This window comes from Nesoenas mayeri (genome assembly GCF_963082525.1).
Source record: "Nesoenas mayeri genome assembly, chromosome: 3".
In the NCBI taxonomy this organism is placed as follows: Eukaryota; Metazoa; Chordata; class Aves; order Columbiformes; family Columbidae; genus Nesoenas; species Nesoenas mayeri.
In genome coordinates this window covers 65,385,118-65,529,296 of record NC_137544.1, presented here as the reverse complement: position 1 = coordinate 65,529,296, position 144,179 = coordinate 65,385,118, and the positions used below count along the sequence as shown (strand labels likewise).

Below are 144,179 nucleotides of genomic sequence, written 5' to 3'. Positions count from 1 at the left end.
TGCTTCCAGGGACTGAGTTTTATCTGTAGAAATCTGCCTGAATGCATTACTGAAGGGCATTTGCCTGCAATTTTATTTCCAGTGAAACAGAGATTAATTTCTGTAATTTTCTTAGACTGCCTTTGGACAGACTGGGGAAGGAGAAGAAGGGCTCCTTTTCCACTACATGAGGGATATTTTGCTAGCACTTCGTGTTTCTAGTGGCTAAATCATATAGTTGAACTCTGTTTATATAATGACACATTATATTACATTATATTACATTCATATGGTAACAGCTAAAGGGAATTTCTAACTCTTTACAGTGAAGCTACCACTCTTTTAGCCATAGAGATGTTACATAATTGAAAATGGATTGGGCTGCTACACTAATGAAAATGGGAAAGACTCAGGAGGACAGTGTCCTGCAGTCCTGCAACGGAGAGAGCGTGCGGAGAACAGTTCAGTGGAGGTTCCTTCCGTCAAACCACAGCAGAAGCTGAGGAGAAATTTGGCAGGGTATCCTCTCCTAATTGCAAGATCCTCACATTTCAGAGAGCTCAGTCCCACTTTTCCTGCCTGACAGATTTTTTTCTCGTGTCTCAGAGTACTCCAGAGATCAAATATCCCCACTGTTCTTTCTTCAGAACCTCTCAGTATTTCCCAAGATGGATATCCATCCTCCCACACCTTTTTCTCAATGTTCCTTCCATACACAACTTCACCATCCCCAAAACTCTCTAGTCCTCTTGACTCCCTTTTCCAGCCCAAACAAGCTCACTGTGGAACCAGGCCTCCATTCTCTTTGCTGTCCTCCCACTTCTCAGCTTCCCAACTCCTACTTTTTCGCCAGGCTGCTGTCCTCACTCCTGCATCAAAACATCTCCCATCCACAACCCCTTCTCCCCCCACAACCTGGGGCATCCCTATTTCTACCAATCCCTATGTCCTCTGCCCTGTTGTTAGGCTCCCAGTCAGATCATGTGCATCTGCTGTACATGGATGAAGTGTTCATCTTCAATCTGTCATATTACTCCTGGACATTGACACTTGCCTCCAGTCTCCTATCTGTCTGAGAACGGCTTGGTACTCCTAAACTTGCTTTGCTTGGGTCAGGCTGGCAAGAAATAATAAATAAATAGCAGGCAGGGACTCAAATATTAATGTTTTACCCAATGGTACATAAAGCATAGAAAAGGAGGATCTGACTGAGAAAAATATAGTTATATGGTAGTCACAGGAATGTGGGGATAGTGGTTCACTTCATCACACATAGTCTACATGTTGAAATGGAGTAGGGCCCCCTGAGGTATATGCTTCAGGGAAAGAAAACAGTTGAAGAAGTAGCTTCTGGTTATATATTAGTATGTACTAACTTCTAGTATGCCAGCAAGTCAGAAGCTATACTCAGTTTTGTTTGGGCCATACCAGCAGTCACCAGGCAAGGGTTTGCTTATGCATTTCTTTTCTTGTTACACTAAGACATCCTTGCCTTCAAAAGCCTTCCCCTGTGGTGGTCAACGTGAGATAAATACAAGGCAAGAAAGGGAAAGGCTTTGGGGACTTTCCTCCGTCTGCCGTTCCAGTCATTAGGGCAGTGCCTCCCTTCAGCCCCTTTGTTTTCACATGGGAGCCCAAAGAAGCAATGCTCAAGTTACCCTTTTGTGGCTGACCTTGAAGCTTCCATTTGTAGGTTCTCATCTTCTCTTGGCCAGAGTGGTTTTCTTCATTCCTTTTTCTTCATTAACTAACCTGCTCTGCCAAATGCTGGATGTTTGTGAGCAATGAACATTGATGTCCCTGACAGCAGTACACCCAAAATGTTTTCCGGAGAGCTTTGCTGAGACAAAGATGTTGCTGATACTACTGAGCTGGTGGTAAACATCACCTATGCATACTGCAAATTTCTTGTCAAGGTACAGCTTTTACACTCATAACTACAAAGAAAGGCAGGCAATTAGCTTTTCAAAGTGCTTTTAGTACCAAACGCTAAGACAAACATATGCACACCCAGTCAGGTTTTAAGCCTCATTGGATCATTAAGCCCAGCTATTAGAGCGTCTAATACCACTGGTTATGCAACAGAAAGGAATTGTTATTTCTCTGCAAACACACCAGCTGGATCTCTTCCTCTGTGGCAGTGTGAGGGTTGATCAGGCCTGCAGCAGTGGCAGAAAGTAATAGGTGAGCATTTTGGCAGTTTGCAGTCAAGACTAGGGTTCAGTCTTCATGGGATTCATTGAGAAAGTAAATAAATGCACATCTTCGATTTCCGCTTCTAAATTCTGGCACATGAAATCCCATAACTCTCACACAGATCCATCATCACTGCTAACACTAACAAACACAGGGACTGAACAGCACTCTTGAATACAAGTGCCGTGCTTCCCTCATAATAATCTCACTCAATCTGTGTTTGAGCACCATTAGAGCATGAAGATTTTATTCCCTTCATGCCCACAGCAATCTGCATTAACAACCTAAGAACACATTTCATCCCAGTTGTACATAAACACTAAATAAAAATGCACAAGGGAAGCACTTTAAGCAAATTGAAAAATAGTTTGGGGTGAGAACAGCCAACCCCCAGGAATGATAGCCAGGAATGAGAAGCACTTTCTCTTTGAAGGGTTGTAGCTGTAAAGGCAAAAGCAGAGAGCATTCTGCTCTAGTAATCATTTCAGCTCTAGTCTTTCAACCTTGACTGCAGAAGAAAGGGCAAAGAGAAAAATCAAGCCAATCTCTTTCTCCATTGGTAAATGACTTACTCATTAATGTTATAGTGGAAACATCTGAGGTTGTTTGCAAAGTTCCAGCACCACAGATTAGAGTTTTAAAAATATAGGTTCCATTTTCTAAAAGAAGCATGGTTTTGTGGCATTCAGCCAACATTTTCAAGATTAGGTGCCTGACAGTGAGCACTTAATATGAGGGGCCTGGTTTTCAGAGTTGCTGATTGTCACACAAATCTCACCTATGTCTGTAGTTTGCTGTGCCTCTTGCCATTCCTGGAAATCAGACCTGATTATCTGTATACATCATCATTGAATATGAATCTCTGACACAAGACATGTGAGTCTGAAGAGGTCTTTCTCATAAGTTCATGCCTGAAAAATCCAAGGATAAGAACTGGGTGTACCTTTCTCCTCCACGAGTATGTTCATTCCCTCTCCTTGCTAGGTTCACCCCCAAGCTTATTGAAAATGGACTTGCAGTTAGTGAAATATAAAGAAGGTGCCACAAATCCACCAAGGGCTCCAGCCATCCAAAACACAGGCCGCATGACTGAATATTCAGAGCTGCTTTGCAAAAGCCAACAGTTATACGATGTAATTAACAATGGAAGATACTAGTTGTGACTATCAGACTTTGAGAGCAGCTGGCCTCCAGAGCTCCTGAGCTCCACAAGCCATTCAAATGAGCACAGAAGCATTTCCGTTATAGCCACTGCATGGAGAACTCCAGGTGTTCTCTGTATGCATGCATGATCTCCTGTATCTGTAGTGTCATCTCTGTCACAGACCACATTTGTGCAGCTGCTCACAAAGTGTTCATTCTGTTCAAAGGTTTTACTTTATGACTGAATTCTGGTTTTCTTGTGTGTTCATAGTATGTATTTATGGTAACATATATCTTTCTACATCTTTTTAGCCCCTTGACCTGTTGCATTTTGTTCACCGTAATATCAATAATCATCATTAGTTCAGGTTGTTTTCCTCCTCTCTTTTATATTCTCTTCACAGTCTGTCTTACCAGAGTGGCTCAGGGGAGCCAGTGTCTCCCATGGAACACACCCAGGTCATGCAGACTAGTGGGTTTAGAGGAATCTGCACAAACTCTTAAACTGACTGCAGCTAGTAGTTTCATACTGTAATGATGATTAACACGTGGCTTCTTGTCTCTTGAAACAAGCACAGTAATGCCTGCAGGCAGTACAATCCAGTAGCACCCACTTCCACTTTGTTCTCACACAGAAAAGCAGGGCCTGGATGCTCAGAAACGTCTGTTACAAAACACTCCTGGGACTTTGTGACACAGAAGACGTCATTAAGTTAACATGAATTCAAAAGACAAACACTTAGAAAACATACATAAAGTATATTTCTTAGTCAAATAAATATTTCCTTAACTAAGCAAATAAGAAGAACAAATAAGTTCTTCATGAGACAGCTATCCCATAAAGACTTTTCGCCTGCTTGGGATTCCAGCCTTCTTCAACACTGAATATCCACAAATAATGGAATGGAATGGAATGGAATGGAATGGAATGGAATAGAATAGAATAGAATAGAATAGAATAGAATAGAATAGAATAGAATAGAATAGAATAGAATAGAATGATATTTCAGTTGGAAGGCATCTACAATGATCATCCTGTCCAACTGAGATGATCTCAAGACTTCTATAACTGGTTAGAACTTGTGCAGAACATTGTGTCTTATTTATGTACATGTGAATTTTTTTGTAAATAAATAGATTCACTCGAGGAAAGTTCAGTGCTGTTACAGTGACATAAAAGACTAGCTCAAAATTAATAAACACTTTAAAAAGATAAAATGATGCAAGTACAAAGCACTCTGTAAACATCTTTTAATCCTCAGATGCTCCTGTGCCAGTTTCCCCTCCCCACTTTATAAACCAGGCTGTCCAAGGCCACACAAAAAGTCAGTAACTGAGCCAAGTTACACTTCTAATACTTGAATTCCAGTTCTCAAGCCCCAGTATTTCTCTCCTTTTTTATATTTCACTTCTCTTTCCACACTGTGACTGCCACTCAAATCCCTCCTTTTACTGAAGAATATGAATGAAAAGGTGAAATCTTTTGACACCTGTGACTTGCAAATCAGGTCCTGGCATGCTTTGCAGAACCCAGAGCTTTACAGTTTCACAGTCTCCAACTTTTGTCCCAGCAGAAATCAGATTTTAGTTTCTATTGCCATATCCTGTACTGGAATCTGAATTCATATAAATTCTATACCCTCAGCAACAATCTGATTTTGTCCATAGGTTTGCTGGGAAACAAGCAATGGTACGAAAAACAGACACTCAAGAACACAAGTAAGCAGAAAAGTAATAAAACTGCCAAAGGGGTAACTACAGTATGTCCCAGGTTAGGGAGATGTCCAGGTTCGCAGCCATGCTGTTATTTTCAAAGACAAAGTGACTTGATTGTTTGTGTTCCTTCCTCATAGCAACAGCTTCCTTTCCTCACAGCCCAGAAATGGCATCTCACATCCTCCCTGTCTGTAAAACGTGTCCCTGCCCCCAGCATTCTGCTGGTGAAGAATTCCACTTTCCTGATTGATTGCCAGCCAAGACTGCTCAGATGCAAGTGAGGGTGATTCAAGCTTTTGGATAAACAGTCTTAAGTTCCTGCATACCTGAAACTGAGCCAGATTCCTGCAGTAGGGTTGCTCACTAGGGCCAGCTAACATCTCTAGATCCCAAACAGCATTTGAACTAAGTTCTCTTGAAAGAATGTCCATGTTGAGGTACACCATTAGTCCAAGCAGTGGTGAAAAATCTTGAACTTTGAGTCTTTAGTAACAGATAATAAGGCTGAACACTTCTTGTCTGTATTTATAATACAGACTTTTTTGTTTATTATATTTCGTCCTACTCCATGTATCCATGGCATATATTTTGATAAATCAAAAGCATTAACATGCTGCCTTTGATGAAGAACTTTGTTGTTTTACTAAATCAGCTGTCTAGTTTCAGTTTAGCCTGTATAACAAAGGCTCCTTTAATTCTAACCACAGAAGCACAGAAATCAAGAGGGTAATTACTTTAGTTGCACTCGGAGGGGATCACAAGCTCTATTGGGTCCCTAGCATATTTGCTGCATTGCCTTCCTCCTCTGTTCTTTTCCCTGTTTTCTTCAAAGTCTTGATCTAAAGTACACTTATTGCACATCTCAGACAAGGGGAAATCTGCATTCCCCCTACAGTCCCAATCTAGAAAAAACTTCTGAATGTGTCCCTATCCCATAGGCACGAGTAAGACATGTACTCTAGAGGAAACTCTTTTATACAGGGCAGAGAACCCTGGTGTGAATTTTGTTGCACGAGCACAATATGAGAAAATGATGCAGAGCCTGGGAAAGCAGTATGGCAAATGCAAGAGGCTGGAATCAGGCATTCAGCCAGATCTGGGCTTCCCCAAAGCCTTCCAAAGGACTCGTAAGTGAAAAGCAATACAAAGTAAGGCCAAGTATGCTGACAAGGGCTTCTTCGATGGTGTTTGCACTAGACAGGGATTTTGGTTTATGTTTCAAAACAGGCTGTTCAGAGCGAAGAGTTTCAAAGGCCATCAGTCTGGCTGTCAATAAAATGAAGACTCAGTGTTATTATCAGAGGTGTAGGATCTTGGCACTCTCCTGAAGGTTTTGTAACCCCACTTTAAAAAATCACCACCTTTGTGGCACCGTGCTGTGGCAGTTGACTGAGTGGAATATGAGAACAGTGTTTACAAGCCTGTTCAACTCCCAACAGATTGTGAGGTTTTTCAATAAAACTTTGTGCTTCTTTTCCCCCATTTCCATTTGTCTATGACTAAAGTACTTGAAGATCAGTAACTGCAGAAAACGTTTATCTGAAGGGGGAGAGAGGTTTTCAAAGATACTATGGTGATCCTCCCAACAGGTACACAAACCAGACTTACATGTCTGTATCTATCTCATATCAAAAACTTATGTACATTACTTCTGTAGCTTTAACAGCTCCTGGAGCTAAAGTGAAAGCTAGCCTTTTGGTCAGCATGAGATTTACTTTTTTTTTTTAAGTAGTATATTTTTTCTCAAATGACGTTGTTTATTACGTATAGAAGATAATTTATTTCAAATGAAAAACTCTTCAAAAGTGGCATGAAAGGGGAGTTGCTTCCAGTGTTAATGCTGAAGGATTACTGGCAATCAGAAGCCCATTTAATTAAAAAAAAAATGGAAACTTCACACCATTTGAGATATCGTCTTCTCTTTTGCTGTTGAATGACCAACAAAAACAAGGGAAGTGACTCACTATCACTGAAACTAAATGGTGGGTTCATCCATGTATTAATACTTTATTCAGCTATGAGAAGTGTTTAGCTATAAATTATTCAGGAAATGTTGTTTCCTGACAAAGAAATTGGCCTTTTGTGTTCATAATGTCCTAACAGTCCTAACAGATACCACCTGTATGCAGAAGAACAATTGAGATCCATTGCTGAAAATGTCATTTGCTGCTATCAATCTACTGAACAAGGTTGTTCAAAATTATATTTCTGAAGGCGAAAGATCGTAAAATACTAGCAGCTTTGGTGCCTGGCCTGTACATAAGTACACCTCTTCAAAAAGATCATATCCAAACCTGCAGAACATAGAAATTTTAAACATTTTCTCAGGTGATTGTGAGGACAAATCTTCAGCATTCCTTGTGGCAGATATATCCCAGGCTATGTCAAAATAATTCAAATTCTTCTTTAAATAATACAGGACTTAAAATCTAAATTTTATTTCAATTTTAAACATAGCCTTTTACTGCACTTGCTAAAAGGGCAGATCTGCATTGAAGTCAGCGGAAATGCAAGATGTCACGAACACACTCAGCAGTGCAGCATAGGCACCTCAGCTATGTGAAAGGCACTGGTGGCCAAAGTAAACAGAAGAAACACAGCTGGCAAAGGACCACAAGTACTCGGGTGTCCAGGGCCCAGCCTGCCCTAGAGAAAAAACACATCAATGTTCTACCAGCCCATCTGAAGGCTACACTGGGCCCATGCATGAAAAAGCTTCCATCAGTTGTTGGGGAGGCAGTATTCACTGCTATTCACCATGTGGCTTTAAAGGGGTAGAAGTTGATTAACCTTAGAAAGTAATTAATCTTAGCATAAGCATACTCAGCCACTGGCTGGATGTAGCCATCTGCATGCAGGCTGGCAACAGCTGCTCCTACAGTCTGGTCTGTCAGAGTGTGCAGAGGAGCTCGTACAAATCAGAAGAGTCCACTGAAGTGCTTCTTTCCTTTGCTGTTTCTCCACAGGGAGAAAGAAACATACTGGACCTTGGAAGGGAAGGAGGTACATCAAATATCTCACATTCTCAGCTTCTTTACCTGCATGAGCTTTTTTTTTTTTTTTTAAACAGTGGAACAGTGGTACATTATAAAACAGTTTGAGTGGTTGAGTTGTAGGAAGGCATGAATTTGAGATCCCATGGGTAACTCCTAGAAAGAATTTGTTGCCTCACATCCATCTCCCAAACAACTCAGATTACTGACTGTGAGCTGTAGGACTGTTTTCATTGTTGTTCCTCTGTCAAATTCATTCCTTAAGTCACAATCCTGAAAATCACATACATCAGGACATAATAAGGACTGTGGATACCACATCAGGATCTCAGTCATTGTCCCCTCTCTCTGAGGAAATCACAACATCTGATTCTGGTTTTGGTTTCTAAGTGAATTAATTTAAATGAATCATTGAATATGAAGTCTGGTAGCCCTAACTTCATTTCCATCCAAAAAGCTCCATGGACTTCGGTCTCAATGGTATATTTAACTAAATGGGTGAGAGCAAGTTTTATTCCTTGTCTCCAATAAGAGCTATTTGTTTCTTCAACAGTATGTCAAATAAATTCTCACTCAAGACATTTTCTTTGCCCTCACACATTTAACTAACACAATAACATTATCCATGTAAATTAAGTTATGTTTTCAAGTTCATGGTATAGTATTCCAATGAGAACAGGCTAACAGTGTTTCTAAATGAGCTTCTCCCTTTTGTGGAGGCTACAAAACCTTATTGTGATTTTAGGGATTTAAGAAAGAAAAGAAAAAAGTCATCTCCTCCATCACCTTCCCTCTCTGCAGACAAAGACTACTGGCACATACTTGTATGTCAGGTGCATATTTACTATGAGAGGAAATGTTGCAGAAGTTCCTTACTTTCCTCTCAAGAAGGTGTTGGACAGCCGGTGGAGGCACCCAGAGCTGCTGTGTAGTCTCCACGCAGGAGATGTTCAACACTTGATCAGAAATAGGCTCAGCTGACAAAATGTAGTAGCATGATCTAGTCCTTGCTTGAGAGGTTGAACTAGGGAGTATCAGACTTCCCTTTCAGGACTTTAAGATTTGATAGTTTTGTAGTATTAATTTCAGCTCTCCATAAGGTTTGGCCTTTACAGCTATGACAAGTGCCCATCAAAATAAAAGCCTCATGCAACAATCATGCTCAGAGATGGGGAAAAAGTCATTCTTGCAGTCTAAAAACAGCACAATAAGACATGACATCGAATGAACTCCTTTCTTTCAAACTTCTGCTTTTAAAATCAATTTGTTTCCCTGAAGTAGAAGAAAAATGTGGAAGTGAGAGGTAGCCAAACTTTTCCTAGCCTCCTTCTGTCCTAAATTCCTGAGCAACTTTCTGAGAAGACAAATGATGAAACGCTTTCTCACTTGTCAAGTTCTTCTCATCATTTCCCCTAAGCAGTGCCCTTCCATGTACCCACAATGCCTCTTCTCCTTTCAGGTGGAGTTGCCAAATATTCTAGATAATTATGTGACAGAAAATAAAGCAGCAAATCATGATTCTGACAAGTAAGCAGGAGTCCTCTTCAAATGTTTCATGGCTCTCATTCAGCAGAGATGTGGCTGAGCAGATCCCACATGGCAAGCAGCCCCAGGTGCTGTAAGGAGACTGGTCTGCTCTCAAACAAGAAAAATAATCTGTTCTAAACAGCACATATGTTTGTTAATTCTCTTCTGCAGTTTGTTTCTTTTTTTGCTTTGGGGCATGGGGTTTTGTTGGTTTGTTGGTTTTTGTTTTAGTTTTAGTTTTGGGGGGGTTCTTTTTGGTTTTGTTTTGGTTTTTAAACCAAGGTATTTTCAAAAAGCTTCTTTTACCTTCTTTGAATATCATGTTAAACAAAGTTTTTCACATGACCAAACTGTCTTACAGAGACAATACTTTTCAAATGGGAAAACACAAATTAAGCATTTAATTCACAGTGAGATATGGAAGCAAATCGCTCTATTTTTTGAAGACCTCAGGGTTAACCCATATAGGACAAAAGAAATCCACGGAATAGAGCTTTTTAGTTAAGAACTCTATTTTCAGAATTTGAGCTCCTAAGTTTGGGCTTGTATTTTTCCTTAAATTAAAAGAAAACTGAAATGCCAAGGGATGTTGCCAACAGGCTAATGGAAAGTGGTTCAGAACAATTTGTCCTGCTGTACCATACTAAAACACGTTTTAGCAGTCTCATGTTTTTCCTTTGGTAAAAGCCATCTATAATTAGATCTAAAAATACCAATATTAATCCACAAAGCTCTTGGCAGGTATTTAAAAAATACCACAGATCATTATCCTGTATTAGCATGAGCCCAATTTTGCTGCCCATAGTAGAAGTTTGGGGGTGTGGGAAAAGCTGCTGCCCCCATGAGCACTACCAATGCAGCTGAGCCAGTGGAGAGCTGCAGTGGTCAGAAATGATGAGCCCTGCATGTGCTGCAGCCACTGCATTGTCTCACCACCTGGCAGCCAGGTAATTTAAGCCTCCTGTTTTATTCCTCTTTTTCTATGGACGAATCCTTACCTCTAGATTCATCCATCAGGGAGAAGATTCACTGATTGCAATGCAACTCTGAAAAGAGAGGTTTCACTCACCTCCAACTACTAAGCTGAGTTCTCTGATAAAATCAAAGGTATCTGGCTGATGCAAATCCATTTCCTTGAGGAATACAATTTAATTTGGCTAAATGGCATTTCAAAGTGCCAGGCAACCTTGAAGGGGCAGCAGCCTAACGCAGCAAAGCAGCTAGGTACAGCCCCAGGAGCTGCACCAGGTTTGGGCAGCACATGCCATGGTGCATGTGTACCCCACCATCCGCTCAGCGGCTGCAGGCCCATGGCAGAGCTGGCAGGTGGGATCTGTGTGGCAACACAGCTGCTCCCGTTCACAAGCCAGTAAGTGAGCTCAGAGCCATAATCAGGTTCAACTCCTGCTCTTTCCAACACAACCATCAGCAGGTATGGAAACACCTTCGCTCCCACCAAATCTCTGGGCTAGCAGCCCTCAGCAGAGGGGAGAGCACAGAGTGAGAGGCAGCAAGCGTCCAAGCAAGCTTCTTGGTTCTCACCGGAGTCCGTCAGCAATGATGCTAACTCTTGGCATTACTGAAACAGATCTTGTGTCAAATGTAAGCATCTCAGCTGCTGAATTGTATCAAAATAGTGAAACAGGAGCCCTAAGGAACTAAGTGCTAAAATTGACATAAGCAACAAGTATACCCTTTTTTTGAGGAGATGAAAAGAAAACAACATGGCTTATTAATTTTAGAGGTGGATCTGAACTCACACCGCATATCACAGGAATGGATCTCGATGAGGACGTGCTGTCCTGCCACACAGCTGTAGCATTTACCAAATCCATATGCACAAACACCTCTGATTGTTACTTCAGGCTAAGATCTTCCTTTGCAGTTAAGATAGCACCTCTAACTCTTTTCTAGCTGGAAATTACTTTGGATTGAAAATACATGAAAAGTCAAAACTGTAATTAGCAGACGAATATTTAAAAAACAAACAAACAAACAAACAAACAAAAAAAACCCCATAAGCAAACAGGAAGGAATAAAAACAAGAGTTCTCCTGGAAGGTATCCAGAAGTATTTTTCTCATTGAGGGAAGAGGGGTGAGATTAGCAGTAAAGTAGGATGCTGATAGCAAATTTAGTACCCATCAGTGCCACAGCATGCTGCTGTCCTCATCCTCCTCCCTCTAGCCTGACTCAACGAGGGCAGCTGGTAATCCTTCCATTTTTAGCACAATGCAAACCTTTCTCTGTTCACTAATCCATCACATCAGCAGCATCAGCTGATGCGCGGCCCTTTTCTCCTACAACTGCCAGAATGCCTGATCCTGCACACATGTCCTGCCCCAAATCCACAGTGCCAGGAAAGGTTTGTGGGATGAACAAAACCCTGCCCCTTGAATGGTGCCTCAGGAGAATTTAAGCAGCCTGAGTTTTAGTTTGTTTTCTTTAAAAAGGCAGTTTAGTCGAATAGAGCTCAGATTTACAGGACAAAGGGGGAGAAAAAACCCTACTAACTCTGTCATTAATCTCTCTGTAGTGGTGGAAAGCAATTCCATTTGTGTTCCTAGGGAGGGTCTTTGCTTTATTATCCAGCAAAGGCTGGATGCTACAAGGCCATTTGAACTTGTGCCAAATTCAATAGAGACCCACAGCAGTAGAAAACAAAGTCATCTAATTCTACAATTAACTAAACTTCTACTATAAAAAGGACTGGGATACACCCTACAAGTAAATCCACAATTCTGGCAATTAAGACTCCATATGAATTTGAGTCCACCTAATTTTGTCATAATCAGTGGTGACATGCAAAGCATTAAAAGCTGTACAGTCCAGCAAAAGTAGTCTTTCTCTTGTGTTCCTTCATCTTAAGGCTCTTGTGCACCATTTTTTTAATTTAGAGGGCTGAATACTGATATAAATTATGCAAGGAAAGACACCTTAATAAAATCAAAGAAGGTATGCTCAATACAAACTGCATGCAACAACAGAATATAAAAGCGATAGATCCTCTACCACCTTAAAAAAAAAAAAAAAAAAAAAAAAAAAGCCACAATCAAACAACACTGTGCACATGGTGTAAGCTTGGTGTAAGGACATTTATACACAGGGCCTCACATCCATTTGTTTGGTCCTGAGAAATTGTGGGACACCTTGAATTAGCTGTTATAATACACAGTGTAAAGCAGAGCACATAATCACTCAAGCAACAGTTTAAAAGTATCTGAGTCTCAAAATCCCTTGTGATATCAAAAAATAGGTAAGAGGCATTAAACCTTTACAAAGAATGAAAACCTTTACAAAGATTTAAAATTAAGTTTACTTTTATTCAGGAATAATAACCTCTGTCCTATCTCTAGAATATGGTTTGCTCCTACTCGCTCAAAATGTTTTCCCCCAAGAAGAACATGAGCAGTTCTCCAGGCAGACAATGTTTCTTCTTACACTTGCAAGCAGCTTGCTCAGAAGCAGCAGGACCAATGCTGCTGCTGTACGCATACAAGGACATGGGATGTAGGCACATTCCTGCACACACACAAGGTAGTGTGAAGCAACTGGAAGCTGCTTCTGCATCTTCTGCACCTTTAGAGGAGATGATCTTAAAACTGGAGTTCAATCTTTCTTACTGATGGACATGCATCAACTGAGAAGGATTACTCAGCTTCAGGGACAGTACACTGCATATTCCTGCAAGTTGCCTTGCACCATGGCTTTATGACTACTAAAAAAAAAAAAAAAAAGGCATGTAGAAGTGTCTGAGAGTTGAATTATATCAACTCCAGGGTGGGACACAGTAGTCAGGAACAAAACAATCTCAGGAGGCAACTTAATAATGGAATTGGCTTCTGTATTAGGTTAGAGTTGCTACAAACCTCACCCATCTGTGAAGCAGAGTCAGATTTGCTACTTCAGTTCAGCTTTATTCAGTATGCCAAAGGAAAGAGTACAGAGGATGTAGATATTAAAAAATCCTGGCTCATGCTTTGGAAGAAACAGGAAACAAAATTACATTATCTGAGGAACTTCCTACAGCAGGACTTTTGCAAAGCAGCCAGATTCAGCTAGCAGCAATACAGAGCACTACCCAAATACCTTAGGTCAAAAATACTCATCACAATTTCACCCTCACAGTCCTGTTTGCTGTGCTAGCAACTGAAAAATAAGAAATAAATCATTGAGAAAGCTCCATAAAAGGTCCTACCATTCCATTAATGTAGAGGGTGATGTGCTACAGCAGGTGTTTGCAAATGTGGAATTATTTCTACAAGCATGGAATTATTTCTACAAGCATGGAATTATCTGCTGAGGAGTTTTTACAGCAGGGTTTGCCCTAATACCCTGTACGAAGGGACCTTACCCCCTTGTCAACTCAGACTGCATATATGAGAGAAAACACCCTGCTGCCCCCAGCCTGCAGAGAAAAGGGAATCTCCATGGAGGAGGAGGAGGAGGAAGGGCACCCATCAGGCCTTGCCCTGTTGCTGCAGAGAGAAATGTCCAGTGCACGCATCCGGACATAGGGGCTCAGGAGCAGGCACAAGGCTGAGGATCATTAAAATCTGGGTGTTTTTTAGAAGCCTGTTCAGATAATCTTACACAGAGCCTGGTACTCATGGGCAGAAGGGAGGGAGGCTCTCTGTGACCCCGTGGGAGGACATCCATCCCTCGCACAGGAAAGTGACCCCAGAACTGTATTTACTGTGCAGGGAAAGTGAAGACAGCCGTGGACAGAGATACATCCTGAATACAAAATGTCTTTCCCAAGTCTCCTAGAGGGGAAAAAACAATAAAAATAAAAAATAAATGCCCTTCAAAAAAAAAATTAAAAGTCAATTTTGTTTTGCTTATATGGCACATCTGCCCAGTAACATGAGAAGCTTTGCCCACTAGTGTAAGGCTGCACCTACCTGGCTACTCTGCATCTGAAAAGCCTCCTGCTGCTGCTACTGTCAAATGCACAGCAATGGAGACATTTTCCCAAAAAACACAAAGGCAAGGAAAGTCTGCCTCTTCTAGTCGACATGAAGATGAAACATCCATGGGTTTAGGACCTACAACTGATCAGCATATTTTAAAGGAATCTAAAGTATTTAACTTACGTGCTTCATTTAGGTAAGAGACAAAAGTAAGATTAGAAGTGGAATTACATTCAGTGACACAAAAGAACTGAGGCTGGGCTGTGATACAAAAATATAAGCGACGTGATTCTTAACAATACACTGTTTCATGCTTCCTTTCCAGAAAAATTTTTACTTTCTTTTTTAAACTCAGTATTGGTAGGAACATATTGTCTTGGTAAACAACATTTGTTACTTTTCTCTTTCCCCCACTCCCTTTCCACCCAGATATATGCTTCTAAAGCACAAGTGGTTACAACAAATTCAGTGTCCAGACACTTGAAAATATGTTGCAGTGAACACAGACCACCCACTGACTTTGTCTACTTCATTTTCCAGTCTCGAGTTTTTGCAGATTTTCCACTGTCCTTGATAATGAAGAACGTGAGATTTTCTTTGCTCCCCCCTCCCCCCTTTTTTTTTTCCTTTAAATTCTTAAATACAAAAAGGCAACATGCAGGGGCAGGTCAAGGACAATTTGTTAGATGCCAGAAAATCCAAAATATAATGCCAAAGCTGTTGCCTTTCCCCCTCAATCAGTGTGCTGTCAGTCACATTTCCACTCACATTGTAGCTTAAAGATCCAAACTGGTTTCCCTCTTAGTTTGCCCTCACAAGGCTGCAGGCATCAACCACCATAGTTTGCCTTTCTTATATGGAGGTCATAGCAAACTACAAAGGTGAAACAGAAGTGAAATCAGTCTAGAAACACAACAGCTTTGCCATGGTTCCATGTGTCAAAGCCCTTATAGACCTTTTTCCCCAGGGTCCACAAATTCCCTAAAATTTCCTGATTTGGCACAACAGCTTGCAGAGCATAGTTTGGCTTGGGTGCTGTCACACAGAGCTATGCTCTTGGAGAGGCAGGCAAATGAGAGCATACTGCTGACAGGAACAACAGAAAAAGAGATGGTTTAAACTATATTTTACTGTTGGGAAAAAAAAAAAATCTATCTAAACTGCTTCTCTCTGCAGACTTAACATACAGCTTTGCTGTTTGCTTCTGAAGGTTGCCTTCTTCCCACTGAGAAGCCTTCTGCCACGTATCTGTCCAGTCTAGCTATTTTTGCCAGGTAGTTTTTGTTAGATTAGGTTAATTATTAATGCAAATAACAAAAACAACCCCACCACAAAATCCTTTTATTTTAATTGCAAACTGGGTACATTACTGACAAACGCTGAACAAGCTTAATCTACCATAAACGGTAGTCATGTGTTCCATTTACACAGCTTTTGTCAGCAGTACTTCAGAAAAACACACACAAATAGGGATCACTTCGTCCTTCACTAAACTTAATCAGACTGGAATTGTTAAAAGTTAGATGGTGATGGTCTGTAAAGTAAAGGGCAGAGCACATTTTCAGTGAAGTACAGAAAACAGGAAAAACATATTTTAAGAAGGCCAAGCATAAACACAAACTGAAATATGTCCAGAACCACTGAATAGGCCCCTTATAAACAGGGTCATGTAAATTTTACTGACTGCAAATGGTCAGTGGCTTTGATTTTCTGCTTCACTTCAGAGGGTCCACCAACATACCTTATTTTATCAGTAGATAAACTTATATCTCAGGGTAAAGCCCAGTCCCATTGCTGAAACCTGACAGCTTGGATGCTATATATCCAGCCTGTAAATACATTTGCTTAGCCTTATTTGAACTCTGTGAGGACCTCTACATGATAATCTGTCTGTAAAAGATACTATGAATTTCGATCTTAATCCAGTTGCTAAATTTTTCTCCCTTGACTTATTACTGTGTTGCGTGCTGCAATTCTGAAGCTTCCAGTGGAAAAGGGTGGGTTTTGCATAAGGAAATACAAGCTAAACACCTGAGAAAGAAATTAAAATTAAAAAAAATAAAAACCACCGAAAAAACTCAACCACCATTCTGAATATTGCATTATTGGGACTACTTGTTACAGCAACTAGGTCTAAGAATCAGAGCTGGATTAGCAATTTTTACTTCTGTACTAACACTGGGTTTGGCTTTCTGGGGAGTTCGGGGGTTTTGGTGGTTTGTTTGTTTTCCAACAAAAAGTTTCTCATTATTCTTTCCGATGTGTTCCCTAAAAGTTTAATGTAGACAGCTTTTAGCTTAGCCATTGTCAACAGCAGCAGATACGGATGAATCTGGTGGCAGGTTTCATTGAATCCCTAGCAGCTGGGACACTCTCAGGGTGTGTGTGTCCACACTGATGCTCACTCCAGTCACACGGGGGCTGTTCTCAAGGCAACAGGGGCTCCCTCAAGTATCCTATACAGTAGGCATTAGGAAAATAGCTAAAAGATACTGGTGAAAACCAAATCAACCTTTGAGGATAAACATCAAACCACAATTTAACAACACAAGAGAAATTAATATTCTGGGCTCTAGGAAAAGAAGATACTTTCTTATTGTAGGTAATAGCTCACTTAACACCACTAACTCCAAGGCCTTGCCCAACTACAAAATCCAGCTAATCAGAAAGTTTAACTTTCTTACACTTCCTGGGTAAACCCTGTCTGCACCCCTGCCAAAAACACAGCACCTCTCTGCAATCCCAAACAATCTTTCATCATAGGTATTTCTCCTGCAGCTCCTTACAGTGTCATGCACATAGTCATATTGCACAGCAATGCTGAATGATCAGAGGCAGAATTAAACACATAAAAGTGTCAGGCTGGGAATTTTGAGAAAGCTGTTAGCCCTGCCTTAGCACTCTTGCTCCCTACTCTCCCCCTTGATCCAAAAACTAGACCAAAAAGGAAGAAATATGTCTAAGGTCCAACTTGAGCTTCTGCTACCAGGGCCCTATACATCCCTGCCCAGTCAGCTCTTAATTATACTCATTATTCATGTTCATATCAGCGACATGATGCAAAGCCTGGAGCACTATCCTGCAATGGAGACAGCAAACCAAAGCTGCTGTGGGAATTTAGCAGCTGTCCAGAGGACAGATAACAACAGGATGTCATTTATCCTTGGTGGCAGGGTTGGAGGTCTTGCTGAAGCAGTTACAGGCCAAAATTAGTTACCAGGCAATGGCTGCTTGGTGATTCATGTGAAATTAGTTATGGCCTCAGCCAAAGTGACTGTGGATGAGTGCTCATGTGGCACTGAGGTGCTAATTAGCACTGCCATTGCATGGCTGCATGCAGGTCACAGCTGGGTCTGGATCACATAGTGAATTAGCCCCTCTGACAATGACGCCACCGTTAATGAAGTGAAAGTTTGCTCCCATGGAAAGGTTAAGTCATTAATTACTACTTTATCTGATGCAAACACAACAGGGAATGGAGGCTCTGCCCCCTCCATTAGTGTCAGCCAGAGCATGCTGAGAGGGAAAGCAGGAACCATCCCAGAGGCTGGAACCTCTGCTCCCTGGGCCCCATCCCAATCTCTTGGGAAGTGAGTCCTTCCTGCTGTGTGTCTTAATCTCAAAAAGGCATGATTCTGATCCTAGAGTAAGGGAGCAAGTAAATAACAAGTAACATGTGAGAATAGTAGTGACTGCACAGCAAAGGTGTAAGATTTGGTTCCACTGTCAAAACACACACACATACTGAACTTCCTCACTTGTTTTCCACAGTGTGGCTGAGTGCAGGCAAGAGTAAGGCTGGGTCTGTTTTTCACCATGTTAGAAGGGCTCCAGGGAAAGTTTCTCTTTTGACAATACAATTTCCTTAAAAACAAATTCAGTTCTTCTTATGTTGGATGTATATAAACACATTAAAGGAAAAAACAAAACAAAACAGACCACTGCTCCCATTCTACATTAAGCCTCATTACAATCTCATTTATAGGTCTTAAAAAGTTAGGAATATTTAATTTCTACAGAAAATAAATTCCCCACCCACCCCCAACACACTAAACCTCATGGCTGCCCGAGGGGACCCACAGTAGCAATGTGGATGTTCTTGTTTGGTGGCCTGGGGAGAAGACAGAAAAGAGAAGAGAAACTCTTGAGGACTTCCCAGTTTCAAAGAACGTGCAAATTTAGAGCAGTTAGGTAGGCAACTAGCACAGGTGAAATCCAAGTCTAGATTAGGCAGTGAGGAGTGGCAGCTGTGGCAATACCACAGTATGTGGCAGCATTCCTGATGGTGGGATATTAACAAATCCTGGCCAGAAGAAGGCTGTACTTTACACCCTGCTCAGGAGGCCCACATCTATTTCATTTCAGTAGAAGACTTGACTTTCTTCATACTTTTTTTGTTTTTTATTAAACTTCTTAAGATTTTACTTGGCAGAGGGAAAAAGGGTCTGCAACATTTCCCAGTAGGGTAACTTTGAGCCAGCCAGTGAAATTTGATATATGTTCTTAATCTTTAAGACTTCTGTTGACATCACAAGCCAGGAAAATGAAGCCAACAATTGGGGGAGCTGAAGTTTGGATTCCATGCAGTACACTCTTTCTGTTTTTCTTTCTAAGCTATTATTGCTGTTGGTGCAAAACTAAAGAATTAAAATAATTTTAAGGGGATGGGGAGTTGTATCTTTAAATAACAGCAGCAGTATGTGATGGTTTGAATTCCAAGTCAGTCCAAAAGCAAAGACAATTAACAAGGAAGCCAGAGGTACCGAGCTGGACATGGAAGAGTGAAAGAAGTACCTGGGCCAAATAAGAGGGATGAGATCCTGCAAGGGTTAAGACAACCTAAGCAAAGCCATTCCTTCTCCACAATTCCAGAGGAGCAGGGAACACACAAGATGGGGGAGAACAGCCCTGCTCATTTACAGATGTGCTTGTACAATACAACATTACTGCCCACAGTGACACCAGCTTCAGTAGCACAGCAGCCTGGACAGTCACAACATCCAGCCTCCCACATGCTCTGGAGAGCCCTAGACCCCACAGTTGTGTGTAAGAAGGAGAAGAGCTGGAGGTGACCTCCCTGTTCCGAGCCAGGCCCCAACTGCAGCCCCAGAAAGGCATCCAGTCCTGTGGCTATTGCCCTGCCTCACAGCTCTGAGAATTAGACTCTGCTAAGCTAGGACTCTGGGACTCCAGAGGCAGGGGGTCCTTAAGTCCATCACCTTTTGGGACTTTTCCTAATTAGATCAATGTCTTAAAAAGCTGAGGAGCCTGCTGTGCACCGCAAGCAAGCCACAGAGTACTGGGATTCCAATCCTGTTCTTACTGGAATCAAATGGGGGCTTTGCTGTGGACTGCAATGGGGCCAGGATGGCACCCTCACTGCCAAACAGAGGAAACAAGGCCTGAAAAGGCAAACCTCACACTCCTAAATAAAACAGCAGACGTCAGATCATGTATTTCCAAACAAAAGACACTGAATCAAGGGTCTGAAGCATTAATTGCTAATTTTCAATGCAGCTTTTTCCAACAGCCCACTTTGATACATCAGCTTCCAGTGCGGTTACAGATCTCCAAATCCTTTTAAATAGGTTGGGGCAAGTTAGCATCTTCACATTGCTTGTTCTCAAAAAGGTTAGAGAAGACACTCCTAACTTGAGAGGGGGAGAGAGGAAAATCTCAACAGCAGAAATAGCTTCCCATATTTTCACATTGTTTACCACCAACCTTAAACATACAGTAGTTATGTTTCCTGGAAGCTGTGCTGGTTTTGGCTGGGATAGAGTTAATTTGCTTCATAGTAGCTAGTATGGGGTTATGTTTTGGTTTGTGCTGATAACACGGGGATGTTATATTTATTGCTGAGCAGTGCTTACACAGAGTCAAGGCCTTTTCTGCTTCTTACACCACCCCACTAGCAAGGAGGCCCAGGGTGCACAGAAAGTTGGGAGGGGTCACAGCTGGAACAGCTGATCTCAACTGACCAAAGGGATATTCCACACCATATGACATCATGCTCAGTATCTAAGGCTGGGGAAAGAAGAAGGAAGGGGGAGATGTTTGAAGTGATGGTGTTTGTCTTCTGAAGTAACTGCTAGGCATGATGGAGCCCAGCTCTCCCAGAGATGGCTGAACACCTGCCTGCCCATGGGAATCAGGGGTCAATAAATAAATCCTGTGTTTTGCTTTGCTTGTGTGCATGGCTTTTGCTTTACCTATTAAACTATCTTCATCTCAACCATGAGTTTTCTCACTTTAAATCTTCCAGCTCTCCCCACTATCCCAGCAGGGGAAAGTGTGTGAGTGGCTGCATGGTGTTTAGTTGCTGGCTGGGTTAAACTGCAACAAAGCTCCAAGAGCAAAAACATGATACCATAGTTTGAAACACACCTTCTGCTCACAGGCCAAGCACATGCTGCACAGAAACAGATGTCCTCACTGCCTTGCCAGGCTTGAGGGAGACATGCACAGAGCCTGGGAATCAGTAAACGCCACAAAAACCAAAGCTCAGTTTTATAGGCCTGTTTTCAATTTATTGACATGCTACTTAATGCCTCTCTTAGAAGAGCTCATCAAATATTTAAAGAGAGCACAAATTCCTTTCATTACTTTTGCAGAATAAAACCTACAGAATAAAAACCCTATCAGAGTGGGAGAGGGCAGGCCTGGGCTGTTTAATATTTACACTCCGCTAAAGGTCCCATTCTTGCTACCTTTGTCACTTTTGCTGTCAAGTGAATGACCGAAGACAGCACTCTATGCAAACTTCAACCAAAGGGTAAAACAACTGTATCTAGTCACAGGTAACTGAAGACCTTTCTGACCACTGAAGTAAAACTCTGGGCAGAAGCCTATAATGGTTGTCCTCAGTCCTGGCAAGACAAAGAAATGTAAAAAGCAAACAAAATGTCCCAAAGCCAGTAACACCTACTGAGAAAATGTTTCTCCCATTACAGAAGTGATCCAACTCACTTTTTCCTCACTGTTAAGCCTGAAGACAACTACTGACCTCTTTATGCAATCATATGGGGTCAAATGGGGGTAGCAAAGGCTGAAAAGCAGGAGCTAATGTTAGCACTGTATATTTTTTTGACCTTTGGTGTGTTTACAGAATACAGAAGCTATTGTTTGGAAGAGTTTCACATCTAACCATGCTGAAGGGGAGGGAGCTGGGGAAGAAGACTATGAATAGAGCTGTGCTGGTACATGAAAACCAGAGCCAGCATCCCAGCAATGGTGGATTGCTGACCCCCACCCCAGCACTTCACCCCAAGCCAATTTAAGAGCAAACAAGAATTGTAAAATACACACCAGCATGTGACAATGAATGGGAAAGCAAGCTTACTTTTACAAGAAAGGCAGTGAAACAATTCTTAGCCTTCTGCTGAAATTCTGTACATAGCTTTGGAGCCCACACAATTCTGTCATTTCATATTCTGGACAACTCTTGGTAAATAAAAGATAAAACAAAACATACAATAGTGCTTCTGTTGCAGCAAACCAGTTATATACTTGCCATTTCTTTCCCACACAAAATATGTTTCTATAGAGAAGCCTTTCCTTTTCCTTGGCCATAAAGGTTCCTCATCACTTAATTTGCCATCAGCCACATCCAGTGGTAACTGAATGAGGAAATGTTTCTTTTACAAGCTTTCTGGACACAGGTGTCATAATTGGATGCTCACCTTGGTGCCGTCTATTTTGATGGAAAACTATTCTCAGGTCATAGAGAGGCCCTGCAAACACAGAAGGGACAGATTTATACTTGCTTGTAGGTTCTATATTATTCTAGCCATCTAAGAGATAGATATATAGCTTAAGCAAACTATCTTCCTCTTTCTACTTACAGTGATCCCAAGGCACTTCAACCACTGCCTTCTTTTCTGCCTTAGCTATTAGGACTGGAAACTTCTGAGAGCAGGGAAGGTTTTTTGGTTTGGGGGGGTTTGTTGTGTTGGTGGGTTGGGTTTGGTTTTTTGTTTTTTTTTGGCAGGGTGTTTGCACAGCAGATTTCCCAGCTGCACTGCAACTGAACATGATACCTCTAGATAACATCACTACATCATGACTGTTGTTGCTGCTATTCAAAAAAAAATCATTTTTTCTACACGTTGCATTGCTCTGGTCAAAACCATGAACCAAATCTTTCTAGAGCACAGAAAATCTGATCATCAACTCAAAACCACCTTACACTACAAGTTTTCCTGCTTTTTCTACTGTGCACAGCAAGCAGATGGTACTGACTTCAGGACCTCAAAACTAGAAATAAACTATGAGAAAAGAATAACATCTTAACCTTCATGGTATGAATTAATAGAGTGATCAAAGCATCCAGAGAAAAAGGACAAAAGTCAAATCCACTGTATATTTGTCTTGAGGAAAATGTAACTGATTAGTCCTGTCCCTCTAACTTCAGAATAGCTACTATCTGCTAATACCGTGTGTCCACAGCCTCTCACAGCAGAGGGTCCCAGACATAGACCCCTCAGGACTCCCCATGGCTGCACACCAGCAGCAGCCAGTGTGCCCGTCCTCCTGTAGAACAAGGGGAGGTTCTTTGGGATCATCTCTTTCCTCTGGCAGCTTTAGCTTTCTGTTTTCCAGAGAAACCTGCAGAGACAAACCCCTTTCTATTCCTAGTCCCTCTCCATTTTGTAAATACTCTCCCCAGTTCTATACAAATTATATATGCTCTAGAAAATTATTTGCCTGCTCAGAATCTGCTCAATAGATAGTCACGTGTGGATAGGAGCTCTTAGACTAGCAACAGCAGGCTACTGGTGACCATGAACAAGTTGCAAGGATAAAACTCTGTCAAAGGAGCTGTTATAGGCTTTGCATTCTCTACCAGGGCATGATTTCACATGTTGATATTAAAATAAATAAATTAAGTCTCACTGAGACCTGTGCTGCTTCCCTTCTGATTTTATCCCTTTTAATACATGCTGAGAAGTATCCGTTGCTGGGAAAACAAAACAAAACAAAACAAATAAAACCAAACAAACAAAAAACAAAACAAAACAAAAAAACCAAACCAAAACAAAAAACACAGGTAAGCTCTTTGTACTCCATAGCAGGCCAATTTCCTGCAACCCCCTGACTTCTAACTAATGCCTCAGACTCTGTGGAGGACACAATTCGTTCTGTGAACATCAGAGTACTCTTAAATTTCTGGTATTCAAATGGGCAATTTTCCTTTGCATTGTTTCAGACCATACGAGTACTGGAGAAAAAAGAAAAAAAAAAAAAAAACCAAAAAACACCACACCCCAAAACATTAGGGAGAAAAAGTGCAGATATAGGATTTGGAAAAGTCTGACTCTCTAACAGTTCACATGGTAAAGACTGGTCTAGGAAAGATTCTGGATTTAAAGGTCTGAGCATAGAAACTGCCATCAACCAGAGTTACTGATGTTAAAGCAAGAATACCACAACTCTCCACTGTTGGATCTTTAGCACAGGCCATGAGCCAGCAGTTCTGCCATCCTGGGATGTAACTCCTACATGCTCTGTTTTTAGCAGCATCCTGGCCTGCCAGATCTGTGGTTGTGTTGTTCTTAGAAAAGGCAAGTTGTTATGGCAGTAGGAATGGATAAGGGTATCTGAGACCTAAAAGAGCAGCCAGATTGACAAAATGAGTTCACATTTCATTGTTATTTAAACTCTAGTAAATCCAGTCCTCAGAACAAGGGAAGTCTGGATGAAATCCAGTAGATTCTTTGGCCTGACTAAACAGTGTTGTACTGGCAGCTGAGACAGGGAGAAAAGGCTTTATACGATGCTTGCCCACCCCTGGGCTGACCCGGCACGGCTGTAGGACCTGGACATGCTTGACCAGCTCAAAGGCCTGTTCTCAAAGAGACCATTGAAGCATTCGTATCATAACACTCTGCACAATCCATCCATAGGCAGCCCTGTGACTGCAGCTCTTCTTGTGTGCCACCCAGGCTCAATTTGTCAGCTTACCTGTATGCCAGGTAAGCCTCTGAGTAGCCTCCTTTCTTAGTGGGAACAAGAAAGTTCTCCTTACAGCTTTCTGCCAGGCACACTTCCTGCTTTGCAAAGCTTCCTCTCTTACCTCTAGCCCTCAGTCTCTCTCTACCCCCAACAAACCTGGTTTAAAACCCTCCTTCCCACGTTAACAACTCTGTCTACAATGTTGTGATTTAGTTAAGACCATTGGTTTGGGGCATTTTATGTGGAAACTGACTGATTAAAAACAAGTACAATCTCACAGCAGTTTATACTTTCAAATAAACTTATTCAAGATGCTAACAGGCAGCTAGCCTATCAAACCTTCACCGCCCCCTTAACTGTATCTTTAAGAAATCGAGGATTTTTTCCATGTAGTAGTCATTGTTCAAAAATAATTATAAATTAAAAATATACACATATTTTAATGTTTTTATTATATCTGAATAGTGCTCCAATCATTGGAAAACAAAAGTTTTGTGGTTTTTTTTTAACTCAAAACCCAAAACAGACTTTAAAAAAAAATACTAGAATAAACTTTACAACTACATTTTTATAGTCAAAATAAAGGCTTATAGGAAATGCAACACTGAAATTGCAAAGAATAAGTTATTCTTAAAGTCATCAGAACAGCCATCCTTTTACATTCTTAAATAATAATGTATTGCCAGCAAACTCATGTGATCACCAGAAATAATTATAATAGACTCCTAGCTCAATTTGACTAGGAAAGCAGCACATACCTTTCCAAGCAGTAATTCACAAATGTCAGCCATTATTTCAAGTGTGCAAGACCACACATCAGCATTTCTCTCTCTTCCCTGTCTCTAACGCCCACCCGTATTAACCGGCACACACTCTGGTTGCCTGAGCACAGCCAGCCAACCAGCTATGGTGTCCCAAACAGAGTCCATTTGAAAATATTTGTCTTCGGCCTTGCCAGTGTCACACAAAGCCATAACAGCATAGATAAGACCTGCCACACAAGAAAACAGTTCTAGAAATGGCATCCTCACGCCTTCAGTGTTTCATATGCATGTTTGAGCATCACCTTTCAGCTTCCTGGAATACATGAGAATTTTCATTTCCCAAAATCATCTTTATCCCACAACCCATTACAGGAAAGGACTGAAGGCCCCTAATACAACAGATGATCCCTTCCAGCTTTAATCACAGCAATGAGAAGGAAATAAGATTTCAGCTTCTCTTTTAACATACTCTCTCAGTGAACAGACATTGCTTGTTTGTCAAGGTGATAGTTATTTATCAGTTGCCTGTTGAATGCCACTGAGATTGGCATGTATTTTTCCTTTCTGAAGTACCATGAGACAGAAGTACCAATATTTTCTAGTAGTCCCAGAGCAATCTTCAACCTCTGTTACCTTAAAGTGAGTACTACTTTGGAGATGCATTTCTTTCTCTGAAGAAATAAGTCTAGACCATAATCCGAACCTCTTTTCAGACTCTTACTTATCTTTTGGTCAGCTTGTCCATACCAAAATATCAGCCCACAGACAGGCAGAAATTCCATTTGCTGGAAGCTGGCCCGCAGTATGGGGATCAGTAGATGCTCAGAGCAAGCACCTCATGACGGACATGATTGCTCCATGTAGATAAAAAGGCATATTAGCCTGACTCGAGCTGTCATGAGCATGAAGTATCATAGGGAATGCCACCCCCCTGAAAAATCCTTGCAGGATAGGCTACTGGTTCTGGGGAATACTCCACCCTTGAGTCACAAGAGAAGGAGGACAAGTGAGATGCATCAGTACCCTAATGACAACCACCCTTGCTGTGACCTACTGGCACAAGATCAGAGAAGCAGATGATGGAAGAAGAGGGATTTCTATCTTCAGTCAGACAGAACAAGTCTGTTTTCTGAGGTCCAAAGTGGGAGGTTTGATGTTTTATAAAAAACAGTTTCAACATCACAAGGCACTTTCTCTGGCTTGTAGGTTCAAAGGAAAAATGTGACCGGCCAGGATCAAAAGCCCTACTCAGTCATGGCTGATAAGCATGTGTGTTATGGCACCTGTCCTGTAAATAGGGTCTTTCACCTTTCAGAGTACATTGTAGCTGGGTGACCACCTACAGCAGAGAAAGGTGGGACAGGCCATCTCCCTGTTTACTATGGTAGAAAAGAATAATGAGAATCTATAGCTGCAAGTACCTACGGAATATGTCTTAGCTTGAGTTTTGCGTTCTGTCAGGTTCGTTATATCCAGTTTACAAAACCTTAGGATGATTTAGTCATTATAGCAAGACAATAACAGCAATTTCATTTTTTTACTGATATTTCCTTCTTCCTTTTCCTTAACTTCTCATCTTCTGGTCCTTCTTTCCCTCCATTACATCAATTGATTTTTTTCAGTAAAGTGTTTAAAGTTATGTTTCAAAAGATGCAGATCATTGCATTTTCTTTTTAGCTAGTTGGAGCTACACCAGAATTTAAATGCCTCTCACACAATGCTTGATCTCCTTATTCCCAAGAAAAGAAAATCCTTCCATTTTTAATGAAGGAGAACCATTGTGCACAAAGCAGATGACAAGTACTGAGAATACATGATTGTTTTCCAGCTTCTGCCATGTGCTTCTTGAGTGTTTTCCAGGAATTCATTTTACCTTGCTGTGCCTCAGTTCCGCATGTATGAAATGCAAATAACATTATCCAACCGCATGATACAAGAACCAGATATTATCATTATTGTTAAACCAAACAAAACATTCACAGTTTGCTTTTGTGGTTCCAATACCCTAAAAATAAACAAGGAACATATACCTCTTCCATCAGAAAATAAAACATGTAAATGCACTTCATCCACAGCACCATTTTTACACATGGGAATAAGAACTGCATTTATAAACTAAGAGGAGCAGGACATTATCTATCACAATGTAAGAAATCCCAGCAGAGACGGCTGGATTACAGCAATTCATAGGACCTTGAGCAATCTTTATATACACAAATGGAGTCCAAAAGTAACTGCTGTGCTTTGTTACATGAAGAGGGGCTCAGGGAACCTGCTTTCCTGGGGAAGTCTAGAAAAAGAAAGCATCAACAGTAGCCAAAAGAAAATTATTATTTCCCAGTGACACAAATTAAAGCCACCAATAATTAAAATAAATAAATAAATAAATAAATACAGTGATGGCAACAGCAGATAAAACACTTAACTAATCTGGCAATAAAAAGTAAGAGAAATAGGAAGACGCTCCCCGAAGAATTTTAGTGTCGTCAGAGCCAGAAAAAAGCTGGATGCCATGTACAGAACATATCTACATATCGTTGTTTACTATCCCCTTGCCCCACAGCAGCTAAAAGGTTCATGTTAGGAGCAGCATTCAATAAATATTTAGCTTTTTTTAGAATAGACTTCCAGTGATCGAGAATTTCCTTTATATGGAATGCTTCTGTCACATTGGCTAACACTTCACATACTCAGAGAACAGTCGCAACTTTCAAATTACTTTGAATTAATTAAAAGATATCAGCATATGGGGGAGAGAAGTGGTGTTTCCATGAAAAAAACATAACTTGTAACTTCCTGTGATAGACTGTTATTTAAAATGCAGCAGAAGATAGTGGCACGCACCAGCATTCACTAAGCTGCAAGAAATGTAAAGATGAAGTATGCACAAGTACAACATTAATCACTGTATTACCAGCTACTCCCTAGAGAGAACCGGACAACGGCAGCGCTTGTGCCGCCTGAGGCAACCGGACCGACCCCCCGGCTTTGCCTTTTTTGGGAGCCTTCGGGGAGCCCGAGAGCCTCGACCGCTGTGCCCTCCCAACCCCCCCGGGTCCCGTCACCTGCCGGCAGGGGCACAGCTCTGCAAAACTGGGGGGTGAGGACAGTCAGCACGTTAACTGCTCAGAGCCCGGCCCACAGCTTGCGAACTCCCTCCTCCTTTCCTCTAGCAGGTTAGAGTGCCTGCGGGAGGCAAAAGAAAAATAGAATTCCTCACAGGGGAGGGAAAAAAAAAAAGGATGAAGCGTGTAAGCCATCCGTACAGAGCAGCTGAAGGGAGACCCTCAGAGTATCACTCGCATTCTCAAACTTCATGTGTTTCCTCAGCGTGCCCCCCAGCGCCGGGCGACCGCCTGCGCACAGCAACCCCAAGCCCTCTCCGGCTCCAGGCACCTCTGAAATCACACTGCGTCTCTCCTGGGCTCATACCTATATGCTCACAGATCCATATAGATAGTCTATGAATATATCTACAGAAATATATATTCATATAGCTATATATAGTCTATGAATATATCTATAGAAAGATATGCTTTTATATTTCTATTTTTAGATATGTGCATATACATAGACCAACTAAATATTTACATTTGTCCCCTAGAAAAGCAACTTTCCACACGCACAATCTGTTGCTACTTCATCCTTGTTTGTATCAAAATCAGCACAGGGGACAGACAATACAGCAATAAATATATGAGGGTAAAGTGTCAGACTTGATGAAGAAACAATGATAATTCAAACAATTCTCATAGATATGACAAATGAAGCTCCTTAAGCAATGAAGATGGTGCTGTATGTCCTTATTCCACTTTCACAGCTGAATGCCAGATCAACAGGAAACGTCCTACTCTGTAAGTGTGCACTTTCTCTCTTCTCCACATACTCCAGTGGTCTTCTAAGATTTTGTGAATCTTTTTATTTCGAGCTTTCCATAACATAGGGATTGTCTTTTTATGCACAGCAAGAAAGCCATAATTAAAACCTGACATTCCCTTCAGCTGGGGGCTTTTGTTCCTGAGTCACATTTTCCCCTATAAAATGCTTGGAAGACTTCTGAAATGGTCATGCAATGCTTCTCAACTCATATTAATAATTGCGCAAGTTCTGCTGGCAGAAGCAAAAGTGCACTGCTAGGAAGTCCCTCGTGCCTTCTGAGTCCATAGCCACCCTCCAGAAAAATGATATTGATGATCACAAGTGGATGTCAAACTGCTGGACACACAGTCACTTTGGAGTATGTGGGTGAAGTTTTCTCTTGTAGATTAACACCAGTTTAACACTTTATTCCATATTGACCCTGCCAAAATTTACAGACTGTCACCTTGTTAAGGTCACAGAGGAGAGTGTGTTTGGCCATACACCTTCCCCTAAGTCATCTCCATCCTACCATGCATAGAATTGTACAGTGGTGAGTGACTATTACCATTTTCCAAAGATATGACCTAAGCTTGGGTCTTACCTTCATTATTTTAAATATAATCAACTTATGCTCTCCCCAGACAGGATTAACCTCAGATTTACCATGCCTTAGCTGTGCACCAGTACGGCCAACACAGAACTGCACCCTTGACACCTCTGCAAGAAAGTTAGTCTGCCAAAATTTTCCCTGGGCTTTCAGAAAGCTCTCACATGAGATCTTAAGGATGACTTAGTGAACAATCCTTAACCTTCCTACACCCCCTCAGAAAAAGGAAACTAATCCAAAGGCCTAAATTAAGATAAAAACCCCAGAAACCATGCAACAATATAGCATCACAGAAAACACAGACACTTTCAAAAATTAAAAGACCTGCAAAAGAAGAAGTAGTGCAAGGAGTTACTCAATGTATAATTGGAAAAGCTAAGCTCCTTCAGAAAGAGGATTGTGTTTTTTGTGAACAGGCAGATGGCACTTTCCTTTCGATTTAATTAAGGCAAAGGATGCAACTTCATGGATACCTCACACTTGTTTTAATTAGGAGGTGAAATGGTGAAGTATATGGTCAACTGCTTTGATTTCTATGTTAATTTGTACATTTCTATATTGTGAACTGTATTAACTGTATTAAAACAAGGATATGTAACTTCTATGTTGTGTTACACATTTTAAAATAAACTTGTCAGTGTTAGACAGCTGTTATTATTTATGTGCTTCCTAGCATATTTATTAATTTTGACTGTGCTCCAGTGTCCAGACCAGAACTTTTGATGTTTTGAGTTCATCCAGATAAGTATAAAAATGTCCTGGTGTACGTGTTGCCCAAATACAGCAAAAGAATTTTCCTAGTCATGCTAAGCATGCTGGCATACACTGTGCTCTCAGAAGCAGCATGGATCAACAGAAAGACTGGCTTTATTCCTTTCTTTTTTAAACAAAAATTTCCTAATATTTTCTGAGCTGCTTTAGCACATTGGGTACTGTAATACAAAGCAAAAGCATTTTAAACTTTGAATAGTGCCTCTTTGTTGCAGTAAGAAACCAAAACCAACTTATCTACAGTAGGATTTGGGACTTTGCTATTAAATGACTGCAGCAGAGTTACCATATAGACAGTAATGGTCTGCCACGGTTCAGTAAAACAATACTCTAATCCCTTGAACTTTCTTAAGCTAATTTTGGAAATAGCCCTGCCATTTGTAATGCAGCACTTTGTCTTCACATAACTATTTTCTGCTGTAGCCAGCAGTAGTTAATTATTTCTGACACTCCATCACCCTAGCAGTTGTTTTATTTTGGTTTTGATACTGCCTGTGGAAAAGGTGACATTTTAAAGTAAAAAGAAAGAAAGAAAAAAAAAAGAGCAGAAACAACTACTGAACAATAAGAAACTTTGCTCTCATATGAAGGCAGCTTCACCAGCATGAAAATAGGTGGACCAACAGATGTGAAATCAAGGGAGGCTTTCCAGTTATTGCTGAATCATTTCATCCTTTGTTATCGCTACAGGGCTTCCTGTCAGCAAGTCAGTGGTGCCTTCAGGATACGGCTCAAAGGCCAAATCCTATTCACTGAGGAGTCCCAATTAGCCCTGTGATGTCAAGGGACCTTTTCACATACAACATAGTAATATTGTACCAGAATAAAGGTTATCCACTTACAAAGCTGGATGAGTGAAAGCAAACTGGAGCACACCAATGTACCACTTTATGGGGCTATGCTAGATTTTTACAGTGAGCATATCAAGATTCATGCTGTTCTTGCCATTTCCACTATTAGATAAGCATTATTCTACAGAGTTTTCTTCTTGTTTATATTTTAAAGGAACAGAAGACCTTTTAAGGGAATCCATACACAAGTCTTACCAAGAGTAAATTGACTGAATTCACAACTCTAACAGCCACCTTGTCTTTGAAGTTATTGGATGAGGAGCTCTAGATAACCAAGACTGACAACCCATTCTGACCTGTCTGAATTGATTCCCTCCCAGCTGCACAGTCAGAGAAAAACATGAGTTGGTCCTCTGGCTTTAGGGCTACAGAAGGAATTAGGCAGGCATTACACATATTTTTCACTGATAGCTTTGGCAGAAAGACTCAGTTACACAAGACTAACTAACTGGATCAGTCACCTCTGATCCTTACATGTGCTCCTACCCCAGGGCAGCCTGAAGCAGCAGAGGACTGACACCTGCACCTCACACTGTCCTGGGACAGCCTGGTCCTCATCACAGACAGACACACACCAAAGGAAAAGTGCAGATTTGTAACTAAGTATCCAACTTTTGCTGTTCCTACAACGACTCTTGGTGACAGATTACTCTCATTTTGTCTTTTTCATGAGAAAAAGCAACCAGCTCACAAGATGACAAAATTCTAGCATAATTATATGTTAAAAATGAAGAATGAAGACAGCAAAAGCACTTTCCACCTATGGGCCTTCACTTCACTCAGTAATACCCAAGAAGTACTGAGAAGTGAGAGAGATTTTTGTTTTAAGGGTAAAGGAATTAAAGGAAGATAATACACATGGGATTTGTTTTGCAGGGAACGCTTTCAACTTCAATGGAGAAGGGAACATAATGTGACAGTTTTAGGCTCTGACAGGTTTTTACTGTAGATTAGTACTTTCCGAGGTGTCCTGTTATTTTATCTGGAAGGTTGCATAGCCATTGCCCATAATAATCTGGGGGTTTTTGCTGTGCTGAGTTAAGATGTCCTGCTCAGTCCATGTACCACCTAGCAATAAACCCTGCCAGGCTGTAGTAATTCCTCAGGGCTTACTATGCTACATTAGAAGACCAGAGGATGGTGAATAGAATACACATTTTATTAGTCTCTTCCTGCCTATTCCAAAGCATGTTATTTTATTTCAAATGAAAAAGAGAAGACTTCCATTCTCAATTAATAACAACAAAGAAAACCCACCTGTTCTGGCAAAAAGTCTTCCAGTGATTTTATGAACTACTGAGTCGGCACAAACTGGAGCTGAACAATAAAACGCACAAAAGAAAACACTGGCAATGTTTTAGATAAAGTTGGGTATATAAGATCCGCAGTGAAAAGTGAGTAACACTGCTTTGGAAAATTCCTATATCCAACGTTCAGTCTCTGAGGAGTTGGTTCATGTAATTCATATGACAGTTGCAGCTGTATTCCAAAATAAGGCAACTGAAACAAGGAATATATAGGTTTGGTTTTTTTACCAAGATTACATAAAATATCTGTTTAAATACAGTTATATTTCAGTTATAAGGTTTTGCTTAAAGTAAGAGTGTTTCTCTAAGCTTCTCCTGTGTCGTAATCAGCTAAATTTCTCCATGGGAATATTAATTACTTCAGAATTCACACTTGCAGTATTTTAATTGAAATTTGGAAAAAAAAAGAAAAAAAACCCCAATGCTCCCAGTAAGAATAATCTCACAGGTTCAGGAATATTTAGTTCAGTTAAAGATAGTACTGCCTTTGAAAATAAGTCAACACTTTTGTATGAAATAGTCTATTTTACATCAGAGAAGGAAAGGTTTTTTGAGTTAATTTGTACTCCTCTTAACACAAGGGTCATTGTAAACTTCAGAGTTTAAAGTTTCATTACTTACAACTTCAGAGAGTTCCACCTCAGCTCTTAGAGATGATAGAACATGACAAATATACAGACAGCTTAAACAAAGCAGACTAATAAACCTCCCCCAAATGTTACAATAAAAGTCTGCTATGCCATATTAAGTGCCCATAGGCACCTAAACTGAAAATACTAACTAGATTTTTTTTTTTTTTTTACAGAATCACAGAATGTTAGGGATGGGAAGGGACCTCAAAAGATCATCTAATCCAATCTCCCTGCCGGAGCAGGAACACCCAGATGAGGTTACACAGGAAGGTGTCCAGGCAGGTTTTGAATGTCTCTAGAGAAGGAGACTCCACAAGCCCCTGGGCAGCCTGTTCCAGTGTTCCGTCATCCTCACTGAGAAGAAGTTTCTTCTCATATTTAAGTGGAACCTCTTGTGTTCCAGTTTGAACCCATTACTCCTTGTCCTATCATTGGTTGTTACTGAGAAGAGCCTGGCTCTATCCTCGTGACACTCACCCTTTATATGTTTATAAACATACTTACTATGCAAGCCACAGATAGATTAATTTACACAATAGAAGAGTCAGTTAGCTAAATAGCACAAGCTTTCTTCTTTTTGTACCTTGAATACAAATTATTTCCCTGCATAATCTCCTTTTTCTTTGCCTATTTTTCTAGCATAGCTCTATCTTCATAAGACACTTTGTTTACGCAAGTCTGAGATAGAGCATTCGTCTTCATCAGTGACAAGCAAGGAGGCTACCTAGCAGCACAGTCTGGAAAGCTACCATCAATACATTAGCTGTAAACCTTAATCTCTTTTTTTTGTTTTGGTTTTTTAGGTTTTTTTTGTTTGGTTAGTTTTGGTTTATTATTTTTTTTGGTTGGTTGGTTTTGGTCTGTTGGTTTTTGGGTTTTTTTTGTACAGGACTTACAGACTAACATATTCCTAAGTACAACCACAGCAGAGCTTCCTTTGTCCTTAGAGTTAGCTACACCTTTTAGGTAGAAACAGACTCTGATATCTTTTATTAAGAGGAGCACATATATCAAAACCCCTTACCATCAGAATCAGATTTTTGATTTTTAGTATCTAAAAGAAAAGAGCAAGTTTACAGCAAGAAAAGCCCTACACTATGGTAAACAAAACCCTCAAGCATCATTACATTAAGCAACAAAACCTTTTTGCAGTTTCTTATTACTTAAAATTACTATCTTCTCTTACTCAACTACCACATCCCATCCTTTCTCTAGGTAGGGTTGTCAGCTGTCTCTTTTATTCTCATCAAGCAGATTTAATTAACTATTTAAAGTGTTGTGTGTGTTGTGGTTTTTTTTTTTTCACAACACCACTTAGAAGACAAACAAAGCAGTAAAACAAGCTAGCTATTATACTTCTATGTTTCTTTACTAAACAGGTAATGTAGATTAGAATTTACCTGTAAAACACAACATGCATCTTTATTGTGAGGAAAAAAACACTGTTATTTTCATTACTGTAGTATTCCCGTATAAAATTTTAATAATTTAAAGTGCTTCAATTTCTAAAAAACTTTTAAAACTCCAATACTACTAATATGAGTTCTACTGCTGTTACAGAATCCATGTTGTGCTTTGCTAGTTTACCATCCAGTTGTACTTGAAAATACAAGTAGAATTGAAATGGAAAAGCAACAAAATTCAGCTCTTTGTCCTCTCCTGGTGGTTGCTATCCTATGGCAGAGAAAGCTGAACTTTATGTAAAACCAGTTTCCAAAAGCTGTAGCTTACAGCCTGCTATGCTAAAGTCAACCAGCACTTTATATGCAGTGTAATAAATTATTAGGTCAGAAGATGCTTATTTGTGGCTCAGTACTTTCCCCAAGGCTGGGACAAATAATCAGGATGGAATTATTTCTGCTGAGTTAAGTCTGCCCATGAGTCAGTGAGGTGGTTAACTGACATCACTGAAGTGACTGAAGTATTTCAGGTGCTTTCAGTGAAGCAGGTGCTGTTTGTAATCCAAGTGTTTGAGGTTGGGAACATGCTTAATCTGCCCACAATGTCAAGGCAGTGAGTTCTCTTCTGAGGAATAGCAGAAGGCAAACTTTTTTCTTCCAAAGACACTGCTGTGTACATAAATTATGTACAGTGAGAGAAAAAAAAAAAAAGTACAAGGTGTTTTAAAAAGATGGACTCAGTTTGAAATCACTTTGTTTTGAAATTTGGTCCATCTTTTTGAAGCACCCTGTATTTTTTCCTCATGGGAACTCAGGCAGAATGCGAGTGCATCTTCAGTTTACTGTGAATAGGGAAGTTGTCGTTCACTTCTTTTCCTTATTCTACCTTCTACTAAGGAAAGAATTGTACCACTGTGATAGACTGGGAGGAGAAAGATGTATGTGAAGCTCTACTCAGAAAGATATGGAAAAAAAATCCTTACTACAGGTATCAAAATGAAAGCAATCAAATAGAAAAATAGTCTGGGAGAGCTTGTCTACATGTTACTTCTCTTCTTAATGTAAGCTGTATTTATGATTATGTGGCTATGTTGCTATTTTTCTGGTGTCTACCTCTCTGGAACAAGGGCATCACAGTTCCTCTGTTCTGGATCAACCAGAGCACCCTCTCCTGGTTCCTCATACTTCATGGCGAACACTGCTGTGTTTGTGCAGAGGGACATGCTGTGTGACAGGATAAATAGCACTCCTTCTAGAGTGGTGTCCATCTGCTACTATTGGGTATTAATTGTCTTATGTATTCTAGGAGGCTTTTCTTTCAGGTAAGTGCTCAGCTAGGAACTGCTGACAAGAGAAGGAAAAAAAAAAGGGTAATTATCTAACAGGAATAAATATATAGCAGGAACGCAGGGGTCATCCTGTAGCATGTTCTTAATATCTTAGGTGTAGCTTTCAATCAAGGTGTTTGTTACAATAACAACACTTTTTTTCTTAAAGCAATATTTACTTATTTACTCTCTACCTGAGTTTTAAGTCAGACTTCTTGCTCAGGAAGAAGAACTATTCATTATGTTCCTTGCATATGAAAAGTTAAATCTATGTCTTTTCTTTCCCTGTGTAATTATTGTATTTATCTTCATGGAAAAACTGATGTTGTATTTCTCCTCTCAAAATTAAATTCAAAACCTATCATTAACAGTATAGTTTGAAGTGCAATTAGGGCTTCTGCTAGCCTGGAAATGGAAGGTGTTACACTGTGGTTTTGGGACTCGTGTTTTTGGGAAATGAACTGTATAGCTAGTAATGATGCTTAAAATAAAAGTGCAGGACTCTTTCAAGATTATGTAATTTAACCATGTTAAGAATACTTGCAAAATAAATGCAAGCCATGTTTATTCCCTTACTTGGTGCAGTGAAGTTTACATAGAAGTAGTCTCTAGAGGGAAACTGTGAAGAACTAGTGACCTGGATACTATGATTTTTGTATAGGTTTTGTGGGGTTTTTAACTGCGGTCTAGTAAATATTGACATGCTTTCTTCTGCTGTAGCATGTTATTCATTCTACTTTTCTCCAGGTCTCTCTCAAATCTGAAAGTCCACATGTGGTTCAGATAGTACAGAAAGAACAATATGTAATAAGTCATAGCAATGAAAATTCAGTCCCAATTTCTTGGTATGTAAACTCTGTGGGAAGGATTGCACTGGCAACTTGCCAGAATTTTAGGGACTACATACAACTTGTGATAAAGAAACCGTGTACAACAGCATTTATTGTACCTTCCTTATTAGATGAACAGTCGTTGCCTGTTTTAGTCTCTCTAACAACAGAAGCATAAAATATAGCTTTGCCCATGGCTGACTCCTGGTGTTCCAAGTCCAGCCAACCTTTTCTCAAACAGATTTGAAGAGACGTCCTGGGGAATTGTCAACATCAGTTACAGTCATGCAGAGTCTGATCCTATAATTGGATGCCACTTTGTTCCTTTATGTAAAACTTCAGAGGATTGCTCAGGCCCATGAACTCAAGCAGACAATTTGATTTTAGATTTGAGAAGAATTACTGTACTGACTTAGTAGGACCAAATTTTTTATTAAATGCTTGCTTTTTTTTCCTTCTTTGTCCAGAGAGCATTCTGGAATAAGGCAAGCACATTGAGTGAGAGACATACTGTGCTTCCTTTTCTCTTTCAGAAGTTAAGTCAACTAACAATTCAGAAATTGGTTTGGTAGTCATTATCGCTTATAGGTAACACAGCATACCTAGCAGATCTGAATGCCATATATTACCTTTTTACTAGTTGATAAATATGCAACTGTTAATTACTTTGGGAGTATTTTTGGACAGCAGCATAGGCTTATTTCCTTTTTATAGCAGTCTCCCATAGCATTTGTTATTAAGGATTCTCCTTTTGTTGTTTTTGTTACTGTTGCTGGTTTTCTAGCATCAACAACAACTTCATGGGTTTCTAACAGACACATAACTCATTTTTTTCTCTTTTGTTGTACTCAGGTCATCATCTACCACACCGCCATGAGAAACCATCAGGCAGAAACAACTAGTGCTTGAGTTCCCTTAATTAGAATTAGTGCTTTAATTACAGGATTGTCAGACCTTATGAAGCAAATACAGGTACTACAGCTGACAGACCTTACACCTGTGGTTATTATGTACTTTATCCATGTACATCCTCAGCCTGTTTACATTCTATTACAGCTTAAGCCCCACCTGATGCTAAATCAAGGTGTTCAGAGTTGTATAAAGAAGCCTGAAAATTCATTAGTGGTGACAACTAGGAGCTTTGAGAGGCCAAAATTAAGGCTGGAGTCCTGTCTTTGTACGCTGAGTGAGAAGCAGTCATTATCCTAATCCTTACATAGCCTGTGACTGAATCAGAGAGTTCAGAATGTGAGGGGAAATAAATAAATAAATAAATAAAGAGGAAACCAAGGCATTAAAATTAAGAGAAAGGTTTTATAAAGGTGCTAATGGACTGTTAGGTTCTCATTTTACATCTAGTTATGCTTTGTACTATTTCTCCATAAACGACTAGGAGGAGATAATGCAGGGTATCTTTAGCAGAGGTGGTTCATGACTTGCATTTATTTCAGCAGAGCTCTTTAAGAGTACAGTGCTTGATGGGCAAAAGCTGATTTCACAGGTTCTGGCCCTCAGCATGTAAAGCACACCAGGTGTAATCTTGTTATTAAACCAAATGTAGACTTCAGCTGAGTTGGAATACCTAAACTGAATAAAAATAAGTTTAAAACTGTAGCTGGAGTGCAAAACTCTTGCTAATAATTTGGCTTGTGTTTTGATATGGCATATACAATTAGCACAGCAAAGCAATATAAAATTAAAGGCAATCTTTTATTAGTGTAATAGATCTTTAGAAGGACAAGTTTGAGGTGTTTATTTCTCTTCTGAATCACTGCCACTTGGGGCAAATGGGAGAGAGGATAGGAGGGCTTTCTGAATAATAAATGTGCTTAGCTGGCCTGCTAATGTTGAACCATCTGTTTTCAGTTGGATTCCTAAAGCCATGCTAACAGAGTGGAGGTACTGGTTTTGGGGAATCAAGGAGAGTGAAGGATGGTCAGCACCTGTGGACAAGTAGGCAGGTACAGTCTCCCAGGTTTTTATTGCAAAGTACTTTGGGCAAAGCATGGTGGGGAGCTGCTGGTTCCTGACTGCAGGCAAAAGTGCCCTTAGAGTGGTGTGGGGCGGGGGGCTTGTCTGTCGTTTATTTGGATGGGGGGAAGAAGGGGCAGCAGAGGCAGCGATTCGCATTTCCCTCCAGAGAAGAGGAGTGTGAAGACGCCGGCTGCACAGCGGGGTGCCCTTTCCCTTTCCCCTTCCCCCCACCTCGAGCCAGAGGCGGCGCTTCCCCGATGAAAACCTCTCTTCGCCCCCGCGCCCGCGGCTGCTCCACTCCCGGCCCGCCAGCCGCTCGCGGAGCCGCTCCACCAAGTGGCCACCAGATGGCGCCATCGCGCCGCGCCGGAACGGGCCCGGGGCGCGCGGGGCCGAGGCCGGGGGGGACTCTCCCGGGGCTCGCAAGGGCGAAGCGCAGCTGGGACCTCCGGAGCCGGAGAGGGGAAGCACCCCTGTGAGGAAGGACTGGAAAAACGCTGCGTCTCTGAGAGAAAGCACTTCTGAATGCATTATTTAGTGACTTCTGAGGGATTTCGGGCTACCTCTGTCATTGCTAAATGACAGCAGTTCTTCAACTAATGCATTTACATCAAGAACAGGTCTGTTGATACAGAATGTTGTTAAATGTTTGCGTTCTTGTAGTAGTACTATTACTCAGGCAAAAATAATGTTTCAGTTAATACACGAAGAGCATACCAGTGCTAGCTACTTAAGGTTTGCCCTTTTAGAGAGTGACCACTTTGAAACACATTAAGTTTGACAAGATGATTTCTGCTGTGTGACTCTAAAAAGTGGTTGAGAGTCAACAGTCCAGATCTTACAGCTATGAAGTCTTTAAAAAGCTGACAAAGAGCTTTTAAATACTTTATTCCATGAATTCTGACCAATGTAAGATCTACCTGTTATTACTTAGTAAAAAAACCCCACAATTATTTGATCACTCTTAAGAACAATTCTTATAAGTTAATATAAAGTTTCTCAGTGCTTACATCCTTGTAGCGGTAATATTTTTCACCTGTGCATTTTAGTTTTATATGGAATTGAAAGGCTATTTAGGCCATATACCTCTCATTATCTTACATTAAGACTATAAATGCCCTTAAGAAGCCTAAGTTTTAAGAGCCCGAGAGTCGAAGGTGGAGTGTACTTGTGGATATCAAACATGGCAAAGCATACCTGGTTAGCAAAAGGTATTTACTTAAAAAGGTTAGGTGAATTATGAGTTGTCCTGTACTAAAGCTAAAGCAAACAGAGTGGTTTGAACTGTATTGTGAAGTATATATCAGTGTTCCTACAGAAGCAATATGAACTTTTGCTCTCTGTCCCAAGCAATGTACCAGATTCCCCTAGTTCAGGTACTAGCAGACAATGTGCCCTTCCCAATATTATTTCATGCAGTTGTGGGTTTATTGCTCATAAGAGGGTAGTTGTCAGGGTTAACCAGAAAGGCGGTTTCTGCACAGCTTGTGTTTCAGCAAGCACAGTTTTGGACTGGGAAACTGTAGCAATTGCATACCTTGGTTTGTTTTTGTTTTGTGTTTGGTTTGTTTTAGTTCAAGTGAGTTGTTTTCAAAATGAGTTACATATTAAACTATATTGGAGGTTTTTTTCCTCCAAATGATAGGTAAACTACCATGGGAAAATGCAACTTTGTACCTATTTCAATGTATTTAAAAAAAAATGTTCCTGTATTTTGGCTTTAAAACTAAAGAATAAAAACTTCCCTGAACCAAAGTATCATGCTGGCTTAACTAGACTGTTTTGGAGACCACTCAGATGTAAAAAGGTCTTCTTGCTTTTGCACTTGACAAATTTAAAGACACACCTGGTAATGTTACTGGTAAGCTCTGCTGGACCCAAGCCAGTCAGTTCCCAAGTCTGTCATCCTCCTGAGCTGAATTTTGAATGCAGGGATCTGCATTTTGAGACTTGAGTAGTTTGAATGCATGGGAGGAGCTAATTTCCCTCTGGTGACTGCAAGAGTTTGGGACACCTGAATAACTGTGTGTTTGTCAGCTCAATCCAGCTGAGTTCAGTAGCCCTGACTGAGCACTGTGCTACAGCTTAGGTGGTGTTTTGCAGAGCCACACAGTACTCTTAGTTTGCTCAGTTTCTCATTATCCTTCATAATGAAGAGCTATAACTATATTGACATGTATATATGCAGTTAATGAGAGTCAAGCATCTACTTCAGAATGTTGAAAATTACTATAGTCATGTGGCAAGCATTTCCCTCCCTGGATGGAGTTTACAGATAATTTTTGTTAGTTGCTGTCTTGTGCTAGATATTGGCCAAGAGATAACAAAGATGTGTAAGGGGTGTGTGTCTCTGGATGCTTGAATCTTTTGGGTGGGTGAAGGATTAAGAGGTATTTCTAGACATTATTAACCACTTCAGTGGACAAAGGATTCTGCACACACTGTAGGTATCTGTATTTGTTCCCATCAAGCTCCACTATCATCTCTTGCTACATCAGGGATCCTGCTTACTTGCTGCTGCCTACACTTTCAAAAGAGGAGGATACCTGGTTGACCTGCATACACTGTGATTTTTTTTTAACATCTGCTGTGCAATTTTCTTTGTTAAATGTTTGCTTCTGTGAGCTGGGACGGGTAATTCTTATTCTTGGAAGAGGAAGAGAGGGATTTGCTGACATTCCTTCAGTTTAGTTCTGATTTACCAGTCTTACAGATGGTCTAATTCAGAGGTGTCAAACTCCTTTTTACTAGGGGGGCACACCAGCCTCAGAATTACCTTCAAAGTAACTAACATAGTAACTACTACTACATGTATACAGTCCTAAAATTACATTTGGCCCTTTGAAGGCAACCCTTCAGAAGAAGACACCTCTGGTCTAATTAATGGCAAAAAACAGTAAGCATGTGCTCAGGCCTTGCTTAAGCATACGGATAGTGTTGTCTAACACCATTCATGAAGGATGATTGTTTCCTCCTGCAGAACTTGAGCACTACATTCAGGTGGTCCTTTTTTTTTTTTTTTTCCCCCTTCTTTTTTTTTTTTTTTTTTTTAATCCCAACCATATATGCTCTAATTGAATTAAGTAATTTTTATTAGGGCATCTGGAGAGAAATCTGAGTGTTAACACAAAAAGCTAACTGCTCTGCCAGGAACATATACTAATTCAAAACACAGTTAATAGTGCAAATAATAAATATTGTGTTTCTAGCATTCGTTTTCAGTAAACACATTGGAATGGGAATACATGAGGATAAATAAAGCATAGCTATGTCTATTTCTTCTGCAAAAGTTGTAAGTAGCCAGTGATTCTTTTTTTCTCCCAAGATTTTCCTTATCACCCCAGGTAAGGTGGTGGCTACTTAAAATTCCTTGGACTTTCATGCTGGTCAACACCTTGCATGTGTACATGTAATCACCTCTGATCTGCTTATTTCCATTTAACTTTTCCCATGTAAGGCTTTCATTCAGACTGACCTATTCTTTTGCAAAGCACAAGCATGTTTTGGGGAAGAAAACAGATTTTTGGTATAGTCTGGGCCACCATGGACTTCTGGTGTCTTTCCTATTGCTGTGTGAATTGCTAATGAGCTGGGCCTCACTGTCCAAGATCTAACAGAGGAAGTAAGTGAAAGAAAATCATTTACTTCACTAACTGGAATTACTGTTTACTGAAAGGTTATGGAAGAGATAAAAATTCCATCTTTTTAGACAAAAAAAGTGCAATTGATATGACTGTAATGAGGTCACGAACTTACCAGAAAATAAGTTCTTAAACTGAAAAACCAGGCTTAACAACTGAACTTGAGAAAACTGCCAATGTGATAAGAAGTCATATTGCATCTCTGGAGGCTTTCTTCTTTTTTTTTTTTTTTTTGGTCAGTAGTCAATTAATCATTACAAACAGTCAGGCTTAATCACTATGAAACAAACCTTGGCTATTCCTTAATTTCTGGTCTTCTACAGATTGTGACTTTGGTAGATATCAGAATATAGATGCATATGATGAGTCTAGACCAACTACTGCAAAAAACCTTCTCCAGTTCCATATATACCCTGTGGCAAAGGCTTATGCCTAGGAGATCTTCCTACTGATTTTATTCTCTTTATTGTAGTATTTCACATTCTTTTTATAGAAACAGTGATCTTAAGCATTGGCTAAAATTTTGATCTCATGCCTATGAAGATTTTTTTTTTTCAAGATAATGAATGTGATAGTCTAGGTCTCATTTGTTAAGCTTGAAGTAAAATTAAGGATAAAAAGCTTGAGATAAAATTTTTTATTTTGCTACATTATTTGCTTTACAGTAAAGACAGAAATTATGGAAATTACTTAGTGTATTGTGCTTACTTTTTTATTCTCTATAATGAGATTGTCTTAGCAGACTGGGAGAAAGAACTCTGGTTTTGCAGCCTTATCATTGCATGTTGGAGATTTGGTATCTATGGGCAGGATAGAGAAAGTAACATAATGCGAAGAAATTATCCAAATTGCTGGTCAAGGTCTGCTCTCCTTGCCATCAGCCTGTGTGTCCAAAGGAACATGAGCTGCCTGGTAAACACTTTCTTGCCTTTTTTAAAAAAAAAAAAAATGAAACAGTATTCTCAGCCCATCATCTCAAATGTTCTCACTTTGGGCAAAACAACCCTAGGTTTGCTTGTTGCTCTACAAACAGCACCACCCCAAATAAGCAGTTGTTTGCTGTTTACAACGTCTGAAATCTGTCAATGAATCCTCCTTGAATTTTCCTTAAAATACTTCAGTATATTTTTGAAAGTCTTATTTTTTAGTACTGGAATTGAATTCTTCAAGAAGATTTCAGTACATATATATTTTTAATACATCTACTGAAAATCTATTTTAAATTTTGTTTTATTTTGAGCTTCCTTCAAGCAAAAAATGGATATGCTTGTAGTTGGAATTGGCTATAAAACATTTGTTATATCTTTGACAGTATTTGCAAGCCCAGATTATAAGGATGTTCTATCCTTGTAGTTCTGTTGTTACACTAAAATGAGATAAGCATGCTATAATTGCTGCTGCAAAACCATTGCCTTTATTTTGAAAGAATCATCTTATTAGAAGCAGAACTAAATGGTGACTATGCAGCTATAGGAAACCGTCATCACTCTACCTTGCAATTGTACACTATAATCCAAAACAGGATGGCACAAAGTTCAAACTTCAAGATTACAACCTTGTACAGAGTAAGAAAACATTAGGAAATGCTTCCTGGCTGAGCTTATTTTAGTGATGTTGGAAATGCCACAGTAGGTGTGACTTGTATTGCCAGCACACTTGCATCAGGTCATCCAAACCTCCTACAAACAAGTCTGAGAAATGTTACTTGAAGGTAATCTCTAAGTGTCTTTTATCTGCTTTCCTGATAAAAGCAGTTCCGTTTGAAATCAACATAGACTTACGGAGTGTGTATCTGAGAGCAAAAGCTGGCCTGTAAATTAAAGGTTCAATTGCCTTTGAACATATTTTTTCCAATAGTCTTAAGGTGATTTCCATGGTGCTGAGAGTCTGACACCACAATGCTAGGACAAGTACAAAACATTCGGAGTAAGTCAAGCCTGACGAGAAGGAACTGCGTCGTAAACTAACTGGGATTCCTAATTAACAGGCTATCATGGCAACATGTGGTTACAAACATAACAGCTCGAAATTTCTCTTACAATCTCTTAAACTTGTAAGTACTTGAAAGAAAAGAGCTCTTATGTGAACATGTCTCTGTAACAAATTCAGGAAAAGTTCAACAGAAAATTCATTTCTATGCTTTCAGTTATAAATTAAGAGCTTTTATACTGGTTATAGTGAAGGAGGAATGGCAACTGAGCATGCAAATGAGAGAGGAAGATGAAGTAGATTTAGTAAAGAAGGGCAGAGGAAAGAAATGTGCTAAAGTTCAGTTGAAAATGTAAGCAGCTCTTTGAAAGCACACTGAAAAATTAAGTAGAGACTGTCAGTGTGCATGGGGGATGACTTGTAGCTGTGCATTCAAAAATGTGTGGAGAGAGTTACCATGAAGAAAACGTGGCAACACCCTCTTACCTGAAACTACAAGTGGCTAATAACAGATCTGCTTTCCTCTATTCTCTGTGCCTGCTGGGACGCCAGCTCTCCATCCTGACACTTGCATGTGGTTTTAAATCTAACACTTGTATGTGGTTTCCTCAACTGAGAGGAAACAACAGGGAGTTCCACACTTGGACAGAGGATTTCTTAAGGGCATTTGCCAGTTAGATACTTGTTTAATCTATTTAGTCTGTATTTGGCCTTGTCAGAGGTAGGAAAAAAGCAGACATACTTATTTTACCTTCTTATATGGAAAAAGCTCACTAAATAGCAGATTAAAGATCTCTTCAGTCTTGCTTTTCAGAATTGCAAAGCTAGGTGTTTGCATCCACAGGGGAGGTGTGTCCCATCCTTGTAAATCCCACATATATAACTAATTGACATGTTGGAAAGCACATGGGATCTTATTTGCAAAACTGAAGTTTCTGGTGTGACTTTCAGCAGTTGTGCAGAGCGTTGGAACTTCAGGAAGCTTATGTTGTGCAGCAAGATGTCACTCATTTTGCACCACAACACAATAAGAAATCTCCCAGCTTTGTTATGAGTAATAGTGCAATGAGCGCAAGTCATTGACAGTCTCATGGGGCAAGGTGGCCTTGCCACAGAATGAGCCAGTTTCTGCATTAATACCATTTTCATATTACTTAATTTGTATGTTTGCTTAATTTGGAACATTTAGTTATAATCAGAGACATATTACAGTATTCATTCTGTAGCACATTTCTTATTCTTGGATGATAACTAGCTCCTTACGAGATCAGGGGTGGACTGCACTCCTATGCTGCTGGAACTAAATAGGATTGTTAAAAGGCTTTGTTATCTAAACTCTTTAAGCAGTAAATGTTTTTGTTTAAATGTTTATTAGAGACCTACAGCAAACAGGCTAAATAGTGGGAGACAGGAATAGCTTAGTTTGAATTTCAGGCTCTGTGCTTTTGAGGTCAAGGCTTTGTGCACACATCTCCAAATGTAAATCCTACCTCTCCTTCTCTGGTTTCTGCTTTATGCACTCTTCCCCTTCCTTCACTGGAATAAATTATGCTTCTTGAACAAATATTCTGGAAAAGCAAGTGTGTGGGAGTTTTGTGGTCACTTTGAGGCCTATTTCAAAATAGTTTTTGCAAAAATTTTCTTGTGCAGTGTTCTATTCCATCCATTTTAATAAGAAAAACTAGACTTGCTTCAATTTCACCTAAAAGGAAAGCTACCAGATCCTAAAGGATCATTTGCAACTACAGTATTTCAGTAAGTTTTCAAAAGGAATACAAAGCAAATAGTTTTACTAGTTACTCTCATAATACAATGAACCCCTCCACAATAATTTGAATAGAGTTCTCTCTTCACATTTTACTTACTCTTAATTCCCACAGGAAAAGAAAGAACAAAAGAGGAACAGAGGCCTTGTCCCTCCTGGTAAGCATAATGTGCTTCTCTTGGATCATTTGTGAAGGGGGGGGCAGTTCTGGCAGAAGACTGCCAGAAGGTTCCACTTAGCTACACAGTTCATACAGTAACAGTGTTACTCAGCTGTAGGAAGGAACCTCAGGACATCTCTAGCCCAACCTCTGGCTCAGAACAGGGTCAGCTGTCAGCTCTGCATGGGTTACTAAGGTCTTTATTCCTGTGGGATCTTAGAAAGGGATGGAGACTGCACAGCTTCTCTCGGGAACCAGCTGCACTGCTTGACTATCTTCACAATGGAATAGGTTTTCCTCTGGTTTTGTTAGAACCTCCTCTGCTTCATTGTAAGACTGCTACCTCTTGATGTCCTGCTGTGTACCTCTGTTAAAGAGCCTTATTCAATTGTTTCAGAATTATCAAAAATGTTAAGGACCCTTAATCAGCCATTTACTTTGCAGGTATTGGATGCTATTGGGTGCCCTGCCTACCTCATGACTATCTTTTTTTCAGTCAGAACAGACCCAGTCCTTTCATCCTCCCCTAACTGGGCATTTCCTTTAGCCTCCTGACCCTCTGGGTGGCCTGATACTGCAACAACAGTGGTTGCTATTGATGGGCTTTTTATCTGAGTAAGCCTGTGGTGGAGGAGAGTGCCAATCCTGTTCGTAATAAGATGTAATGATCTCTCTTGCGTTTCTGTAAGAATTGAGCTGTAAGATGCCAGGTCTGCCTCAAATGCTGGGCTTATATGAATTCGTAAGTTACCTTGTTTGTTGAGTAAGGCACATCTCAGCTTGGAAGGCTCTGGCCTGTAGTGGGAGCATTTGCTGTCCATGAAGAGCCCTTGTGGCACTGATCTGAGAGACACTTGTGACGGCAGGAGAGTATGGTCTATCCAGAGCATGGCTGAGAGACTTGGCTGGAAAATAATGAAGCACAACCCAGATTGGAGCCCAATTCACACTCTCATAGTTTTGCTGCGTTGGTAGAGTTGAAGGAACACAATTGAGCTCTGGAAAAATGGCAATGACAAACCTAAGGTTTCATCCTCAATGCTTCTGACCTCCTTGAGGGGCTCTCTGATGAAGAGTCATGCGTCAGCCTTTGTGTTTGAGGGAACAAAAATCTATGCCCTGGAAGCAAGTCCTCCTGTTCACTAGAGCTGCTGCTGGGATTTCTCAGCTGAGGGAAGGGTTTGTGCTTCAGGGGGAGGTGGGTGCTCTGCCAGGCTGGCATGGCCCTCAGTGGGGGGCATGGATGGCACTTCTGTTCACAGGGAAGCACACCCTCTTGGAAACTTCACCTGGGAATATGCCCTGTGTGATCAAACAGCAACGCCTGCTGCTGGGCTTGGAGACTTTTTGGTGTCAGATTCAAGTTATAATATTCAAGTACTACATGCAGTGGGACTTGTGATTTATTAGCATTATGATTTTGTGTTTTTTCTCCTTTCCTCTTTTTTGCTAATTGCTTGCGATTTTTAAATGATTTTTTTTTTCTTTCTACATCCCACTGATTCTTTTTCCTGTTGTTTTTCTTCAAGTCTGGATGCCATTCCGGTTACCCCGGCGGGCCTTTTTTGGGGATGAGGCTCTGCGGGAGAGGTGTGAGGAGGCAAACGCTCGCCTCCCTCCGGGGATCCGGCCTTCAGCTGGAAACAGCCACAACGGTGTCCCGAGAACTCCCTGGTAACGAAACACCGCCGCGTTTAACACCTTGCTCCCGTAACCTTCGCTTCGCGCCTGCTCGCAGGGCCGGGGCGGTGCGGAGGAGGGCGAGGGGGCGGGCGGAGCGGGGCGGGACGCGGCGCCAGCCCGGCAGCGGGTCTGCGGTGCGGCCCGGCGGGCGGGCGCTGCCCGGCAGGCGGCGCTGTAGCCGCTCTGCGCCGCTCTCGGCTCCTCTCGGAGCTGCGCTGCGAGGAGCCCCCGTGTGTCCGCCATATTGCCGTCCGCGCCGCAGCCGCTGCGCGTTGTTCCTCCATCTCCTGCCGGCGGAGCCGAGCGGGGGAGGGGACGTCGGCGCCGCCGGGCGGGAAGCAGGGCGAGGAGGCCGCGCACTGCCGGGAGGAGACGGAAACGAGCGGCGCCCGCGTCCCTCCGCGCCCGCCCCCTGCGCCACCCGCCATGGCGACGAGGCCCGGCGGCCCCTGAGCGAGGCGCACACACAGACCGAGACTTGCCCCCTCCCGGCCGCCATCTGCGGAGAGAAGCCGCCCGGCTCCCGCCTCCGCCGCGACATGGAGGCCGTGAAAGCCTTTAACAGCGAGGTGTGTAACCCCCTCCTTCCTCTCGGGGTCGGGGAGCGGGCGGGGCCCCGGGGCCGGCGCCTTCCCTGCCCCCTCCCGCTGTGCGCGCCCCGCCGCGGGGAGGCGACGGGAATGGGGGGCCGGGAGTGCTCCCGGGGCTCCCCCCGTGTCAGGCGGGAGCGGGCCGTTGTCGCCGTCCCTGGGAAATGGGAGGAGGGAGAGGGTAATGGAGACGCCCCCCCCACTCCCTTTTCCGCCGTGGGGCTGGGGGCGACTGAACGGAGAAGAATGGATCTGGCGACGGTCTGAGGAGAGAGGAGGGAGCGGGAGGAGGCCGAGGTGGAGGAGGCCTCTCCTGCGCCTGGCGGGCGGCGGGGCGGGGGATGCCCGGCCAACTTCGCGCAGCGGGCGGAGGAGGCTCCGTGGGGGGGTCCTGGGTCGCCTGGCGCAGGGTCTGTGCGCTTCCCCTGGCCCTGCCTCTAGTGCCAGCCCGTTCCTCCTCGCTTGTTCAATGTACGCCCGTACCCCGCCGGTACGCACTTTAACACCTTGGGTTTGTTTTTTGTTTTTCTTTTTTAAAACCTGGGCTGAGACTACAAAGGCCTGGAGGCTTGTCTCTGTCTTTGAGAATAGTACATTCACTGTAGTCAGGTTGGAAACAGTCATTGCCTGTGTGCTGCACAGAGCCAAGGTACTGCACCAAAGCACTGTGCTGAGAGTGAGCACCCACAAACACACGCACACAGGCTCAGGTATTGATACAACACCGGGCTTCTCTTTTATACCAGTACTTAATGTTTATTTTATTGCAAGATAGCTCTTGTGGCAACGCTGCTTTGTTCCTCTTCATTGGAGGAGTTCGTATCACTTATATTTTGAAGTTAATGTGAGAGCAAGGGAAATAAATATGTATTTTATTTATAGGAAGTCTTGTGTCTTTTTACTTTAACCGTAGAAAGTTTCAGCTCTGGTTACAATGGTCACGTATTAGAGCTGCCAGTTGCCCTCTTGCTACCCCCAGGGGCGACGTAATGATTTTAGGTTTTAATTATTTTAAGTAATACAACACAGGTTTGGGGTTTTAAAATGCTAATTTGAGTTGTAGTGGAACCATGTGCCAACCATGTTGTATCTACAAGCCACAATAAGATAGGTTTCTAAAATGGGCAGGTACATTCTAATAACTCAGGAGCAGTTAAACAACCGTAACTGATGTGCAGTTCTAGGTGTTGCACTTCATGCAGTTTGAATTCTTAAGTGGAAGAAATCACATTGTGGCTGCTAGAAGAACAATAAATACTAGAAACAATTTTTCTCCTATTTTATTTTCTGATTTGCTTGTTGTATTGTTAAGTGGGGAAGAGTTTAGTCACAAGAACATAACATCATAAGTAGATTAGAACCTTTTTCTTGTCTATAACTACCAGCGTGAGCAAAGGTCTTTACTTTCATATTGAAAAACAACTTCTGGCTGGCTTGCTGAGCACTCAGGTTTAAGTACTGGAAAAATAAATGACTTTGAAGACTTAAGGTGAGAACTGTACTGAAGAGGAGAGGTTTAGAACATGCTTCAAGTTTCTAAGTGCTCGAAAAAGAGTAAACTTTGGGTTTTCGATAGAGAAAATGCAGAAGCTCAGGCAATGGTGTTTTAACCAACTAATTTCCTATTGTATTGGCTTAAAATAGATATGAATTACATTTAGCAGCAGATGAGATAGGCTAAATTGTAGAAGTACTTTTAGCATAGTTTGTCTGATACAGTTTGCATTCAGTTAATAATGTTATGAAGTTTATGTAACTTACTGGTGAAATCCAGATGACACTTTAGAAAAAAACATTCCAAATCCATTTAACCACTGAAGTCTGCAGCATGGGTACTTTGGGAGTAGTATTTTTGTTCGTTTGTTTTTAAAGCAAGGAGTTGTGTTTGGATTCTGCTGTGAAGTTAAAGTGAAGGCAGCTGTCCATCTAGGGGGTACGGCTGTGAGCTGAGCAATATCCTGTATTGTAACTATCCTGTATGACAGTCACAATTGAGGTGATTAATAGACTTGGCATTAATTGGATTAGAAATAAATATCTCAAGTTTATTGGAACTCTGACTACTGGAAATTATGCCCGCTATTGCGGAAAGCTGTTCCGTGCCTAGCGATGACGTGAGGCATTGTCAGTGCTGTATCTAATCGTACATATAAAATTAGCCCTAACATTTAAAGTCTTAGGAAAGATAAATTTAAAGATGAGGAAATGTTCAGTATTGTTTTAATGTAATGGATGATGTTTTACTATTTGGTTTAAACTGCTTGGAAACTGAAAGGTACAATATTATACAACTGACTTTGTATACCATTGAGGTAGTTGACAATGTTTTATACCAAACAGTTTATCATTTGCTACAGTTGACATGAAGGCTAACCATTGTGGAATCATTTTCCTCCAGGTCTCAGTTCAGGCCCTGAGTTTTTTTCTGAAAAGCACAACATCAAAGTCAAGAACAGGTCTTGACAGAAGAAAATGACTGGAAAGTTTCAAATTCATTATACGTTCTATAAAATGTGGAATTGAAATGGACTAGAGGCAAGCATGCATAGTGTCACAGTTCCAGCACTCAGATGGTAATGTTTTAATTGCAGACTTACATAATTAAAGCTCAGTATTATATAGTGTTATTTATATAGTAAAGCTTAGTATTATATAATCAGTTAAGTGTTAAAAGTCTTGCTGTCAGCTTCAAGTTAGCCATTCTCACATTGTGTTCAGGTACTGTATCTGGAGTTGGTTTTGGATGCTATAGTCCCCAGAGTTTTCTTGTAATACTTCTCCTTTTTGCAGTGGCAGGCTTTGTATTTCCAAATGATTTTTCACTTTATGGTGTGAAGAATGCATGCAGACAACTGTGAAAGGAGAGCAACAGATGCTTTAATTCTGAAACCCATTTAATTATTTTTAGATTTGTTTCTATGTAAATCTGTAGAATAAATGTGAATAGTTTTACAGACACACAAATAGTCATAGGACTGGAATGTATTTTAAGGAAAATGGAGATCTCAAATTAGTTATAAGTACAACAGAAATGGCATATTTGGAGTAATACTTTTTTTAGCCATGCTAACTGCATCTTTAAGTGTGGAATAACAGGAATCTTGAAAGGGCATTTATTTAAGCTTTAAAGGGCAAGTTCAGCTTAGGTGCTTATTTCTTTAAAAATGACAATAGTAATTCACTGATCTAGTGAAATTAAGCATGCCATTTCTATTAATGTAAAGTTTCTCAGTATCTTGTATCACATATAGGCACATTTCTCCTCCTATATGAGCTTTTAAGTCTTGCTGTCCATGATGCTGCCCTTACTGTTTTGGTTTTTTGCATGCTCTTTATGTAAAAACAAATTATCTCATGCGTAAGTTATGCATGCTTTGGTCAACTCATTGAAAATTGCTTGTACTGTATGAATTGCTGAGATTGGCACCTGTGGTTTTGAACCACAGCCATTTATAAGGTTAGCAATGGTAAAACCTACTTAGGGCAGTTTGATAGCTTAAAAAAAAATCTGGAAGTATCACCATTTGTAGAATTTACATTGTTGAATCCAGTGAATGATAGTGGTTAGGATCCAGTGCTACACATTTGAGCTGAAATGGATGGGGTTGGAATTACAGACAACACAATATATTGTAATATTGGAAAGGCAGTAGTGGAAAGGGCAGTCTTATATTAAAAAAAAAAAAAAAAAAAAGAGAGAGAGAATAAAGAATAAGGCAAAGCTTTTCCCTTGAAGCCCAGGAATGAGGAAGTCATGTGTCTCCTGATTCCTTTCAGAAATGCTGTGATCATTTGAATGTGTTTTATATAGAAAGCTCAATGCCTCTTCTCTTTACAATTGGGTGCTGATCTTTTCATATACAAGGGAATGAAAACTAAGTGTCCTCATGGAAACATGGAATATGCTTCATCTATTGTTTCAAGATGAGGATGCACATAAAGTGCTGTAAGATTAAGGTACTGATTACAGTTTGCTTGAAGTGTGATGTGGGTTCCCGTGCATTTTCTTGTGTTAATCTAAATGTCTTCTAGGGTGTGAGAGACACGGTTAAAATTTCTGCAGAATTGCTAGGCTGGGGTTCAGCCATTATTAGCAGTGAAAATGGTTGTCCTTCCGTAATTCCTCATAAAGCAGAGTCACAGAGAGCTTTTGGTGTGCAGAATGATTGTGAGAGCCATGTAAGATGATGAGAAGCAGTATATAAAGCAATCGTTGCTACTTTGGGGTTAGCTGGTTCTCCTGAAGTTTATCAGTGGTGGGAACATAGCAGTCACTGATCATTGGCTGGCAATGGTGTTGTCTGTATTGTCTATTTGCACTTCATTGGCTGGTGGTCACCTTTATCATGATATTTCTTTAGAAGATATATTTTAAGTGGCAGTGGGGAACAGTTCAGTTGACCACAATTTCAGAAATGTGATCCTTGGAAATAACCCACATTTTAATTACTGAGCATTGTGTATAGGCACACAAAAGTACAGAAGTGTAAGTCAAATATTTTATTTTAGAATGCTTTATTTTAATGGCATATTCTAAGTAACCAAGGCGGTGTTTTTGTGAAAGGATGACAGCTGATGCTAAAAAAAAGTTAAATGGTATGCCTCATGAAGATGCTAAATAGAGATTGATGCTGAATAGCTGAGTAGAGTGAAAAAAATGAAGCTCTCTAAAATGAGGAGTCAAGGCTTTGATTAGTGCTAGCAGTGACGTATGAGGAACAGTTAAAGGGCATGTAAGCTACTTGTCCGCAAGATACTTTCCTTAGATTCTGCTGCATGTTTCACATGCTCAAGCACCTGAAAAAATTTGCAGAGCTCTTTTGCTAACTGCTGAGAAAATGAGAACTTGTGTCTGTTTCCTCTTCTTTCTCACTAATATTTTACCAATAATAAAAAAGTACAATGTCCTTTCATATCCTTTACTGTTGTGAAGGATTCTGCAACTGTGAAACGCTTCAGGCTTTCTTCTTCTTTGTTTGTCTGATAACTGTGTTTATGGTGTGATATTCGTAAATTTTGGTGTAGCAAATTGGGATGAAAGCTTTTGGTTTACCTTTTCTTAATTTTCAGAAGAAAAAGTTAGCTAGGTGATACCTGTGCGTGCATATGGACACATAAATGTGAAATGCTGACTGTGCATTTCATTCTTAACCTCTGGAGTGGATGTGAAAAAGGTCTTCAGTTTAATTTTGCTTTATAATCCCATAGTGCTCCTTAGAGAAAAAACACCGCATCTTTACAAACAGTATGAATTCCTTTAAGATACAGTAAAATATGTAAGAATTTGTGAATTTCGCATTTCCTGTCAGGAACATTAAGAGCAGTAACACTGAACTGTAAATATTTCACTGTGTTTTGTCCCAGCAGGAGTTGAACTTTGCTGGCTCTCAACTGTTTTCTTTTTGTTAAAAGGACATGGGGAAAGAAAGCCCATTTCTCTTCAAGATACAGTAAATATTAAAGTGATGTTCACCTAATTAAATGTCTGCATTTGTGCTGAATAAATATTTATAGTTTCAGTATCACATTTTCAAAGACTGATCTGACCTTTGACTTTTGCCAACCACAGAATCTTGGTATCTGGCCTTGTAAAGACATGATCATGAAAGTCTGTATTAAAGGCCCAAAGTGTTAGGGTTTTTTTTGGTGCATGTCTTGCTTAAAGACATCACTTATTTGATGAAGTAGTATAGGACAGACCTTGATTATTTTTCTGCATTTGATACGTACACTTGAAATTTCTTCTTAAACTGTGGTCTAGATTAGGTCCTTATGAGCCTGGGAGGGTAATGTAGATCTCCAGGTTCTGTTAACACTCTTTGAGTTGTAACTGCGTAGTTACAAGTATTGATCCTGCTTGCTGCTCATTTAGAGAGCAGTGAACCATTTTGTAGTTTAAAACAAATGCACTTCTGAACTCAGACTTCAGATCTTTTGATTTTCACCAACTCACTAAGACAATGCCTGGGGCTACAATCTTTGGCAAACTACTTGGAATTACCTTAACAAGCCTTACTTGAGTTTGCCATCAGCAGTCTGTTTTCCTGTGGCAGTTGAAATGTGAGTCTGGTAACCCAAATGGCTTTTCTATAGGAAAAAAAAAAAAGACAATAAAAGAAAAAAACATTCAGAACAAAAGTATTTGATAAAGCAGGTCTTACAATACAGTCTAGACACTTGATTATTTTTGTGAGGTTTTTTTTTCACTTGGGAAGAGGCCAGCTCTGTACAACTGGTCCATCATTCTACCTCTGGACAGCCAGCAAGAAATTTATCCTGTGTGGCTGATTCAGCCTTGGTTAGAACCCTTGTTCCTGCCCTCATCAGCTGCTGGTGGAAATCCCTTGTGAGGCCTGGGACAGTGGTGTGTAGTTGCCTGTACATGTGAGTATCCAGAGTTCAGCGAGCTTGGCTTTGAGCTCAGTAAACAGTATTAGTCCTTGTTCTTGTATCAGAACTTTTCAAGAACTGCATGTGCATTTCTTTCCTTGCATTGTTTTGCTTCTTTGGAGCTACTTTTCTGCAATATTTCTCTGGGACTGCTGGCAGCAGCAGCAGTCAGCTAGGTAATTTTATAAACCTTATTTAGCAGCTGCTTCTATGCTGTAGGGTATGTGTTCTTTAAGAGAAGAAGAGGATCTTCAGCTACTGCTGTAGTAGTTCTTGTCTTCGCCTGTCCTTGCCAGTTGTATTGACCAAAAGGAGACATTTTAGAAGAGGAATTGTTAAAATTTGGAGGAATTTAGAGGAAATTACTGCATTGACATCATGACTGTCTGTCAGATTTATTCCCACCATAAATGTGTATTTCTTGTTAATATCCTGCTCTTTTTGCTGTTACTCTTTTGGCAGTTGACCTGCCATTTGTACAAAAATGGCAACTATTGATACACAAAAATTTATCGTTTTTTTTTCCACTTTTTTTTTTGTCAAGAGTTTTCTTACAGAGCTTACCTAGTTTTACTGGGTACAGGTTTTTTTTGTAGGAATTTTGGTTGTTTTTTGTTTGTTTGTTTGTCTTCAAAGTTCCAAATGAATAGTACTGAATTGCTGTCTTTTCTCCTAGCTTTATGATTATGCAATCAGGTAGCCAGTGGTCACTTCTCTGATGCCTTGACCTCCACAAATATAATGCATATGCATAATATAATAAAATACACATGTGGAAGGTAAGGCTTGTCACCTTTGTTGCTGTGTTTGCTGTTGATGGTTTTTGAGAGTTGGCAGAGAGTGCTCTGGTTCCTGTTTACAACGAGGGCACAAAAATGTCTGCAGGCAGAGGAGCAGAGCTGGAATCTAGAAGGCAGTAGCAGCAACGAATGGTGGTTTGGGTGGATGGTGACTGAGCAGTAAAACAGTGGAGGGGTAGCAACAGCTGAGAGGTCCAAGGTACCTGTTTCAGTAGCCTTGAAGTTGTGTTTTATGAAGTTCTGTCTATAACATCAGTTTTGAAAGACTGGAGTACATATCATTTTATTAACAGTAATGACAGCTGTACAAGGTGTTTTATGCAAGGCACTGAACAGCATGTTTGAATTGGAATTTATTGAAATAACATGCATTTTTGGGAAAGATATTTCAGAAGATCCATCTTCTTTGTGTTTTTTTGGCCTGGGGTTCAGTGTTTCCAAATACTCATTCATTTGGAGCTGAATGGTAAGGGTTTCCTTGTTATATTTGATTTTCTATTTTTAGTATTTGTTACTTTCAAAAACTGAAGTAGAATGAATTATGTGCATCCTTTACTTTCCATCCCTGTTGCTCTCTGGCTCATTTTTTCTTCAAAGTAGTACAAAATACTGTAAATTGCTGCTCACTAAAAAACTTTGTTTTAAAAGTCTTGGCCTCATGGCATAACCTTATTGAGCTCTCTTGGTAGATGATTTAGAAATTAGTATGATAGATAAAAATACAATTCTGGTATTTTGATGTTTTAAGTGATTGCAGTTTTTGAAAGAGAAATAATCATACTTATAAATGCCTTTGGATTTTCTAGAGGTTAAAGTCTAAGAAGTGAAGTGGAACACTTATATAACAAATATACTGGTTGGAGAAATCCAACCCAATATAAACCATAATTTAAAAAAACCCCTTAAATGATGAATTTTCATTATGAATGGAGGGGATTTTAAACCAGATCTATGGGAAAGAAAAACCAACATTTTTGAATCAGTATGACAGGACAGCTTTTGTTGTGAGCCCTAAAAAGAGTTGGCAGAGAAAATGTGTGAGTCTATGATTTTCATAATGTTTAGGATCTGTCCCTGCATTTTTTAGCTCACAATTGTAGATGTGTCATTGTACTTAGACTTCTCTAAAGCATCTAACTTAATACTGCACCACACTTAACCAAACCAGTGCATTGTAACAAGTACAAAGGGTATTTCTCCAGTGCAGGCAGCCCACAAACTCGCCTCTGGAAATCTACAGCGACTGCCATTGTGCCTGAAGCTGATCGATTTTCCTGCTGGTGATCTAGAATTAGGTAGAAAATAATGATAAAATGTTAATGATAGATATTAGCTATATGGCAGGAACAATGAAAAAATTGCAGAAAGTGAAATACTCCTGTTAAGTGATATCATCTGGACTTTTTGATCTTTCTGTTGTTGGGGCTTTGGGCATCAGTAAAGTGCTCAGTCTTGCCTGGTTATTTTATGTGGTCCATTTGGGTTTTTCTAAGCTGTTTGTTCCCATGCAGTAAACATGCTAAGTTACTAAGAAGAGAAAAGGGGAGTTGTGTTTTACGGTTTGTTAAGGGCTGGGAGCCAGTGAAGTATATTCTAGAGGCCATTCTGAACCAAACATCTGTTTTGTAGTGGCGTACAATTCCAGAGACTAGAGTTGAATCCAGGTGGTTTCTTTAAATTTCAGTTTTAACATTCATAGTCTATTTCTACAAAGCAGGCTGTACCCATGGAACTTAGAAGCTTTCTTTGAAAGTACTAATAAAGAGGGTTTGAAGGAAATTGCAAATAGGCTATAATATGCTTTTTTTGGCTTAAATATATAAAAACTAAAACGGAATTGTTGTTCCATCTCAAAGTTTTCAGGTTCAGTAAATTTGAAAGTCATAATTGTACCTACTTTAAGTGAAAGGGATAGGAGAAGGACTGAGCAAAGGCGGTGATGGTAAAACCCAATTTTATGTGCTGAAAGGTGATGGGCTAGAAAGACTGGTGTAATACTTTTGCATCTTATTTCACTTAATTGCTTATATCATACACTCAAGATGAATATTCAGATTTACTCTTTGGACATAAACATATGTGAGGAGTGGTATATAACACAAGTGACATGGAGGGAGTAAGCTTTTTGTTTGAGTGTTCTCATTTGCTTTTAAATTTGTTAAAAGTCAATTGAGTGTAACAGTAAAAGGAAGACACACACACTGAGATATCGAGCATATTGACTGTTATGTTTGTTAATTTAAACCACATCATGTGCTTCAAGTGTTTGAACACAGTTGTATTAAAATAGTTGTTGTTGAGTTGTAGCCCTCTCTTGTTCTGTGTTTTCTTTAATGTTGGATTTTAGCAACTCGTATTGGTTGATTACTGGAAGAAAAGAGCTCTTCATTGTTTTCCCTCCAAACTGAAATACCATATGTAGAATGGAGCATCTGTCATTCTGGCCATCCTACGTATACATCTTTGGTATATATTTTAACATCTCTGTGCAGTGCAGAGCAACAAGGTGCTGACTGGGTTTAAGTAACAGTCCTCATTGTTAGATCCTAGTCAGCATCAAGGAAAAATCCTATTCACTGAGGGATGGGCTCATGTAATATAAGTAACTTTTCCTAGAGATTAAATTTCAGGAGAGTGTGTAAAATCCAACATAATAGAAATTTGTTGATTCTGTCTTTTTTAAAGCAATAGTTTTTTCTTGTTCTTTGCTGTGTGGTGATATAAATCTTTGGTAAGCAATACAACAACTATTTCTATATATACAATTGGATTTGATTGATTTTAATGCTATTGAAATATGAAATTAACCTAATTTGTTAAGGTAGTATGTTATTAGGCCTGACTTCTAAGTATTTATTTTGTCTTTTGCACATCAAAATTGCAGACATTTATTGTTATATGTGACATCTGGTTAATGTTGTCGCCTGGTAACAGCCAGAGAAAACTGTAGAAGTATTTCAGTAGAGATACATGTAATCAATATTGCTGACACCGCTTCTGGTCATAATCCCCTACTTAGAAATTGGTCTGAGTCCTTGAGTATCGGTATCAAAATGTTTATTCGCTTAGTTGCTTTAACAGCGTAATTCATCTCTATGAATATCTGTTCCTTTGGATCACATGAGACCAGAGGTGTTCATAGCTTTCAAGCCTTCTAGTGGTAAAATTAGTCTTATATGAAAGATTATTTCCTAGCCGCTCCTCTCTTGCCTTTGTAAGATTTGGCCAGAGGTATGAAAAAGGATACATTACTTATGAAGCTGTCTTTTACTGAAATTAGTACTTTTTTAAATTTTCATTCAAAACTTTGGTAGGGAAACAGCTCTCTGGCTCTCTTGTCGGGTAAGACTGGTCTTGGAATTAAGTGCTGGGCATTGTGGAATTGTCATGTGCCATCGCCTTCTGTGGAGATGTATTAACTTGCTCTGTAAGCCACTGGCTGTCCACGGGATGTAGTTCATATGCCTTCTGCCTCCTCTTGAGAAACTTTAGATCATAGTTTAGCATTGTGTAAATTACAGCTATTTACAATTGCTTGCTTTTTTACAGATATTTACAATAGAATTAACTTTTTAAGCACTTTTTGGATTACAGTTGTAATGATAAAAATGTTGTTTGCATTACTAAACAATCAAAATTTGAAATACACTGATGAATTCCCAGACTTTCGGTAATCCTCTTGAATACAGCTTTTCCTAACAGAATTAAAGACAGAATACATGGCAGAAATTCAATGCTTTATCTATAGCATCAACCCAGTCTTTTGCCTTTCATTCCCAACATATGATTTATCTAACTCATTAAATCTTTGAGCAAACCTATATTTTTTTCCCGAAAGTCTGGAAATAGAACTTAGTCCCTTTCCCCAACATAATTTTAAATGTACTATTAATAATGCTGTTAAGCCTACTGTTATGTATACTGGAATATTGTCTTTTACATAGTTTCTTACCTCTCAATATCATTACTTTTGCTGTACAAGCCATTACATTGTTTTGTCATTTAGAGGAAAATACAAAATTGTGAATATAATTTGCTTTATTTGCCAGCCCAGTCTTTTATTGGATATGATACTTAAATGTATATTTATGTAGTAAATCTGTGTAACTGTTGTATTTGCAACCCGTTAATTCTGAAGGAGGTGCATGAGGAAGTAACACTTTATCCGTTGTCCATAAAATACATTCAAAATCCTTGTGAGGATGATTTCCTGTGTATTTCCAGATAATATTGATTGACTGCAATGGAGAGAGTGGTATGGAAAAAAAATGTGTGGTTTAGGATATGATAGTAAAAGTGAGTCTTAAGCCTTTTTTTGACATAAGAACATAAAACATATCTCAGTTGGAGGCGATGAGAAGTAAATAGAATAATTTGAATTTGTTTGAAACAATATACAGGTGAATATGAATTGGTGTGACTTTTATGAAAAAAAAGTGTCATGTATGTATGAGAGTTCTTTGAGAGAATTAGAAAACATGTGGACAGCGAAGAACCAAGTGATGTTACTTGGGTTTCCAAAAAGTAGTTGAGAAGATCCATCCCTAAAAGTTTGAAAAGAAGTTGAATTGCTGTGGGATGGATGGATGGATGGATGTATGACAGCTAAAAGGAGAGATGTGTGAGAAGTTAATGTGTAGAAACAAGTTTTCTTTTTCTGTGATGGAATCTTGTATGGGGTTTGTGCTGAGAATCTGCATTTCAGTCTATTTGTAAATGCTGTGGAAAAGGGGTAGACAATGAGGCAAAAAAGTTTGTTAACAGTATTAAGTTGTTCAGGATGTTGGTACTGAAGGGCTAGCCATGAAGGATTGCAGAAGAACATTGCTGGACTGTTAGATGGCACCCTGGAATTTCATCAGGTTAAATGTGGTAATTCAGGCTGGGGAAGCTGTATGGAAAAGCAACCCTTGTTTTTACGCAGTGATGAGCGCTGAAATGATGCCATTTGGTAATTAAAAATACCTTGCAACTGAAATGGAAATGCCTGTTTAAAGTTCAGCAGTAGTCAAAATAGCAGTCAGAATCCTGGAAATTATTAGGAAAGAAATAGAGACTCATTATGTTGCTGGTACCTCTTTATCTTATGCCACATGCAGTCTAGTGTACCTGCCAAAACCATGTTGGCAGAACGGCATGTATAGAGAAGGGCAGAAAGGAATGGAACAGGTCTTTATGAGAAATTACTAAATATCACTATTGTTTTGAGGCTAAAACAGAGATGACTGGAAGATGATGAGGTAGGGGTCTGTAGTACTGGGGATACAGAAGAGGTAAACCCCTGTTTTTTTCAATGCAGAAGCCAGGTAACTCCATTGTCACTAATGAACACAGGTTCAAATAAAGAAAAAGAGTATTCTTTGCACAGATTTTGATTAAACTATGCATCTGCCTAGAGATGTTGGGCATCCTAAAGATTTAAGTGTATTGATAATGTATTTGAATTCTCTTTGCGGAGGGAATTTAGAGATGTTACAAAAAGATCAGTTAGTGCTGGCTCAGGAATCACTGAGCTATGGGTTGCTGGTGGCTAAAATGGTATGCAGAGAAAGTATCACTAAAAGGGCAACCTTATATTACTTTCCATAGACATAATCTATTGAATGCTGTTTCTGTTAGTTTTCTCTGAACTAACAGTATGCATCAGTAAGTAACTCATTTCCTACTATGCCCCATCTCAAAGAAAAGGAGATAGGGCAAAGGGCAGGAGGGGAGAACAGTAAAAAAAAAAGAGGAAGAAGGTAGAAAGATGTTAAGAATAAAAACAATTTAAAAAGAGAGAACCAGAGAGGGACAAAGAAAAGTAGTCCTGATAGCAATCATCATTTCTTGGTGGGCTTCAAATAGGAGTGCCTGCTCCTTGGTGATGCTGAGCCCAGAGGCATGGTTAGACAGGGAGCCTGAAACAACTGTCAGTCAGATCTCTGTTGTCAGAATTCCTGCTCTTTCTCGCACTTGAAATGGCCAAGTGAAATTTGACAAGAACATCCCGAGGTTTGGTGAGGCTTTGAATGTGGAGGCTAAATAAAAAAGGGAGACTATATGCAATTTCAGGACATTGTGAAGGAACTGGAAAAGGAACATGGCATATTTGCTATCTTTATGTATATGAAGTTTTTATGTCCTAATTTTGTGTGTGATAATGCCATCTACCTTTAGAGAGGGAATGTCTCACCTTTAGTTTTCTTAGCAATGTACCATGATTCAAGAATAAGCAGTACAAAACAAAACTTTGTGTAATTTTGTAATGGATTTTTATAGCTTTTCATCAGGTTTTAACCTTTCTATTTATTCAAGTCAGTTGGTCTTACCGAAGCAGCATTCTCCCAAATGTTGTGTTTGTGTTGTGGTCCCTTTGCACAGGAGAGCCTTTGTGTCAGAATGACTCCTGCGTGAATACATGGCTTTTTGCAGCAGGGCTCTTTTCCTGGCAAATATCAGGAGGCTTTTTCTCCCCCTCAGACATTAGAATAGCTGGGAGATGAGTATTGGTTTTGTTTAGATTAGCATATTCTTTTAACTTTCTTGTGCAAAATTAGTTACTAAATGAATGAGAAAAATCAATTTATCCAATGTGTGAGGTGGTTTTTGAATTAGAATTTTGATATGTATGTGTATCATTAACTGCTGATAGGTGTGCAGTGTTTGGAAAGAAGTTTTTATTCTCTTAGTGTACATTTTAAAAAGAGACTCCGAACTGTGGTGATCACTACAGCAGTGCCTCAGATTTCAACAGCAAGTTTCTGTACTTACTGGTTTTTCACATCAGAAATGATGCAAATACTTTCACTATGCAAGTTCTTCCAACCGTGAACTTATGAAAATAACTAGAGAAAACAGGTTTTGTTGGTGGTCAGACACTTAAAGAAATACTGATCAGTTTTTGTCACTTTGGGCAAGTGTTTCATATGAGTTGATGTTTATCTAGAAAAGCAGGTAAATGGCTAGTGACTGGAGTTCGGCAGACTTTTCTTCATAATTCACAGAATCATATGGTAGCTCATCTGTGAAGCATGTTTTTTTGAAGTTTGCATAATGATTAGTGTGTCTGCTCCTTTGCTTTCTTCTTACAGCTTATATTGTAAATGTGACTAGTGAACTTCAAAACGTCTGAAACTTCTGATTTTGTCTGCCACTTGAAGATTACAGTGTTTTGCTTTTGACCCTCTTAAATGAACTGTATTTCTATTCTGGAAAAAATGCAGCTGCCTGATGTGTGATAAGGTTCAAACTTTGTTTGAATAAGTTATTTTAAATGGAGTTGCATTTTTATACTAGCATACCGATAGCTAACTGTATTTTATACAGTTATTTAAAAGAGTGGGTGTGTTTGAGTATAGTATCTGGGCACAGACTTAGGAATTTGGTGGTAACAGTTCAGGAGTGAGTCAGGTCCCTCTGAGCAGTGCCAGAGCTGCCCTCCCAGGCTGAGGAACACCACAGGGGTTTACCTCTTCTGTATCCCCATAGTAATACTGTTTGTAAACTGGAGAGTCCTAGCCACCTTTGTTCTTCACTTAAAAGCTTCTCCATAGTTTTCGTTATCCCTGATGATTTCGTGCCAGCCTTGGAGATTAGAAGGGAATAGACTGCCCGTGGTAGGGGGCTTGGAACTAGGTGATCTTTAAAGTTCTGTTCCAATCCAAATCGTTTCACGATTCTAAGTGTAGAGGGATTCCTGTCTGACTATAAATAAGTGTAATGTATGAATTTGCTGAAGATCAAGCTGAGAACATGTATGCTATAGTAGGTGTTAAGGAAGACGTTTGTGCATGTTAGGATATCTGTATTCAGAAAAATGGGGGGTTTTTGGCCCTCTTTCATTTGGATTAAACTGTACTGGGAATGTATGTGGTTTATGTAGTTGAATTCTGTTCATACTAAAAGATTGAGTTAAGAAATTTTCAGAAATGTCAGGTTTCTTAATTTTGAAAGTGAAACTTGAATATTGAGTTTTTTGGGGTATTTTTTTGTTTGTTTGTTTGTTTTAAGTAAGTGTGGTATTAAATGTTGCAAAATGGGAAGTAGATATTTCACACTGGGCCCTCACTTTGTTCCTTCTATAAATGCTTTAAACTTCTGTCATGTACTGACAGGTGTAAATCACTAGTTTTTCAAATAAATGTACTTTTTCAAAATAAAATGTATTAATAGGAAATTAAAAGCTTCTAAAGACTATTAAGGAAAAATAATTCAGAAGAATGATTTTTATTTTTTTTTTCCCCTTGGCTTCTTCCAGGTATCAAATTTGGGATTTACATATTCCTTTAAATGTCTGTTAAAACCTGGAACAGGTGTTTCTGTTGTCCAAAAAATGTATCTCTACAGGAATATGTTCTTAATTTTGCTATTTCTTTTGGTTCATCTTTTCTTTTTCTGGCTTGAATTATCTGCCCTTGAACGTAATGCTGAATTTGGCTGTCACCTGGGTTAAAGTAATGGGCTGCTAGCAACAGCCCATGTTATCCTCTTGGTTTTCAGTGTATTCTGAATGTGTGACACTAAGATACCTGAGTGTGCACAGCTGATGTTTCAGACTGAGTTCTGTGCAACTCGTCCATGTTTCCCAGCACAGTGTCGTAGCTTTCTTGATGCTTTGAAGCACGCCATTCGCTTTTTTTTCCCTGATAATTTCAAAGCTGATGGACTGGTCAGGTGTGATTCCAGCATATGTATGTCAGCGATTCTGGCTCCTTACAGCTGTGTATGTCATTGCTGAAGGAGCTACTGTTCCTGTTTCTTCTAAGACTACTTCGGATTGGCAAGGTGGCTTCTTGAGTCCAGGCTGATTTCGTATTTGCTCACATATCTGTGAATTACTTTTACTGATATTTTGGGCTTTGAAAGTGCTGAGCAGGAGTGCCGCAACTGGCTGCTAAGGCATTGCCTGAATGTAAGCAAAATGTTTCTGGCACTGTAGTAGCCCTAGAAGTAGTTTAGCTGTAGTTGCACATTGTCCAGCCAGGACAGTAGCCAGGATGAGTGGCTCCGTAGTCTGGTGAATCACCTATGAGTAGCTGGAAATTGAGCACTGAGCTGAGTATAAAACTGAGAAGAAGCTAATTGGAGACTTCATTTTCTGCCTCTCTTCTCACTTTTCCCTGTGGTATTGAAGAGCATTTATATATTTGAATTCTAGAAGCGTATTACTTTTTGTTGTGTAAGAAGCATGTAAGTAATACAGAATATTTGCAACAGCAATTAACATTAGTGACAAGTAATAACAGTTGTTTTAAAAGGAGATGTCTGGCTGGGAACTGGTTAGAACTTCACTGTTCTAATGGAAATCCTTTCAAGCTGAGAAGACAGATACTTACACTTGGACAAGCTGTTTTTTCAGTTTGTCTTTTCACAGCTGTACAAAGTTTTAGTTAAAAGGATAGAAAACATCCCATGTTTGCAGGGAGAAGAAATCCTTGTCTTTTGGAAACTCAAATATGACTGAAGATCTTCAGAGGGGTCAATTATTATAAGCAATTTAAGATTATCTAATCCTTTCCACTGTGTGATCATGTTTACTGTTACATTTTACTTTAAACAATTCTTTATTGTGTTTTCTGAGCTAGCAGTTTACCAAAAGCTGAATGAATCTTAGGAAGTTAAAGATATTGTTAATATCTGTATAGATATGAATTTATTTCAATATATTGCATTGGTCAGGGTGTGTAGAAGCAGAGAGGTCTTCTGTTTTTTTTGTTTCAATGACCATTTTATGGAAAAACACAGATTCTTCCTGTCTTTAGGAAGGAAATAAAAATTGTCTATGGATGGTCATTCTCATTACTATGGCTCTGTTTTTGAGCTACTGTGCTTCTTAGTGTACGTTGTAAACAAATATACAATGTAAGTGAAGAATATCCTTGAAACTGTTTTGGCATTTTGTAACTGGTGTTTTTATGTATAAAAGCAGCAAATATTAACCACTCCCTTGTCAACACCTAGTGTTGAAGGAGAAAAGAGCAACATTTTGTTTAAAGCCACACATTGTGAAAAATTGGAGATTTGCACAGTAAGTAAATAGCCTTGGACAATGGAGTCCCGGCTCAGAGTGAAGGAAGGAGTTGTTTTTAATTGCCACCTGTTAGTCATAGCTATGAAGTTATTTCATGTACAGTTTTCACTATGTAGCAAATTCTTGATGAATATCTGTCATGCTAGATTGCTTTTGCTAGGAGATGTATGTACTAGTACAAATAATAGAGTTATTACTACATCCTGGGAGAAAATTGTTGCGAAAGCCTGCTACCTTTGTACTGTGGCTGTTTCGGTGTTTAGATATTAATGAAGTTACAAACCTGGGTTTAAAATTGAGAACCCAGCTGGATTATTTTCTTAAGCATTTGTAATATTTCTGATATATTATTTCTCTTAGTTAACGCAGGGAATAAAGTAGTCTGTACTCACTGCGCACTCACTGTCACTGGGCTGCATTTTTTTGTTTAATGGAAAATAAAAAGTTGTGATTCAACAGGCATATGATGATGAATATACTGTTTGGTTAAGCTTCTGTTATGCTTCCATTTTTTTTTTCCTAAAAAGAAAAACTTTAACAAGAGCTACTGTATTTGTGTAGCATATGTATTTGCTTTGTAACTTCACCTGCGAATATCTGCTGTATTTAGTGCTAGCAAAACTAGGTACCTAGTGACCATTGGGAAGAAAAACCTCTTATGTTGTAATAATTTGGATCTTGCATTTTATTGGCACTTTCTATTTTTGCTTAAGTGGGAATGCCTTTTCTGGTGTAATATATACTTAAAATCCAATTAAAATTAAAAGTGGCATTTTCTTGTGGAAATAAAATGTATTATATTGCTTATAACTGCAGAATATATTTCTGATAACTTTTTTGTTCATTTTTGTTTTGGTTTTTTTGGCAGTTGTACTCGCTGAATGACTATAAGCCACCCATTTCTAAAGCTAAAATGACACAGATCACCAAGGCAGCAATCAAGGCTATAAAGGTAAGAAACTGGCTAACTTCTTTTGACTTCCCTTCCATTTCTTATCTGTGTCAAAATAACTGAATGTCGTAAATAACTTGCTTCGAAACTTTCCAGCTCCCTGGTTGGAAGGATCATAACTTGGAAAGTTATGATCAAGTGTGATAGATGGGATTTTCAGGTGTGCAAAAGAAGCCTTAATTTGTTGTGTGACTTTTCATTCGCTGGTTGTCATATGTGAGAAAGAATTACACCAACTCAACTCCTAAATCAGATCCAAAAGACAAGTTTAACAAGGAAACACTGACATTGGCTAAGATGACTAAATACAGAACCACAATTCCACATTTCCCCCTTCTCCCCTCCCTTTTCCCCAAAGTGTAAGATCTGTGTTCCTTTGGATCGATACAAATGTTTGTTTCATTTCATTTTTATAAATTCCTGGCATACCTTTTCATGAGTGGTGTTTATAGATTTTATTTTTTATGTCACTTGGGTACAAATTGTTCTTAAGGTGTAGCATTAGTACACTAATGAAAGACTTTTCTTGCCACAGAGTAAAACTAATTGCCAAACAGCAATGAAGCACCAGAAAACAGTATTGAAAATGACGAAAGAAAGGACTCCATTAGTATTATGCATTAAAACAAATGGAAAATCAGTAAAAGCTGGAGAAGTGAAAAAGAAAATAGGATAAAAGCAAAAAAGCTATGAATTTACGCTTTGCCTATCTACATTACTCTGCTGAGAATGCAAATATGTTTTCAGATAATGAAAACTGTGTTGGTGTTTTCTGATATTTGAAGAGAGAGCAAAATTGATGATAGAAGAGTGAAATCCACTGGCTTTCTTAAATAAGAGAAGTCTATGTAAATTAAAGTCTGCATGTTGCAGTATAATGAAAATGCAAAAAACTTACATTGAATATAAACAAGTAGTAAATGGTAGTAAATAGTTCTATAAATTAAACAAATATACCAAAATGTTTAATCATGTATTTAACTACTTGGAAATCCTGCTTCCACTCTTACGATTTCAATAACAGCATTTAGTTGTGTGGAGCAGTTATTGAGATGGTACAGAGTCATTGTGTTGAAGAGATATTATGCAGTACATGCTGTAAGGTCTTCCTATGCTCATGTTTTTAAGTTATTAAAGTGAACACTTGGAAAATCAATGAAATACAGAGAAGCGCTATGCTCATAAGATTAGGCTAACATCTTCAGTCATGTACAGTGAAATAACCATATGTTTTTGAAGGAACAAATATATTATTCCCTTAGTTCTCACTAAATGTTCAGAAAAATCCAGTGTAAAAAAAAAAACTTCAGAAGGCAAGAAAAAGTGAAGTTAGCTTTCTTATGTGCTGTTAAATCTTCTATGGAATACAGCATACTCAGCTGTAGGTATTAGATTGCTGGTTAATCAACCAAAGTTTGTAATTCTGGTTTTACTGTTAATATTGCATGCCTTGAACAGGTATATGCATCTTCAGATTTCCTGTTTTGAAATATTATTTTATTTTCCAGTTCTACAAGCATGTTGTACAGAGTGTTGAGAAGTTCATTCAAAAGGTAAGTCTGTCATGGGTATTTCATGTTAGCACTGAGAAATATTTCCTCGTTTTAGATTACAGAATATGGAAGAGCATCAGGTTTTAGGTACACATATGGATTAATATTTTATCACAAGTAGTTTATTTCAGTTTTTAGTCACATTCATCTTCTGCTGGTAATCAGTAGCTGATCATAACCTGTGATGCAGAAAGATAAATACTTTGTCCTCATTTTGCAGTTACAATATACTTCAATCTGAATGACTACAGATACTATCTTAGGACTACTTCTGTATGTGTTCATTTAATGTTAAAAGAGGCTCTCAGTGTAGACCATGTGAACAGCTGACAGCAAAAGAAGTGACAGTGGTTTGGTGAGTGACAGTTGCTTTTGCTTTTCTGCCAGGTTTTCCCATATATTTTAAAGCTGAAGGGAGGATGACCATCTAGCCTCATCTTTTGTGTAGCAAGGGATGGAACATTTCAGTTGGTGGTTCCTGCTAGTAATTTAAAACAAGAAATATTTATGTGGCTAGACTGGAATTACTTTTTGGGAAGTTTCAGTATTAATTTAAAGATTCTGAATAACAAAGAATTTTATTACATTTTGTTTTATTGAAATAGGTAGTTACTTTTGGGTAAAACTGCATTTTACCTCTAGCTGGAAATGTGTGGATTTGTGAGCCTTTCCTCCTTGTCTATATTGTACATAATTGTTCACTTGATCTTTTTGGTACTGAATTTCTTCTCCTTTTGTAAATAGAAGTAAATTATGATCAAATTGCTATTTTATTTTGACAAACAAGCTAGAGAGGTTAGTCAATGTTGCAATGTTGGATGTTATTTTTCTTCTGTTGTCCATTTTATGGAGCAGTCGGGTTTGCTCTGCGTCAGTAACCTGTCTTCCTCATTACCCTTTATTTCTTGGTAGTGTTTAGACAGTGTAAACAGGATTCAGCTTCAGCCCAGTGTTTCTAACTGTCTCACCACAGTTCATGAATGAATTATGTAGGTACTAGAACTTTAGTCCTATGTGGAAAAGGTGCCATGTCTGTTTCATGGCAGTTGGAAAGACTGGTAGTATACTTTACTGTCACTGCTAGTGTTTTGTCAAGTAGTTGTCTTTTGGGGCATCACTTCTGAGTTATTCCACCCCAAAGAAAAGGCATCAATACCCTCTGATCCATGTTTAATAGTACAGGTGGACATAGGAGGATGAGAGCAGGTGTACATTTTACCTGTCTTTGATCAGTAACACTTTGCAGTTTAATGTCCCAAAATAATCTGGAATTGCCTGAGTTCCAAATACTGCTTTTTAGTTGCAGTGACTGGCAATTCTGTGTTCAGAGGCCTGAGAGAAGATTTATCCTCTGAATGAGAGAGTGACAGTTTGTCAGGAATTGGGCTGGTTGTTGGTGACCCTTCCAAAAGCTACTAAGAGTATGGGTTGTCTTCTTACATTTGTGTTCAGTTCTGCTTGATGAGGGAGTTCCATGCTCTTCATTACTGATTAGAGAAAGCAGAAGTATGTTGTTACTGATAACCCCGTTAATGATCACTCTCGAGTAGATGGTTCCCTGTGGGCTTGATGTGGGGTTTTTTTTGAAGTATTTTATGAACGATTTAGTGAAACACGCAAATTAGAAATAACATCAAATAGTAAGTTCTTATTTTAGTAGAATTGGAGGTAAGCAGATGAAAGCTAGCCATTCAATATTTATGGACTTACATTATAGGTTTGCAAGATAATTGAATTATTTTTTGGGACCAATCTCTTCAAGTTAAAGCTCAAGACTACTGAATCTTCTGTTAAAATCTGCCATAGACTTGTCCGGAGTGATGTCAGTGCTGTCTCAATTAGTTTACTGTTGATTCTTTATTACTCCAGTATTTTCTTTCTTCAAAATCAATCTCGTGAGGTTACTGAAACATCAGGTGAAATAATTGCTGGTGACATTCTTTGGTTTGTGACACTCAACTTGTTGCTGTATTGTTGTTTTGATTGTTTTATTCTCTGCCAAAACATCACTTCAGGGGTCAAATGACCAGATTTCATATATGTAAAGATACTCCACTGTGAGAGCAAGGCTTGAATACTTTCTTTGTGTAATCATATTATCTTATTACTTAGACTCACTCAGAAAAAGCTGTCTCATCTGATATTAGGGATACACAGGCTCACTGCCCCAGTTGTAATTCTTCTTCTTGATATAATTTGTACTTGTATTTTATTGTCTTTTATTTTTATCAGCTATATTATTATATTAATTATAATATTTTGTTTTCTCTCTGTGCCATGTTTTTAAATACTCCGCCTAACATATTTGCTGGGGTTTTCTCATTAAATATATGTGGATTTTATGAATTTAAATACTGTGAAAAGTTGTATACCTTTCTGTTCTGTATGCAGAATACTCTTATTTTTGGTAATAAGTTAGCTAAAATTTCAGTAGCTACAATACATTGAAGTTATTTTCTGAAGACAGTGCACTATATCTAATTAGATGTTAATTTCGTAGGTTTAGTAATACACGTTTATTCTTAGAATGATGCCACACACATTCTTAAAAATAAAGAATACCACATTTAAATACCTTGAACCATGTTTAGAGCCTAAATAAATGATTTATCAAAGTTGCAAATATTAGCAAATCAGCATTTTTCAAAACAGGAAGTTTGCACCTAGACTATAGTAAAACTAATAGGCTGAAGAGTTTGGCACTGGATTAGAGGTTATGAATTTAGTGTGTTGCATAATAGATTTATAGAGTACCTCGATCAGGGGGAAATGTTTGTCCTTTCCCATATTTTACATAGAAACCTTGTCTGATAAGTGTGTACAACCACCATTCATGTGTGTACACCAGAATCCATGTCATAGTTTCTGGTGATAACTTCATTGTATATTTGTACCACTTTTCACTCTGTGTTAAAACTGGTTGCAGTAGTTTGGTGCAATTACTTTGCAATTAAAAGACAAAAAAAAATTAGGTTTAGTTGTTAAGTAAGTAAAATTACAGAAGTAATTAGTATTGTAGGTAGCAGACATGCCTTATAAATACCGTGCTGTTTCTAAATCATGGGAATTTTCCGGAGTTCTAAAATAAGTATCACTGATACATTCTCAACCAAACAGACATCCACATAAGTAGGTTTTTATTCTGGCAGGGAGAGGTTATACCACACACTACTTACAAAGATGTAAAATAAACAAATGTTAACTTTAATGTTGACTTTGATCATAAAGAAAGGGGAAAAAAAATAAAAATGTTTACAGCTAGTCCCAATGTGCTGTTAAGAATTCGATCATGCTTTATGCTGTTCTCTTCAAATAGATGTGTGCTTTTAAAAAAGTATATATGGTTCCTGTGCTGTTTTCCAATAGCTAGATTCTAAAAATTTGACACTTTTTTTAGTGGGAGGAAAAGGATTTTAAACCATTTACATATTTGCAGAATACATACAAGTGCAATAATTTTGAACAGTAAAGGTTAGTTATTTTTGAGAGAGTTTGATCTTTCAGGACAATTGATTAACTAGAGAACATTTTAGTAATACTTTGACCCATTTAAATATTAGAGAGGACTGTTCATATTTACTCTGCCATTAATGGTAATGTTTCACATATGCATATTTTAAATTATCGTTCTTTGTAGTGCAAGCCAGAATACAAAGTACCTGGTCTGTATGTCATTGACTCCATTGTGAGACAGTCCCGGCATCAGTTTGGACAAGATAAGGATGTATTTGCTCCAAGATTCAGCAATAACATCATCAGCACTTTCCAGAACTTGTACCGTTGTCCTGGGGATGACAAGGTAAACTGCTTACAGATTTTTCTAATTAAAACGATCTTTATATTTTATAGATAACTTACTAAAGATTTTGATCTCACTTTCTGCTTGCTAGAGTGCACTATTTGATTAATTAGGCTTTTGGAAAAGTTTTCATGAAAGCTAGATGGATTTGAGTTCATGTATTTTTGGGAAAAAATTAGGCAGGCATGTGGTAGAACACAGAGTTGTTGTTAGTCTTTTACTGTTTTCTTCCCCTCTTCAGTGGGAAAACGAGCAAGCAGGTTTTGTATAGTGTCAAGGAATAAATATCTATATTTGCAGCAGTATTTTCAGTATAAGCTAGTGCATTTTGGACTGAAAGAGCAATAGAAAACCAGGAAAGTATCTTAAAACATCTTTCCTTTGATACTGAATAAACCAACAGCTGAATAAGGCCTAACTTGAATAGTTTGACCCAGTAGTTCAGCTGTTCGCTTGGACTACAGTAGTCAAGATTGCTACCAAATTATAGTAGGTTGGCTGGAAATAGCAGAGTGCAGGCAGTTTAACTTCCTTCATATTTGTCACTACTCTTAAAATAGCTATAGTTCCTTAGTATTGAATTGAAAAATTACAAAAATATGGGAAATGCTAAGGGCTTTATTTCCATATAAATTTGTGTAATAGATTCATTAATTGGTGAGGCAGGACAGGACACTGCAGGAAGAAAAAGATGGGTTATTCTTTAAATAGTCACATGCATTCCTACAGCTGTATTTTTCAACCAAAGATCTGAAAACCCAAGGCATGCATGGAAGGTGATTAAGGCAAGTTCAACCATTGTGTCTCCTGTAGTTGTTTTAGGATTGTTGCCTTTTCAGAGGAGTCAGGACCTCTGTAAGAAAATATGTCGGGATCTGCAAATTTTAAGTGGTTAGAAAAACGGCTATAAATTTCTGTCTTCTGTCACTGAGTTCTGAGGTGCTGCTGAACAGGTTATTTAAGTTAAATGTCATTTTTCCAGTCTGGTTTTGGGTTACCTGCGTGATCAAGTCGTGCCACTTCCATTCAACGGTGTTTTATGTATAGATAGGCATGATAGTTAACTTATATTTTTCTTCATTTAGTTGTATTCCTTAAGCAGTATTAGTTTGTTTTGTATAATCATTTAGCTGACTACTCTGGGAATGCAGAAATAGCCTGACTTGTTGAAGGAGGAGAACTTGGCACAAGGATGAGCACAAGTACTCACTTTGTCTGGCTTTAAAAAGAAAATATAGTAAATTTATTGTAATTTAAGAAATAGTGCATCTTATCCTGCGGTATATCAATGCACGGCAACTAATGTATCACATTAGAGGTGTTTGATGTGAAAAGAGATAGTAAAACAATCTGTTTATAGTCTGTGAAGCTCTTATCAGGTTCATTTTTATATTTTTCACCTCCGTTAGGGAAGATGTATTTTACAATTGGAAGTTTTGCTGGTGTGTTGCATATGGATTCAGTATTATAGCACAGTCTTTGCGCTGTTAAAGTAGTTACCATCTATCTAACCCAATAAAAAAATTTGTTGTCAGAGAGAACTGTTTTCTAGCATTTTGATGTTTAATCTGATTTAAAGGCATAATGAGGAAACACAACAGTTAATCTTGATGTAAGCAAATGTGGGTTTTGTTTTTAAATCAAGCAAAAGTACAGTGGCATTTCTTTTAAAGTAACCAAAAAAAAATCCCAACTGATTCCTTTGTCTGGCTCAGCCACGGCAAGTGCAAGGGGGAGATAGATACTGGGACACAGAAATAGTTTTATATTCCTGTTCTGAATAGAAGAGGCAAGTTAGAGCCTTTGATGGACATGTCAATGACTGCCTTATAAAACAGAGTTTCAAAGAAGAAAGGCTCACATACTGTAATGCTGCATGGAAGCCTTCAGAAATTTCTTTAAAATAACTCTAAATTGCGTTTTCCATGTAGTGAAAATTCAGAACTTCTCTCTATTAAAGTTAAGTATCCTTTTGGAGTTCTGGGCAAACAGACTTTTCTTTGGTTTAAACACTGTGGTTAAAGTACTCTATGTTCATGTTTTATAGAATTCAAATATGGAAACCATCTTCATGACAGCAAACACAAGATTTTTTGAAAAACTTTCTGCCCTTTATTATACAACCAACTTTTATTTTTCCCCAAATAAACAAGATGTCTTTTTCTAACACACATACTTCTATCCATCTTTTCAAAATAAAGCAAAATCTTGCCTCTTAGTAGAAATTAAACTTAGAAAAGACTTGGGAGCAGATCAAAACAGTGGAATAGAATTGAAACAGAAACGAAAGCTGAACAATGAGTTACATCTTGACGGAGTTGTATGAAGCCTTATTTTGACACTTTTCTTTCTGTGTGATGCACATTTTTAAATATTACTATGTAATTTCAATAGGCAGGGAATTGTGTCCCAGTTTAAACTTTCAAATTCCTCAGTTCATCAAAAGAGCTTGCAAAATATTGAGCTACTTTCCTGGTAAAAGTATTTAGCAGTCTTATTAGTATATGCCCATTTTTCAGCAGACATAAATAATTTTGGATCGTAATCAGAATTGCATTCATAGATGTTGACTATAAAAGTTTAGGAGACTAATAATTCCTGCTTTTAATTATAGTAATGCTTTAAAATGCCTCCTTAAAATAGTTTTTCCTCCATCAGGTCTTCTAAGAGTAAAGGTACAAAAGTGCCAGATTTGTTTTGTTTTAATATATTTCATTTTCTGTTGAGAGGAGACTGTCACTATGTGCATATTGTGTCTCTACTGTTGCTTAGGGTCAGCCTCAGTTTCATAGCATAGACATCTTTGGTGTGACCCAGTATAACTGTTCTTATGGCTCTTACTGTTTGCAAACCTGAAGATGCTTCAATCTAGATAGACTGGCATTGCCAGTTAGGAATTCCATTGATAATAACAAGAAAGATAAGCATGACTTCAGGTCTTTTGTTATCCTTTCTTTCATTTTAGAGTAAAATTGTTAGAGTGCTGAATTTATGGCAGAAGAATAATGTGTTCAAGAGTGAAATTATTCAGCCTCTCTTGGATATGGCAGCAGGAATTCCTCCTCCAGTTGTGACCCCTGTCTTGCCCAGCACTACAGCTGCTATGAGCAACAATACACCAGGTAAACAAAAATGGGTTAAAATCATATTTTGAATCAAAACACTTGTGTCAACTTTGGTATGTTGGCTGTTAACATGCAGAAAAATCTCACTGGTTTCCTTTAGACAAATCAATAGTTGAAAAATAACTGGCCTGTAGATCAGGGAAACAGCAAAAATGAGGCATCATGTTGTGTTTCCTTTCCAACTCTGTATTATAAATATATACAGACTGAGCAACAGTGCAATAAGGCTTAGTTTTGTACTCAGAAGTCAAAAGAGTAGATCACTGACAGAGTTAAAAATGCAACACAGCATTTAGTACAATCTTTGTTATTTAGTGGTGCCACAACTGAGAAAAATGAAAGAGAATAGAACACTATCGTTTTGTAATCTGTAGGATTGAGCTTGCTGGATAAAGTCAGACAGTGCTCCTGTACTTTTGCTGGCCAACAGACAATGATTTCAAGGGGAATAAAAACAGTGACAATATAAGCTACAACCAGTGGCATATTTCCCTCTCCCTCAAATCTGAAGTGTGTGGGCCAGAAATCATGCTGGAGAATCACGTGGGCAAAAATCTGCTCATGGAGTATGTCCCAAGTTGCCAAACGCTAACATTATCATACATGCAGACTTGACCATTTTGTGCTCTAAGCATCTTCCTTACTTATGTGGTTAGATGTCGGGGCAGTGGCTTTTCACTGGTTTTTTTTTGATTTGTGGAAATTTCTTTCATTCGAGATCGGGAGGTATGGGAAATTTTACATATAGAAATTGGTGGGTTTTTTGTCACAAATGGACTTGCTTTTGTCACCCACCTTTTATTGATCCCATGCTGGAAAGGAGTGAGTTTGGCAAATCCACCTTATGTTTCATTGATGTCTGTAAATACATGAAAGTTCCAGCTCTTGGATTGGATTTACTGCATCTTCTAGCTGAATATATCTTATTTTTGTGAGTTTGATTACTTTAAAATGTTGAATTCATAGCTTTACGATGATCCTTCTGGGTCTCTTCCAACTCAAAGCATTCTATGATTTACTCTATTGCTTTTTAAAATTCCTATGGAAATTATCTTTTAGAACAGTAATCTAGTAATTTAGCATTCATCGGGATATCTCTACTTCTGAACTACAAGCAGGAGTATTTGCAGGGATGGAAGATTCTTCTGGATTATGGCATGAAACTAATTATCAGGTTGCTGATTTAGTCTCAGTGTTCCTCTTGAGAAAAAATGACAAAACAAGCAATGCTTGTGAATCCAGTTGCTGCAGTTTAAAATTTTTAGTAGAATCCTTAAGGCTCCTCCTGGAGATAAACTGCAAGTCCAGCACATTCCAGACTAATATATTTTTGAGCACATTGCTAAAAATGATCATTTGGCATATATCGTTTCCACTGAATGGTTTAGATTACTGTGTGAAACCTATTTATTTTGCATTTTTCAGTGTTTGTGTTAGTAGTCGCCATAGGTCAATAGTGGCAAGAGCTGTGAACTACACTAAGGCAAAGTAATTCTGCTACTTGGGGAATGTTGATGTGAGTCTGTTTTATTTCTGTGTGCTGTGTGTGTGTCAGAAAAATGGTTTCAATTGATGTTGATACGGTAATTTCTCGGTATTTGATAACAGGAGTGTCGTGAGAGGTGGGGTTTTTTTTGTTTGTTTTTCATTTCTCTAACACTATTTCTAAGGCTGTATATTAAAATATTTTGGTATAATGAATTTCCTCTTTTTTTAGGAACACCTGTGACTCCAGTTACTCCAGCCAATGTCGTGCAGAGTTTACCTGATCCTTGGGTATCTCAGATTGCTAATACAGATACGCTTGCTGCTGTTGCACAGATTTTACAGAGTCCTCAAGGCCAACAGGTAAATATTTTGTAGCCAGTTACACTGTATGCTGTTTGATACCTTGTGTCTTTAAGGTGCAGTTAAGAAATACTGTTTTCCTTAGTATCGCTTAGTTTTGTGTCCATTATCCGTGTTAACTGTCCCATGAGGTTGTTCCATCACAGGTAAGTTCCACATACATGAAAACTTCCTGTTACCTTTTGTAACTCACCCTCTTTGTTCCTTAAAAACATTGCAGATTGTGACTTCAGATAATATAGTCTGTAATACATACTTTTCTATATGGTATTGCAGATGACTAAATCAAGCACAGCATTAAGACTTCATGAATATAGGTATAAAATATAATGCCAATTTAAGGATTTTCTCTTCTTGGTGTTCCAAGAAGCTACACATTGTACAGAATCATATAATGAAGATGTACTAATTCTGCAAGTGCATTGTGTGTTTATTCTTTTCTTTATCTTTCTATCAGCTAAATGTAGTTTTTATTTTTCAGCATTCAAACATAAATTCCTTAAAGTGACTGTGTTCCTCAGTTTCTAAATGCTCAAGTCCAAAAAGAATGGCTTGATGTGCAGTATGCATTGAATTACTCTTCCTCTTAACCTGCAGCCACAGAAGTTTGAGCGTTCGTAATCAGCTTTCTGTGGAAATGTAGATCATAGTTTTTCAGTTTCCGTTAGAACTCTGGCACCAACATAACTTTGGCATTATATTTGTACTGAGGAATGGGATGTTTTACCTGCTGGGGTACTAAACAAAAATTCCATGCATATGAATGAGAACCAGTCACCAGTGCAGTGTTAGGAAGCACTGATGCTGACAGTAACAGCTTAGTGAGATTGTTTTAACAGTGTTAAGCTAAGCAGAGTTGTCTGTAATTGTTCATAAATCAAGTGGAGTGACTGTTTTAATCTGATTACACTGAAAGAAATTGGGACATTGAAAAGCAGAGCAAAATGAGTTTGTGGCGATACTTTGAAATGTGGAAGAAAGGTAGCTCTTAATGAAGGGATGTGAAATGAGAGTGAGAAATATATGTAAAGTCAGTGAGGGAATTTTAAAGATTATTGCCTAGAGAGTATTCTGGGGGAAAAAAAAAAAAAGGCTTGAAGCACAAGAAAAAGGTTATGACGATCAGAAGGAAATTAAAGACAGCAGATCACAAAGAATTAGCATTTGGATATTTAGCTCAAAATGGTAAAATGAGGAAGAGGATAGATTTTGGGAGAGAGATGATCTTAAGCCAAAGTGGAGACACACTGCGTACACAATAAATATGTACATGCAGATCTCTAGGATTGGTAGATGAACTGCAATATTTGCTTCCACCTCCCCATCTCTTTCTTTCTCCTGTTCTCCAAGCCAGTCCTCTCCCTGCTGAGCTCCCAAGTTCTTGATTTCATCTTAAGATTGTGCTTTATGGCTGAGAATGCATGTAGGTAAATTGAGAGTCTAGACATAGGAGTGAGTAGAGTGAGAAAGATGTGACCAAAAAGAATATGAAAACAGCTAGAATGGTGACCACCCAGGATTTTCCCACTCTAGGGCCTCCATCTCTGCTTCTTCACTTTCCTTCCTACCCAGAGCAATGCACAAGGTAGACCAGCCATATTTGCTCGCTTTTTGTGTATTGAGCAAGAAGGATGGGGAGAGCTCTTCAGCTTTGCCTGTTGCAATAATCAGTGAAGACTTTTGATGAGGTAGAACAATAATTGAAGCATTTTCAGAGGCTCCACTGTATAAGGAGTCTGTGTAACAGTTTATGAAGACTAGGAAGAGTTGTTTCACGTTATCAGAAGGCAACTCTAAAAGTCTTAGAAAAGGATCATACATTTTTGATGCATTTTGGAAAAGATCAACCTAACCAGCTTATGCAGAGTTTCTAGTGAGCCCTAATAAGAAGGGAGGGCTTGAACCCTGTAAGAGAGTTCAGTGGTGAGCCCCATGAGGAGGTGGAATATGAACATAAAAGTAATCAGGGACTTTAACTCAGTATATTTTGAACTACCTGGATTTGCTTAACCTTTTTTCCAGAAATACCCAAAGGTAAGTTTCAAGGGTTTACCTCTCATGAAAGGTCAAAGAACTGCTTCCTCTAATTCCATGGTACTTTAGGAGGGCTTCTTTCCATAAGGATAGTATTTTTTTCCTTTTTTTGTTAAGGTAAATCTGTACAATTTTATGGGAACATCTTTATTCAACAGATTAGGAGATCTGCAGATGAAAAAGCCTTTCACTTGCTTCACTGGGACAGCTCCTTTTAAAAAATTAGATGCAAATAGGAATTTGGAGTGAGGAAATCAGGATACACTGGGTGATTGGATTGTACATTTATTCTAAAAAAAACCTGTGGAAGATATTCTATTTTTCTTTATTTTCCTCCTCTAGATTTGAAGGAGGGTACTCTCAGGGTATCTCAATTTATTCTGAAGTGTCTTAGGTCCATTCACTACACTTCTGAAAGCTCCTTGCCTGATAATATTTAGTACTCATTCCAGTATAATCCTAGACCTCTCCTGTGTTGCAAGGGGAGTTGTTTAAACGAATCACCCACCCCCAAAAACTATTTTTAAATGTTATTTGAAACACCCAACACTATTTTTAAATAGTATTTTTAAAGTTTTTTATTTTTGGCATTACCCATACTTTGTTTTTACTGTACATCTGTTTCCCCAGAGATGCTGCTACTGGTTCAACATTTCATCTAGGCAATTTTTATCCTAAATTAGTGCTTTACAGAGCCCAGTCTGTGCCATTGTAGGAAGTCAAACTATATTCCCAGATCCTGGTTAATTTTCTTTTTATATTTTGTTAACATAGCAAGGGAATTGCATTCTATAAGCATAAGTCTGAGTTTCAGCACAAGATTTTCCTTGTGACTAATTCAGAGACAGTAGTGCAAGCTCTTCATGTAGACACATTACATCAGCTTAAAGTGGAGCTTGCAACAGTGCGGTTATTTTCTCTACACAAAAGTTGTTACAGCATACAGATTTTCCTAATGTAGGTGGGCCCTTCGGAAGCTGGAGTAGGCTAACAGATTTTTTTCAGGTCAAAAGGAGTCAAACTGGAGAAACAGAGAAGGGGGAACCCTAGAAAGCAGGAAATCCTGAGTGGTGCCTAGTCATCATGCAACCTGTCAGAGCAAGTTAGGAGGAAGAAGCATCTGCATGTCTTATCAGCCACAGAAAACAAATTAGCCAGTAAGTGGGAACAAAATTTGCCATAAATGAAAACAAATCAAGACAAATTAATAGCCGTAGGTTAGATGATACTGCTTTCCTGAGGATTTTTTTCCTAATTGGAAGGGAAAAAGACTAGTTCGGTTATTGCCTTTTTTTTTTTTTTTTTTTTTTTTTTTTAAATCTTGTTTAATGCATTTATTATCTTTTCACTTTTAGCTTCAGCAGTTGATACAGACACTGCAGATCCAGCAGCAGAAACCTCAGCCATCACTACTTCAAGCCCTGGATGCTGGTCTTGTAGTTCAGTTACAGGCTCTTACAGCACAACTTACAGCTGCAGCTGCTGCTGCTAACACACTTAATCCACTGGAACAGAGTGTCTCCTTTAATAAGGTAGAAGTAGAATAAGACATTTGAAGAAGTATTTATTGTTGAAAATATGTAAATGAAAGGGTCTTTTGGATTTTATGGTTTGACTTCAGAGATTTTTAAAATACATGAATATACTGTGAAATGCTCTATCTTGAAAGTTTAAAAAAATGTATAGAGAGAATAGTATAAATGAAAATATTAGTTTCATAGGAGTTTAGAACTAAGTGGCATTTCATAGAATATCTTGAGTTTGAAGGGACCCATAAGGGTCGTTGAGTATGAGAATGGTTTTGATTTAGCAAAGGTAAACAATTGTTTTACGATTTTCTTCACCCTTTGTAACACAGCAGTGAGCATTGAGCAATTGAGTAAAATCTGATTTGACTTGTAATTGTCTTATAAAGACCAAGAAAACTTCTAATCTTAGTTACAAAGTGATACTAAGTGAAGAAATAAGTTTATGACTAGTTAAACTAGTTATGTGACACTTGTTAAAAATGTTAAAATCTAAAAAAAAACAAACAAAAAAACCCAATCATGTCAGTAAAGAAACTTTGTGTGTGTTGCAATGTATGTGCCTATCTTTATAAAGAATACAGAATGCAGGAATTTAAGATGATTAACATAGTTGAATGTCAGGTCGCAATATCTATAGTGGTGATTATAGCAGTAGTAGTAGTAGTTTAATATCAGTAGATTAAAAAAATAGAAAACTACTCAAAGATTTAAAAATAAATAATACATCTTGTCCTATTACCTTTGGAAGAACAGCCTGTGAGTAGATAATCTCTGTAGGATTGTCCTGGAGTGAATAAATAATAAGGAAGTCAGAGAAGCAAAAAACCTTTTTTGTCCTAACCCAGATAATCTCATTTTCAGGCAATTAGCTTGACAAGTACTGATTTTAAAGTTTTAGGACAATTTATGTTATATTTCTAGAATTTGTTCAGCTAAACTCAAATATCTGAAAGAATAAAGAGTTGTCATTCCTAATGAAAGTAATGCAGCTTTAAATATAAGTCAGGAAAAAAATGGCATGTACTCACGCTGTGTCACGGCTGTAACCATCAGCTCGAGGAGAGTATAATCACAGGGAATGAATGCATCAGTTAATGGAGACTGCCTTAATATTTAGGTACAATGCTGTGCTCTTAATTACTTTTTGTATTGTGGTTTATTCCACACACTTCAGTTTCAGCATTTATATGGATAGGTGTACTGATAGGTGTGGCTGTCTTGAATGTTGGGTAACTTAACTGGAGCAAATTGAAGGAATTGGCATTCTGATGAGATGTTTATATACCCTGAGTTCAGTCTGATGCTCTTTGGTTAGTTTATGCCAGTAGTAGCATGCAGGAGTTATCTTGTCATAAAAAGTGTCAGCAGAGTGAATAGTTGGTTGTGATTTCTAGGACTTTGAAGGTAAGTGTTATGGAAGGAATTATTGTGGCAGTGTGACAAATTGCAAGGTTTCAGTAGGTATGTAGTGTTGATTTGTTCTTGTAAGCTGTGGTGGAGTTGTGTTTATAGTATGCGATCTCTACCTCAGTTAAGCATTATGCAAGTAGAATTAGTTTATAGTATGTCTCGGATTCCTTGTTCAGTGTTCTGTAGCATCTCTACAAATGAATTGATTGATAATGTATGTCTTGCTAGTCCATTGAGGCTTTTATTCAAAGGTTGTTTAGGCTTCTTCATAGAAATCACATGTCGTTTTAGAATTTTCCTTTTTAAAAAAATTATTTAATATATAACATCGGTGCTACGATACCTATTTTGTCCTTTTTCAGAGGTTTGAAGATTTCTGAATCTAGGTATTATAGAAGAGTAGATATATGTATTAATGGGCAATCTTAGTTTTGCAATGGGGATAATTTTCCCTTTTGTAATCGTTTCTCGGCACCAGTATAATCTGCCACTTAAATCCCATTTGTCAATAGCTGAAGACCATGAGTCATAATGATATAATTCTATTTACTAGATTCTTCCATTTCATTATATAATTTATATTTTTTTTTACTAGACATGGCAACCTTAATAAACAAAGCATTAAGAAGGCAATATTTACTTTTATAGGAAGTATCTAGATCAGTGTTCTAGTTTGAATCAGGAGCGTGCTTTTTGAGGTGGAACTTGTGATTGTTTACACGTACCACACATAGTTTTACATTGCAGAGCAATCTTGAATGCATAAAGTAGATTAATTTGGTTCAAGCTAAAGCCAAAGATAAGGGCTGCAGCTGCTCATGAGCACTCAGTTGACAGGGCCAGAGTGGAGCTGCTTCAAAGTAACTAGTAACAAAGTCCAAAGAAAATAAAAACTATCAACCAGACTTTTTAAGAGGAAAAGTTTTGGGAATGCTTTGCTTCCTGACAACAAATCTAGATCTGTGTTAGTGATCTTCAGGATGCTCTGAAGTTCTAGACTTTTTGTATGCATTTTGGAGATCTTGCACTAGTTTTATATTTGACAAAACTCACTCCGTTACAGGTGACAATACTGTTAGAGATGAAAGTATCAAAACCCAAGGCGTCAGAACAGTATGATGAACAGTAATACTAGACTGTTAACAGCCTGTAGCACACATGCAGTTCTCTGAGGTTATAGTCTTTATAAGGATAGAGGTTCTGAACAGATGTACTTGTAACAGCAGAGTATGAGCCAGCAGAGCGCCCTGGCAGCAAAGAGGGCCAGCAACATTCTGGACTGGATGACCAGGACTATAGCCACGTGATTGATAGAAATGATCGTCCCATGTAGATATCCCATCCACTCCAGACAGTATTTAGAGTATCACATCCAATTTTCCTGCCCCTACCCCCTTTACAGGAAAGACATGGACAAACTGGAGTGAGTTCAGTGGAGGGCTAGCAAAATGATCAGGGCTGGAGTGCTCGCCCTCTGAGGGACTGGAGGTGATTCAGCCTGGGGCAGAGGCAGCTTTTTGGAAGACCGAAGAGCAGCCTCCTAGCACCAACGGAAAGGTCAGCAAAAAGATCAAGTTGGGCTCTTAGAGCATGGCACAACCACAAGATTATAGATAACAGACAGAAATTGAAACAAAAGGTTTCAGAATGGGTACAAGGAAAACCTTTTTGCCCATGAGCACAGTCAAGCACTGGAATAAGTTGCTTGGAAAAATTGTGCAGTCTCAGTTTTTGGAAACGAAGATGTTTCTAAGACTTAACTGGATGAAGCCCTGAGTAACCTGATCAGAGTTTGATACCACTGCTCTGTCAATGAATAATTACTGAAAAAAACAATCTCTGTGACACGACGTTTGTTGCATTTTTTCTATGCTTGTTCGTTAGTTTTGTCTTTGGGAAAGTAAAATGCTACTGAAATGCTTTTGGGCTGTTTCAAGATTAATAAAAAACTTTTTTGATTCTGCAGAACTACAGTGTAGACACCTTTACAGATAAAACAGGAAGTTTATCCAAGTTTGTCTTTTTCCCTGTCAGACACCTTTCTTTTTACCCCTCTGGAGGATTATTACTCTTACATGATAACTGCTTGCTTTGATTTTTTGCAGACTATATGAGAAGTTGTTTTCAACGAGCAGTATATTTGAAGGAATTCAGGTTGTCTAAATGACATGTGTGTGAAAACACAGTAATTCTTTGCGAAGTAATCAAGCTGTAGGTCTTCTCTTGATATGAGCAGAGCAGTTTGCTGATTGCCAAAGGATTGAATAATTGGCCTCTTCGTAGTAATTTCTTCTAATAAAAGGTACCATTACATAAAATCTTTATTTAAGCCTTCCTCCAAACTAGCTGTTGTTTACTATGAAAAGAACATATGGTTGTACTTGTAACAGCAGCCAGAGCTCAAGAAAGCCATGGACAAAATTTGATGTTTGATGTGTTCAAGAGTTTGGTAGCAATAGCAGTATGACATTTAATTTTCTATTCAGGTTATTTGCCTTTTTTTTTTAAGTTGAGGAATAAGACCATTTTTCATTTGAAAAGTAAATATACATGAAGGACCATATAGGAGTACTCAGTAATGCTTAGTTTGCTTTCTTCTAGAAGCTGATGGACAGATTTGACTTTGGGGAAGAATCTGAACAAAATGAAGAGCCAAAAAAGGAAACTCCTACTTCCCAACTGTAAGATAAAGCTATGTTTCTAATGGAAAATGCTAAAATTTGTCTCATAATAGTTTAACGTTAGGATTAAATAATAAGGAAAATGATGTTTTATTCTGAACCTAAGTATACTAAAATACTAGGAAGATAAAACCCAGCTTATTAAATTAATGAAACATACATGTTTTTAAAATATTTAATGTGCCAGAATTTGTGTTGACTTCATCTTAAAGTTAGGTCATTCTTTGCTCTGTTAGTTATATTCATAGCATTAATGTGATTATGATGGTAACAGAAGGTGGAGCTGGCTACTTTGTGTTAATTATGTTACATTTTTAGTTAAACTTGAAATTCAGTTGTGAAGACCTGTTTACCAGCTATTTAAACCAAGAGAAAAACTGTTGTGTTTTTTAAAATTTAAATGCCTTAATTTTAGGCCTTTAGTACCGGAATCTGTGAACAACTCACTTTTCCACCAACTAGCTGAACAGCTACAGCAACAAAATTTAGAACATCTCCGACAACAGCTTCTGGAGCAACAGCAGCCTCAAAAGGTAAGGACTCCATCTTGTGGCTGTTGTGATAAATATGTTCTCCACTGATAGGAAAATCCATACTCCAGGACAAAAAATTGTCTTGTTACTGACACTTCTGTTATAATGGATGTCTTTGTCACTGTCTGATCACCTGACGGCAGCTTGCAGAGTATCTGGCATATGCAGGAGAAAATTCTTAAAGCAGAAAAAAGAAAAATACAACCAAATATGTGGGATGGCCGTGTTGCTTCTCTTAGGAAGCTTCCCTTTAGCTGAGCCACAAACTGGCTGTGCTTTGGTTGTTCAGCTCTTTATATGAGGAAAAAAAAAGCTTTTTTCTCTGCTGTCAGAAAGAAGATGGTGAGCACTGAAGGGATTATGCTCCTGTGAAGGGAGAGCACGGTGCAAGTTGCTAATACAGAATGATCAAGAGGACAGAATAGACATTGTGCATAATTTTGTATTTCCTCTACCAAGCTTTAAGTCTTGGCTAATAACTGTCTCATTCTGTTGAAGAATCAGAGTTAAGAATAGAGTCATATATTTCCCAATAAATTATTAATTCAGAACTGATGTTTGAGACAGCCCAAGATTCCTCCTTCGCTATGTGAATTGGGTTCTGTCTATTCTACGTTGAAGTAAATTGGTTTATTTCTGCTGAGGTTTGTCCTCAGTATATATCTGCTCCTTTCTCCTGCTCGATCCCAGTTCCTGATCCCATTAGGAAAAAAAAAGCTTATCCTGTTTTGGTACTGACCAGATACTAAGTGGACTTTCTGTGAAGTATTTGGATCTAATTTCACAATAAAATAGAAATCTTAAAATGAAAACATCTACACGGCCACAAACTTAGACGTCTGTTGATGATTTTAGTTTCACCTGTGCAAAGGTGCAGTTGTTCAGCTTTAAATCAAGAACATCATTTGAGTTTTGAATTTGTGACTTTGAGGTTTTATTTTTTTAGAAAACTAGTAATTTAATTTTTACTAGATTTTTTCTTATTGTACTGCTTTGTTTTATTGTGTTCCATTTTCTTTTCTCATTGAAGTGCAGTAACTGTGAAAGCTTGTACAGCGTACCTACAGACTAAATATTTTTAATGTTGGTGGTTATCTAGCAATTTCTGGCTTTAAACACTAAAAATGTTGTAAAGGAATATAACTTTGAAGAGTATGTCTGCTTTAGAAACTTTTGAAGTGACATATCTAAAAGTAACTATCAAATTTGAAAAGAAAAATGCTGAATTGCCTACCTTACTGTAAAATAAACAGAATTAAAGCTTGATCTCATCTATGAAATTAAGTTATGATACATTTATGAGTAGAATGTTCATATGATTCACCCCTTATTATTTGAGATTCAGTTCCAAGTCCAGAAGTTGTTTCTCTTTGGGTCCACTCAGCTTCTTGTCAGCATGGAGAGGAAGTTTTATTTTCACCTTGATCATAACTGAAAGATAGAAAGTTCTGCTGGAACTGCTCTGTAATGGCTGCAGCATGTTAGGAGAAATATTTTCTTTAATTCCATATTTAAGCATCAGTGAGACAGATGAAGGGAAAGAGAAGGAAAGATAAAACACTAACCAAAATTATTAAGTATCTTATAAGGAGCAGAGGGAGAGGACGAGAGCATAGAAGACAGAGACAGAAGGAGCGACAAGAAACATAGGAATTAATATCAAGAAACAGATTGAAGAATGAATATAAGTAAAATGAGACAAAACAGACAGCATTAGAAGGCAAATATATTTATTAAACTATAGTACATTTTTTATTTTTCTGCAAACTGTCACTATAAGCTGTTTTAAAAAAAACTTGCTACTACATGTCATTGTGCTAACTTTCTACTCTTTTCCTGGCAGATAGAATACCTAGCATTTGCTTAATTTAAATGAAAATGTTGTAAGAATCACTGAAATGTTTACTTGCAATATTGGATACTTTTCAAAATTGTCCTGAAACCATTTCTGAGTATTTTCATTGCATTTCCTGTATCTCTTGCATTTCTTTCATATCTTGCAGATATTTATTGCAAATCTATACTTTCAGGCAACCGTACAGATCCATTATAGTTTTTTCTCTAGCATCTCAACAACATATTAAATAGTTTACATTTGTACATTTTGGTGCATGTGCATGGGTGACCAATAGGTACCTTTCAGTGTCACTGCACTTCTGGCTGCCATCACTATGGTTTGTCCTGTGGGATTTTGTTTTCCAGCCAACCAAATTAAGCAACATGTAACATACTTTGATTTTTTTTTTTTTTTTTTTAATTTAGTAAATAATTTTTTTTTTTTTTTTTTAGGGCCAGGAAAATTCATTATTTCAAAGTTTTCTGTTTAAGGATGATACAAAAAAGGAATGGAATGGAGTGACATCCAGCTTTCACATTAGTTAGAAGTGGGAAAACAAGTTCAGCCTGATAAATAGTTTTTCAAAGATACTCGAACAATTGTTTCATATTGTATTACATTTTGACAGAGTGAGCATTTTGAATTATGAGGCTTTTTGTTATTTAGGCAAGCCCCGAGGAGAATCAAGAAGGAAATTTTGGTTCAGAGCACTCTGCATCACCATCACAAGGGAGTAGTCAACAGCAGTTTTTAGAAGTGGAAACAAATGTAGATGATTCAATGGACATTCAACAGCAGGTGAAACTATTTTAAATTTTATTACAGAAGTTGGAAGGAAAACACACACTAAGATGATTTCAAAATGAGTAATATGGATGTATGCTTTCATAAAGTCATATATATTGTGGGTACATTGTTAAATGTTATTGAACATCTGTTATGTCTGACCTCAGGACATGGATATAGATGAAGGACAGGATGTTGCTGAAGAGGAGATTTTTGAACAAGAAGAAAAGAAATCAGCTGTTCGTTCAAGATCAAGAACTCATTCAAGATCTCGTTCAAGGTTTCATAATTAACTTATATTAAGTAAATGAAGGTTTTCTGGATCGAAGTTGCAATTTGTGATTATCATTCTCAATTCTGTATTTTTCAAAATTTTAATGAGCAGGTTTTGGCAATGAAAAGTAGCGTTCATTTCATACTTGTGTATGAGATGAAGGATTTCTGTATGACAGTTCATTTTTCTTATCTGTGGTTTACTTAAATTTTTTTTTTAAGACCTGTTCAGGTAACAAAAACAACTAACACTAACCAACTGGACAGGTTTTTTTAATGCCAGAAAAATAGATGGAGCATTTTGAATGTGTTTTGTTTTAAGCTCAAGGTGTATGTTCTGTTTCTCATACTAATGGCATTAAGTTTATCTCCTGAAGCAGTTTGAGTGAATATAATGGAGATGTCTGTATCATGCTTGAAGTTTGTAATGAAAAGATAACTAAATGAAAAATTTATTTTTTTTAAAACAGTATACTGAAATTAAGTATTTTGTAGGTCACCAAGAAAACGAAGGTCTAGATCACGGTCTGGTTCTCGTAAGCGTAAACACAGAAAACGTTCACGCTCAAGATCAAGAGAAAGAAAGAGAAAGTCATCTCGGTCATATTCCAGTGAAAGAAGGGCTAGGGAAAGGGAAAAGGAACGTCAGAAAAAGGGATTGCCTCCTATCCGGTCAAAAACACTAAGTGGTGAGTGGCAGCTGCTTACTGTTTTAATAATGTAGTATTAAGGGGAAAAAGGCTTTGATTTTTGTTGAAAGAACAAGATGTAGCTTGAGTACTGTTACAAAATACAGTAACTATATTCTTTTGTGTAAGTTTCATTTCTGGTGTTTCTTACAACTTAGGCACATGGTTTAGTCTTACAGGGAAACAAGTATCATACTGGTATACTAATGATTTTACTCATACTCATTGGTTGCACCAATGATTTTACTTCTGAACAGAGAGTAGCAAGGGTTGTCCCTAAGTTACAGTCTGCTTTCTCTTTAATGCTGTCTTCTGTGGGGCTTGTGGAGATAAGCAGCATGTGATCTGAAAATTGCTACACTGATAAGACATTTAAGTATGTGGTACACGCTTTGGACTCTGCTGAAGGTATTAGAGGCCAGTTTTGGTAAAACTTCAGTGCTTTTAAAATAGCTTTTCACAGGAACATAGAGGCAGTTGGAAATGGGAATCAGGTAACTTGCTGTCATAAAACAGACCATAATGGTCATATCTTAAAGTATCCAAAAATCAACTGGATTTTTTGCTTCTGCAGAGTGCTGTTGTTTCTACAGAGAATTTACGTACTAAAAAGGAGGAAGGTCATAGAGAAGGAGAATTTTTCCAGAGTTGCATAAATCAAAGGGAATGTATTTTGAGATGAGTGCCACAAGCAGTAAAGTTTGGTATAGTTATCTGCTACTCTGTCAGTACATCCTAGTGCTGCTTTTAGCAGAACTCTGGATTCTTGGGATGCGTAATTGTACTTAATTTATTTTTGCAATGAACTCGTGTTCCTGAATTTAGCTTTGTTTAGATAGTCTGTACACAGTTTCTGATATAGTTTTTTGTGTATTTTGTGTCTTAAAATGACATTGTTTATCTGACAAGATAAACAATTCAAAATTCACTTTTGCAAATGAAGGAGTGTTCTGTTCTCTTCAAATAAATATTTTACATCATTCCAAGATAGCTTTAAACTAAGGACTGTACTACAGTTTAGGTGTGAATTTTTTTCTTCTCTGACTTTTCACATGAAAAGGGGCAAGTCAGTTGTATGGCATAGACTTCCACCAGTTATCCACAGAGCAGGGAGCTATAATTAGAATGGATGGGAGCTGGGAGGCAGGGATGTTAAGCGACCTGGTGAACAGCAATAGCAATTGAGGTCCTGCAAACTGACCCAGCTCATGGAAAGGAGATACTAAGAAGGCTACGTGAAGTGTGGTAACTTGGGGGGGGGGGGGGGGTATAAATAAAAAGGGAATTTATCTGAAAGCATTTTACTTCATGGAATTTATTCAGTGACAGCCACTGTTCTAAATTTCTGAGGTCTGAAGAGTTGTTTCATAGGCCTTAAGACCATGAGAAACAACAGGGCCATCTACAAGCATGTGAGAAACATGTTTTGTCTAAGAGAAATCTGAAGGCTGGTCATTCTCAGTACTGCTGAGTACTGCTCTCAATTGAAAATGTCAGTTAACAGGAGAGCACACAACACTGGTTTCCAGTTTGATGCACCAGGATTGGTATAGGAAGGATGTGTGATGTATCAAGAAAGAATATTTCCTTGGTTCAGGCCCAAGAGATCGAGGTTGTCTGGTTTTGTTCTGCCTTAGATCCTTTAAGATCATGGCTGTATTACTCAGGGTAGTAAGATATTTGAGGAAAACCACCAGTACTGACCAAATCTCTTGCTGGTTTAGATCACCGGTTGTTAAGTGGAAATACCTGCTTTGAGTTTGTCAAGACTTGTACACATAGATCGGGTCATATTTGAGAGACTAAAGAATGGAAACCATGGACGTGTGGGAGAAGGAAGTTATAGATCACATGTCAGAGTGTTTATATTTGGCAAGGGGGGTGGGGGCAGGTGTTTGGGAGACAGATTGCAGGGATCTGGGCTGGTGGTGGAGTTGACAAGTCAGAAGTATCATGGACATCTCATGCTCAGTGGTGGGCCTCAGCCAAGTTTGTCTTTCTGGGATGTTCCCTAAGGTAAAGTTAAAGTATAGTTTCCATTTCTTCCAGCTGGAAATGCAGTGCATGATACTGTAGTTAGTTCCTTCTGTAATATACTTCTAGCCAGTTAGAATTTAGTCTTACTTCATTAAAACTCTTTAAATCCTAGAGGCATGTTTTTTATGGATTATGGACTAGAAATGTTTTTTTTTTCCTAAGTAATTTCTACTGCAGATTACCTCAGCTCATAATCTACACAATTTTATTTTTTCATTTCTTTTAGAACAACTATTTTGCTTAAAAGAAAATGAAACAAAGTATGAACACTTTTACTGAACATCTGTTTGGTAACTTTTAACCCTTTAGCATTTTTGTTAATGTACTTAGTCTCTGTATAGTAAGTAATAGATTTACTGTTCTTGCTTTTATATCAGTCGCTTCTGTGTAATTACAAAGCATTTTATATCTATGCCATAGAGTAGTTTATAAGCTAACATTATAATATTTTGTCTCTTGACAGTTTGCAGTACTACTCTTTGGGTAGGTCAAGTAGACAAGAAGGCTACACAGCAAGATTTAACTAACTTGTTTGAAGAATTTGGACAAATAGAGTCAATTAATGTAAGTAAGCATGTTGTGATGCATTTTCAGAGATTACAGACTAGCCGCTGAATTCCTTTTAGCAGCTTAAGCTTGTATTCAGGAGACTGGGTTTTATCTCTTTTTAAAAACTGGCTATCATATTTGCTTGTTAGTTTCCATGTACTGTCTTTTGAAGCATTCAAGACAGCACACTTTGCAGTAAAATAGCTTTTTTCAAGTACTAACACTTCAGACTTTTTTTTAAACCAGGATCTTAACAAATAAAAATATGTCTTTTCTCTTTTTGTAATGTGGCACAGGGCGGCTATAGTTTTCCTCGGACTAGTGAATAGTTTTTGTGGCTTTACAGAATCTTTTAAAAAGCTTCACAAGTCAAAAAGAAACCCTATAGACAGACATTTAAGCCTCATTTTGATTTGCAGGGATTAGCAATTAAAGTTCAAAGGAAAATAATGTAATAGCCATAATGTCTCAGTGCCTGTTACCTTTTGGAGGCAAACCATATTGTAAATAGTTCATCCTACACATTCAACGAAGTTTTCAGTACCTAGGATAACATTGCTGTATACCTTAAACATATTTTTATAAGAACTGCATTAAAATCTGTCATCTTAAACTTTTTTGTTCGTTATGTTACTATGTTTAAGCAGTTGCCATACATGATTTGCAAACTGTCAAAGACTACATGCCGCATCATACTTTCCTAAATAAAACATTAAATCTAGTGGAAACAGCACTTCAGGAATGAAGACACTACTCTTCAAAAATACTTTGAATCACTAGTTTGTGCCTCTGTGAAAGGTGGTTGCTGAGCTCGTAGTGAATTTGGAGCTTAAAAAGAAGAACTGACCTCTGCTTTTCTGAAGTTGTCATAGTATCGCACAGGTTCTTGCCTGCTCCATGTTGTTCAAATCTTTCATGTCATTTTTCATGCTTGCTGCTGCTTCTTGAAAGTGTTATAACTGAAGTATCCTGCCAATATAACTCTTAGGTTTTGCTGATGCTCAAAATTGTTAATATTGCTGATTAAAGTAACGATTGTTTTAAGTGTAAGCCTTTCCTTTTTTAGTATTGGTATTCACCTCATGTCGTTACACAATCTGAAGTACGGATTTTCCTACTTCTTACGACTGCTGCTTTTTTTCCATAGATGATTCCCCCAAGAGGTTGTGCTTACGTCTGTATGGTACATAGACAAGATGCATATCGTGCTCTTCAGAAACTTAGTTCTGGGTCCTATAAAATTGGATCTAAAATTATTAAGGTAAGTTGATTTTAATCTAAAGATGTTGTCCATTTCAAATACAGTTCACTTTTAATATGATTTGTCATTTAGCAGCAGTTCATTTAAATATACAATATGGAATAGAAGAATGAAGCAATAAGGTGTAAATTGTTTTCTTTCTATGTAAAATGCAGCTTTTAACAGGCAATACGAGAGATAGTACAATGAAATTTTGACTTGATACTCACGAAATACTTGGAGAATGTTTTATGTATGCGCTATGAATATAAGACTGTAAACAGTCAGAGTCCTTTACCTGACCATTTGGATCACTTAATATTAAATTTGATAGTATTCTTACAGAGTTAAGTGTATCATTAAATGCTGTGCTTTTTTTCTGCTTTCTTTGATGCTTTAGGATGAGTCCTTGAAATACTGTATTTTTCATTTCCCCATATATAGGTTAGAATTAATATAGAACAAATTTAACCTTTTTGATGTAATTAATCTTCCACATACCTGTTGCAGAGACCAAGTGAACTTCCTACAGGTTCATTTAAGATTAGAAACTTGCTAAAACTTGCATGAATAGACACTGAAGATTGATCTGCAGTGACAGAAACATGAAGGAAATTATCTGAAATACTCTATTCACACGTTACATGATTTAACGAGTTTATCTGGTTGGATTTTTTTTTCAGATTGCCTGGGCTTTGAATAAAGGTGTGAAAACAGAATACAAGCAGTTCTGGGATGTAGATCTGGGAGTTTCATATATTCCTTGGGAGAAAGTAAAATTGGATGATTTAGAGGGCTTTGCTGAAGGTGGCATGATTGACCAGGAAACAGTAAATGCAGGTACAGACATTAACAATGATTCTCATAGTTAGAAAATGTATTTATATTGCTAATTGCAATTCTCAAGAAGTTTATTGCTTAGGTAATACATACTCTTTTTCAATTTACATAAATTTTACTGGCTATTTGCTTACAATATAAATGGCACTCTAATAATGAAATCTAGATTGTCTTTGTAGACAAGTAGCTAGTTGATTGTCATGACAATGAGGAATGAATGACGAAGGGGATTTAATTTAAGGAAGTTAATGAAGATTAGCATTTTTTTAAAAAGTTATGAATTTGCTGTGCACTTGTTTCCAAGAATGGAAAATACTATTTTGTGTAGAAATTATGATCTGCTTGTGATTGTGAAAGGTGTTATATTCAGGTGTAAGACTTAAGTTGGAGTTGGAACTTGTTCAAATCTACACCGCTTAGCTGAATCTTAAAGTATTTGCTCCATGAAGTTGAAGAGACACAAAAGCAAGTGTTGTTAGACCTTACTTTGAAAGCCAGTTAACTGACAGGTTTGTTGGGTTTGTAAAAGATTCATGACCACTGTGTAGTCTTGAAACAGATCTGGCATCAAATGACTGGACTGTACTGAAGTAAGAAGTACATTAAGGCTGTTTTATAATAGCAACAATATGTTTCAGGTCAAAATGCAGTGTTGCTTTGAGTAAAAGTTGAATATAAATGACAGAAAAATTTAAACATGGAACGTTACTGAAATACATTCACTGTTTTATACTTGAAGTACAAAACTTTTTGAGGAAATGGGGGTGAGGTTTCTCTCTCACCGTAGAGTAGCTGGCTGATAACTCAGATATGTTGACAACAGCAGTTTTTAGAAGACTGGAGCATACTCATTATTACAAATTATTAACAGAATGATTGGTGGAAAAAGCTTGCCAAGTTTTGAAAACTCAGTTGGTATACAGACATAATTAGAGCATTGCAGGTAATTTTCTTTTTGTATTAAAAACATACTTTGTTTTTAAAGAGTGGGAAACAGCCAGAAGCTCAGAAGCAGCTAAAGAAAACGTTCAAACGACGCAGAGTCCTGCAGCTGATAAGAACACAGTGGTTACAACGCAGGCAGAAGCTTATACACAACCAGTCACTATGCTGCAGGTTTGTATTGGTCTGATTTAGCAAAAGCCCCACAGAACTGGAGGGCAAACTTTTTATTCAATACAGATAAACTTTTAATGTTGAGTCAAAGTACTTAAAACTACTTAAGTTCTGCCCCCATGTGGGCTTACCTCTCAACTATTGTAGAGTAGACTCAGTTGCCAGGGTTGAGAAAAATCTTTAGTTTCATGCACAACGTATATCCCAAACTTGTGTGACATCTCAAATGAAGGCTTAAATGTTGCAGACAGAGCAATTGCAAAAAAAAAAAAAAAAAAAAGGTACAAAAAAAAAGGCACATTAGTTTAAGAATAATTTAAAATGAGCTTGCAGAAAGTATTTTGCTTATAGAGCAAAGCATCTACCTGTTTGCTTTTCCTCTTAGCAGCTTTGAATATGTTTAATTATTTTCTCCATAATTTTTGGCAGGTTTTCATAGGGACAATCACATCTTTAAAAGACCTGGTTATTCAAGTATTGAACTGTTGCACTCTATATGCAGTAATTTATGAGAGTCTTTGCTTCTCTGCTGTGTGTTCTTGTTTTTCTTCTGCGAAAACAGAATTTTTGTGACATCCAATCAGTAACAAGGTGTTGGGGAGTGCTGGAAGAATACAGTGTCATGTTTCCTGAGTATACTACACTACGTGTGTTTATGAAGTATAAATACAAAAGCCTTTTCTTATGAAATTGTAAAATCTTATTTCAGCTGTCTCCTAGTGTGTACTGTGATCAGTATATATTTAAATATACATACATATTGCTTTTATTCTGCTGCTAATTACTTGTAATTATGCTACATTGTGTCAAAACGGGTAGCTCAAACAGAAGTTTGAGAAATATTAAATAAATTTCAAAATTTCATTAGGACTGTTAGCCTTATAGTTACATACACTAAACAAAACTTTTCAGTACTGTTCTAAAATATGTATTTTTTTCTAATGAGAAGAGAATCACTGTTTTTAAGTGCTCTCAAATTGCCACTCCATCTACATTTTCCTTCCTTTTCTCTCTCTTCCTTTCTACATTGACCTCTCTCCCATAGGTGCATTTTTATTCTTGAGTAAGTAGTGTTTAACAGTGTACTTTCTGTTCTTTTTAGAATAAAGATAGCATAGGGTTATTCCAGTTTCCTTGTTTATCTGTAGTGTAGGTACCATTTCAGAATGCAATCTAATTCTTCAGGGTGTCCAGAATGTGTACAAAACCTTTAGTACGTTTAGTGTTTACATTATATGCAGTCGAATCATTTTATCCCTCTTTTAATGTCATTGAATATGGTTAAGTATTAAAGATGCTTGTTTTTCCTTTCCATGAAAAAAGATTCCAGTAGCTCCAGTTGTGCCTGCTGTTAGCTTGGTTCCACCTGCATTTCCTGTCACAATGTCTGTCCCTCCTCCTGGTTATAGCGCAATTCCTCCTCCACCCTTCTTGCGAGCAAGTTTCAACCCTTCACAGCCACCTCCAGGTGAGTTAGTAAAAATGAAGTTGAGTATGTAATGAGTATGCTCAGTTTGTATGCTTCTGTGTACATCATGTTTTGAATAGTTTTCCATCAGATACTGGTTACTGTTTGAGTCAGTTGACCTTTGAATCATGAATTTTGATCTGAAATTTTGTTATCTAACAACATTATTTCACTGGTGTGTGTTGTCAAGAGTAGGAATTACAGCAGAATTTCTTTAAGACTTTGATAAAAATGAAGATTTTAAAAATCCTTAAGATGAATCTCCTTTCTTTGGAAAATTTTGAAATCCCCTTCTTCATCAGCTATTGTTGACAGATATCACTTTAAGATGTACATGTAGATAATACAAAGATGGGGTTGTCTTTGAAAGCAATAACCACCATTGCTTCTTCCCATGCATTTGTTGTTTGCTAGTCTTCAGTGATGCAGTTTTTCAGGATGAATAATGCAGGCAAGCTTTTACTGCAAAACTTTTTTTTTTTCCCTTACAATAATTTTTTTTTTTTTTTTCCACATAGGTTTTATGCCTCCCCCAGTTCCACCTGTGGTCCCCCCACCTGTTGTCCCCCCTCCTGTTGTCCCACCAGTTGTTCCAACACGTAAGTTTGTTTCTTCTAATAGTAGTTTGTTATGAAAAGCTTAATTGTTTGATATACTACTTGTTACTTAATCAAAAGCAAATTAATCCTGTATAATGGAAACTGGCAACACAGAAGCTATTGTTTAACTGGTTTAAACAGGTATTGAGAAACATGGAATCACAGCATGTCCTGAGTTGGAAGGGACCCACAAGGATCATCGAGTCCAGCTCCTGTCCCTGCATATGACAGCCCCACAGTTCACACCATGTGTCTGAGGGCATTGTCCAGTCTCTTCTTGAACACTGTCAGGCTTGGGGCCGTGACACCTCCCTGGGGAGCCTGTTCCAGTGCTCCAGCACCCTCTGGGTGATGAACCTTTTCCTAATGTCCAACCTAAACCTCCCATGGCACATCTTACTGCCATTCCCTTGGGTCCTATCATTGGTCACCAGAGACAAGATAAGTGCCTGCGTCCTTCTTCCCCGCTTTGTGAGGATCTCTAGACGGTGATGAGGTCTCCCGGCAGTCTCTTATTTGTATGCATAGTTCAATATCTGAGCCTGTCTGTAACAGGTGTATCTGTTGGTGTTAGTTGCTGAATAATTTATAGTAATTTATTTTTGCTTAGCCTTTTAACTATATTCATTTAACATTTTAAAATATCTGTTAAAGAGTACTGATTGCTTAGGTTGCCTGCAGTTCATGTTCTCTACAAAAAAAGTAAATATTACAGTGCTGATTGAGGATAAGAAAATGTTATTAAAAAAATGTAACACTTAAGGTAATTATTTTGATTTATCTACCAGACTAATCTTGAAGGCTTGAATATATGATTACTGTGATACACTTCTGTTATTTCTCCACAGCTTTAGTACAGCCTCCACTACCAATTGCACAGGAAACAATGAAGGATGTTCCTTTTAGTAGCCTTGTTCTACCAGTTGGCACAGTTGCTAGCAGTCTGGCTACTCCAACGTTATCTGCTGGAAGTGTTTTTAATCCTCTACCCATCAGCAAACCAGAATCAGATGAAAAGGGATCACATCTTACAGACCTTCAGATTTCTTCCAGTGAGAACAATAGATCTGGTAAGAAACGCCTTTATTGTCTGATACAGTTGCACAGAGGAAACATCATACTTGTGAGGGTTTTTTGCAGATCATAGTCCATTGCACTAATAACTACAGAGTAGGAAGTTTTAGACTGGGTATCACTTTAAGTTGGAGGAGTGGTGGGAACCATCTTCCTCATCATTTGGTCATTGATGTCTAGCAGTTTATGCTCAGGGATGTTTTTGTTGTAGACTTGAAGTAAAGCTGAGACTGGGAGCCCTTTAGAAAACTTGTTTAAAGTGCGTTCTTACTGCACCCAGTGGCAGTTGAAAGAAGCAGAAGAGGGTAGGGTAGTACAATGTTTATAGAATTACATTGAAGATTTTAGTACTTCTGTTGCATAAATTGGCTGTAGGATTTGTCAGTTTTAAGATGCAGTACATTCTTTACTATGTAGAGACCTTCATTTCTGTGACATAATGTCTGTTTATCTCCAATGTTTATCTCCAAAATTACGTATGTTCATTATGGAAACTGAGACAGACCTTGTCAGCAGTATCATCACTGAACGCATTAACTGAACGTGGGTTCAGCTGCCTTTTGTTTTGAATGCTATGTATTACACTGACATTTTAGGTTAACTATTATTCTTGTTGCTGCATTTTAGTGCAGAGTGACGTCTCGAGTAGCTCTGGACCTGTTGGAGGAGTGCCACCACCCAGCGTCTCAAGCAGTTCTGTGCTTACTGGAGAAGGGCAACCACCCAGTGTCTCAAGTAGCTCTGGACTTGCAGGGGGAGTACAGCCACCCAGTGTTTCAAGCAGCTCCGGACTTGTAGGAGGAGTGCAACCACCAACAGTTTCAAGCAGTTCTGGTCTTGCAGGAGGAGTGCAGCTACCCACTGTCTCCAGTAGCTCTTCTCTTGCTGGTGGAGTTCAGCCAACTAATGTCTCAAGTAGCTCTGGACTTATGGCTGGAGTGCAACCACCACCAAATGTCTCAAGTGGCTCAGGGCTTCTAGCTGGAGTGCATCCTCCCAGTGTCTCAAGCAGTCCTGGCCTTCTGACAGGAATGCAGCCACCCAGTGTCTCAAGCAGCTCAGGAGTTCTGGCAGGACTGCAGCCACCGAGTGTCTCAAGCAACTCTGGGCTTCTCATAATGCCGCCACCCAATGTTTCAAGTAGTTCTGGACTTATGGGAGTGCCACCACCAAATATTTCAAGTAGTTCTGGACTCCTGGCAATGCAGCATCCTGCTGGGGTTCAAAACATGCCTCATCTAAATATTAATAGTCCAAGAATGCCTGGAATGCCTCTCATAGACATCCGTCCAGGCCTAATGCCCCATTCGCCTGGACCAAGGTTTCCATTAATGCAGCCAGGAATGCCACCGCAGCGTAGTATTCCTCCTCCAGCAATCCTTGATCCATCTCTTCACCCACCACCTCGAGGTCCTTTTCCTTCAGCAGATATTTTTAATCAACCAGAAAGACCTTTTGGAACACCAGGAAGACAAAATATTGATGGCATTTCTAATCCAGAGAAAAGACTGCCACTTGGAGGCGATAACATTCAGCAGGATGGAGACAGAGATTATCGCTTTCCTCCAGTGGAAAACCGAGATAATCTTGGCAGACCATCTCCAGTGGATGTCAGAGATTCTGTTGGACGACCACCAGTTGATCCAAGAGAGGGTATAGGAAGGCCTCCAGTAGACGGAAGAGACCACTTTGCAAGACCACATGTAGACATAAGAGAAAATTTTGGAAGACCAGGTATAGATAACCTTGGTCGAAGAGACCATTTTGGTTTCAATTCAGACAAGCACTGGGGACAGAGAGGAGATTATGATGAAAGAGAGCACCATGCTTTCCCTATTTATGGTGGACCTAAAGGCTTCCATGAAGACAGGGAGAGGTTTCGGCATGTAAACTATAGGTTTGATAGTAGAAGTGGTCCCAATTGGAACAGAGGATTTGAACAAGATGCTCACAGAGATTTTGATGACCGCAGAAGACCCTGGGAAAGACAGAGGGATAGGGATGACAGAGATTTTAATTTTTGCAGAGAAATTAATGGGAACAGGTTTGGAAGAGACAGAATGTCAAACAACTGGATCCCCCCTCCACATCCACGGGTTTTTGAATATTTTGATGGGGCTACTTCCCAACGCAAAGCTGATAACATGCCCCAGGTAAACGGTGAAAATACAGAGACAGAAAGTCAGCCACCAACTGCACAGGTGCAGAATGATCCAGAACTGTATGAAAAACTGACATCTTCCGTCGAGATAAACAAAGAGAAGAGTGACACAGAAGCTGATATAGAAAGTGCACCAGTGGTAGAAAGCACAGAAACTGAGGGGACATAATCATCACTCAGTAGGTAAAAGATACCTTTTGTAAAGTTGTCATCTCTCTGTAATAGATAAATGGCTGACTGGACGGTAGCAGTTCACTTTTGTCTGCCAGAATTAAGTTAATCTGATGTTCATGTTCATCTTTCACTTAAATAACTGTACAACTGACTTGTATAGAACACTGTTCTTAATTTGAACATGGTAGGTAAACATTTTTTTTAATTTCTCTGGTAAAGCGTAAACTTGCCCCCACTTGCTTTTAATTTCACAAAGATAAAATAACAGCTTGTCAAACAAAGACTTCCTATGGAAGAAAATGGATTTTTTAGATAATACCCTTAGGTTGGCTATCGAAATTGTTATACTTGAAACAGGTGCTGGTGTATGTTGTCCGTGTTTTTAGGCTGCTGCAGAATTTTAAAGTATAGACAAAGCTGTGATATTTTATGTTCCTTCAATTCGGCAGAAAGAGAAATGACCCATGTTATTTAAGGAGCATAATACAGAGATTAAAAGTGATTTTGTAAAATCTACACTATAGTCTCTGTTTTCTCTAAAGTAAGTGTTTGTGATTTGTTCCTCGTACTGCAGTGGGTTTAAAAAAATGAAAAAGTACATTTTAATGTTGGGTGCATTTTGTTTTTAGATGCCAATAAAGCATATTTGTTTGATAACAGTGTTCTAGGTATTGTATTTTTTTTAAAACATGCAAGCTCTAAAAACTTGGAATCAGCGATATGTGCTTAGCTAGTTGTTGCAAAAGGTTTATATTACTTTTGTAAGACAGATGCAACAGTTAATGTGCAAGAAGCATATGGTTTTTACGTCAAAAATCATGCAGTCATGTTAGTTTATGTAAATAACATTTGTATGTAAGTATTTGTGTAAACTGTTTGTAGATATCACTTTTTCTGTGCGTGCCTGTATATGTGCACACACTCACAGAATATTGTAGACAGTTCAATAAAATTGAAATGAAACTAGGTTGTAAAAAATTGCCTTTCACCTTCTTTAGGTAGTAAGATAACAATTATTTCACTGCAGTATCATCAAGCTTATATGTACCTTCTCATGATCATTATTATGATGTTCTTACTACTTCTAGAAGGTGGAACATGATATACTGTAAGAATATACAGTAGGATTTTAGCTTTTTAAAATGCAGATATGCATGAAGCCAAAACTTAAGCCAATATTTGCATTGTCTTATTTTGTAATATATTTGGTACTCTAAATAGGTAGTGGTAGTGTTTAAGTATTTTGTGGTTATTTGTTTTTAGTGACTCAAAGTCCAGAAGTGTTGCACGAAAAGTAAAAAGCTGTTGTTCTAAAAAAATCCTATATGTTTTTAACAGAAATGAGGGGGACTTTGTGTCTTGATGGCTTACATTGAAGTAGAACCTCTTTTTAAATTGAGATGAATTGGCTGCTTAGGTAAATTAGTAATGCTCTTCTCTCCCATTTCACCTACTTTGCTGCTCGTGTATCTTTTAAATCGGTGGTGAAAGATTTGGCTATAGGGTAATGTCAGATTTTCAATTTGTTCCACTCCAGTGCATTTCACCAACTGCTTTCAACATAACATTCATTAAAATTCTGTGTCTGAACGCATCCTTTAACTCTGTTTCGAGAAAGTTGTTTTTCTCTTGCATAATAGGATCCAAGGGTAGATTCTGTTAAAAGAATGCCCCTTTGGTAGGAGAAACATTTTGAGCTCCGATTAGAATTTTGGTCTTTAACATTAAATCATTAACATGCAAGTTTCAATGCGCCTTTTGCTTCTGCCAAAGGGATGAAAGTATGAGTATGACCCATGAGTGTAAAGCATCAGCATGCCTTTGAATGTAGAAGCAGGTCACACGTGTTGCCCTCTCCCTCTGGGAGGTGGGATATTTTTTCATGCTGCGTCATGATTCAGTTTTTCAGTTACCGTAACTTGTATTCTGGATGGTTACCAACCTGTGAGCTTAATGAAGGTAGCCCTTTCAAAGAGTGGACTTGAGTGACTGATTCTTTACTGTGCAAGTAGTAGACATTAGGATATAGTGAGGTATGCATTAAATAACTGTTTCTTTGTTATAGGCCTTGCTGATGTGTTTATTACTAGAACATGTCTCAGGAGTTGAGATGAGCAATGTTTAAGGTAAAATTACCTTTATGGGCAGACTCTCGCTCAAAGAATTTGACTGATGCTGCTGCACCACCTAATAGTAGTATTCTGGTCAGGTGGATATGACCATGGAAGTCCAAACGCACAAAATAACTATAAGGATACTTTGTGAACTTAAGGGATTTTTTTTATTTTTGATATGTGCAGTTTGAAAAGGCTTCAGTCATAGACCACATAAATACTCAAACACATATTGGCAGTAGCTTTACATTTTGATAAATGCCTCTTTAAAACCAAAAGTTAATCTGTTTTTCTAAACTGGGACTGGCAGTATGCCAAATTGCTCATTAGTATGATGGTAATTTGCCAGGTGAGAGAATGTTAAACAATAGTAGTGGTATAAAACAATGTATTATTTAATGATTTTTCATCTTTGTTAATACCTTTCAAGCATTAATAAATTGGCTACTGTACATATGTGTTACACCATCAATTTCTAACAATTTTTTTAATAATAAAAGTTTGTTGTACAGTCTTCAGTTGCATCATGTTTACAGTTAGAACTGTTCTATTTCTTATTTTATTAATGTAGCATGCAGACAAATATTACCAAAATAATTGTATTCAGAAACTCAGAAGGGATTTAATATTACCAGAACAGTATGCTTTATCTTGCCAGTAGGAATTTTTTAATGTTTCAGAGTTAGAGTAAAGGCTTTCTCACTGTAGATTAAGCCATTGTAAACTAATGTGTGCACTGAAAGGAGCAGTCCTGGGGTCCAGACCAGTTCTCTGATGCAGCTCATAGTAGTGACTTCCGCTGATGCAAAGAGTGAAAATGGGACAGAAGGATGACAGGGGCCATGCATTTGGGCAGCAGTTCTGGCTTATGCCTGTTTAAAGCTTGCTCTAGGGATGAAAGGTGTTGATTATGGCACCTGAAGAAGCTGATTTACTATTTGCATAAGTAACATACATATTGAAAAGTATTTCAGGTAGCTTCGCAGGCAACACAATATATTAGGTTCGCAAATTTACTTGAAAACTTTATGCATTAGTAAGTTGTTTGATGTATCTGTTACCTTTCTAAGCAGACTGTGATTCTCATCTTTCACAGTACTGTATTTGAGCAGAAAGCTACGTCCATAAAGATTACAAAGATGAAACTTAGCCTTCATTTGCAATAAGGACGTGATTTCTTTGCTGAAGTCTTTTTCTGTGAAATATTGGTACACTTTCATTTTTATATATAGTGCTTCCCATTGTTATTACAAAGTCAAGGGAATAGATTCTGTTAGATTCCTTTGCTTCAGTGGAGTGCTATACCATTCTTCAAGTCATTTCAGTGATTTAAATTGCTTTATTTATGAAGTTAAGGTACTCTTACTCTGAATAAGGCAAGAAAGGAATACTATAGTGAAGCTTGTAATATGGCATGCACAGGTGATACTTAAGCACAGTTGGAAAATGATAGAACAAATTGTCTATAGAAATTATTTATAAAATAAGCCAAGTACTTGCAGAATTATGTCAAAATACAATGTCAGCAGTTCTGAACACATGCAAGGATACCTTATGCCAGCCAGCACTTTAAAGTACACGTTTTCTTGATACATGTTCCCCTAACTCAAAACTTTGGGTCATCGATTTGACGCTGATAAAAAGGGATCCCAAATGTCATTCTTTGTATTTTCAGTAATCTATTTAAAAATAGCATAACATCGAGAGGGACTTTTTTTATCTTTTGATGATGGGAGCTGAACAGATATCATTTTAAAACCTATTTAGAGTATCAGGAGTCATCAAGAGTAACTAGGACGATTTTTTGTTACTGTTAATTCAGGTAATGAAAGGATCTTTACCTGTTGACATCTACTTCTGATTCTTCAGATTTTACTTTAGTCACATTTTCCGTTAAGAGCTGAACTTTCACAAGTAAGCATGTGAAAGCATGTGAAGCTATCTAGTTGTGTAGTTGAGAGATTGATGTAAAAGACATGAAGGTAGAATATAATTTTTTAATTTGAAGTTGTTTATTTGAACAAGAATGGCAAGAGCATCTTTCCACCATGTTACTTTACTATATTAATTCACGTCAGCAGAAACTTTGCAATGGCAAAGAGAATATCATATTGCAAGACGTTCTTAATTGTAACTAGTCTTATATTTCTTCTTGAAGAGTTGTCTTAGTGATGTTGTTCACTCCACTTAGTCTGTACAAGTTCTTTGGGTACTCAATAAACATTTTGAATTTCATTAACATATGTACATGATACTTCATAGTCAAGAAACGTCTGCTAGAGCTACAAAAAAGAAAATTCCTGACATCTATTTAATAAATTTCAGCAAAGGCATATAGAATATGAAAAGTTATTCTTGTCAGTGATCAGATAGTATGAAAGTATCTTAATAAGGGTTTTGTCAAAGATGGTAAGCTGTAAAATTGTATTTGGTGTAATTCTTATTTTCCTTTCTGTGTTTCACAAACTTGATGAAGAAGGGTGGTCTCATTGAATATACTATTCTTAGGATCTTTTAGATCTGCTCCTCTACCAAAGATGGAGGAGGGGAAGGAGTAGCGATCTGAGCACTCCTTAAAATCAAGAGGTTGTTAAGGTCTATTGTACAGTTGAAGATGAAGGTTCTTTCTCTTTTTAAGAAGTTTAGAATGCACATTTCAGCAGTTGCATGTTAACTGATATTAGTGGTGTCAGTGGTTTACTAATCTGATTCTGTATTTTGTCATTTTTCTCTTAAAGTTAGCTCACTAATGCTAATTTTTAAGTCTCTCTGCTTCCTATCAGCTGAAATCAGACTAATGCTCTCAGACAAGTGACTATTTTGTCCTCTACAAAAAAAATCTAGTCAGTATTTTAACCTATAGGTAGGTTAGTTGAGGATTTTTTTCCTTCCTGATTTAATGCTTAAATGCTGCAGTTTTCCTCTTGAATTATTTTCTGTATACATATCTCTGCTATAAAGCGATATGTGTTCACACATAGCATGTACCAAGTTTTCTGTTCAGAAAAAATCTGTCTTAAGGTAATGAATTTGTGTGGTTTAAAACTAGGGTAAACTTCACAGCCATATGGATTGGTGTACTGAAGCATTAGAATACTATAATTGTATTGAGCATTATAATTGTGTGTAAGCCAGTGCAAAAAAATCCTTAATAGGGCCAGAGTATTAAATGGATATTAAACTGTTAAATCAGAGGTAGATTGGTAGGCTTCATGCAGGCCATAGATGCAGGGACTTTGGATATGAATGTCACTTCCATGCTAAAGAAGAGATCGTATCATAATTACATCTGGGAAAATAAGAAATGTAGCTTTTTCTCGAATATAGCAGGAATTAAGTAGAAAAAAATCTTTGTGTTCAAAGTCTTTTCTAAAAATACATCTGCCTTTGACTAGTCGAAGGAAGCTCCATCATCATCGCTTTAGTTGATCAAGGGAAAAAATTACTTCAGATTTATGCTGTTCTGAGGTAATTAGCAAACAGGATGGTGTAAATATTTGTAAGATGACAAGGTTCTTGGAGAAATAACTTAATACAGATGTTAATATACCTATTTGGGTGGTTTTAGGTAGTAGATACTGCAGAGCATGATAAAAACACCTGTCTCACTTGCAAGAAATGTACTGAACTGAGGTGTCACTGTATTATAAAAGCCAGTTTTTTTGTTTGTTCCTTATTTGTGTTATCTCCCAGTCCAAATACTGACCTCGTTCAGGGTTCCAATCTGAACACTGATTAGAGAATATTCTAATTAATGTCTATGTATTTTTTTCTAATATATAATACGTCATAAGTATTACATCACTATAATACAGACACAAACAGCTAGTGAGAAGTTGGGAGTGGTGCTCTGTGGGGCAAAACCATCAGAGAAATCAAAAGAGGAGATTACAGAATTGGGTGAACCACCAATACGAAACATTGCTGTTGAGGAATGTCTACTCAGTACAGAGATAATTACTGATTGAGTACCTCAGTAGTTAAAAAGGTGCGTTTCACAAAAGTATCCCAGTTTGGAAAGTCCCAGCTACAGAATAATTTGCTTTCTGCTCTCTGTAGAAAATACAGTTTTCTTGATGGTGATTTTTACTTTACCTTTCATGCTATTTCCAGAGACTTTAAAGTAATGTCTTAGTACTAAACGAGACTAAATATAGTATTAAACCAGTGTGTGATATATGGCTTCACTTGTTTACCAACGGCATATTGCTGTTGACTTCATGGGATTCAGAACTTCAAATGCTTTGTCTTGTGTGGTTCAGTTTCTTCTTCAGCAGCCTTTAGAAAGGCAGGTGGTAGAAGATTATCTGGTTCTAGTTTCATTGATTTTTCTACTGCTTTTAAGCCCAAAGCCTTGTGGGGGATAATTTTAGTTTTTCTTTTTTCTTTCACATCCCGTTCCCCTGTGTAAGTATTGATGAGCAGTCAGCCCTAATAAAGATTGTTTTGAGATTCTGAGAGTATGGTGGAAGAGATTGTACAAAACGTCTGAAAAGAACTGTGGTGTTGTCTAGTCCTGTGCTAGGAAATTCATGGAGTGAAAGAAAGCAAGCAAATTAAAGCTAGCTCTCTCAAAATGATGGTACTAAGTAATCTTTTCAATGCAGCACGTACAGCAGCCCTGTAGTACATGGTCACTGTTCTTTTAGAATCCATTAGGTCCTCTAGCTTTCTTCTCCTAATCTGCTTACTGTTTTTTAGACAGGCTGTCTCTTATTTAAAGAGCATTTTTTCCTCAAATGATTTAAAGAAAAATTAATGCACTAGGTTAATGAAGTTTTCTTATTTCATTTTAGAATGTGATACCTAGCTCTCTTCAATAAATTTTCTCCGATTAAAAATTCTTACATTTCTGTATTAACTAGAATAGAAATAAGAATGGATGACATGTAAAAAAGGAAATAAAATTTTTATCCAAAATGATGTATTTTTGTCATGATAGTCTGGTTCCAGCATGTTCAAGAACAGAACTAAAACGGCATTTTTCACACCACCTAGCAGTTTCTGCTGGCTCTGAGATGCACCCTGAAAAGTTACGCAGAAGTAAGAACAACCTCAGGATCTGTCCCATGCAACACTTGCACACTGTGGTGAATGCCCAGGTCTTGCATTTCCCTTCTCTATTCCTTACCTTGTCATCAGATATGTTAGTCTTTCTTATAATCACAGTGAAGAAATTTGACCACCAGATTGTCTGAAAATGATGAATTTCACTTTTCGCAACTTTGAGAATACATTTGTTCTAAATGGCTCTCATCTTGCTACAGAAAAGCAAGCAAACATAAATCCAAAAGGAACAAATATGTGAAAGAAATTTTCTAAACATTTCTAGCATTTAATTGGTAAAAAAGTAACACCCAAGGAAAGTCTGCTAGAGAACTGGAAAAGTCTTAATTTGTGGTTTGTTTTACTGTTTGATTGGCATTTTTTGAAAACCATCTATTTGAAAACTATTTTTGTAGAGCTTTGAAATTATACATCTTATCTTACAGTAACTGTCTAGTGTTGACTTGAGTTACATACAGCACAATACACAATACATTAGAATTTATTATTGTTGAGCTATTGCTGTATGTATATATATCAATGTTATAGAATCTTCTGGAAAGCTTAGCCCCAGTATTTACAGTCTACACCATAGGAAAGGAAACACAAAGTACAGTATGAGCTCTTGCTGTACCTGTTACACTCCTGGTGTTCCTGGAACAGACATGTTTTGTGTTCCACTCTTGCTGTGTCAAAAGAGTCAGAGTTAGACATGCATGTGCTCACGACGAGATTTAACTGCTCATCATCTCTGAAAATCAGGTGAATATTTAAAAATTTAAACATTAAGTTAGGGTTCTAAATTTAGCTTCCTATGAAACATTTGGTGGGTTAAACCACATTTTTATTGTTGTAACTATATGGTGGTCAGGATCTGATTTTTTTTTTTTTTTTTTTAAAGTAAAATAAAGCAAAGTTGCTATATACATAGGAAAGGCTCAGTCTTGTTGGTGACCAATTTTGTATGTGAGAGTATAAAGCTCCCGGCTTTATACTGTAGAAAATGGTGCTCTGGTGGACTGTGACAGAGAAAACCATAATTACTCTGACACCTGGAGGGTGGGCTGGGCCGGAGCCATATACATATAAGGCTCCTACTCAGCCAGGGATCAGGGTTCTCTTTTCTGCCCAAGCCACAGCATTACTACAGGCAGCAGGATAGTCTTTTTATAGTGAACTTTGTCACATAGTTAATATTTATAAATAGGAGAAGTATTTAAAGTTAGTTAATATGTTTTTTTGAGTTAATCATTGCTGGTGAGTCAAATTTGTGAACCAGGTGCTCTACTTGAACCCTGATACAAGCAAGCAAGAGGAGAGATTATTAAATCACTGTAGGTGCTTGTTTGGATTGTTCTGAAGCAGAATCATATCTGAAAATATTACAGATGTGGTATTCCTACTTCTTGGTCACCTTATCTGTGAAAAGGCCAAGAGTTAAATTATGAAACTTTTCATGGTAGTGACCTTCTAAAATACTAGCAGTAGGTGGATACCTCAAACATACCAGTCACTTGCATTTGCTTTCCTACACCTCATGTGGTCTTGACCATGATTGGTTACAGCTGACACAGAAGTGCTACATCTCATTGTCATCCCTTCTCCTAACCAAGATGTTCTTAGGTCTCTTCCAGTGGCCTTTTGAATCCTTCTGATGCCACTGTTCTTTAGAGTTTGAAATAGGAAATGCGTTGTGTTTTCTTCTGACACAAAACCTCTACTGCAGTGACAAAATGCTTCCCCGATTTGTACTTTCATTTTTTTGGCAAAAGCCCTTTGGAATGAGCATTTCAAAGCTGATTATTATAGCATGGTTTCCAGTGTCTTCAGTCAGAAAGTAAAGTTTTAATGGGTTTTGAAGGAACAGTTTCCATGTACTCTTGCTATTCCTTTATGCTTTCCCCATCTACATAAAGCAGTGGTGTCCAGCCAGCCACTGTAGCCTAGTTGTTCTTCTTAAGAGGGAAGGTCCAGTGTGTCCCCAAAAGATATTTGCACCTTGTGTGAAGAACAGCTTTTCAGGGCATGTACAGCAAGAGGAGCATGTGAGAAGAATGAGCCTGCCTTGCCAGGACACTTTATTCAGTTTTTGAACCCCTCTTTGCAGCAAGCCCCTGGTTATAGAAAGATGAGAATGGCAGCTGGATGTGTTACTCCCCGAATTAACTATCATCTGTACTGGAGCTCAGGGACCTGATATGAATAACAAGGCCAGCAGCTGGCTATCACTTTTGTGAAGTGTGACCAGTTCGGATGTATTTGTTCTGGACACTTGGAATACCAAGCAAAGCTCTAATCCCTGCTCTTACCCAGGAAGTACACAGATACTGGATATTGCTGGCTCTTGTCTGTGACATAAGGCAAACACTCCATTCCATGTGCACCTTTTTTGTCTTTTCAAAACCAAAACACTCCTTGACTAATTATTCTTTCTTGCCTAAAATAGAGCTGGTTTAATAAAATAGTGGTGAGAGGAGTTGCATATCCCCTGCTCACAGAAGTAATCGATATGGTGAAGTTCCTATACTCTACACCAGTGCAATTAAGTTTGTTGTCTTCAGGTGGTGGTTAAATCTTGCCTGTATGACAGTATTTCTATAAGAAAGTGCATGTGTTCTGACTGTGCAGACTGCAGTACAAGAAGTTTGAATTAGTTTCTTTCTTTTACCTTTTATACTGTATTATTTGTATCCTGTATCCCTGTACATTGGTTCTATGTACAGTGTGCTCCTTGAAAATATTTTTTAGTAGTCTATTAGCTTTCTTCTCTCAAAAATGACTTTTTCTACATCTATTTCCCTCCGAGTGTATCACAACACGATGGAGTACCAGGAGGATGCAAAACTGCCGAGCAGCAGCAGACTGGTACTGGGTTTCCCCACGGTAACTGGGAAATCTGTTCTAGCAGGACTGAAGAGTGAGTTTTGTGCAGGAACAGGAGAGATCTTTAAAGTTCAGTCGCCTTATTTGTGGTTAGGGATGTAGCATTTTATTCTGCAGTCAAAAACTAGGAAAACAAATCCCTGGGCAGTAGCAAGCTGTCATGTGACAGTATCACGAGATTTTTCTTTCCAGAGATCCTGGTTTTCTAGTAATTAAAATAAAACAGTATAGAAGCTCCTTTCACAGAGATGCAAAGTGTTGTATATTCTAAAACATTTTCTAAGCATTCGCTGATTTGTTTTTTTATTTTATCTTTTTTTAGTGATGCAATGAACTTGAGATTTGATGTTCCTTTCTTTGGTGTTTTAGTACTGATTAAATATGGTTTTAGAAGTGTCAGCAGTGACCAAAGGGAGATTACCATGATTTTGAAGACCTGTGAAATTAAAGGATTTATGAGGGATATTAAGTGAAGTTTCCAGGGTTTGTGTGTGTTTGCACTTGATTACAAAGTAGAATTGGTGCCCAACTAGCTGGTTGTTGTTGAGGTTTAACACTATTTGGCATTTTGTTTTGCTTTAGGTTTCGGTAATTTCAAATGTGCAAGAATTTGGGTTATGTCATTTCTACAGACCACAGAGGTTCGTGTGTAAGTCTGAGAACAGTCAACAGGAGTCATGTAAACTGAGGAGAAATGATCATTGCAAGCCGTGCTGTTTGAAAAAAACTATGTTAAACAGGGAAAAACTGATTCTGAAAACAAGAAATGCTGAATCCTATGTTTATGAGAGTAGGGTGTTTTTCTTAGTTTGATGGAAACCATAATGAAAAACAGCTGAAATAGCTGGTAGGAAAATATGTGATTTCTTTTTTTTAAAAAGAAATGTAGTCACTGACTTCAGTTTCTTTGCTAAGATCTTTAAGATTAGTCTGACTTTTTTCTTCAAAAAGAACAGAACACTTGAATCTAACAAAATGCTTATTTTAAAGTCTTTGAAAAGTGCAAGTAGACTTCAACTATTAAGAAGCTACAGTAGAAACAAAGGGACAGCGATTTGCAACATGCATCTTTGAGCAAGGGGTGCTACCCAATAGTTTTTCTTTTTGTAATTGCAAAATAAAAAGTTTTTGCAAATATTTAGTTCTTTTAATATTTGAAAGTAATTTTAGTATCTCTTTTTACTCTTGCTTGCAGTTAAGATGGCTTTTCTTCCCTGGATTTTACTTCTATATTAGCTTTATTTGCAGAGGTGGTTGCTTGCTGCTGTGAAACCAGCAGAGGGGGCACAGAGCATACTTAGTCGTGGCTGTGTCTTCACAGTCCACTGTGGTGTTGATCTGTGAACACCCGATAGCTGCCGTCTTAAGCCCTATTCAGGTGAGCTACCATATGACTTGAATATGATTCTCAAAATAATTCCCTGTCGTGCTTCAGTGCGCTGATTTCCATCCAGTTTGTGCGTGTGCCTGCGAACGGGGGGAATTTTTCCCCTCTGTTGTCTGCCAGGCTCAGGGTAATGCGCAAGTTCCTGCAGACGTGGCCTTAAACCCCTGGTGTGATTATCAGGGATTACACAGTTATCATTTTCACATCTCAAAGCTTACTTTAAAAAATGTTGATGAATCTTGGTTCTTTATCACTGTGATACCTTATAAGAAAGGTCTGTGAAAACGGATGGTTGGATATTTCTCTGCTTTTTTGACACTGCTGACACTAAGCTGCTCTAGTGCAGAGGCTCTGCTGATGGCAGCCGCCCTCCCGCCCCACTCCCACCTGCTGGTGTTCCCTGCTGACTCCCAGGTCCTGTCTTATACAGCCCAATACAAAATAGCTCCAGGACTTGGAAAGCTTCTAAAAGTTTGCCTCCTTTTACAAGACCTGGGTTCCTCTTGTCAGAGTGCTTCTGCTCTGCTTGATCTTGAAATGCTTTTTATGTTATTCATCAGAGAAACATGGTCAGGAGAGCTGCATTCAGAAATGTAGATGAGGGAATGTGCTTTTCATTAACTTTAGAATATTTTTTCACATGTAGAAGTGCTCTTTTAACTTCTTTTTAGTAAGTGTTATTATGTTGAGTACTTTCTATTCTTTTTTTTTTTTTTTTTAAACGGTGTAATATAGAATGTCTGGAAGGAGATAAGTATGTCACTGGAAACAACAGGGTAAAGAGCATTTACTTAAAACTGTCTGCTCTAGTCTGAGGATTAGGATCCAAGGTGCTTTGTAGATTTCTCACAGCTTTTAGTAGGATCATTTTGATCCTGTTTTGTATATTATTCCCCTATCTTTACATAGCCCCTCGATAAGAGCAGTTTTCTTTGTAGAGTAACATTCATGTGCTTCCATGTATTTAGAGTAATATATCTGATCTGTCTCTGGACACAATTATACGAGTGTTCTAACCCAGTAAAATATTGCTAAAATTTGTTTCCAAACTAGAAATGTTGTAAATATGTTCATCTGTTTTAGATATTTCTGGATAACATGACTCTGGTGACACATTTTAGCAGACAGGGTATTTCCATTGCAACAAGGCTGGTGAGGGGCCTGGAGCACAGGTCTGATGAGGGGCGGCTGAGGGAACTGGGGCTGTTTAGCCTGGAGAAAAGGAGGCTGAGGGGAGACCTGATCGCTGTCTACAGCTACCTGAAAGGAGGTTGTAGCATGGAGGGTGTTGGTCTCTTCTCCCAAGTAACAAGTGATAGGACAAGAGGAAATGGCCTCAAGTTGCACCAGGAGAGGTTTAGATTGGATATTAGGAAAAATTTCTTCATGGAAAGGGTTGTGAAGCACTGCAACAGGCTGCCCAAGGAAGTGGTGGAGTCACCATCCCTGGAGGTGTTTAAAGGACATGTAGAGATGAGGTTCTTAGGGACATGGTTTAGTGCTAGAGTTAGGTTGTCTTTGGATTCGATGATCTTGAGGTTCTCTTCCAACCAAAATGATTCTATGATTGTCAGCCGTGTAGAAAGTTGGTGTGCTGACACGTAGTCAAGTACCAGCCCCTCTCCCAATCCTGTCTCCCTGACAGGGATTCCCCTTCCCTGGCAGCAGCTCCTGGCAGAGCTGGGGCTCTCCTGCTGTTCCTTAAGAGCTGCTGCAGTGCTTGCCTGTGCAACCCCATTTGTGTCTTGGTTGTGATGTCCATCCACATATCCTACCAATTGCAACAGTTCAGAAATGAGATAGTAGCTGTAATCTTCCATTTTCAGCTATAAGCCAGTCTCTAACATCAGTGCTGTTAGAAATACTAGGAATGCTTTAAACTTTTTTTGCGTAGTGTTTGGTCATTTGTATGATGGAGTGTAACGAATAACACAGTCCTGTGGCTTTAATCACTTACAAATTTGCTCAAAATGGGTAGTATTTATTTTACTACACTCATCTAAAAGATTTCTTAATGAAACCATTGCCATTAGGTACTCCATTTTAACAGTTATTGTATTGCAATAATGAATATGTCATACAACATGAGAATTATTTCTATGTATGTATTAGTATTTAATAACATATTCAATACTTTGAGTATATTGAAAATGAGCACATTTTACATTGTTTCAGTAGCTTAATGTAAAATACATTATAGGTACTAAGACATAAAAGGAGCCTTTGTAAGTTTAACGTGTAGGACCATACAGCTATGGCACCTAAGTGACTATAACTTAATTTCTGTAAGAATTATCTTAGGGAAATAATTATATTTACATTTAGTTCCATAATGTAAACGTTATTATACATTTATCATCAGTATGATACAGTTGCATAATGCTACTTTGAAGGATTTTTTTTATGCCACAGTGAAGCACTTTTATCCTCTGTTTGATTTTACCCTTATGTTTGGATGAGTTTCTGATGCTTGGCTGTTTGAATAAGTGCCTAATTCTCTGAATTAGCCTGCCATAAATCACTGAAATACACTCATTAGCTCAATTTCCTGTGAACATGTTCCTGCTTTGTAATTTCTCCTATTTCTAACCTTTTTTGAAAACATCTTGTTTTTCCAGCATCTTGTTGGAATCAAGATCATTATATCAAATGCAACTTGATTTTTGCTTATTTCTAGCAGGCTAAGCTCCTTTCTAGCTGAGTTACACTGTAATTAAATGTCTTACTTTGCATCTCAAGCTTTTAAAAATAGTTCTTTGTATTATTGCTTGTAAGAAAAATCTTTAATGATTCAAATTGGGGATTATTTTTGTAGCTCCTATGTGAAATCAGAAACCCAAAACTGCAGTTGCCCTAAAAGCTTTTTCTTGTGGGTGTACAGACATTGCTCTGTGCTCTTCATCTCCCCACCTCAGCTGATTGTCCTTGTAGAGGCAGGAAAATGACAAACCAGCCCTGGAGAACATTGATTTATTGGTATAGCCTCCAGTTTTGAAGTTTGTTCAGCCTGCTGAGATCCCTCAAAATGTTTTAAAGTTAAGCGAAAACTTGAATGTCAAACAGCACATTTCAGCATACTCGTGGTGGGGTTTGCTTTCCTTAGGTACTTCTTGTCTCTCTCTTAACCACAGTCCATTGGTCTGGGATGCACAGGCCAGAAACCAGTGACTTAGACAGCTCATTATGTATATAATGCTGGCAGTTATTGTCTGGAAAAATACCATTTCTGCCCCAAAGAACACCCAGATGCCAGTGAGGTAGCTAAAGCCTGTGATGCCTCTGACCCTGGCTTACTGAGCAAGGCAGGTTCTGCAGGGTAATGCAGCATCTTGTTGCAAGTGCAGTAGGTGTGAAGGAGGAGTAATGAAAGGAGGTTTGCATCTTAAAGAAGTAAGTGATTTTTGAGGTCTGCTTACTCTACTAAACTCTGAATCTCATTCGTAGTACAATTGGTTTGAGTACAGTTTGGGTCAGTTGAGATTTGCCTTCATGAGAGTGTTGAATCTATATTGGTTTCCTTAGTCCAGTGTTCCATTTACTACATTGGAATGCTATTTGGATTTTGTATTTCAGTTTTTTCACAATGCTTTGTACTCAATGCATCAAGAGCAGCCCACGGGTTTACTCTTACAATGTTGAAATGTGAAAGGAAATGCCAGAAAAATAGAGATTTTTGTATCATAACCATCATTGTGAGTGACTCATTTCTTATTAATCTCTTTATTAAGATCTTCCACGGTTTTTCTCTGAAGTTCTAATTATTTCTCATTTTTTCCCCCACATTACAGAGAATATCTACTCAGTCTGTTCAAGAACAATGTGACTGTAGTATTCTCTGCAGCTAGAGTATGGATTAAATTGTATTCTTTACTGTGAATTAAATGGAGGAAGTAAAAGGAGAATCTGGCTTTACACCTTTCTGGGATTTTTGAGTATAAATACACTCTCAGTTTGCACATGGGCATCAAATCTTGTCAAATACAGATTCAGTAAGGTGTTTTTTTTAAACTGTTGCTTGAAAAAAACCAAGCTAGTAGGTTTTTTTTCCATTGAGTCTTTTAACAGAAATCCTAATTTGTCCCAAATAGTAGGAAAGAGGCATTTTAGTACTTTTATTTATATCCACAAAGAAAGAAATTTCTTTAAGTCAATTTCCTTTTGTTATAATTGGTTGTGTGAAGAACGTGCAAAGAGTACTTTCCATGCAGTGATATCTAGATTTGATGCTGTAGAGCAAGGATATCAAACTCCTTTGCACCAGGGCCACATCAGCCTTGTGGTTGCCTTTGAAGGGCTGAATGTAATTTTAGGACTCTGTGAACGTAACTACTCCTACATTTATACAATTCTAAAATTACATTCAGCCCTTCAAAGGCAATCATGAGGCTGATGTGGCCCCCGGTGAAAATAAGTTTGACATCCCTGCCGTAGAGATGATGCTGTTTGTTTGGTGCTCTAATTGCCTTTATCAAGGTAGTGCAGTAGGTCCAGCAAGCATGTCTGGACAGGTCTCCCTCTGTGTGGGGCCAGCGGTAGCAACTGTGTCATTCATAACCTTGTTTTGTCGCTTGTGCGTCTTGTATTCTTCTACTCCTTCACCAGCTGGCGACTGTGTTACTGAGGGCATGTCAGTACAGTAAAATCTCACATGGTCCCTTCCTCCTCTCAGGAGCCCTACTTCTGAACTCTTCTTGGAGCAGAGAGAAGGAAAAGTTTTGCTGCTTCCAGATTTTCCGGGTCAGGCTACCCGACTCCCGTTGAGACAGAAGAGAAGCAGCATTTGAATGTGTAGTGAGTGGTAACTGGAGAGGTGGCAAGTGGAATGGCATCTGAGACAGCCTGGTGGCGTGTAATGGGAGAGCATAAAGCCCACTCTCCACAACTGAGTCAGGGGAATAAGAACATGGATGGGCTTGTGTATGGTCATTTTGTTCACATGGCAAGCGAAGGAATACTTGTGGATATACCAAAGAAAACTGTGTTGCCTGTCTACAGCAAAAGAGAAATTTCGTTGGATAGGTAACTACAAAGCAAATGGAAACTTGATTAGGTCTTCGAATACTGCTTACAAATAACAACTATGCATAGATTCAAAGGGTGGGAATTGAAGATTACTAAAAATTATCACCTTGTAAATAAGATACATAGTATTTAAAATTCTGTTAGAAATAAGAAATCAAGACCTGAATATGTATTAAGCTAAATAAATTTATTTTGGTATACAGTATGCTCAGAGGAAAAACTGTAATGGTTCTATCAGTGTGTTTAGGTGGTCATTTCGGGAAGAGCAAACCTAGCTACAGGAGAAAACAAAAAAAATTAACACAAGATTAAATAAATTAACAAAATAATCTTTTTTTGCCAATTTAAATGACTTACAAAAATTAAAATAATTTCAACTTTAAAAGTCTATCTAAAGTTAATTTTACTTTTCTATGTTTTGCCCTGACACTGTAAATGCTAGACCTGAGGTTCCCTGGCCACCATCTCAGGCCACCGTACCAGGGGACACCTGCAGCCTGGTGGCTGCGTTCCTGTTCCACGTGCCCGGACTGTGGATACAGCTGCTCAGCAGCTCTGCCACCCATGTTTGGGATGTGGGCTGTCCTGGGAAAGTGCACGTTGCTATAGTGGTGGGGTGGGAAGGAAGGAGAAGGTCGTCTGTCCACCTTTTTGTTGGCCAAGTAAATGCAGGTGCAGAAAGTTCTCCTTCCTGTCAGAGCAAAGCACAAGCTTTCCCTGGGGTTTTCCAGGGGAGGATGTACTGCTCAGTGAATAGTATCAGTTTTCAAAGGTCAGCTTTCTTAAAGATACTTAAGGTATCAAGAAAATACTTCTTTTTTACATGTTCATGTCATTAGTTTGAGCCACCCACCCTACTGTTGCTCATCTGCCAGTGGACCTGCCCATAACAAAGCCCCAGCAAGGTGATGTTTCCCAAATGAGTTTCTTTGAAATACGAAATCTCAGATTCATCCTGCTGAGAAACAGCTCTCCTGGCAACATGAAAAACCTTGAAGGAACTGCTGCTTCTCATTTCATTTTATGGCGCTCCCATCTTTCTTTTAAGATGCTTATAAAAATCTGAGACACCCAGAAGAAATCATAGTATCATTTGGAAGGAGTCAACAAAATTGCTTATTGTTATATCCAGTTCTCAGTCTCCAACATGGCAAATGTTTTACTACCTAGAAAAGGGATGAGGTTTTGAGAGAAGGATCTGTGTGTGTCTTCTATGAAACATTTGTATTTTACACTGTTATGCTGCAAATTTGAGCTTGCGTGTGAAAGTATGAAAGGAACTGACAAAGAAAAGAGTCTGCTTTACTGGGGGTTTTGTGGTTTTCGGGGTATTGTGGTTCCCCATCGTTGCTCCAGGCAAGTTCTATATCCCTAACAAAAATATATTATCCTAAAGCATTTCTCAAATATTCAATGCCAATATGACTAGGGCCACTAACCTAAATTAACTCAGAGACCACTATGGAGAGCAAGGCTTAGTTATGATAGAAATTGTTCCCGGACTGTTGAGAAGTCTACTTCACCTGTTCCCCAAATTCCTGCCTGATGTCAGATGAAGCACTCGGTAATTTCCGGTGACATGTGGGGCCATCAGCGCTGGTGTCACAGTGTCACAATATCACAGTATGTTTGGGATTGGAAGGGACCTCAAAAGATCATCTAGTCCAATCCCCCTGCTGGAGCAGGAACGCCTAGGTGAGGTCGCACAGGAACATGTCCAGGTGGGTTTTGAATGTCTCCAGAGAAGGAGACTCCACAACCCCCCTGGGCAGCCTGTTCCAGTGCTCTGTCAGGACCAGCTCCTTGTCCTGCTTGGCCAGTCTTCCCCCCGGGTGGGGAACACAGCCCTCAAACAGGCTGAGGAGCAGAGTCCGAGCTGTTTCCTCTGCCTCACCATCGGTACTCTCCATGCTCATTAGATCAGGGGCATCAAACTCATTTTCACCGGGGGCCGCATCAGCCTCGCGGTTGCCTTCAAAGGGCCGAATGTAATTTTAGGCCCGTATAAATGTAGGAGTATTTACAGATTGTAGGAGTATTTACATTTACGGGCCTAAAATTACATTCGGCCCTTTGAAGGCAACCGCGAGGCTGATGCGGCCCCCGGTGAAAATGAGTTTGATGCCCCTGCACCAGAGTATAAAGTTTTTTTTTAATAATAGGAAAAAATGTACTGCTCAAGTATGTAAACAGGTAGCTGGGAAAATAACCTTATGGTAGAATTGAGTCCAGTATTTACCATTAGATTAGATTCTCTTCTAGTAAAGATGGTTTGGAAAGTATTAGACTGTTCCTTGTTGGGGGCAGGTTGATGAATTTAAGAAAACCTATGACCAATTCCTGACAGCTCAAATTATGCTATTATAAAGCAGACGGCATGTTTTTTTCCTTTTTATGTGCAAGCTGATGGATGTTGTTTTGGTAGCTATTGATTACATTATCTATAGTGGCCATCTGAAAGTAATAATTAAACATTACTTAAATATGGTATGTAATTTAAAGCTCTCATGCCTTCTTTTGTCCACTTATTTCATCTTTGACAGTTTTCAGGATCAAACCATATTTGAAGAGGTTGAAGGTCAATGCTGACAAAAAGAGATAGCATAAAAATAATCCATTGGAGACATGAGCAGCTGTGAGAGTGCTCATTTAGGCACTCATCAGTGCTTTAACTGTCATAATAATAAAAGCCTTTAATTTCTCATTAATACTTTGAAAAGTGGATTGAACTGCTTCGCCTGTTGATTGTGCTGTTTGTGTTAACCATTCCTTTTATGATTAATATGAAATTTAAGAATCTAGATACTAGTCCAGCAAAGTCTATAAAATGTGACTAGTCTGATTGGAATAACTGCACTTTCTTATATGCTTAAATTTAAACACATGTGATTGCATAGTTGCAGTAGTGCCTATTTGAAAGGCAATAAATAAGGCAGATATGGAGAAAAAGAAATTAATGTAAGCAACAGTTGTAAAACAGAAAATATGGGTTTAAAAACAATACTTATGTAAACTTGATTGTTAGTTTACTTGGTGGAAGCGTGATTGGTAGAGCAGTGTTAAGTTTTAAAGTCTGATATGGTTAAACACACCACTAGTTTGTCCTTTTGTTCAGTTCATGTTTCTGTTTCCCAGTTTTCTGTTTTCCTGACACTGTAGTTCAAGGTAGATGCGCTTGTGAAATGTTTTGTTTTGTTTTTCTAATGAAACTTTTTTTTTTCTATGCTAGAATGTGCGATGCTATTCAATTTTTTTAAAAACCCAGCATTTCATGGAACTGGGTTGATTTCCCTAAGTTTCATGTTACAATGTTATACAGAAACTGCCTTCCCAACAGCAAGCTGTTACTTGATGGAGTTACGTTTGGCAAATTTGAAAATATTTCACATAAAGGAGTTTAATCTTCTGAAATACACTGCGCATTATCTTTTCACAAATAGTTTCTTGAGATTCTCCTTCCTCCCATCTGCTTTCAGCGGAACTTCGCGTTTTTGGTAGAAGCAGAAGGCAGATTGTCCTTTAGCACTGTGAGACATGATACCTTCCTTGGCTTTTTAATTAGATTTTAATAAAGCAGGTATGTTTTCCAGGTTGCAGGATTTTTAACTGAGACAGATTTTAGTCATGTTTTGTTTACATTTAGTAACCTGTGTTTTACTACCTACAAATGAGTGTCCATAAACCTGGGTATTGTCTGAGCAAATATCTTGTCACCAAGATCCCTGAAGTTTTAATTACGGTCTTCCCAACATCTGACTGGATTTAGTCCAATATGATATTTAGCTTTACTCTCTTAAACAGACTAAAATTTACAGCGCTTTTAAGTCCATATTGGACAGTCAGGACATAGATGTAAATAGCTATGCATCCTTAATTTGTCTCCTTATCTGCTTTTATTTTATATGAACTTTGAAACTGTATTATTGAACTACTGCAGTGTTTAAACAAAAGAAGACTCACACAAAGACATGATTTGTATGGAAGTTGCTATGCAAAATAAAGTTGCATTGTAGTTGCCTCCAAAAATCAATGTGTCATCACATTAAAAAAGGACTCCTCTACCATAATAATTACTTTTGCTTTGCACGATATGAAAATTCCATTTTATTCTTGCTCTTGAAAATTTTTTTATTCAACACAAGAAACAAATGCTTCTATTTTTATCAGGTTTCTTTCACTTACAATTGTATAACTATGAAGGTAATCAGTTATAAGACATGGCAATCTGACCTTCATGCTAAAAACAAGGTAACTTCAACCTAAGAGGCTACACAAGCCTGTCGTTGCCTTCCTTTTGAGGCATCTGTTCATCCCAAGTGTGATACAGAACACAGTATAAAGGCACAGTTTTTCAAAACCACAGATTTTGTTCCCTGGCAGTTGGGTGTAAATCCTGATGAAATTGCGCCTGGGAAGTAAAGCATATTGTGAATCAAAATGTTTGATGGTTCCTGGTAGTTGTGCTGAAATCAGCCTATCTAGGATTAGATTATGACAGAAAAAGCATTCTGTGGCTGCTTATAAATATGCACTTAGATGGTCTTTCATGTTGGTTTTCTCTGTCTGTTCCCACAAAGTCTGATATGTCTTATGTTCAAGCTTCCCTTTAGTCTAGAACCACCTAGCTCTTCCACACACCATCACCTTATTTCTCAAGGTACTTAACTTTGTGTCCAAAGATTTTAACTTGAAATAGTTGAAGTACTATGCTGACAAAGGCTGTGTTCTTTTTGAATCATGGCCAGTTTTACCAATGTGCTGTTTTATCTTTCAGGCTCTCATGCTAAAATATTTGTAAAATAAACCAGTAAGGTCACAAAATATGGAATTTTGTGGTGGTTAGAATTTTGTGCCTGCTGGTTTTCTGTAAATTCCTTCTTCCTTCTCCTTGTTTTGCAGAGATCAGAAGAAAGTATGATATTAACTTCCATAAACCTTGATCCCTCATTGCATCTTTATTTTTCTCATTTTTTCTCATCACCTGAGCATTTTGACTAACATGCTCCTGTTCCCTTGCTATGCATTCCCCATTTCAGAAGAGAAGCATCCCTGCTTTATTTCTTGCTGGAAGGGATCTAGGGCTCTCACTTAAATGATTTATCAACAATACAATTTCAGAATCATCAGGGGAATCGGCCATTTCTATCTGTGTTGACACCCTGTCTTATATATATATATATATATCACTAATCCACAGGAATATTACCCATTATATGAATTACAGCTTAATGGGAGCTGGACTGAGTGCTCTAAAGTTAAGATCTCATGTGATTTACTGTAGGCTTGCAGTGTGATACTGAACAAATTGCTTCATGTCTCAGTGTCTTGGTTTTCCATTCATGATAAAGGGATGACAGCAATATTTCCTTTTTCTTTTTCAGTTCTTCCTCTTTTTTCTTTTGAGCATGATCTTTTAGCTGAAGATCTTTTTTGTATGTGTCAGGTTTTGTAACAGAAGTGCTAGGAACAGACTTGGGCCCTACTGCCACTGCTGGCAACAGCAGGTTTTGTGATGCCTTCTCATGTAATGTCCTGCGTGCTTTCAGAGAGACTTCGACTGAACTGGTTAGGAAAGACAAGGATAAGATGCGTTGATGTAATTTGGGAAGTTACGGGCAACTTTTCTGTCTTTGGAAGCTCATGTTTCTTTTCGGTATCCTCAGTCCCTAGTTAGGGTAGTTTCTTCAGTGTTCATGCCACCATAAATGTCTGTAACAATTGTTCAACTTGCAGCAATCTAAAGATGACAGGGTACATAGGAGAAAGAGGAATATTTACTACATACATAGCATTTAGCTGGTGCTGGCATCCCGTGGAGAGATTGAAGTAGGTGCCCGAAAGGTCTGTCTTACAAAATTAAGAAAAGCAAGCATTTTATAGGAGTTGGTCATATCCCACTTAGCTACACCATTGTATAAAGAACTCACCTTCAGAGTTATTCTTCTTTGTGAGCCATCATTACCCATGCAAATGTGGTCTACAGAGTCTCTAGAGTGACTGAGGAATCAAAGGACAGAATAGTTCTTACAACTGTTGCTTTTTTTAGGTCATTTTTAGAATTACAGGTGCACCCCCCAGAAGTGGTTAAGGCTGAAAACAATTGTTAAATTTAAATAAATTTTAAAGGGCATTAGGGAATCAAATGTTAATGTTATCTCACTACATTCAAAAAGAAATAGAGGGTAATCAGGATGTTGCATTACAAACGTTTCTGTGTCAGTACTCTACTACTTCTTTTATATTGTTCTTGTTTTGTTTTGTTTTTCTTGCAGGGACCATTAAACATTCAAATCTGAATTTCTGTGAACGGTACAGTTTCCTTAGTTCTATACATTTGTAAGTAAAACCTAATGTAATTACAGTAATTTTGACATCGTAGTAGGAAAATCATGTAAATCATCATTAAAAATCATTGAAGTATGAACTTTTTTGTTATTCTACCTTGAGGAACTTTTTCAGAAAGCTGTTAGGCTTGGCAGGAAAGCAGAAAGAACAACTGAGTAATTGATAGGATCTATTTAATCCTATTTATGCATGAATTTGATTTTTCTAGGGCAAGATCTACAGTCTACATTATCATGTGAGAAAAAAGTTCACACGTATGCAGGATGTTATCCATTCTTTACAAGTGATCAAGCGTAATAGCAGGCTTTTGGCTATGTTTGCATCACCCTCCATTTTATTTGTTTGTTTGTTTTTAATGGAGAATAATTTGGTTTTAGAGGTAATTTTGTTTAAGGCTAAAACACTGACAAGGTAGCATGGAAGTGTTTCATTCTGCACTCTGGTTGCACACGCTGTAGTTTTCTTTTAAAGCCTGTTCAACTCATTTCTCCAATGGCTGCACAGCAGTGTATACCTAATTATTCTGTGTCCATCCCTATACACCAGTGAAAAGGACTGTTAGCAGCAAAGTTGGAGTAAATAAAATTATGCCTGGATATGACCAAGTTAAACAGGTCAAAGAGTGCACAGTGGTGAATAAGCGGGTTCTCTCTGCTACTTACAGCCAATTGAATTAATTAGTGAAATGGATTTGGGAGATCTATCCCTTGTCCTGCAGGCTCCATCCGTCCTGGCAAGCATCTCAAGAGAAATGACAGTCATGCACATAATGGTTTTTAGTCTCTTTGATGGAAAGCTCTGATCTGTGCCTTGTTTCTGTGGTTGAGCGCGAGGCATAAGGCTGGATGGGAACTCGCATGGGATCACCCAGGCTGTTTGCCTGCTTTCGGGAAGGATCAAGCATATCATCTTTCATCTTGACAGGTGTTTGTCTCAATCTCTGCCATCACTTCCGGTGACATCATTACATGTAATACCTGTAGATAACCTACTGGCAGGCTGATCATCCTTGCATTAGAAAGCTTTTCTCTGCAACTGCATAATAATTCTTGTTTTATGTATGATGGACATGGAGAACAATTAGTCACTGTCCTCTTCTCATAACAAACTTTTACATATTTTGAATATGTTATCATGTCTTCTCTTAGTCTTCACTTTTTCTAGACTAAACAATCTAATTCTTTCAGCCTTCCCTTGTTCTACATCTTTTATCATTTTTTGTGGCTTTTACCTGGACTCCATCCAACTGTCTGCTTCCTCTGACAGCCTGGTAGGCAAAGCTGGACACTAATGCAGTCAGGGCCTTGCCACTGCTAGTAGGGGAAGAATAATTACTTGATTTCTTTACAATATTACTGTGAGTATATATCAGGCTGCCTTTACTGCGACTGGATATCATCCTGATTTATAATTTGTTTACAGACCGCTATAACTCCCCTGCAGATCCTTTTTGCAGTTCAATTGCCTAGCAAGCTTCCTTTCTATACTTGTGCATTTAAATTATCATTCTATAGTAATTTGCTTTTCTTTTTGTGGATCTAATGCATTAATTTCAGAACATTTATCCAAATTACTGTTATCACAGTGAATTCTAATCCAATCTTGTAAACTGCGTGAAACATCACCCCGTTTTATATCGCGTCAGATTTTACAAATCTCTTTTATCACCAAAGATCCTCAGATACACAAGGCATCAGAATTACAACTACCGTGTTCTGAAAAACTTGATGAAACATCTTTGGCTGTGCCCACCTCTCTGGTGAGCAAGCAGGAGTTATGTTGTAGGACGTACTCAAACTCTTCTCTGCTTGTCACTCTGCCGGTGTTCAGCGACCCAAGGTAGCTGACACTTCAGCCACCAAAGGCAATGCTTAGATGCTGAATTAGCCTGTGCGGAGCTCCAGGTGTCGGCACCAGTATTCTCTCAGGCAGAGCTTATTTTGAACTGGCAATGTTGTTCTATGCTGTATTGCTTTTTCTAAGGTATTTGCAGGTTTTTTTCTTATCCTTCTCATTCTTTCTTTTCCTTGTGACTTTGCATTGTGAATTTTTTGCAGTTCTCCCAGCATGCTAAGCTGTGGGTACTTACTGATAGCTTTTAAATTACTCCTTTGGGGCATTAAGGTAATTAAACATCTCCTGGCATCGCATACTGCTCACTCACTCTACTCTGGGTTAATTGGCTGCTGTGCCTTTAGCCTTGCTCTTCTGTAAACTCATCCTCTCATCTGAACCCTTCCACCCCTGGATTGCCTTTGCCTGAGGGTGTCCTGGGTTAGTCCCTGGAGCTGGCTGCAGATGCATTCCCTGCACTCACCCAGCATTTATGTGCTCTTCCTTTCCTAGGAACCAGGAAATCTCATGATTTCTAATCGCTTTCATTTGATTTTCTTTTCATCGCTAAATTCTTAACAGTTCTTCTACAAAACTAAAGTTAGAAGAACACCACCACATGTGCAATGTCTTTTATCACTTTATGGCCTGCCAAATTACTTCTTCAGCAAATACCTGAGTATCTTTTTCTCCAGGAGAAATCAGAGGTATTCAATCCCAAACTTTGTCTGTATTCTACTTTTGAAAGCCTTCTGAGTTTTTGTGTGCTTTCATGGAAGAGTTTTTTCGTCCAGGAAACCAACAGAAGACTGTTTTGGTTGTCTTCACTCCTTGAACTATTCAGGGGAATATTTTTATGAGCTAGTAATCTAATTCTTTCTGCAAAGCAATTGCAGCTAAAAACTGAGCCTAAAAATGGAAGCCTAACGTTGCTTTAAAATGTATTCTGCAGGTTTGTAAAATACATCTGAAATAAACTTCCCAAGGAACCTACAATGGGTTCTGTGCCTCATCAGTGTAATGGCAGCCACAAAGAGATGAGGTATAACCAGCTACGACCTTACCCTTGTGACAGGTAGTCACCATGCAGCATAATAAATGTAATCTTCCCTGAGCAGCAAAGTAGAGCTAAATCTGACAAAGACTTCTACAATCTATATGAATGTAAAAAAAAAATAAAAATATATATATATAGTGAAGAAGACAAACCCAAACTCTTTATGGCAGAACACCCAATGCGAGTGTTGGTCTCAGAGTTATAACCTTATGGTTGATCTGTCTCTTAGGGGCCAAACTGCAGCCCCACATCAGCAGCCTTTTTTTCGTTTGGGAAAGGATGTGTGTGGTTCAGCTATTTGAGCATGCTTCTTGTTTTCTTTGTTTAAAAACTGTTCTGTAAAAGTTATTTCAGACCTCTGTAAATGGATGACAAACAGCCACATTTTAGCTAGACCAGAACTTTCTTAATAGCCATTTTTTACCCTGCTATGAGTGCTATTTCAGTAGCTCTGTGGGTAACAGCAGCATTTTTCTCTCTTTGGAGGCTCCAAATATTAGAATTATTTTGGAGGAGTGGTTTTGGATTCAGTTTGTATTGGTACTGATAGGTTATATATCTTGGGTATTATATAATGCCTGTAATTTAAGAGTCCACAAAGAAAACAAAACATTTATTATATTCTGAGGCATTTCCAGGGAGTGAATAACTATGATTAACTGAATAGGCCATTAGCTACCACTATTACTCTGCTCAAATGCAGCTGAAATAGCATTTCTTTATTGGTAAAAATATTTGGCAACACTGCACTCAAAAAGAAGAAAAAAAAAAAAAGAACTTTGCAAATGACATTTTTGGAAAGTCTTCCACATTCTTAGGAATCTCCAAATAAGTTGTATTTAAAGGGACCAGACTCAATTTTCCTAGACTGAAACTGGTCAAGAAATATAATAAGTATAGACTGAAGGTGAATATTATATTTCACCAGTCTTATGCCCACATATTTAGGAATTCAATAATTAACATAGCTATGGGGATAAAGTTTTCTTTGGATTGCATAAGTCTTCTCACTCAATTATCTCAATTATATTGTATGTATTTACTTCTGGTTAGATGTGTTTTTTCTCTGCAGTACCTATGTGTTTCCAGCTATTTATATCACTGTAGGAACATGTTCTACAATTAGAGAAAAAAATACATGCTGATTCATTTTATAATAGCAGAGTTACTAATGAAATAGTGATAGCAAGATTTTTCTATTAGTGCTATGAGCCACAGAGCACAACCTAACAGTTAGTAAATTAATTACTATTTTTTCACTCCTGATTGTTGGTGGTTTTTTGTTGCTGTTGGTTTGGTTTTTTGATTTTTTGTTTGTTTTTCAATGCTATTTTGTCATTTAGATCTTTCTAGTGTATCTTAGACACCTTTTATTGCAATGTCTTGTTTTATTTACTAAGAGCTTTGCTTACAGTAAAGGAATTTTCCTTTGTGCTGAATTTTGTTCAAAAGAAGAAACAGAGTATGTCTTCAAGGCACAACTAAGGGTCTTGAGATTATTTTTGAATTTAATATTCTTAACAGCTTCATCTGGTTAGAAATCAACTATCCTCTGAAGTTTCTTTATCTTCCTCTGCCACAAACAACTTACTAATATATTTTCATACTGCATAATATCAGATCTCTTCAGAAATGTTGGTGGTAGTTAGAGTAAAAAAAAAGAAAAAAGTTATAGTAATTAGGAAGAATATTTCTGGTTTAAATCCTTTGGTGAACAGGAATGATATGAATTTGGCTACGTTGCTCTCTGGAGATCCCTGGCATCCAAAGCAGGCGGCATTCCTCTGCTGACTGGAGCTGATAGATAACTTTCTGTAGATTGGGTGGTCTATGATGGATCTGAGGAACAAAGACTCTCGCTCTAGTGACTGTCTCTTTTAGGAAAAAAAATATTGTTTCTGCACAACTGAAGTTGAATTTTACTTTATTTTTCCCATTTCTTGAAAAAATAGTTTCCACTGACAATAGCATGTATGAAAAAGCTAGATTTTTAAGGACCTAATATTGAATGCCTGACAACTTTGGAACTTCACGGGATTTTAGAAATGGCAAAAGGGATCATTTTAAAAGCAGTGATATCAAGCGAATGCAACTACCATTGTTAAAATAGAGTTCAGAGTCTTTGTTCATAAGAGATAATGGAGAAGAATAGTAGTGATGGAGAACTTTCTGCATTGACATGAAGAGTTCTTGGTCTGTATTTAGAAGGGAAAGGTAGGCTCAGAGACTGGTAAAATAATAAATTCTCTTGTCTTCTCCGGTAAGATTTCTTTTGATTATTGCAGTAGTGTGAACATACTGCTTACTTAAGCATTTTCCTAATTATCGTAATTATTTATATAGAACTATTTCAGTTTTTTATTATGGAGGATATTAAAAATTTAATTTTATTTTAAGAGCTAGTTTTAGGCATTCAAAAGTGTCTGAAATGTAATATGAGTGAATGCAAAAACAAAAGCTATTGAACAATTCATCCAGTTAAACCTCTAGTATGGATTTAATAGTAAGTCAGTGAGAGACCATATCTGGCATAATAGTGGCCAATAGTCTTCAACAGGCGCAAGAATCTTGCCTCTGTCCTGGTGCTCTATCATCTCATAATGATTATCTGAGGTATTTTTATATGTTGTGGTATTTGGTTGGAATAACTGAACTGGATGTGTGGCAACACCAATATAGATTCAACCAATGTTTTTAGAATTTGCAGAGAGACAGCTGACTAGAAAACTGACCTAATGATCTGGAAGAAAATGACCTACAGGAAGAGCATCTTCTGCTTGTTTAATGCTGGACAGATCTACCATCAATACAGACATATTTTTAGAATAACAAGGTTATAAGAGTAAGAGGCATTCTGTTTACATAATTTATAAATGTTAAGTAAAGGTGCCAAAATATTTTTAGTGCCAGGCCCGACAAGATAGAATCAGCACTAGAAGTATTGGCTTTCTGATCAACAGCAGCTAAGGTCACAGAGAAGCCACAAGTAGTGACAGATCATAACTTGTACCTAAAATAAAGTTATTTAAGGGATTAATTAAAGCCAAATATAAATAATTACATGTAAATGCGTAGTGATATTTTCAGGCAATTTTTAGATGTTTAAGAGAAGCTCTAGGTTTCAAGGTTCACCTTTCATGGCTATTCATACATTTCTAATTCACCAGAGAGACAATTCCTGCACTGCAGGTATTGGAAATGGTGTTTCCCCTGCAGAGTGAGAACTGCAAAGAGCACATGGGAAGGAAGCTGATGGTTTCCACCACATAGCTAAAGCCAGGCAGAAGACACAGTTCTTAGCAGAGGGGCATGTAGACAGAGCAAACAGATTCATTCTGCAGACTGGTAAATCCCTAGTGGGCAGCTGCAGATGGGTACCTTTCAGCCAAAGGAGATGCTGAAAGACCAGGCTGAAATTTAGTAGTACAAATATAAAGTCAGGCATTTAAAGAAATAAACACAGTTTCTGCAATTACTTTTTTGGAGACAGTAAAATGAGGGCAAACCAAAGTATGTTTATTAGCTGTGAGATGTCTCTGAGCCATTGATGTAACACAGATGTGTTTTTTTAAAAAAAAAAAAGTTAAAATGCTATCTTAGGATGTATCAAGCAACGTATCTCCAGAAGAGATAGTGAAGTTATCAGTACCTTTGTCATAGATGATAAAATTGTTTAGGTTGGAAAAAGACCTTTAAGATCATCAAGTCCAATGTTAACCTATCACTGCCAGGTCTATCACTAAACCATGTCTCTAGGCACCACGTTTACATGTCCTTTAAACACCTCCAGGCATGATGACACCGCTGCTTCCCTGGGCAACCTGTTCCAATGCCTGACAACCCTTTTGGTGAATAAATTTTTTGTAATATACAATCTAAACCTCCCCTGGCGCAACTTGAGGCCATTTCCTCTTGTCCTATCACTTACTACTTGGGAGAAGAGACCAACACCCTCCATGCTACAACCTCCTTTCAGGTAGTTGTAGACAGCGATAAGGTCTCCCCTCAGCCTCCTTTTCTCCAGGCTAAACAGCCCCAGTTCCCTCAGCTGCTCCTCGTAAGACTTGTGCTCCAGGCCCCTCATCAGCTTCATCGTTCTTCTCTGGACACATTCCAGCACCTCAATGTGTTTCTTGTAGTGAGGGGCCCAAAACTGAACACAGTATTTGAGGTCGAGCCTCACCAGTACAGAGTACAGGGGGATGGTGACTGCCCTGGTCCTGCTGGCCACACTATTCCTGATACAAGCCAGGATACTGTTGGCCTTTTTGGCCACCTGGGCACACTGCTGGCTCATATTCAGCCAGCTGTCGATCAGCACCCCCAGGTCATTTTCCACCAGGCAGCTTTCCAGCCACTTTTCCCCAAGCCTGGAGCATTCATGGGGTTGTTGTGACCCAAGTGCAGGACCCAGCACTTACCCTTTTTAAACCTCAAACATTTGACCTCATTCCAATGATCCAGCTGGTCCAGATCCCTCTGTATGGCCTTCTACCCTCCAGCAGACCAACACTCACACACAATTTGGTGTCATCTGCAAATGTACTGAGGGTGTACTCAATCCCTTCATCCAGATCATTGATAAAGAGATTAAACAGAACTGGCCCCAATACTGATCCCTGGGGAACACCACTTGTGACCAGCCACCAACTGGATTTAACTGTTCACTTCAGGTCTTTGGGCCTGGCCATCCAACCAGTTTTTCAGTCAGTGAAGAGTACACCCATCCCAGCCATGAGCAGCCAGTTTCTCAAGGAGAATGGTGTGGGCAATGGTGTCAAATGCTTTACTGAAGTCCAGGTAAACAACATCTGTGGCCTTTCCCTTATCCACTAAACAGGTTAGTCAAGTGGGACCTGCCTTCCATAAACTCATGCTGACTGGGCCTGGTCACCGGTTGTCTTGTACATACCACGTGATGGCACTCAGGATGATCAGCTCCACAACCTTCCCTGGCACTGAGGTCAGACTGACAGGCCTGTAGTTCCCCAGATCTTCCTTCCAGCCCTTCTAGCAGATGGGCGTCATGTTTGCCAACTTCCAGTCAACTGAGACCTCCCTGATAAGCCAGGACTGGTGATAAATGATTGAAAGTGGCTTGATGGACACCTCTGCCAGCTCCCTCAAATGGATCCCATCCAGCCCCATAGACTTGTACACATCTAAGTGGTGTAGCAGGTCACCAAACACTTCTCCTTGGATTATTGTGGCTTCATTCTGCTGCCTGCCCCTGTCTTCCAGCTCAGGAGGCTGTGTACCCAGAGAAAACTAGTCTTACTATCAATGACCAAAGCAAAGAAGTCATTAAGTACTTCAGCCTTTTCCTCATCCTTTGTCACTATGTTTCCCCCTGCATCCAATAAAGGATGGAGATTCTCCTTAGCCCTCCTTTTGTTGTTCCTGTTTTCATAGAAACATTTTTTATTGTTTTTTACAGAAGTAGCCAGATTAAGTTTTAGTTGGGCTTTGGTCCTTTTAATCTTCTCACTGCATAACCACACAGCACCCTTGTAATCCTCTTGAGTTGCCAGCCCCTTCTTCCAGAGGTTATAAACTCTCCTATTTTTCTTGAGTTCCAGACAACTCTCTCTGTTCAGCCAGAATCCTCTTCTTCCCTGCTGGCTCATCTTTTGGCACACAGGGACAACCTGCTCTTGCACCTTTAATATTTCCTTTTTAAAGAATGTCCAGCCTTCCTGGACTTCTTTGCCCTTCAGAACAGCCTCCCAAGCGACACTGTGAGCCAGGCTCCTGAACAGGTCTTTATAGGATCAAGTGTGTCTCATCACTCATGTTAAAGATTAAATCAAACTGGAAGACTCAAGAGGCAAACTAGGGAAAGAAGAGGAAAACTAAGAGGCAAAAGGATGGTGACAGATGTTAACTTAACCTAGTGAAAGAAAACCTGGGAAAGAGACTGTGCTCATGGTCTCTCTAGCTGCCTTCAAGTAGCACACATATGAAAAAAAGCCAGAAAATCTGCTTATTGTAGACACAAACCTCAGGGATACAAATTGGTCATGAATAAATGTAAGCTGCAAATTAGAAAAATATATTCTAGCCATCAGAACAATGAATTTCTGGAACAGTAAGCAAAAGGACATTAAAAAAAGAAAAGAATAAACAACTTTTAGGATAAAGCTTAGTCAGTTAATGGAAAGGAATAGGAGGAGCCCACATGCAAAGACTTTTCTCTCTCCTATTCCCCTGCTTTGCACTCCTCCTATTCCACATAGCAAAGGACTATTAAAAGTTTTGTATGCTCCTGAGATGGCCTTTGGGAACCAGACATTCGTAGGTATTCACTGAGGTGGATGCAAGAGTGAAAAAACAAGATGACACATCAGCTATGAGAGAGAAGAAAAATCTAGGGCTTTTGGTTGTCTTGGGATCTCCAGAAGCCATTGGCATGATACAGCCTGACAAATGCTGGTGAGGTGTAAGAGCTCAAGTCCATTTCAGGGTAGGGATGCTGATTTGGGTTTCAGCTTGCTTCCTCCACATTGCTGGAAGCCCAACCATCAGTTACTGCTTTGAGACAGTACAGGGAGCTGCTCTGTGCTGCTGGCGAACAATTTGTTAGCTGATGCCAGCTGATATTCAGTGATTGTGCAATGACTTTTTACCTACTATGTCCCAGTGTGACCAGTTACGGGAATGCACCAGCTCCACAACTGGGAGGCAGCAACACCTGAGCTGCCTGTCAGGCAAGAGAGGTGCTGGCAGCGAACACTCCCTGTCCCTGCTGGCTCAGGCTAAAAGCGACAGTTTGGGACAAATTCCATTCACCTGGGCACTGGCAGCAAACAGCCCCCTAAATCAGACACAGCCACACATAGGCTGCCCTGCCCCGCAGGGTGAAGAGGTCCAGGTTAGTTTAAAGGCTTATCCCACAGGACTGATGCAGCACAGGAGCAGTCCTGCAGTCAGGTCCCGGCTCTCTCCTGGGATGTGTAGCTGTGTGGTGGGGAGGCTCTCACCATGGGTACCAGCTCTCAGCACTGCCTGATACTGTGAGCCCACCCTCCCTGCTTCAGCGCAGCACTAAAAGGTTCACTTGAACTGTCCCTGCTGGGTTTATGGATGTACCTTTGCCTTGAAGGAAACCAGAAGCATTCCCGCAGTCAGGCCCAACTGAGGAGAGATTAAGGCTGCTCTTCGTTAACACCTTGAGGTGTTGTTACTGTTCCCAGCTTACCCACTCTGCCATACTGCAGCCACCCCAATGAACACTGTTTGGTTTGAACTTAGATGAAGTATTAAAGCAAGTATGTCAAGAGTTGGCTTGTGGTCACGATTCAGTCACATCACTGTATAGACAAACCCCAAACAGAACATAAATCTTTGTCTCCCTCATGGCCAGGCAGGGCAGGGTAACTGCTTCAGCCTGCAAAGCTGGAAGACAGCAGATTTGGGTGTTTCTTGTCTTGCAAATGTCAAACATTCAAAAATTGTGCCTTCAAAAATTATGAGACTGGCTTTAAAATCTTGAAATCTTAAAATTAAGGCTCTAGAAATCCCTTTTATTTTGCCTTGGTTTTTCAGCCTCTTCTGAGCCTATCAGCACCTAAAATCACATTTTCCACCTTTCCTCGCATCTATGAGCATACAAACATAAACTAAAATATGAACACTCAGATTCTTATGTGAGCAGCTTTCTTCAAAAGAAGGTTTACAGGAAAACTTCACGTCATGGAGCTCACAAGAAACTCTCCCAAGTTGACAACACTGGATTTGATAAAGCCGAGGACTGAGTTTGGCTGGAGTTTGTACAACTGCAATGAGGATATAGTTTGGATTACAGAATTCTTGCTGGAGGAAGATATGGAGGGGGAAGAAACAAAACAAAACAAAACAAAAAAACCCTACAACAAAACAGGCGTAGATTACCTGAAAGGAGGGGGAGGAAGTGAAGAGGTCAGAGGTGGCTACAGTTGTTGGCTTATGCAGTGCAGTACATGCATTTTCAGTCACAGGCCAGGGAAACTGCTGCAAGCCTGTGAAATTCACCCTCCAGCACAGAACTCACCCCCTCCCACAAAAAGTTGCTGGGTCCCAATCTGTATTTTTGAGGACTGGCAACTGGATTTTAAATTGGTACGCTAATCAGTGTTAACTACAGAATGCAGTGTGCCACTGGACTGTTCGTGTCTGACAGATATCACATACACCACTATATTCAATGCAGAAAAGCTTTTAAAGATAAGCAACTTTTTTAATTGTGTCATATAGGATTTTTTCTGATGATTTTAAGTGGTTTTAAAGAATAGTATATGTTACTATTTCTGTCTAGTCTGGGATTTTTTCATATATTAAACCGCTTAACGTGATTGTTAAAGTGGAAGATCCGTATTCTTTTTAAAATATATTTCTAACTAAATTCTTTAAAAGTTCAGAGATTTTGTTTTCCATTGTAATTAAGCGTAATTTGAATTTAGCACATTGTAGCTTCCATTTATACTTTTATCCCTGGTATCTTTATGATATCAAGACTCTTAGATGAATTCTAATAATTCTCCTTAATGTTTGCCTGTTAATTTATTTTAAAAAAAACTATAAAAATATTTTTATATACAGGTACACAAATAATACAGCAACTCAGATTTTGAACATCACTACTCATTTTTTCCCATAAAAACCTTTGGATTGAGTCATATAAAACACCATCATAATTTTCAAATTTCCTACTGCCTCTTTAGATATGACACCCATATGACATACTTCCACTGAAATTTAAAGTCAGTTATATCATGTAGGTTTTATTCTGCTTGATAACATCAGGAAAAGTTTTACATTTGCCGTTAATCCCTATTTGGTAACCTTAAGTCTTAAATACACTGAGCATGGCTGATTTTCCCTCTGTCAATCAACATGCCAACATTACACTGCTTTATAGACAGATTCTTCTTTCTACTTTTGAAAAAAATGCATGGGACTCATCTCGCTTCACTTTGCCCTTGCAAAACATTTACAATGCAGAGCTGACTGGTTTGTCTCTGTCGTGAAGAGTGAGCACTAAATAGTGGGGGTGAGACACCCACACACCCCTTATGGCTGCTCCTGCCACTGGTGTTAGACACCTAATTGAGCCTGGGACAAATTCTCCTCTCATCACTGACTGGCTCTAGATATCATGGGTTTGTTTGCCTCAACAGTAGCGTCTAGTGCCATTAAAGATGTCCTGAGGGTCTCCATGCTGATAGGGCAGGAAACCTTCAGGTCATCTGAAAAGCCACTAGACCCATAAGCACAGATGAGTCCCATCCTTGGGTACCCAGTCCCAACCCATTGCACATGTCTGGAGCAGTTCCCCTACATGTTGTCTGAGGTGTCAGAAGAGATTTTGTGTGCACTGGAACTGCACCTCTGAGTGCAACTTTAGCCACCATGAAAAAGCAGCAGTTACCCAGGAAAATAATGTACTGGATGTTTCAAAAACATGCAGCAATATTATACAAGGGTTTTGGACCACTGCAGAGGAATTGTCTTTATTTCCAGCCTAGGTGGTTTCAGGTCACAGTAATATCAACCCATCCACTTTGTCTCTTTTGGCTGCAGATGGGCTGCACCTCTGACATTGTGCCCAAATTTGTCTCATACATCACAGGCTCTGGCTGCATTCAGCTTGTCTCTACCCTTGGGCTTGTGAGATGAATCCCACTGTGGTGGCAGAATCCAGCTGGTGCCATCAGGCCAATGCTTCTTCTCTTCCTTGCTTTTCCCCAGAGGGATATCATCAGATCCATGTTTCTGGGTTGGGAAACTCACTCAGATGACCTCATATACAGGTTTCAGTGCTCTTGGAGGAACAAAGCAGTATCCTATCCACGTGTTATCGCTCAGGGCTCTTCAAAACACATGCAGCCCATTGCCTTCTTGTAGGCAAGATCTGCACATCCACATAGAGACAGGACGGTTCAACCACTGCGCAGGATGACGCGATCCTCCTTGTCCCGCTTTCTCTGACAGGGAATGACTGTGTCATGATGCTAGTGCACAAAAAGCAGGGTTCACCCCTTTGCAGTTCACTTTTCCTTGCCTGCAACGTAGACAGGCTGAGCAGACTTTGTTTCTGGATCACAAAGAGAAGGATGATGATCTTTTAAGAGAGAAGTCGCCATCACAGTATCACAGTATGTTTGGGGTTGGAAGGGACCTCAGAAGATCATCTAGTCCAATCCCCCTGCCAGAGCAGGAACGCCTAGATGAGGTCACACAGGAACATGTCCAGGTGGGTTTTGAATGTCTCCAGAGAAGGAGACTCCACAACCTCACTGGGCAGCCTGTTCCAGTGCTCCGTCACCCTCACTGAGAAGAAGTTTCTTCTCAAATTTAAATGGAACCTCTTGTGTTCCAGCTTGATCCCATTACCCCTTGTCCTATCATTGTTTGCCAGTGAGAAGAGCCTGGCTCCATCCTCATGGCACTCACCTTTTATATAGTTATAGACATTAATAAGGTCCCCCCTTAGCCTGTTCTCCAAACTAAAGAGCCCCAGCTCCCTCAGCCTTTCCTCATAAGGGAGATGCTCCACTCCCTTAATCATCTTTGTTGCCCTGTGCTAGACTCTCTCCAGCAGTTCCCTGTCCTTCTTGAACTGAGGGGCCCAGAACTGGACCCAATATTCCAGATGTGGTCTCACCAGGGCAGAGTAGAGGGGAAGGAGGACCTCTCTCGATCTACTAACCACCCCGCTTCTAATACACCCCAGGATGCCATTGGCCTTCCTGGCCACAAGGGCACAGTGATGCGTACTTCTTTCCATGTCAACAGGGTATCAGGTCTTCTGCTCCTGAGTGAACTGCTGCCCGGGTTTTCTCTCAGCTGTGTTTCTGACTGAGCAGTCTGTCGGTCTTTCCCTTTCCTTGTTAGCAAAAGTCTTGTTCTCAGGGAAGGTTGGAAATCCTAGCGCTGACTGGCAAAAAGACAAAGGTAATTTTGGTATCTGGATGTCTACAATTCTCCATGAAATCTCTTAAATCTTTATAATTTAAAATCCCTCGAGCTGTTCTCAGAGAGGCACAGACATCTGGTTTATCTCAACCTCAGGACTTCTGACTTCCTGTAACAACTGTGTTTTTTGTGGGAATCCTTCTCTGCCTCAGCGGTCAGACAGCAGCTGTACATCACAAGCAGTCCTGGGTCAGGCTGACTCGTCCATCTTTCCTTCTCCTGTTTCCTTCTTTTCCACTGGAGAAAGTCAGAAGTATCTGTGTGTACTCGTTATGCTGCTGTCGCTCTGTAACCACATATTTTTCAAAGGAAAGTCAAACCCTCTTTTCACTGGAATGCCAATGGGATGTATCCCTAAATGTCAAATCAAATAACATTTCTTGTTAATTGAAGGTAGGCTTTGTGTTGTGTTTAGTGACTAGTTTATATTTCAACTTCTGCTGGCCTCCAATTTTTCCAGTCCGGAACTGAAAATACAATATTGTATGTCACTAGGAGGAACTGGGTGATCTGTCTCCGTCTCAGGAAGCAAGTTATTTCACTTTTGTGAGTAGCTTAAATAGCATAAACAGAATATGTCATAGAGTGAGAAGCAGGAAAGATCTGCTGAATAACCCAAAATAGGTAAGAAGAGAGGACTGTGCCTCCTATATTTGTGGAATTGGCTTGTATCTCCATAAATATTAATCTAAGTGGTAATCCTTTCTTTGAAAGGCTCAGTATGATCAGTCCTGTTGGTGGTAGCAGTCCTCATTTGATATGTTTCTGATCAAGAACTTATGCAAGATAAATAGTAAACAGTAATTTTGCAGCTTGGAGTTTTGTGAAGCTGTGCAACTGATTTATTTCCAAAGGAGGTATCGTAGTGTTATGTCTTTGTTGCTTTCCAAGTGGAGGTTTCTGCTGAACAAAATGCAATCTTAAGAGGCTATGAAAGACTTCAATTAAGCCTAAATTGAGCAAAATTCCAGTAGAGCACATACTTCATAAAAGTAGCTATATGCATGTAAAATGAGTTTTCAACAAAACTGTATTGTCACTTGAAATCTTTTCTCCATAATGCTTTAATTTTAGGAAATGTATACAGTACTTCATTTAAAAAGATATTTACTAGCATTATCTGTTTTATTTGAACAAGACTGCATGGCAAAATATTTCAGTTGTTATTATTCTCATGTGTGCTAGGGAAACTGGGCTAGAATAAATTATTATTATGTGAGTGCATAAATGATTTGGAAAGCATACACAGAGAGTAGTTCTTAATGATACACCATTAAGTGCAGTTCTGCAAGTGTTTTTCCTTGTTCTGGTTCTGCTCAGTATTGTCACTGACAGCTTGGATGAAAGGTTAGAAAGTACTCTTAATAAATTCGTAGAGCAGAACAAGTGTGTTGGAAGCAAGGCAGTTGAAAATGACCTTGATAAAGTTGTAGAATAGCCCAGAAAATATCAGCTTTCCAGCAGTGAAATTAGAGCAAATGCAGAACTGTACATATAGCTCAACATAATCAGCTGCACATAAATACAGACAGGAAGAAACTGGCCAAGCAGCAGTTCTACAGAAAAGACCTGGTGCCATAATGATCCGAAGCTGAACATGCATCAGTGAAGTTCTGCTACTGCAAACAAGGCCAGCACTATTGTGGGCTCTAGAAAAGGGAGTAATAAAGCATAAAATATTTTGCTCTCCTCAGCACTGATAAGGCCTCAGTGGAAGAGCTTTACCCACTTGTGGGAATTGCAGCTCAGGTAGGATCCCACAAGAGAGCAAACTGGGCTCAAAGATCTAAAACACCTGGGTCTTCAAGGAAAGGTTGAAGGGTTGTTTAGTCTAGAGGTGAGCAGAGGAAAGGAAGAGATGACAGCAGCCTTCGTATAGCAGTGGGTGATTCTGAAGAGGAAGGGATTTAGCTGCCATGTATGCTGTTGGTACAAGAAAACACTAATAGGCTTTGATCTTAACAAGGGTCATTTAGTATAATCATTGGAAAAAATATGTAGGTGGCAAGGAAGAATGTAGCTGCAGAATAGGTTGTTTAGGGGGAATTAATGGAAACTTCACCCTTGCAGATGTTTAAAAATAGGTTGGACAAACATTAGCAGGCATGGCATAGGTCAGGGATGGATGAAGCCATCTCTCAAATTACCTGCTGGCCCTATTCCCTTAGTGATTTCTGTCTATGTGATAGTCACAATAATTGTACGTGCAAAAAGTACTTTGGGTATCTCCACAAAGTTTCAGGGTATGTAACAAAAACTTAATATTAGTTCTGGAATTAGTTGCATGACTTCTGTATTTACATTAGATTGAAGCAATTATACTTTTTTATAATTTTGCCTGTGTCAGTACTGATTGAAATTTACTAGAGTCTGATGGCTTTGTGAATGGTCTTCTCGAAATAAATAGGTGAACGTGTCAGATAGCTGTGGCAGGATACAAAACACTCAATTCTAGCCATAAGAAAGCTTGATCTTTAGTTTATTTATAGGCCATGGAAAAAAGATGGACACCTTTCAGAGATTACCCAAGGTGTGGGTAAATCACACTCCAGAGGTACCTCTGCCTCCTCTTTTACCCATTCTGCAGCAAATATATATTGGAGGTGTATTTTTGGTCTTTCCTTTTCTCAGTCTGTGATACTAAGAGTTTGGTTTTCTGAGAAGCAAAGTGCCTGGACTTGACAGAAGACTATCTGGAAAAATTATAATTGGCAGGAAATCAGAGTAGATAATCTCGTGGTCTTTTCTGACCCTGGGTTTTGTGAAGCCCATACACTGAGTCATTTGTGAAGGATTTATAGTTATTGTGATTAATAGTTGTTATCAATACATAATGGGCATGACCAATATGTGTTAGAGATACTTGTACGCCAAACTTACATAAGCCGCTTATTAATCTATTGGATTCTTACTCAGTAACTGTTTACTAGTCCTCTAAATTGTTTACACTGTATCTTCTGTACAGTGTGTATGAGAGACAATATAGCCCTTTTAGCTGGAAAATCTGCTATAAAAATATAATTTACAGATATAATATTTTAATTTTAAAGTATTAAGGTACTGGACACTGAAGGGGAAAATTAATATTTTTTAAATAAACATGTTTAATCCTGGATAATATTTTAGGAACCATGCAGTATAAGACACCTTTCTCCCTCATTATCAAACTGTGACTAACAGAGAGACTGTAGATGTTATACCAAATCTATTATTTATGAAACATTTGCTATTGCCTGGAAGAAAAAAAAAAAAAGTCTCATTTGCAGGGCTTTTTAAGCATTGGAATTACGCTCCAGCAACCAGTGATGACTAGTTATTGTTCCTTTTGTCAACAGGCAAGATGAAGGAGGTTCTGGCAGCTTACCATGTCCCGAGCTCTGCAGAGCTAAGTGAGGAGTGCGCCCGTGTTCTAGCGTGCATCACATCGCCTCTTGGGTCTGGAGTGCCAGAAGGATCCCAGCGCTGCAGACTGAGACGGCGCTGAGCACCTCAGTACCCCGTTTCTGACAGAACCCAGGGATGGCAAACTTACGTACCAGTATTACCTGTCTGGAGCAGGTTTAATTTTATAAATTAGAACCATAAACTCTATGAGTTTCTAGGCCATATTTGTGCTGTTGAGGATGATCTGCTCAGATGAACAGTTTTGCATCCATCGGAGGGACAGGTTCTTCTGCTGGACCAGAAGATGACAGTGGACTGTATATTGTAACTAATGCCATTTGTAGCATCTCCTAGTACAAATAATTGAAGAACAGGTTGCAAGAGAATCCTGTAGGGGATAAGACATGCTTTGTTTTGATCCACAAATTTTTAAAAATGTTGAGTTTTTTGGGGGGTTTTGTTTGTTTTTTTAAAGATAACCACTTTTACATAACACTATGTGTGCAGTCTGTGTGCAGCTCCTCACTGTGGCTATCTATATTCCAGAGACGATGGGTTCCTTGTGAGACACCTGAATATTTTTAGATTTGTGATGAATCCTTAAGTTATGAGAGTATCATGAAAAAGAAGAAGGGAAAGGTTCCAGGACTTCTATTTGACTGGATGTCTCCAAATTCTTCCTGTTAGTGTCCTGAAAGGAGGAGGAAAGGGCAAGAAGTTGAAATGAAACACAAAAAAATACACTGCATTTCTTTTTTGGCATATGCACGTACCTGAATGTGTGTTTGATCCAATAACCAAGGGGAGAGAAACAGCAAAGTTATCTGAGCCCTCACATGAAAGGTCTGTGTTTTGGGGCAGTATTTGCTAATTTTGTCTCTTGAATAGCTATAGAAAAGAAAGAATATGTATATGCCCCCCCACATGTGAAAAGGACATACTTACCATTCCTTTATTTATTTTTGCTCTTTCAAAAATTAAAGTGCCAGTTATTTGGAATGCTGTAGTCTGTGGTCTCTTTACATTTGTTTAGTGAGATTCTTTCAGCAAGATCATTCCCATTATGGTGTAACTGCATGGTGACCACAGCTTTGGGCCTGTATAATAAAGATCTAAATTCAAAATTTTGTTTCTCATAATTTTCTCTACTTTTATGTTGTATCTGCAAGTCTTTGATTGGAATCCTGCCTATTGCTGATCACTCTTTAGAAGAAGATTTGGAAAAAAATGTTAGAGAGGAAGGTATTTGTATGTTTGGATCTTGTTTTGCTTTGTATCATTATTTACAACACGTTAAAGGGCAGAGGGATATAAAAGGTTAGCAAATCAATAGTGATGCTTAAATTCAGTTTGCACACGAGGCCCCAGGGCAATAAGGAGATTAGGCTCTTCATATCCTGGATTTAAGGCCATACTAAAGTATTTGACATCTGGTCTCTATTAATTAGTAGTCCTGGAAAGGTATGGGAGGAAAAAGCTTTAGAAAAGCTGATTCTAAGCTGGCTTTGATTTGCACTGTGTGTGATATATTGTGCTGAACATATGTATGTCAGAGTTTAAAAGACAATTGGATTCTTTTTCCTTCCTCCTTCATATTCTCTTTGTAGACAAAATTTTAAACTATAAATATGTTCTTCATGTAGTAATTACGTTTGTGAGAGCAAAGACTGCACATTGCATTTCAAAAATTAATGTGGTCCTGACAAGGCTACCATAGCCATGCTACGTTATAGTCAGGGTTCTGTCCTGCTGACGCTATGTTTAGCTTATAGCAAACATCTGAGCTCACGTCAACAGAGCATCCCTGACCTTTGAAATGCCTTAGTTGGGCATCACCACGATCCTGTGTTGTATGTAGTTGCATAGGGACAGTAGAGTGCTCACTGCTGCAAAGTCCATACCAGTGCATTTAAGCATGAATGGGGTCAGACAATAGCGTCTCAGTGCAGTTTCCTGATCCATTTAAGCCAATCCAAGGCTGTGCTCCTGCTCGGCGAGGGGCAGCCCTGATTTCTTCTGCCCCGCTCACACCTTTCTGTGACCTCCCTAGAAGTGCTGCACACTTGTGAGGCTTCCTGGTCCGAGTGAAAATATCCCACCCCACATGTTTAGCTCTTGTGCTGGCTCTGATACCAGGGAGAGGGTGGGAACAAACACCTTGTTATCAGTAGTTTAGTTTTAGGTTGGCTTGCACTGATGGAGGAACCCTACCTTCAGGTCCCTCTGACTGTCAATTAACCAACCTTATCTAAGGACATAGCTTTCTTATGGCTAAGAAGTATTCCTTGATCCGGTGACACTGCAAAGAAAATAAAGCTTTGGAAATGAATTAAATCCATATATAAATAATAACCCCCTTAAAATTACCTGTGCAGTGGCAGTATTTGAGGTACAAGAAAAATACATTGCCATTCAAATTACTCTGATGAATAAAACTTTTTCAGATGAGCAGAAGCAAAAGTGGTGTGCTGCAGCAGTGCCAGGGCAGTGTAAATCTCCTGTGCTAGCAGACCTTGAGCTATTAAAGAGGTACGTGCTCAGCATGTGGTGAGCTGGAGCCACCAGAACTGTAGATGCTTGAGCTTGACCATGGCACCGTTTGAATTTGAATGTCAAAGTGAATTGCCTCAAGAGCAGAGTCTGTTTTAGAAAAACAGCTTTTTGTCTGTGCTGTATGGAGGCTGCTGGAAGCTTGACAGTCCTGTTGGGTGAACTTTTCTGGCGAGATGTGTGGCTGTTGCCCATCTGTTCAAGGAGTGATTAAAAAACGAAACACAACAAAACAGGCAAACCTCCCAGCACTCCTGTAAGGGCAAAGGTTGGAGCTTTTTGTTCTTTGGATGAATTCCCCTTTTGAGAAGCCTCCCTGTGCTTTCCCTTGGCATCTGGACAAGCCCTTCTTTGTGAAGGTCCATGAATATGGAGAGACCTGCAGAGCATCCACCTTTTCAGTCAGCTTCAAAGGAAAGTTTAAAAAGTCATTATGTTCTGGCAACTTTAAACATCTGAATCAGGATTGTGCTGGCTTTATGAACAGTATTATCTGACTGACGACTTGAGGCAATTCAGTATTTGCACAGTTAGAGCAAATACTTAATATGGACCATGTGGCTTAGCAGGAAAGAATGTTGGTTTTGCTGACCGAATGTAATATGTGAATATGTAGTTCACATTCAAATGAGATGGGCTTAAGTTATTTCCTTAGCAGACAAGAATAAGAGCATCTGTTCAGGGCCCAGACCTGAAATAAATAGTAAATTTAGAGACAGCTCCTTTGTCCAGCATTGTTCGGATGTTAGACATCTAAGAAACAGTTGACTCTCCAGGTCACAGCTGGGATTTTGATGACAAAGTATAAGCATGTCACTGCAACAGATCACCACACCAAATCTTACCTGTGACTGCACTTCTGTTCCTGCTACCATTCTGCATTGTTGTGGTAACATGGGCTTTTACAAATATCAGCTTGCTTTAGGTTGCTTATGGTTACATTCCCTTTTTTTTGATCTACGTGTGTGTGCACATGCTGCTGTTGTTTCAAACTATTCATACAAGGGAAACCCCAACATCTGGCTATCAAATTTTCACTTATTTGTTTGTTATTACTCAAAAAAGCCCAAGTTTTTGAGAAACTATGACCGTATTTTATAAGCAATTATATTTCTTACTTTTTAAATTCTCTGTTGCAACCTTCATCTAGAGATCTCCAAATACTTGTAAAATACTAAATAAGGGAGTCAGTAGTTTCCAAGCAGCATACATTTTATTCTAATGTATAAGTAGATAAGCCAAGTCACTGGAGAGCTAAATAACTTCACAGATATTTCACAAGAAGTTGCTGCACAGCAACCAACAATAAACAAAACCAATACTAACCCTTTAAGTAAGGCAACATCTTAAGGGGTTTTTTTTCTCACTACCTGTTGTGTTTTCTTTCTATGCATGAGAGCCCCTCTGTCAGCAGTTCACCCCAGCTTCTGCAGGAGCTCTGTACCTGTCCCCTCTCCATCTTGCAATAAATAATTAGGTTGTGTTACTCCCTATGACAACCTTAGCTGCCTCCCAGGAACTGTTGTGAAGGGTCATTTTTGTACTTTGTTTTGGGTCAGTTCTTGGCTAATTTCAAGGCTGTC

The 144,179-nt window shown here is 38.7% G+C and overlaps 1 protein-coding gene across 5 annotated transcripts; it reads left to right on the top strand.

The window, feature by feature from the left end:
• Positions 1 to 48,350: 48,350 nt before the first annotated feature.
• On the top strand, positions 48,351 to 140,519 carry SCAF8 (SR-related CTD associated factor 8). Of its 5 annotated transcripts, none has more exons than XM_080342384.1 (21): positions 48,351 to 48,492; positions 66,584 to 66,667; positions 68,176 to 68,220; positions 71,858 to 72,019; positions 74,985 to 75,141; positions 76,862 to 76,992; positions 80,382 to 80,558; positions 84,567 to 84,646; positions 85,062 to 85,179; positions 87,683 to 87,814; positions 87,970 to 88,082; positions 88,571 to 88,764; positions 91,265 to 91,365; positions 92,498 to 92,611; positions 93,274 to 93,430; positions 94,416 to 94,546; positions 95,870 to 96,014; positions 96,533 to 96,613; positions 97,462 to 97,683; positions 98,315 to 100,031; positions 139,998 to 140,519. In XM_080342384.1, the coding sequence occupies exons 1-20, from the start codon at positions 48,463 to 48,465 to the stop codon at positions 100,015 to 100,017; spliced, it is 4,077 nt and encodes a 1,358-aa protein (XP_080198510.1). In that variant the 5' UTR covers positions 48,351 to 48,462; the 3' UTR covers positions 100,018 to 100,031; positions 139,998 to 140,519. The 5 variants fall into 5 exon arrangements, with proteins under 5 accessions (XP_080198510.1, XP_080198509.1, XP_080198511.1 ...); XM_080342385.1 differs by lacking the exon at positions 139,998 to 140,519 and adding an exon at positions 50,912 to 51,086 and having other exon boundaries at positions 48,356 to 48,492; positions 98,315 to 101,772; XM_080342383.1 differs by lacking the exon at positions 139,998 to 140,519 and having other exon boundaries at positions 98,315 to 101,772.
• Positions 140,520 to 144,179: the final 3,660 nt, after the last annotated feature.

What these genes read in the sequence shown, in the direction of transcription:
- SCAF8 (XM_080342384.1), top strand. Translation starts at nt 48,463, where the DNA reads ATGGAGGCCGTGAAAGCCTTTAACAGCGAG. An exon ending in TATGAGCAACAATACACCAG is followed by an intron (nt 75,142 to 76,861) that starts GTAAACAAAAAT and finishes CTCTTTTTTTAG; the next exon opens with GAACACCTGTGACTCCAGTT. An exon ending in GACAAATAGAGTCAATTAAT is followed by an intron (nt 91,366 to 92,497) that starts GTAAGTAAGCAT and finishes TTTTTTCCATAG; the next exon opens with ATGATTCCCCCAAGAGGTTG.